The 144,179-nt window shown below is 36.5% G+C and overlaps 1 protein-coding gene across 1 annotated transcript; it reads right to left on the minus strand.

Moving 5' to 3' along the window:
• Positions 1–14,384: 14,384 nt before the first annotated feature.
• On the minus strand, positions 14,385–94,061 carry LOC129238212 (protein sidekick-like). Its single transcript, XM_054873254.1, has 6 exons — positions 93,992–94,061; positions 89,559–89,660; positions 30,960–31,133; positions 16,794–17,541; positions 15,126–15,253; positions 14,385–14,719 (listed from the first exon to the last, which is right to left on the minus strand). Exons 1-6 carry the CDS (start codon positions 94,059–94,061, stop codon positions 14,385–14,387), a joined length of 1,557 nt encoding a protein of 518 aa, XP_054729229.1.
• Between the last annotated feature and the right edge of the window lie 50,118 nt (positions 94,062–144,179).

The following is a 144,179-nucleotide window of genomic DNA, read 5'->3' on the forward strand; positions in this document are numbered from 1 at the left end:
GGAAAAAGTTTGCACAATAAAAATGTTTATAAATAATATAGGTATGTGTGTTTGTGTATGAGTGTTACCGTGCTTTGTAGGGTAGTTTTGCTTCCGTTTGGGAAATTTGCCTACAGCTCTAAAAGGCTGAAAATGGGTTTGCTAACTTTATATTCTATATGTATAAATATATATACCATATATACATACATATATACGTGTAAACATACATATTTTTGCATACTATATCATTCATCAATAAGTAAACAACAGGTATGATACAATTTGTAAAATGTATAGCCGCCAACGTCAATTAAATAATCCCAATCTAACTTTTTTGTGTTCGGCTGAACTGTTCAAACTTTGTTCAAACTCCGGCCAACTAATTAGCAACCGCTGCATTACGCATTTTTTTAATAAGAAATCTAAATTTCCGCCACCACTATTAACCACTGGCTGCGGTCGGGTGAGTTTGTTAGTCACTATCATTCGAGAGGCACTAGGTTCGATGGTCATTTTGGCAACGAAGCATCATCAAATGATTGGAAAAGTTTCTACTTATAGCAATCAGCTTCTTCTAAAACGTATTTCCCTCTATTCGTAGCACAACATTAGACCGGGTCGGTTGACATAACGAAAAAGGAAATCGCAAAGGTTGTATCTAAAGCTTATTTTGAGTGAATATCGTCAATATCAAATACATTTTTTACCCTAATAAAAACCGTGAAAACGGTTGTTTTTATTGTAACTTGGTTATCTGACATCCGATTTCAAAAAAACAATATTTCAATTTTCCAGTTTTATATTTAATTTTTTTTTGCTACTTCATTTATATTTCGTTCTTAAGCCCTTTTGAGCTCCGAAGCCGTTTTCACATATAGTTTTTACGTTATCCAGAGTTGAACCCCCTAATATAACCTTGTCTTCATGAAATTCAAGTACTTGAAAATATACACTAAATGTTTGTTTTTGAACTGCTTTGCTAATTGATATAGAAAAATGTTGAAGCACTACAAAATAGTATGATGCATTTGGCTAGAAAGATATTCAGACATAAATAATGCGAATTTAGCCAAGGCATTGTGGAGCACCTCTGACTTGTCCATTTACAATTTGTCCATTTTTCTTTATTCTTTCATGGAGTTCTGCAATAATGTGGAATTAGTAATGCTGTCTAATTGTTTAGGATTCAGGAATCCAATAAAGTTTTGAAATCGACCGAATTATTTTTTTTTTCGATATTGACATACGTTTTTGACGAGGAAGGGCATTTTTCGGCCTTACTCGGCCTTACCCTTAACTTCTTCAATGATGATTTTAATATGATTTTTTTTATACCTCTATATAACCCCTCTCAAAATATATAGTTTTTACTACTCTTGTTGAGGGACTCTATAGTAAGTTACTAATTATCAAAAATATGACTCACTAGAAATTGTATAGCCCACTTTTGAATGCGCCATATGCGCATTTATTTTTTTTTTTGGTGGTGAAGGTAAGGTTCAATACCCAGAATATTTCAAAAGTTTTAATTTAGTATGAAATTTTTTTGAATTTTGTATTAAGTTTGAAGGTTTAAATTATATGGTTTTTGATGTGGTATAACTTATATTGCTATAAAAAATATAGGAAAAACGAAAAAAGGGGGACAAGTTAAAAAATTGCTATTATAATTTTTTAACGGGATATACATCAGACGAAAAAACAAACTAAATTTCATATATTTTCATTATCAGTTTAGGGCTAGCAATATATGTTTTTAATATTTAAACTTTTATTGATAAATGTTTTAAAAATATCGAGGAATAAGCTCACATTTCACGAGACTTAAATTAATTATTAAGAAAAGTAAACTCTATACAACGAAAAAATATAAGACCGATGTTATTATATTTAAAATAAACAAATATAATTCTTGAGGTTTGTTTCTAATTTGGAACTTAGTTATTTATGTTGAATCCTTCTCTGATTATAACTTGTCGAAATCGCTGAGGCATCGATTTGATTAAGTTTTTGATACAATAATCAATTTTTGATAAAATTTTTGACCATTCGACATTAATTGCACTTCTTCCATTTTTGAAAACCGATTGAGCAAGTATTCTCCATATATTTTCGTTTAAGTGAAGGTCAGGGCTTCATATTATATCTGCCACCCCTAGGTCTATTCTGCAAATTCTCAGCGGCCCGCTCCGCTTTAAGGCTCAAAGCGAGCTCACAATGGAGGGCTGTCACACATGGACATTCAACCATCTTAGACTCCTACACGGATATACCCAGTGACTGTGATTATCACCCTCCCATTCTTTGTTTCCTAATGAAAATCCCTTCTAGACTGGAATGGCTTGAAGAAAATCCAACACCGATCACACGCATTAAGATCTACATGGACGGATATAAAATGGACACCGGTGTAGGTTCAGGGTTATTTTGCGAAGAGCTTTCTATTAGTGAATCCTTTAAACTACCGGATCACTGTAATGTTTTTCAAGCGGAAGTAAACGCTATTCATGAAGCCTTAAAATGGCTAAAGAAAAACAGAATATCATCAACAGATATCTGCATTCTATCAAACAGCCAAGCTGCCCTACCATCCCTGGATGCATTCCAAACAACATCAAGGAGCGTCTTACATTGTCGCCAATCTCTAAATGAGATGGCCAAGCCATTTACACTCATGACTTCTGTCGTTGCAGAAATGAGAAGTTGGAAACAATTTAACACCTTTTTTGCACATGCCCAGCTCTGGGCAGAAGCAGGAGCCGATTTTTAAAATCCTGCTTTTTAACGTCATCTATGATCTATACACTTTAGGTATCAACAACCCTTAACGCTTTGTCAAAAGCTTAGGATGGTTTAATATGGAGAGGGAAATGTAGCCCAGCCCCCGCGGCACACAACGGACCCATTTTGTGGTCTAAGTAGCATCGTTGTCTCTATCTGCGATGCGGCTGCCACACATAATCTAATCAGGGCTGCAAGCAGGCCTTTCTCCTCCTCCTCTCCTTCTTCTTCCGTTTATCAAGCCAATACTTTTGAGAACCATCTGTCCAGATTGATTTTTTGTTTTTATCGGGAAAATTTACTATTTCACATTCATCTTCCCAAAATTGATATTTTTCTGCAAATGCCAATCTGGCATGTTTGTGTCGTGTGGTTAACTTAGTACCTAGACCTAGTTTTACATACTATATGCTAGACTAAAATCCGCTTACAAAATTTGTTGCACACGACGGGTAGTAACTTCCAAATTAAGGATATGCTTAATTTGAGCAGGGCTATTTGATTTATTTATAGCTAATCGTTTGATGTCCTTCACATCTCTAGCGCTAAGTTTTGGAAACATTAGCACTTTTATTTCAAATGCACATCCACAGCTTTATTTCTTTTTAATTTTGAAGCAATCTCTTGCATTGTAAGGCCTCTCTCTTTCTATGCTAAAATCTGTGCCTGCTCAAATTCAGACAAAACTTCTCCACGCGACGTGATAATTTACATTGTACACTTTCAAATTAAAAGCAAACGCTTTTGGTCTAATAATGATTTCGTTTTTACAGAACAAGCATTTCCGCGTTACTAAAATACCCGTAATAAATGCGTAATAATTTCCGTTATGAGATACGGAAACATACAGTTAACGAAACGATATTCAGAGATTTTTTTATTATTGATTTAATAGATACCATTATAATCATCTGGGTTTTATAACTTTTTCGTGTGGTGTATATACTTTTTTTGATGCTTAAAATGCTACAAATTGGAAAGTATTTTACGAAAGGTAATAAAAGTAATGAACTGAAAAATAAAACTGATTGATGATTTTTAAGCATGAACAAAAAAATGTAAAATCGCAAGCGTCCAAAAAGGTATTTATTAGGCGAAGACATTCACAGTTCATTAAAGTGGAAAGTTAAAAAAATACGTATTTCGAACGCCTTTTCGTTAATGCCCCAAAACCATGTCAAATATACAATATCAATCTACAGAAAAACATTTTCTTTTCTATTTCTCGACCCTCGTCAAAACGAGGATGACATACCCTTTGTAAGTGTAAGTGTTTTGCGCAAGATCTTTCTTTTAAATTCAATAACGAAATAAGTTTGTGGGTGGGTCAGCTTTTAATAAACTTAAAAGCGGTGTTAACCCTGCAGCCAAAAATAGGGACGGTCTCCTAATTTTAAATTTTCATACTATGCACATCATGACTAAATTCGAACTAGTGAAAAATGGGTTTGAGCAGCGCTCACCCGCTGCACTTACCCATTTGTGGCGCTTAAGGGCAAAAAGTAAAAGAAACAATGACGATAGTGACCTTTTAAGTTGACTAGGGTTTCTTATGGAGTAAGTTGATGGTTTCATTTGTGATTCGTAAGTAAAGTGGCTCTTTGAAGATAATAAATGCTAATTGTGTTACTTTTGAATATTAACAAATTTACAATTACATTTTACATTTACATTTTAAAATTTTTCAATAATAACAAAATTTATTTTTAGACTTACATTACATGTACGGATATTTTAAAAAATATAAAAAAATATAAATTAATTTAGATTAAAATTATCTGTGCTTCTAAAGAACTGAGATTTGAGTATAATATCCTGCTTGTCCGGCAAATATTCAGGTCCTGCCCTATCGACCGTAGCACTGAAGTTAGCGCCCACTAAAGCCTGTATTTACCCGGCAGAATTTAATGTAATGAACCACTTTAGCACGCCTTTTATTGTTCTTCAAAAGCAGCACGGCAAACATTTTAAATTTTCATTCGAAATGGTCATCATTTGCTTTTACACAAGCCTTCAAACGATTAGGTTATGCAGCACGCACGGTTTCCATGGATATTGACGTCGCTGCTCGTCCAAAGATTGTTTCACACCCTCCAAATTTCTGTGAAATCTTCGACAGGCCATGTTCTACTCTTCTGATCACAAACTGTAGTTCAATGGATTCAGATCTGGACTTTTAGAAGGCCAACCGTCTACGCCAGGAATATTGTGTTTAGTCACTGCTGGATGGCTTTTGCCTCATGAGCTGGAGCGGAATCTTGCTGGAAGATCCAACGCTCTCCATTGAAGAGAGTACTGCTCAACTGCTTCACCACACCTTCTAAGACATCTTCCTCGTACCCTTTCGTCGCGTCACGCTTTATTCGCCGAAATGAAGAGATGTAATGCCTTTACAAGATACTCCTCATCAAATCATTATGAAGGCTGGATGGTGGTCACGATGAACTCTTGGTACAACATTTTTTGAGTCTTTAGAAGTTTTAGCATAGATTTTGCCATTTTGCCTATTAAAAACTTCGTCAACAGTGAACATTTTTTCATCTCTGAAAAAAAAAATTGTTTCATGGCCGCATGTCAGCGAAGAAGCTGCTTGCATCTGTCGATTCTAATTTTCTTCAAGCGCGTTGTCAAACGATGACTAGTTGAGCGACGGAAGGCGTTCATGTGGAGAACATCTCTAATTAGTCTTGACATGGATCTGGTCGATACATTCATTTCCCTGGACATGATTTTCTGCTTTGTAAGAGGATTCCTGCGATTTCTTTCGCGAACGTCTTTAATGGTTGCACTGGTTCGAACCAAGCAAGGACGACCATTTCTTTTTTCGTCAGTTCAGACGTTTAAGAAAACCAATGATCATGCGGTACAGAAACATTCTCGAAATATTAAGTTTTTCTGGCAATTCGTAAATTTCACTTGCACGTTTACCACTTTTATGAAATGCAATCCACTGCAATACGATTTTCCTTAGCTCCCCATTCCACTATTAACAAGCGAAATTTGCCACAAAACTGAGTATAATTTATGAGTAGACAATGCATACGAACAAAAGCAAAAATAATGGAACTTTTTCTAAGAATTTGTTCTCGCCATATGGATTGTAATATTTGTCATTATTTGCAAGACTACGTATAGTGAATCTTCAATTACATACATATAAAAGGTGCTAATCGCCCCTATGTAAATGAGTAAAGTTGAGACCATGACATGAGGATAGAACCCATACCGTTCCCTACGAGGCAATTTATTTATTGATTTTAAGTTAGATCAACTTACTGCTGGGGCAACTCATCTAATGAATTTTTAATTCAATGTATGCTCATACATATGTGTCTGCACATCTACAGAAAGGCTTGTATTTTAATATTTCTAAGTGACACTCTAACTGGGACATCTGATAGATGTTTAACAGAAGGTGAACGGCAAATAAGTGTTCTGAGCAGAGTTGCTGGCTGAGAAAGGTGCTTGATTTCTGATTTAATAGCTATAAAAACTACCTTTTCTGCAAAGCTCTAGTTTCGAAGAATGGAGTTTCAACTCTTGACTGTCGAATTAAAAAGGTAGTACTAAAGTAGCACAGATGCATCTGAACTTGAAAACTAAACTCCCTATCACGATATCAACTTAGACTACTGACCTTCAGGTACTTACATTCTCAACCAGCGCCAGAATACACCACCAGACTAACCAAGCGACTATAAATACTCTCCTAACTGGACTCCCATATTCCTGTTATGAGACCTTTTAACTTCTGGCAAGCAGAAACATAGTAACTCCACGTAGGCCATTGCGGGATTGCAGAAAATAAGGCCGCCAACGAGCTGATCAGATGACGTTTATTCATTGCCCATCTGAGACCGCAACCGATTTGTTGTCTTAGCTGGTCTACGTCTAAGAGACTGATATACGAGTGAGTAAGATCTGGGGTGTAATAATAATTATAATGGATCTGAGTGAGGTAAAACTTGCAGGACTAACTTAAAATCGTTTCGGGGTACCGGTTTAAAGTTGCTAAGAGCTAAATCTCACGGGTCATAATGAAAAGTGTTCCTTTGTGTGCAGTATAGCTCTACTCTACGAAAATTTGAACTATATCTAGAAGACGATGGGAATTTTCAAAATATGTTTTATGCGTGTACGAGCTAGTTTCTGCCTATTATCATCATCATTGTTAACTGGACAACCTTGGTCGGGTCTTCTCCTGCTGTAGCATATGCCCCCAATTGTCTCGGTTTCATGCCTGTGTCCCCTATGCCCGAAGCCCCAATAAGCCTGCGTCTTCTTCTACATCATCAATACATCTAAGCGGTGGGCAGGCCCCTTCTTCTCTGTCTGTGGCATTTACCGAAGAGTATTTGTAGAGGTGGGTAATCCGTATTAGAGCGCAATATGTGACCTACTCATCAACAGATTGATCATGATTGTGGTTATCACAGATGAGTGTGCATATAGTTTTCCGAGTTGATGATTGTAGCGTTTCCGTCACTCGCCTTTATCACATATGGCACCAAAATTTTTTCTTAGAACTCTCCTCTCCTTCTGTTAATCCGCATCACTGAGTGTCCACGTTTCACTACCGTATAGTAACATCGAAATAATAATTGAGCGATACAGTGAAATCTTTGTTTTTCTGTCTAGGAGGCGACTCTTTAGGTGTTGACACAGCGAAAAATAGCAGCAGTTGGCCACAAGTTTCTGCCTTCTGATGCTATGACTGTTTCGAATGAGGCCACCGAAAATTTCTCAGCATTTCTTGGGGCGTCCGACATCGGGATATCAAATAGCTCCGATCCGAAATCACAGCCCCCCTGTGTTATTCTGATACTCTGGTAGTTTATTTAGGCTCAGATGTCAGTTGGAATCTGATTTGTGATGGGAATATTTCAGATAGCGAGAAATTTAAATCAATAGATAGATATAGCGCTTTGACCTCATGGTCCTCTGTGGCTTCCACTCATCACAATACCTCATCTTCTACTCCCAGTTGCCTTATTAAACTTAAGGTAGAACTAGGTTGGACTGAGATATGTCGATATGTCTCAACCTTCTCCGTGTTATAACGCCGCATTTAAGGAATAGGTGTATGAAAGTCTTCTGGGATTGGTCGCAGAAAAGACAAGAGTCAGTGGACCATATCCGAATCCTGTGCAGATGACTGCGCAATCTGCAAGGGCCTGTGAGAATGCCCGTGAGCATATTCAGTTTATTTTTAGTGAGGGAATTTAAATGAATATTTTTCTATCAAAACCGTACTATCAACCCTTGACAGAAAATCCCTTGTAGAGAAAATCTGTATTGCAAAAGTGAACTTTCAAACGGAATTTCAGAACAGAACCATTCCATTTTAAGTGAATTATTATATTTTAGGGACAACCTTAAGTTAAGTACCAAAAATTGAGGCCCCAACCCGTCAATAATTTATATTCATGTATGTATGTATATATGTATTCAACACGAGCCGTAAGAAGTTAAAAACAACACAACAACAAGTGTTACGAGACAACATAAGTTTGTGTTAGGAAAGTTAAAGCTAAGGAAAAATGGAAAGTAATTCTTAAAATGGCAGGTTCTTGAAAAACGTATACATTTTTCATGCCAGAAAGCCATGTATGAGTAATTGTTAAAAGTGTGACGGAGCAACGCATACCAAGTAAAAAACGTATGTAGTGAAAGGATAAGTAGAGCTAAGCGAAGCATGGTTGAGTCTGAATAGTTTGAGATGCCACAGCCTTACGAGGGGTGGGCAAGGTATGTATGAAATGTAGTTTATGAACTTTAACTGTTGCCAATTGGCGACGAAAGAAAGACAATGAAAATATTGCCATGTGCTGCGCCACATTTATCTCAGGTGGATAAGCTGAACTGAGCTGAGCTGAACTGAGAGTTGTGAATTGCACTTCCTTTGGGTGGAGAGCGCACATACGGTATGTATGTATTTATGTATGAATGCAAGGAGGTAACAGAGAATAAAATGTGTGCATACGTGGTCAATGCTTCACGTTCAACTGCATTCTTTTCGGATGAAGCACTCATGCTGCATTTAAATAAAACATTTAAAGCTAGATGGTGCTGAGAATGGCGAATGAATCCGGTTGAGAGAAAAATATATGGGCGAGGCGAAACACAGGAGAAGATTCATGACTGCAGCCAATAACCGGTTGAAACATATGTATGCATGTGTGTGTATATAAATACGTGGGCATGAATACAGCTGAAAATATGGTCACATCATCTCCCAAATAAATTTGCATCCCCATGCACATGAGATATACTTTCAGGATCTTACTTATCCGGATAATTTACCTTCCCGCATTGTACTGATTCTTAATTTTCATATTAAATCTCTTAAAACGACAATGACATAGCAACGGAGAGTGGAATGAAAGCATTTCCAGCTACAAAGTATACGAGTATATGAAAATTCATATGCTAAGGTAGACAAACTGTCAACCGCCATCCACATCAACATACCTACCTATCTACCGTAAGTAACATATCCGAAGTATTGTGCCGCACAATTTGTGTGACAAAGCGAAAATGTGCTTAAGTGACAGTCAAGCAAATAAAATGAGTGCAACGAAGTGTGAGTAACATTATATGGTAATTTCGTGGCCACGTGTATGCGGGTGAATCTATCTCATTATGTATGAAAATGTAGCCATGTGATTTTGTGGGGCGTACCATAGTGACTTGTGCTTTCTTTACGAGCTACTTGTAGGCAATTTTCGGAGTAAGTTCCTATTGGATAGTTTTAGTGGCTATGAGTGGAGGAAGAGTAGCAATTTTGTGCACATTTTCAGGTATATTCATGTGGCACTGTATAACTATGGCAATTAATTATTAATTAATGAGCAGATGGCGTTGTGGTGCTGTTTTCACAGGAGAGTGCCCATAAAGCGCGCAAAAAAAGTTGGAAGATGAAGTAAAATGAAAATAACTTATGGGGAATTTAATTGCTTAATAAATATTAATTTTTATGTGTATACCTTTCGATTTTATGCCAAAAACTTTAATTATATCTTATGTTGAAAAAGTGTACGGAATAAGAAAATTATTTTGAGTGGTGGAAACCTTTCATTTGATCGTCATGCGCTCCACTGCTTGTCTGTTTGTATATCGCAGCTGTGTAGTTCTTAAGTGTCAATTATGATTGACGTACGACGCCATTTGCAAAAATCAACTACCTTCCGATAGGGTGAATAATTTTGCACCACCTTGAATACGAGGTGTGTTCGATATAAAAGGCGAAGTTTCAAAATTCGTGGGCTACGGACATTCGACTTTCGATTATTATTTTCTTTTAGCAACATAGCAGTTTTAGTTTGTTTGTGAGAGGCACAAATAAGACAAGTGTTTTGCGTGTTCGGTGATTTTATGCTATCATTTCTGGGCTCTCTTGGACTCTTCCATTGGGACGATTGGGCTTTGGTTTCGATGTCATAACCATATACCCATGATTCGTCACCCTTTAAACAAATCTGCATCATCGTTGACGTCATTCAACAATTCCTGGGCGATGCTCATCAGACGTTATTTTTGGTCAAAATTCAGCAATTTTGGAACGAGCTTCACGAACACGCTTCATGCTCAAAATTTCCGAAAAAATTAATTTGCTCTGGCAAATATAAATTGTGATAATAATAAATCACCTAAATTGTATGCAATATTCTTTTATGGTTAGAAATATTGCTCACCTCATAAAAGTAATACGCTAATACGAAGGACCTAATAACAAAGACGTTGGGTTTTTAAATGTATGTAAGGACGACATGTAAGCGGCCGCCGTTGCCGAATGGTGCAACAAGTTTTTTCCTCTTTTAGTGGTTGCTTCTCAGCAGATAATGGAATGTCTCCGAATGAATTTCTGTAATGAAAAAACTTCTCACAAAAAACATTTGTCGTCCGGAGTCGGCGTCTCCCTTTGTGGAACAACATCAAGACGCACACCACAAAGAGGTGAAGAACCTCGATCAAACCCCCAACAAAGGGTGTAATTCAAAGTATACACTTATATATTACTAAGAAAAGTTCATACTATCGGACTACTATCAAATCTTTTGATATTACGCTCATCTGGGCACTTGACCCCAGTGAAATTGTAGAAAACTGCCGGGCAGATGAGCCAGCTATTTCGCGGCTGTGAGGTTGTTTCCCTGCGGAATGCGAGGATTGGGATCTCCTTGACAACCTGTGGTCTGCTCCTGGTAATTACACCATGTGAACACGTACACACATTTTTAATGTCAGAAGATCCTTCTGACCACATGGTTCTAAAGCTAACAAAGCCTTGGCTCTCAAATTGTGGAAGCGCGCTTACAGAACATTGTCCCGAGGTATGCTTGCTGTGAGACTCGACATTACTTTGAGGATCAGCTGTATGGTGAAATCAGCTCAACAGTTTATTCTTAACTGCCCTGCTTTCACGCAGCTAAATTTTAGGTATCTTGGCTCTCACTTCCTTGCTGTGCCTGCTGATATATCAGGCCCGGGTATTAGCCACTTGATGATTTTCATCAGCGTAGTCATCATTTGGACGCCATCTAGAAATCAACCGCGCACCCCCTTTTTCTACTCTCTCCTATTTTCTCCCTATTTTTGTCCCTCTGTAATTGTACCACAAAAGAGGAATTTGATTTTTTTTCGTCCAAGTGGGCACTCTAAAGTAACCTAACTCAGAAAAATTTTGTGGTATTCACTCTTCGAAAAGCTTTTACTTATCATCAATCAGTAGGGCTCACCCGATTCATTTCAAAGGATGTGTGAGCTGATGATGCCGCTCAATTATTAAAATCCCCACCAAATAGTCTAGTTTTATGGGCATGAATTTAGGGTCAGAGTATCTCGTGCAAAGTGTTATCGCCTCGAAGTGGACAATTTTGCTGGTTTTCATTTGTATTTATCGAAGCGAGCTTTAGCGCTAAATATGATTTTTGTTTTGGCAAAATTTAGGCCAACATTTAATTGTTGTTAGACTCAATCACTAACCACCCGGTGGGGTCTGTTATGTTAAGTTCTTGGGTTAGTTTGATTTTATACAGCTGCAGCCTCAATTCCTAAGAAATTTAGTGCCTCCGGGCTTCTTTTACATTTTAAAACCAGCAAAATGGTGCAGGCTTACTAATAATTAATGATTTTTTGCTCAAGATACAGACCTTCACCATTGTAAATCGGTCTCTCAGTACGAAAATCTACATAATTTTTTTTATAACGTAGTCTTCGAGATGTCGCCAAACAACGATTTTGGATTAAAGAAGAAAAGGTAAATCAAACTAATTTGTAATACTGCAAAATTAATTACAAAGGCAAGTATTTTTTGCATCGGGGACAAACAATTTATTCATTATGACACCCCTATGTGAAGCCCGGTCAAACCGACACACCTACAGTAGCTCCAAGCGAAACTCGTACATCCACCTAGATATTTGGTTTTACATTAAATAGGGGAGCTTATATTGCAATAAAACGTAATTGGTTTTGTTTAATTGGTGTACTTGGTAGTGCATTAAACGGCAAAAGCAAAATTTGAAATGCTCCCTTATTTATTAAAATAAAAACAAATTATTTATCAAGTGGCCATTTTCAACGCAAAAGTCAAACTCATGCAGTGTTAATTGATCAGACAACAAAAATTGCTTCGGGAAATTTCTGAAATTGTAAATCGAAGCCGATCCACCGTACAGTACCTCATAAAACGGTACAAAACAGATAGAAGAGTTAAAAATAAACTAAAAGTTGCAAAATAACAAAATTTTCTCTCCGAGTGATGAATAATATATTTTACGGCAAGTCAAAAAGGATCCATTTTTAGGTGCACCGAAATTCGCAACAATTGCCGAAAACGATTTGGGGGAAAAATGTTGCCCACAGACAATTAGAAATATACTCAGTAAGGCTAATATCAAGGGCAGAAAAGCAAGGCATAAACCATATATCAACGAACGTAATCGTAAAGCAAGAAGAAGCGATTTGCCAAGAAACATCAATCAAAAGATTTCTCATTTTGGCGGAACGTGCTATGCACTGATGAAAGAAACTTCAACCTTTTTGGTTCAGATGGCAGATCCTATATATGGAGAATATCAAATGAAGCGTTACTTGCCAAAAATATGAACCCTACAGGAAAGCACGGTGGTGGTTCAGTAATGGTGTGGCGTTCATTTTCTACATCTGGGCCGGGAGAATTGCAGGGTATTATGAATCAGGCTGTGTATCTTAACATTTTAAAAGAAAAATTGCCTCTTTGTAAAGAAAAACTTGGTCTAGGGGAAGATTTGTATTTTTATCAGGACAATGGTCCGAAGCATAAGCATGGTTGCTATATAATAGCGCGCATATCTTAGATACACCAGTTCAGATTTAAACCCCATTGAGAACTGTGGAGCTATATCAATGGGAAAGTTCGGCAGCATAACATAAGTTCAAAGCATGACATGAAGGGAGTCCTTCAAGACAAATGGCAAAAAATTGAGCCCAGCTTTTGTGGAAAACTTGTTAAAAGTATGCCAAGTAGATTACAAATGGTTATCAGAAACAAAGGCGCGCATACGAAATATTAATATTTACATTAACTTTACTTTTATATAATGCACGCGTTTATCATTGAATTACATGAATTTTATTTTTTCACCTCACTTAAAATGTAATTGAATTAAAAATTTGGGTTTAATTATTTTTTTCTTGATTGATATCACTGTAGTAATAAAATGTGCAATAACTTTTTTGAACCGTTTTTTTACTTATGATTTATGAAAATAATTTTTTTTTGAACTGTACGAGTTTCGCTTGGGGCTATTGTAAGTCCTCCGAAGCCGAATATCCGTGGTTCGAAGCTGATGCCGTGTATTTGGTTAAATGAGAATGGTATGCAAACATTAATGGGGAACGACACCGACAACTCATTAGACTAAATCGAGCAGCGAGCTTCTGCAAGGGGCGACCAAACCCGAGTCATTGATTTCCCATCATGATAATGCTTGGCTGTATGCTACGTAACCCGCTAAAACCAATCTTAAAAATAGCGGACGGCAAGTCTTACTTCACCCTCAGTTCAGCCCGGATATTGTCCCTTCTGACTACCATTTGTTTCGATCAATGCAGAATGCTATGCCCTGATATGCTTCACTCTAGTTGATGATATCGAAAATTGGATCGATGCGTGTTTGCGCACACTCAAAGATGAGAAAAAATTGTAGTTTTGGCAGAAACAACTTTGTATAAAATACTCGTACATTGTAAAAACTTTTTAAATATGGACTCAAAGCTAGAAAAAAATTTCTAAAATATAGTTGTACATTCATTGAACTTTGTACATAATATTTAATAACAAATGCAAGTGTATAAATTATCATTTTGGCAAATACATATGTATGTATGTATGTATGTGCATGTGAATTGTTTTTTAAATTCTTCCACCATTGCTACTTTGTTAGTGTTAACGTTTTTGTGCATGCAACCCGGCAATTAATATCCAACTCACTACAGTGAAATCGAAAAGTATAACGCCATTTTCAAACAAAAGCATATAAATACAAAAATTTGTGCAGAACAAGACGCAACTACTGCTTACAAATAATAGAACGTGCGAATGAATGAATGGAAAGTATGGATGTGCAGGTATAGTATTATGATAAATAGCTTTTAGCGCCCATACCAAAGCGAAAATCCTTGCGGCGATAGCCAGTACTCATGCTAGAATGCGATGATGATGCTCTTACACGCTGGATAATACGCGGTTGTGCTAGACGCTTGAAGCGTTGCAACAAACTGCGCACGTACCCTTGCGATGACCATGATTTACACTTTTCAACAAAATGCACCGCAATTGTATTCGGTCGATTATTATTAGCTGTAGACATGCGCCGTACACTATGCCTTGAATTAGTAGTGGAAGTTGTAGTAGTTGCGGTTTCTTTGAGTGGTGGTGGTAGTAAGCCTTTATCATGATTATCCATTGCAGCTACCGTTGAGAATATCGAACGGAATTATTAGTTTGTTCGAGCATTTAGTATGAGGAAAATATATTTGGAAATTATTTGTTAGTTAATTTTTATTTTTTGTTTTCGATTTTTCCCACACGAATATATGCAAGATGTTAACGAGGAAGAAAGAGAAGAGAGAGCACATGAGTGAAATATGAAATATCTGTATGAGTATATGGGAAAGCATGAAAAGCATTTCGTGTTGGACAAACATATTATACTACATATATATATGTATATATGTACATTTTTATGTACAGAATGAGAATGAGTTGTGGATGTATTGATGTTTCTTAGATGTAGATATGTATGTATGAGTACTCAATGCACCACAAATTGAACTCTTATTATTAAAGATATTTCACTGGCTTTGAATGTACTTACATTTTACACGCAACCAAGTGTAGGCGCTCTTTTCACCTGCCTCATTGCTGGCGAGGCATTGAAACATGGCTGCATCTTCTAGGGTAAGTTTCTTAATGATCAGTGAATTATCCTCCTGAAGTGTGTATCTGAAAAAGCAATTTGTGAAATACAATTACCCGCCTACATATAAAAGCTATACAGGATGGTCCATATAGTAGTATTAGTCCATAGTAATATTATCAAAAAAAAGCCCAATCATTTTCGGTATATTATTGGTTTATTCGAAAGAGCAAGGCGGCCGCCTTGGTGCAGGACTACCATTCGGAATTCAGAGAGAGAACGTAGGTTCGAATCTCGGCAAAATTAAGAAAAAAAAAGTTTTTTCTAATAGCGGTCGCCCCTCGGCAGGGAAGAGCAAACCTCCGAGTGTATTTCTGACATGAAAAAGCTCCTCATAAAACATATCTGCCATTCGGGATCGGCTTGAAACTGATCAAGATGCACGCCACAAATAGGAGGAGAACCTCGGCGAAATACTCAAAAAGGGTGTCCGCGCCAATTATCAGGTCAGTCCATAAGTTCGTGTGTTTTTTAAAGGTGGTTTTAAAATTAATAAAGAAGATTTAAAGTATTTATTAATCAATAATATATTTTTCCTCATTATTAACAATGTCTTCCCAACGTTTAGGCAAATTTTTATTTTCCTGCTCAAAAAAGTGTTTGTCCTTGGAGTCAAAATACGCTTCGATATCCCTTTCTATAGCTTCTTTTGAGGAGTAGTTCTTGTTACTCATATAGGATATAGGTATATATATAATATTGTGTATTCGAAAGAGCGAAAATTCCCATTGTTTATGAACTATGCTTTTATTCCTGTGTTAGCTTAGGCAAGCTTTGCAGTAGCGCATCCAGTTAACCTAGTTTTAATGGTTTGATGAATTGCTTGCATAACAAATTGAACGGCGTCGAATCGCATCTCCGAGGTGACCATTTAACATCGCCGAGATAGATGATAACACGATTACCGAATTTGGGGCACAAATTTGGGCTGTATGACATGACGAAACCAAAGATTGTCCAAGTTCATGTCTTCAATTTACGATCAGAAAAGATGTGTGTCATGCCTTTGTCACAATTATGGCCAATTATGCCACCGCTCCGAAATTTGCAATAAATTGGTAACCTCAGAGAAGGCATCGGCTTCCCAAGAATCACGTATATGTTTTCCAATCCTCAAATACGTGAGTTTTGCTTGTTAACATAGCCGTTGAAATGAAAATGAGTTTCGCCGGAAAAGGTGATTTTGACTTCCTTTAAATAAACGTATGTTGCCGAATACAACTGTAATTTGCAATACTTCTCAAAGTTGTGTGAGCGTTAAGTGATCCATTACGTTTACCGGAGATATGATGCTGATATTCTGATAAGATTTCAGCGGGGAAGAAAAAATATAATACTACTTATATATCGACTACCCTGTATACCGTTATTGCGGCTTCACTTAATGCACACAATGCACGTAGTCTACACTAAGTTTCAATTTATTTCTAACAGATGAGTTATTATTTTTACTATGCATTCTTACGTGCCCAGCGCTGCCTGTATCATTATTTATCTAAACTTATCTAAGTGCCTTTTTTTCTTTATTAAGTTGTATACACTGCCCTGTCACTTTTCCATACTCACTTTCCATCATTTGTATCGATGAGTTCGGCATTTTTGTACCACTTCATCACCGGCATTGGATCGCCCACCACGTCACATGGCAACGTCACCAGTGCACCAAATTCACCAAACGTTTCTGTGCGCATTTGTGTGAAAAAGGTGGGAGCTTCCAACACCTCCACTTTAGCGCTAACTGTTACTGTGTCATAGCCACCGCTACGTAGCCGCACCTGACATGTATACTCGCCCGAATGTGTTAAATTAGCAGCCAGCAGGGATAGCGAACGATTCCAAGGATCGTTGAGTGTGTGCGGCACACCAGCATTCTCAATGGGTATGCCATCCTTTAGCCACAGAGTCTCCAATTCATGCAGGGGTCGCGCATTCGCGATACATTCCAATACGGCCACCTGTTCGCCACGCTTCACTTTCATATCTTGCGGATGCACAACAATTTCAGGTGCTACCTCAACATACGGATCACCACTAACGTTCAATTGTATGAAAGCGCTATTCTCCTCCTTGCCCAACTGTGTGTTTATGGCACGAGCACGATATGCTTTGCGATCGTCCTCGTCTGCGCTGAGTATTATCAATTGATTCGATTTTGTTACGGCATATTTGATGTCATAGTTCAGCGGACCTTCAACCGTTTGCCACATCACTGAAGGTGGCGGTTGCGATTCGATAGGTGGTAAATCAAAAATGGCCGGATGACCTGACGTCACCGTGATATGGCCAAGTGTAGTGTTCTCGAAGATGCCCATATCTGAAATGGAAGGGAAAGAAAGAAATTGCCAGTAGTGAATAAAGTGAGGTATGACAGGGAAAAGTTCAGAAAATGAAGTTACTTGTAGCCGTGAAAACGATGTCAGCGGAATCGCTTAATTGGTGAGCGGATGTTGACTGACGGGATAAGACGAACAAGAAGTAAAAGTAGCAAGAGCAAAAGAAACATAAAAAACTAAACGCTGAGAAACGAGCTTCACTTTAATGGCACTAAATCAATTAAAGGTCGCCGTTTCCAAGAATTTTTTAAGGCGGTGAAACAGATTGTACTAGCAGACACATAAAAAGACGAAAGCCGTAAATGAAATACAATAAAGCAAGGGCTGCTTATATAATCAGTCTACCAGTTTATTTCTTCTCGTTGCATTCTAAATTGTCAACTTCAGCTGCCGCCAGCCTCACTCTCAAATCCATTTATGTGACATACAAACGAACAAACCTAAGAAGAGTGTACTATTAATATAAGTGTCATGTGGTTATCAAGACACCGATACCGACTTTCTTTAGTTTTTAAAAAGAAATATTTAGTTAAAGTAAGTACTCTGCCTAAAACTTAAATTTCGCAGTACCCTTTGACAATATTAATTACCAAATGTAGACATATACATATGTACAGTTATTATACAGTTTTTTTTAATATTTATAGTTAATCGTTAGAGCTCATTGTTCAGTCTTGGCTTTGATGATCTCTGTGCGCATAATAACTGGTAGAAAAAATTGTATTTACTTTCAGCACTAAGACCCAGACTATAATTTTCCAAAGATTCTTGTTCTGCTGAACGCGAATCTGATCTTAGAACAACCACAACCAGTCATATTTTCGATATAAGGTTTAGCCCTTTCCGTTCGCTAGTCTTCATAAAAGTCGGTGCCGCCATCGGCAGTATGTCATTAAGGGGAAAGGAAAAATTTTCCGGGATCAGTAGAAAGCTTTACCATTAAACACAATAAATCTATATTTTCTCATATCCTTATATTTGATTTAAATCACTAAGGGACAAATAAGCTAAATTTGCTTCAACTAGTTGGTACTCCTATCAGAGAAATTTGCCCATCGCAAAGGGAATGTACAAACTTAAATCGCTGAGCGAACTGCCTTGGACGAAAGTTTGCAGCCAAAGTACAAAAAACATTGCAGTATATGGCATTAGGTTGCACAGAACCAAACGAACAATAAAGTTTGTTTTATTTATTTTTAACTTTTGCACTCCCGCCGGTCGACTTAATCAGGTATTAGTGAAAATTTAATCAATTCTTCCTCGCAAACGTTAACTTGCACAAAAGATGGCGACTCATATTTTCACCTTTGATACGAGTTTCGTTAAAGTGCTGTTTTGACGATGATGTTCATAGTGATTAGCAATAAATCCACAAAAATTAATCTACCCGTTCACATATGGCAGGAAAATTTACACTCAGCTGTCAAAACTGTTGTGAAAGGTTTTTCTTAGGTCGATTTTTTTTTTTGGTCGAATATTTTAGTGTTTTTGGTTTGTTCAATTATTATTAACGATACGGAAAGAAAGCAAAAAGAAGCACTAGTTAATTTATTACTTTTTATAATACGCAGTAGCAGGACAAAGCGTGTATGGTCACATCGGCAGCAATTGAGAGTATATCAACTGTCTTTTATTAGTGAATATCATAATCGAAGCGTATTCGTGCATTTTTGGCGAGACACGGCGAGGTCTGGGTGGTAAACACACCTTCCAGCATCGACCAGTTTTTTAAGGAGTGCTTTAGTACGATCCATGTATCCTTTGCCTTTTTAAGTAACGAAGTCACGTCCATTGCAAAAACTGATACAACGTACAGGAAATATAATATATCCTTTTAGATAAAAGTATCGCGATCGCTTTACAAGCAATCCTTGGCTCCTTAACTGAATACAAGACGATCGGCAGACTGTTCGGAGTATCAAAAGGAAGCGTATGCAATGTTTTTTGTTCCACGGTCTGAGATAAGCTTGTTTGTAAATATCATATTTACATATACATATACTCACAAATATACGGCTGTGTTGGATTGACAATTCCATGCGCATGAATGGGAACGATGCTGCTTTGTTAACACAGTAAAACGATCATTCTCAGTAGACCTCCTGCACTTGCTATGAATAACTGGTGCAAATTCCCACAGAAGAGAGAAAATTTCTGGGTTTCAGCCCAAAGAGCTAAATATAGCTACAACCGTTTGCAGATCAGTCAACACAAGCAGAATAACCTTGACTTTAAAAGTATTTTTTACGGATAAACTCTATGCAGCTTTTCTGCCTGCCACCTTTTTTTGAGTTTTCCAGTCAGCTTATTATGAAAATACCACCTTTTGGCAGCATTCCTTATGCCGATTGTTGCGTACCTTGAAAATATTTTTAAGGCATAAATGCACTTGAGTGTTTACTCTTATTTGTGTAATGTTAGCCAATAACACTGTGTAGCAGCCATCAAAAGGCAAGAATGCGTTATTGCTAATAAAGAAAGAGAAAGAGCTTTAAAATATTGTACCACTTGTCCCTTAACGTCACGTCTTGGTCTTAGTTGATCTAAATTATTTGTAATAAACTTCATTTACTATTAATATTGTCTTTAAAGGTCTATAATAAAATTTAATGACGCATACTTTTCGTGAAATATTTTAACCTATAATTTCTTACTTTCGTGGGTCACTTTGGTCCTTAGTTTTAAAATTCTGAAAAGTATTAGGTTGGTAGTTTGATTACTGACTGCTCGAAAATGATGGACGGAATTGGTGCAGGGATTTATTGCGCAGGGTTGGACATCAGGCGGCCAATTAAGTTCCCTGCCCACTGTAGTATTTTTCGAGCAGAAGGCTTTGCGGTAGGAAAGGCTGCAGAAATAGCACTAGCAAAGACATCGAGCGATTCCAACATAAATATATACGTTGATAGTCAAGCGGCAATAAAGGCAATAAACTCATAAGAAATTTCATCTAAAGACGATCCTGAGACCACCCAAGCCATAGAGAAACTAGCCGCAGACAGACGTTTACACTTCTATTGGGCACCCGGACATAAGGGCATTGCAGGAAACGAAATTGTAGATGAGATTGCCAAAAGCGCTGTTTACATACAATTCGAACAAGAAAACGACATACCGAAACCTTTAAATACGGTATACAATGACATCGCTACGGACATGAAAACAAGGACAGACAGGAGTTGGAATAATCTAGCCTCTTGCAAAACCGCGAAAATCATGTGTACAGAGAATGCGGACAAATACGCCAGATTCGTACTAGCCTTGTCTAGAAAGGAAAGCAGAACTATCGTAGGCATACAAGATGGGAATTGCAAACAATGATAGCTGAAGATTTTTCAATGAACTAGAGGAGAGGGAAACGCTAGAACACCTTCTATGTTCTGGCCCTGCATTAGCTATAACCCGAATGAAATGTTTAGGAGCTCTACAATATGAGAGGGTAGAATGTCTCTCTGGGTTAGACTCGCAAAAGACGCAAGCTTATTACAAGAAGCCTACTACAAGCTCCTTTTGGACCACTAAGGATCAATAGGCCATGTGATGGCTTTCAGCCAGCCAGGTAAACCTAACCTAACCTATTATGCGCACAGAGATCATCAAAGCCAAAACTGGACAATGAACTATAGCGATTAACTATAAATATTAAAAAAAACATCAATAATATATATATATGGGACGTTCCATGTCAACCGGTACACTAGCCGGTCCAAAATTCTATGGGACCGATTTTGAAGTCCAAGGTCTCAAAATGATCGTCTGAATGTCCACTATTGAAAGCCGTCTGGCCCATTGAGAAATTCAATATGGCGTCCAAATTATGGCGTCTAAGCTGACTAAAAATTAGAGTTTATTTAAAATCTTGTGTGCTCCTAAGAAAACCAGGAGCAATGAAAAAAAAGTAATACTGATTCTTTATGTTCTTAGGGTCGCAGATTACGATTTCGGAAGCAGATTTCCAAAATTCAAAATGGCGGATCCAATATGGCGGCCGAAAATATTAATTCATTTCGATGTGTTTAAAATGTATTTCTAAGGGGTTTTTGGGGTCGCTGATTACGAATCTGAAGTCAGATTTTTTAAATTCAAAATGGCGGATCCAATATGGCGGTCAAAAATAAAAAAATTATTTCGATTTTTTTGAAACCTGTTTTAAAACGGTTTTTGGGGTCGCTGATTGCAATTCTAGAGTCATATTTCAAGAATTCAAAATAGCGGATCCAATATGGCGGCCAAAAGTAAATAACGTTATAAAATAAAAAAAAATAAAATAAAAAAATAAAAAAAATAAATAAAATAAAATAAAATTGGTGGTCCCAAAATTTGTTTTTATTTCATTGCTGTAATTGTACGTGTTTTGTTTTTCTCGTCTTAGCAATTGATTATTATTTTATTCTGCTACGTGAAATAAAGTTGATGCTGATATATGTATTCTTAAAACCTGATCAGGTTTTTAAATTGAGTTGGGTGGTTTTGATTAAATCTCTTCTCCTATTGGTATTTATAATTATGTCGACTTCTAAACTCGATTGTGATAAATTTAAAAATAAATCTCATGGTGATAGATGTGTGAATCCATTACAGGTTGATGGCCACGTTGGTAAAGGTCTGAGGAAAATTTCCAAAATATTGTTTGAAAAATTTCCAGACTTACCAATCAATGCAAAAATATGCAAAACCTGTAGAGCTATGTGCTTTAAAGAAATTGATTCTAGGGCTGAAGATACAGAATTTTCTGAAGAACTGAAAGACTCAGATATAGAGAAAGAAGTGAGCCCGAACAAGAAAAAATGTTTGTCTAGAGAAGATGAATCAGAAGTAATGTTGACTGGACTTAAAGAAAAATTTTCTAGTCTACCAGAAAATGATCCTCTTCGGTTGTCTATTCTTACAATAGCCCCTGATTGTTGGAAAATTCGGAAAATAAAAGAAGAGTTTAATACTTCTCATAGAATGGCTCAAGAATCCAAACAATTAAAACTGACTGCAGGAGTTTTGGGTACTCCACTTGAGAAAAAAGGTAAAATTTTACATGATAGTACTGCTATAGCAGTTAAAGCGTTTTATGAGAACGACATAAACAGTAGAATAATGGCAAATAAGAAAGACGTTGTAAAAGTAATAATTGATGGTCAAAAACAATATGTACAGAAACGATTGTTGCTTTGTGATATAAAGGTACTTCACAAACAGTTTAAAGAAAAGAATCCTGATATGCTTATTAGGTTGAGTAAATTTGCAGAATTAAGGCCAAAATGGTGTGTACTTGCTGGCTCAAGAGGAACACATAGCGTGTGTGTATGTGTGATTCATGAAACTTTTAAACTGATGTTCGAAGCTGTTGATTTTAAAAATTTGACGAAAGATTTACCGAATCCAGTAGAAGATTACAGTGATTGCTTGAAGTTTATTACGTGTGAAAACGCAACACCACTTTGCTATTTTAATGAATGTGAGAATTGTCCAAAAATTGAACATTTTTCTGATTACGTGATGAAAATTCTAACAGAGAACAATTTAACTCAAGTAATTTACAGCATATGGCAGTCTACCGATAGGTGCAATCTGAAAAAAGAATGTCTTTCTGCTGAAGATTATGTAGATGAATTATGTGGGCAATTGAAAAAATTATTGACCCATCATTTCGTTGCAAAAACTCAATCGGAATATTTATCAAATACGAAAAATAACCTAAATGAAGATGAAGTTTTAGTCCAATGCGATTATTCCGAAAATTATCCTTATGTTGTGCAAAATGCTGTTCAAGCATTTCATTACAACAATGATCAATGCACAGTGCACCCTGTTGTCGTCTACTACAGATCAGATAATGAAATTAAGCATCGCAGTTTTGTACTTTTATCTGACTCGACGACACACGATACAAGTGCGGTGTACATTATGCAAGAAATGGTTGTGCCAGAAATTAAGAAATTCTGTCCAAAAGTCAAAAGAATTATTTATGCTACTGATGGTACTAAACAACACTACAAAAATAAATTTCAAATGATGAATTTGATGCATCATGCAGAAGATTTTGGTATTGAAGCTGAGTGGTTTTGTCATGCATCTGCCCATGGCAAAGGTGCTTGTGATGGTGTTGGCGCTATCGTGAAGAGAGAAGCCACACGGGCTAGCCTGCAAGCTCAACCATCAGAAGCAATTTTAACTTCGCAAGGTTTATATAAATATGCGGAGACTAAATTCCCAAACATTAAATTCTTTCATTACGACAAAGCAATGCATTCTAAAATGCAAAAGAAACTTGCAAAAAGATTTTCAAAGGCACCAAGCGTCACGAAAATACAAAGTGGACATGCATTCATTCCTATAAGCAATCATCAGTTGCTAGTAAAACGGTACTCTGGTGCAGTGGACAACCTTGCTGTCATTGATTATTGAATTTAAGTAAATTTTACCTTTACTTTATTATTTTTTTTTTTTTTTTGACAAAAAAGATAGCTCAGAAAAGGTTTTAAGGTTGTGAAAATTTACAACATATTTAAAATTTAAAAAAATTTCAAAAACAAAAAAAAAATTAAAATTAAAATAACTAAAAAAAAAGTAATGCGGGCTTCACTGGTCACACTGAAGACAGTCTCAACCCTGAAAACGCAGAGAGCTTATCTACATGTTTAATCTATACCGACACCGAAAATCCTTTTAAGGAACGGTTTCAAAAGAGTTTCATGAATTTATTTATTTTTGGCCGCCATATTGGATCCGCTATTTTGAATTCTTGAAATATGACTCCCAGAATCGCAATCAGCGACCCCAAAAACCCTTTTAAAACAGGTTTCAAAAAAATCGAAATAATTTTTTTTATTTTTGACCGCCATATTGGATCCGCCATTTTGAATTTAAAAAATCTGACTTCAGATTCGTAATCAGCGACCCCAAAAACCCCTTAGAAATACATTTTAAACACATCGAAATGAATTAATATTTTCGGCCGCCATATTGGATCCGCCATTTTGAATTTTGGAAATCTGCTTCCGAAATCGTAATCTGCGACCCTAAGAACATAAAGAATCAGTATTACTTTTTTTTCATTGCTCCTGGTTTTCTTAGGAGCACACAAGATTTTAAATAAACTCTAATTTTTAGTCAGCTTAGACGCCATAATTTGGACGCCATATTGAATTTCTCAATGGGCCAGACGGCTTTCAATAGTGGACATTCAGACGATCATTTTGAGACCTTGGACTTCAAAATCGGTCCCATAGAATTTTGGACCGGCTAGTGTACCGGTTGACATGGACCGTCCCATATATATATTTGAATTCCCTTCACGTTCTCCCGAATTTGAGATTAACATACAGTATGGAGTTGGCCGGTTATGAAATTTTAGACGAAATTGGTGTTGCATTAAAACAACATTACGAAAATAGTTTGAATCATATCATAATTTTCTATATGAAATATAAAAGTCAAAACACGTTGAGCTTCAACGCCATTTGGTAAATTTAAGGCTCGTTTACATTGTGACATTAACTTTTACTGCATCCGGTATTTTAATTAATGTTACCTCTCAATCTATTCTACTTGATTTTCATTGCAAGCTCACTGTTGCGGCAGCATATCAAGACAATTTATATTACAGCATAGCATTGTAGTTAGTGGAGCTTAAGGGGAATTATACGTTCACTCTGTATATTCCGAATGGTAGTCACGCACCAACCCTTTCGGCTACGGCGGCCACCTGAATATACTACTGACTCAATAATCCATTTAGGAATTCATAATAAATCATCGCAAGATTACATTTTTTTAAATTTGTAAGTCAAAATGTTAGATGTAAGTTTATACTAAAAAATACCAATATTTAGTATAAAATATTGAATTACACTCAGTGTTGCAAAGGAGTAATACATAAAAGGCAGACTTCTATTCCCGCATTAGGAATTTGGAGTTTTGCTATTATATATTGTTAAACATTAATTATCTGATCACACCCTTTATTATGCAGTTTTACTACCTTTTTAGCTATTAAATGACCAAAGCTGTTTTTGCGTGTAACAAGAACTTTGTCACACTAAAGAAATTCCCAGAATTATGTTAACGCAGCTGCACACAGCAACCAATTTAATTTCCTGTGAACATGACGCATTTAAATTGAGTTCCTTTGCATACAACACATTTAATTAAATTCCAGTAAATTGAAGAGACATGTACGAGTTAATAATAAAGCCCGAAATGTCAACGCTGGCTAGTTAGTTTTTTACAGCCGTACTAAAGTACTTCACACTTTTTGCCGTGCGCTTTTGGAAATGGAAATGAAGAAATTTTTAGTGCTAATCAAACCACTTTGTGACTCTTCGAATTCTAAACTTCATCAGCCAGAACAGACAAAAGAGAAACTTCTACTGGTGCACTATGTGTGGAAAAAGATCTAAGCCTTTCCACTAAACAAAAATAAAATGTATATATAGAATATTGAAACCAAGCTTATCTTGTGAAGTCTAAACCCAAAGGAGTGTTCGAATTAACTTTCGCCAAAGTGAATGACAGAAGTTGAATTAGTTAAAAAATTATGCGATTTCATTACAACAAAAGTTTGAGGATCAAAACTTGATACTTCCAATTTACTGGCTTGCTCAGCATTTTTTTCTTCCAAGTGTTACGCCTGCAAATTGTAAAAAAATTACTACCTAAATCCTTAGTCGGTGGTTGTAAATTGAAGTCGGTACGTATAATCGTCCCACCAGACAGACTATGCGTGCAATAGTAGACAAACTAAGTAGCAAAATACTCGTATTTGGTAATGAGTGTTCTTCTGCCAATGAGACAAACTAGCGTTCGAAGTTCAAAATGAGCTAAATCAGGTAATCTCACATCGTTCACAGGAACTGGAAAATTCTCAGCCAACATTGTGTGGAAAGATGTGTTGGCTTCGACCATTAAAATATCAAATTAACTCCGGGGGTGAAAATTGTTCATCATTTGAAGTGTCAATACTTCTTCCATTGTGCTCTGAACGCGTTGTGTTATCTTCCTATTGAAGAACTGTATACATCAGCGATATAGGAAAGAGATTCATTAACTTTGGAAATATGTCAAAAATAGTTTTACGTATATAAAAAATAGATAATAAATTCAGCAAACTGCAAACTGAGCTAAATTTGGGCTGGTGGAATTAAAAATTTGAATGAAATAAAGCAGCTTAAAAGTTCATTGGAAGCGTTGCTTGATTGCGGTCATGGACATTTTTCCTAAATTAAAATTGAAATCGAACAAAAATCGATTAAAAATATCTTACTATAATGTGAATTGCATTGCGTATTCGTATTTTTGCGTTTTTGATTCTGAGACGGCTTGAAAGTGTTACAAGTTTTGACAAAGGCTATTGGAATCACGAAGTTACAAAAAATGCTAAATACTGGAGTTTTTGATTATTATGGTGTTACATTTTCGTTCCTGTTTCTGTATACATAAAATATTATGTTATAAAAGATTAGATTCCGAACCTCTAAATTAAAATAAATATTTTTTTTCATCTAGAGTTATGAACTCAACTCAGCTGTCACCCAACACTTTGACATATTTCATTAAAGATTTTTTTACTCTTTATCCTCAGGTCAGATCTGGAAAATAGGGAGGATGAATTCATATAATACATTTATTTACATACATTTGCCGGTGCATTGTCGTGATCGTTTTCCGTGGTAAGAAAACATTGCATCCATCGCGCGATTAAATTTTTCATACGCCAATGTTCAGGAAAAATGTTATTGAAGAGCTCAATCAAGATGCTGAGCGCAATATCTTTGGTATTACCACGTCTGAAAATCGAAACAAAGCGAGGGGTGGGATTCAGTGCACTAAATAGGGCTAGCCTATTGAGCGGGCAGCCTTTCGTCAGGAAAATCACAATCATTCCGGTATATAGAACCGCTATTTCACTGCGCGAAACCTCCAACTTTCTCTCACTAAATCGACCCTTTTTAACACCTAGATGAAGGAGGTCAAACTGCAGTTAACGGAGAAAGTCGACGACATAACAATGCCGACAGTAAAAAACCTAAAATTTTGGAGGTCATCTTCGACAGATTGCTCTCCTTCTCGGTGCATACAACCGCAATTGACACTAAGGTCCAAAACCGTTACAAGGCCATCAAGTCGATAGCCGGTAACATTCAATGCACAGACAAAGACATGTTGGTGGCGACATTTAAAGCAATTGGACGGTCTGTCCTGAATTACGCTGTGCCCGTCTGGCCGCCTAGTACGAGTGATTGGCAGTGGATAAAGCTTCATCTCCTCTCCCCTGCAGCAGTGCAACACTCCCATGCAGGCTCCCATGCTCGTGGTTAAAGAGTACAGCAAGATGCTCAGCAAGCTATTTCTGCTAGAGCCTGAGCCCCAGGCGAACTAGGTGGCATCGTACAATATATAGACAGATATTAAATGATATTCATCAGGAGGCCGGTGGTGGTGAGATCTTCCTAAACTCCCGACTCACGAATGACGTCATTGGAGTCCAATCGCCATCCATCGCAGACGACGATCTGCGTCACTTTGGCTCAATTGCATTCTGGCAATTGTAGCAGGTTAAATTCCTACCTATCCAGAATCGACCCCCAACATACTCAATATTTGTCCAGCATGTGAAGGCACCCCGCCTATTCACATACACCCTCAAACCAACTCACCTAACACCCTATTCCATTTGGACGAAATCCGTTCTGGGCTTACCGTTAAGTGAGATAGATGATGACGATCGGTGACTGCACCGTATTAGCAGGGCTCGCTCAACTTCTACAGCAACAATAACAGCAAACGTTTAACGGTTCACCTCGAAGTGCATTTTTCAATAATCTTTAGGTTCTATATTTAATCCAAACTCGAAACACATATTTTTTCTTATTCAAATAGCTAACATTTCTCTAAAAAGTCCGCAATACTTGCAAAACAAATACATGAAATGCCATGCAATTTAAAATGAAGACTTTATAAGATTAGTTTTGAACGAAGACGTACAACATTTCATTTCAGCGGCGATAATTCTCTCGAGCCTTGGATATTTCATCCTATTACTATGGAATAAAATTCGCTTGTACTTATGAAACTTAATAACTAATCAAAGAAACCACGTCATTAACTCCAACATAAAAAGTTATCTATGCCCGTGGAATAGCACGAGAGTCTTAATGAAAATATTTTATTTCTACTCTCTTGCCTATTCGTATAGAAAATCTTCTTCCTTAACTAAATTGTATTTTTTATTGAATCCATTATTTGAAGTGATTTTCTTTTGTCACACAGAATGTTTTTTTCTTTTGTTTTGCGTTTTTATGTTATATTAAAATGTTTTCTAGCACACTCAGAAATATGTATTGTATACTTACAAGCAACTTGTAAAGAAAGTATATTTATTTATGTTAAATATATTTATTTATTATTCGTTCCAAGCTAGTCATCCAGCTTGTGAAACGATTATTTTCTTTCTTGTGATTATTTCAGAGATTGTTGTTTCTGTGTCTATGAGATTTCTGGCATTCCCTTTTAATTTTGTTTTTATGAGTGAAACAGCAACAGTTTCGTGCTCACCCTTGATCACTTCAACTAATTCTAAGGAATCTAAGAATGACCGTAGATTTTCTGGTTTACCATCGAATTCAGTCACTAGCTTTGCAGCCGTGCTGAGAAACTCCACAACTGTTTGTGTCATTTCGCCTTCTTCTTCTGACTCTATTTCTGAATTAGTAATTGGACAATCTGTTTCTGAGGAAACTGCTTCAAGCTTTGTTAATAGATTAGCTGGTGGGTTTTCAATAATATTTATTGATTTTCTTATTAATTGAATGAGATACTTCCTGTTGGATGTTGTATTTGGGTAAAACTTTTACTAATTGATCTCGTAGTTGCCAAAATATGTCAAGAGCTTCTTTTTGATGATCCTTTGTGAGTCGCTCGAAATTTATATAAGTTAAATTTCTAATTGATTCTAATGCTAATACTAAATTTTCTAAATGTTTTTTAACTGTTTCCTGTTTTATTTGTATATTTTTATTTATACATTTAAACGATTTTTTGAAATTTTCCTTTTCTATCAGTAAAGTTTTATGAATTTCGGACCATTTGTTCATATTTTGTCTAACTCATTAGATCTACTCATATACTTTTTCTTTAGTTTTTTATTATGCATAGCATATAATTTTAATGCTAATATCAATAAGGTTACGACTGTGATTATAATTAAGCAAATTTCTACTAAATTTAAGCCAGTGTTAACGACTACTTCGTTTACTACATTGTCATTGGGTTTATCAACTTTTGATAAAGTTTTTCCCATTTCTGAAAGATTATCTATTGGGGACCTTATACCGTAAATCAAATAATTTATGCAATGTAATAATGTATAATGTATATATGTATATAATGTATGTATAAATTTTTTTTTTTTTACATTGGATTTAAAATTTTTTTTGTTTTTCAAGTTAATTCATTTATTGAGTAAGCATATTAGAAAGTATATTATATGTAACATATTCATAAAATGACCTTTAACATATTCAACATATTCATAAAATGACCTTCTGAGTAATTTTTACAGTCAAAAAATTTTTTTTTTTTTTTTTTTTTTTATAAGGCAAACAGAAGCCAAAGTTGTTTAACTTTAAGAAAAAGAAAATTATTTTTGTCTCGAGCGGTTAACGCTTACAGACTCTAACTGTCTGCATTCAATCATGCACAGTTTTTACTTAAATTCTTTTCTCTGCTGGAGCAGGAATTCCAGTTTGGTTATGCGCTCCCAGATTGCGCTGGCTTTTTCCCAGGATGGTGGTGGCTGCTGGTTTACCTCCCTGATGAGTATGCTGATTTCCCTCTTTATTCTCGTGGTGTAGCCTCCTCTTCTTTTTGGCTTGCTCACCTTTGGGATCTTGACCTCTTTTGGTTGTTTGATGAGCCCGTTCCATCTCCTGTATTCCTCCAAGGAGATTGGTTGCGGCCCTTGACCTCGGTTGTTCATCAATTTTTTGTTGTTGTACTGGTTTTAACTATGTAAGTTCTTGCTTCCGCAGCTGACGGATCGTTTCGGCTGATCACGTCAGGACTTTAATATTTTGTGCTTTTTGGGGCACTTGCAAATATATTGCAATTTTTGGTGCAGATATCGTCAGCACTCATGCAATATTTTGCGCTTTGTTTGTGCAAGAAACTTGCATTTTATAGCTTAGCAAAATTAATGCTCAAGCTGGCAGGATCTTGTTTGTGCAAGAAACTTGCATTTTATAGCTTAGCAAAATTAATGCTCAAGCTGGCAGGATCTCCATGTAAAGAAAGTATATTTATTTATGTTAAATATATTTATTTATTAATCGTTCGCCAAGCTGGATGCCTAGCTTGGAGCGACAAATAAATAAATATAACAAACAAATAAATAATAAACTTTCTTTACAAACTTCGACGTCAATTTTTTCACTAAATATCGAGCCAGCATCGTTTTTTGCTATGCACTGATAGCTGCCGGCATCCTCACGACGAGTTTTTTGCAGTCGATAATATTGGCTGGAAGAGAAATCGCCAATCGGTATGCCATCCTTTAACCACCTATATGTGGGCTGGGGATATCCTGCAAATGAAATAGATAAAGAACTATTCTTATTAAAAAGTAATAATAGAGTAGAAATTGAATGAGCATTTGAATTAAAATAGAACAGCAATGCGCTCATTCTGGGTGCTGTGAATAAAGAGAGGCCGGAGAAGAGATGAAAACTGAAAAGGACAGGAAACTAAAGTGTCTAATTACTTGGCACAATACGTAGGCTGTTGTGTATTGGGTTTATGTGGTATTTGAATGGAAATTAGGTTTTCTCCAGATAATGTAAAGCCGTGCATTGGGGTTGAGCTAAAAATAAAGTTATACTGTCACTGGAAGCTGTGAGAAGGACAACTTATTTGTTTAGCTGTGTATAAATGTTGGGTCATGCATAGAAACTTAATTCTATAGCAAAAGCTTAGCTGTTGTTATCCTTATTTTTAATCTAGAATATTCAGCCGGTACTCGGGACTTACAACAAATTGCAATTTATACAAATGGACATTTAAAGTATTACTTACATATAAACAAATTATAGTCATTACTTAGCTTTGAAAAACTTAATACAATTTTGTGAATTTGGAATACAATAATTAATTTTGACTGTTATTTAAATAATAATAAATTTGGGTATTTTTGTACTAAATTGTAATTTAAGGGACTCATATGTTCAAGCGATAAGGTTGATTATCTTTTTGATGTTATATAAGTAATTTGAAATGTATTTCCATCAACCCTCAACTGCAGTTTACGCTCCGGGTAAACATCGCATTTAAATGTCCAATCTCTCATGTAATTGTTTTTATATCACAGCTCGTAACCACGATGCTAGAACGGAAATATGTGAGTTAACTTTGCTGTCTCAAGAGATTTTCGAGCGCCGTCAGATCCGAAATCACTGAGACAAAAAGGTCATGACTAATAAAATTCTGTGTAGTACAAAATTTCAACGAAATAGAAATAAATGAACTATATTTTCGAGATATGTAGAAAAAAGCTTAAAAAAACATGACGCATGCAGAGGACTCTCCTTACATAAAAATACAGATAGTTCTGTTAATCATCTATTGTCAGGAAACACTTTTTACATAAAAATACAGCCATCTGTTATTAGTAAACACTCTTTACAGAAAAATATAGACAGCTCTGTTAGCCATCTGTTGTCACCAATACTCTGTACATAAAAATACTATAACTCTGTTAACCGTATGTTATCAGTAAAGGCTCTTTACATAGAACTGACTCTCTACATATAAATACAGTAAGCTCTGTTAGCTATCTGTTGTCACCAATACTTTGTACTTACAAATACAGTTAGCTCTGTTCACAATATGCAAAGCTACTATCAAATGTTAACTAAAATCATTAGCTTGAGTTCTCTGTGCTAGTTCGTGATTGATTTCAGTACTACGTAACAGTCTTGGAAATCTCTGACTTAGTACAAAAAAATTCTCTGACATGCCTAAAATAATGTTGGTTGACTTTCTTCAATTTAAAGACTACAGCTGGAGGAATTCGCAATATTCTTTCCACATTCCCTCTTACGCTTATTTCTTTATTTATGCATTTAAAAGTATTTTATATTTATCTTGACTACAATTTAAGGTTTGCAAATTAATAAAAAAAATTTTTAAATTTGTACAATAATTCAATAAATTTTTTCTATGTATGCTGTTCCGCATGTCAGTGGTCCGAATGGACTATTTCAAGACGTATGACCGCTGAGTTTCATATTCAGAGCCGCATTGCTTAGACCGTTGGAAAGAACAAGTTTCCAATCTGCTTTATTTTAGCTATTTCCTTTTATAAGCGAAAGGAAAGGACTATCCCTGTACCTATACTGGTATGGCAACTTCATTAACCGTATTTTTTTTTTTTTTCTGTCGACCAAAAAGGCGTTCTCCAATGAACGTATGAAGATGCCATTTAGAGCAATGAAGAAGCCACTCTCAGCACACTCAAAAAACCAGGTTAGGAGATCTCACAACCCAGAAAACCAATTGGGACTAATTAGGGTCAGTCTGGAACCAGTCACTTTTCGTGTGGTTAAATTTTACTAGCCGAGTTTTGTGAGCGGAAGAGGGTGTGAAAGGACGAAGGATTTTGAGATAATCGTGTTTTTCAAAAATATTTTGAAAGTAGCTAATACAGCATTAGAAACATTTTGACATTCAAAAATCTTCAATTTGACTTACGTTGATTCTCTCCCATCTTTATATCTCATACCATATCAAATATATATATTTACTTGCTTTTATCAAAACCAGCTATTTTACACCAAAAAAACGTTTCACATGCTGTGCTGAAGTTCATTAGTATTTTTCCTAAGAGAGTTTCTCAAGAATAAAATAAAAAAATCGTTTCACAAGAAAAATCTCTACATGGAGATATCAACTAAGGATAGGAGTTGTAACGTGTGATGAGGAGATACAAAAATATTAACGGAAATTTTAGAAAGATAAAACGCCAGAAGTTTATAAAGATTTGCACAAATCAGTTCGAAGTAATTGGCATTCAAGAATCTGCCAAAAAATTGCTAAAATTAGCTGGTAAAGCTACTACATTTAAATTCTTTCAATTGAGATGTGTTTAGGGTTTTTAAAATCTTAGGTCGAGATAGCCAAGCGGCAATTAAGGCCCTAGGCTCTATTATGGTGCATTCGGAACTGGTCAGGGAATGCCCGGTCTCTCTCTCTCTCTCTCGATTGCATCAGAAATCTTCGATATAAAGATAATTTGGGTACCTGGTCACAGTGACATCATTGGAAACTGCGAAGCCGACGAGCTGGCCTGTGAGGTAGTGTGTCCGCGAAAGGAGAGGATCGGGATCCCCTTGACAACCTGCGCTCTACTTCTGGAAGGATGGGCTTTGCACCAACTCAGCGAGCGCTGGGCAAGTACACGAACGTGTAAGGTCACGAAGCCCTTCTGGCCACGTTTAGATAGGAGGCGTTCGAGGCATATTCTGAGGATGACAAAATCTCATCTCTCAAATTTCGTGGGCATCCTCACAGGGCACGGTCCGCGGGGTATACATGCCGTGAGACTCGGAATTACTTCGAGTCCTTTTTGCGTCAGCTGTATGGAGGATGAGGTGGAATCATCTCACTACCTGCTCCTCAGCTGACCAGCTCTCGCGGGACTAAGATCCAAACATCTTGTTTCTCACTTCTTTTCTGCGCCTGCTGATATAGCAGGTCTTGAAAACAAAAATCTGATGAACTTCATCAGCAGCATAAAAAGGTTAACACAATCGCAGACTAGTCACCGTTCGTAGTCCACAAACACTCAACCTCCCCCATCCCTTTCGTCCTTTTTTCCTTCACCTCTTTTTCCCTCTTTGCAATGGTATCACAAAGGATGAACCAATCTTCTATCGCCCAAGTGGGCCCACTCTTTGGGCAACCATCACTACCTAACCTAACCTAGGTCGAGATCTTCTGATGTTTTTAAAATCACCACAATCCAGGCTGAAATTTAGCCAAATCTATGAAGTGAACTCTATGAAAATTCGACTTTTCGGATTTGCGCATTCCGGTGAGGTCGCAAAGTGTCCACACATTATGGTTTACATGCACTTTAAAAAATAAAAATAACTTCGTATTTGTATTTTTGTTCCGCTTCGGCCCATCTGTATGGAAAAACCAAATAAAATAGTTTTGCATTTTTCTAATTTCTGCTGGTTTCATACTGAATTTATTTTGGTTGAATTTATTTGCGAAAACTATGATATTTTTTTGTTATTTATAGCAATACTAGATATTTTGGAAAACATTGTAAGCCAAACCAGCAGATAAGCGACTATAAAAGGAAAGAGGTGATATGCGCCACTTAACGCATTTGTTACTTAATAAAAAATTTATTTGCAACGAATTTACTCACATATCCATACACATATATACATAATCCTCATGAACCCATCAGTTCCATAAAAATATTTATTAGGAATAAAATGCAACGTTGACAGAATCAAGTAAGCTACAATTCCCACATATGCAAGCAAATTTTCCATCCTATTGTTATTCAATTTTAAAATTTAGTATTGTAGGCACCAGTGTGCAATAAATAAATATATATTCGTATTCATATGCAGTGTTTGATATCCAAACAACTATTGCCAGTTTTGAATTTCTATGTAGAAAATTCAGTATGAGTGCCTTCTCATGTAAGAGTATGTCAAATAATGAAAGCTCAGTGGAATTTATTGTCGTCTGCTAAAAATTTATTTATAAAACGATTTATTCAAACACATACGGTACATATGTATGTGCAAGTATACACAATGCTAGTTTAAATGCCGATCAATCAATTGAAAATAATAAAACTGAACGAATACAGGGAAATACAATACGAGAAAGAAAAGGGACAAGCGAAATTGCTCTGGAGAGAACGGATATTACCAACTGTCTACATTAACACCTATACCTACACCTACACTTCGGAGTGTTGCAAACATTTGCATGTGCACATACGTACATACATATGTACATATGTGTTACCAGATATGTAGAATGTAGTCGGTTTAAGGACTATCACTATTTGTTTGGGACTTCCGTCGTCTGAGACAACCATTGAATAATTCGAGACGATTACACAATAAAAGTGTATTAAAAGAGTATTTTAAGTTGGTGTATGTTAGCTATTTTAATAATATGCATATACATGTGTACATATGTATGTATGTATATAGGAATATAATCGTATATACTGAGAGCTAAAGTAAAATTACCAAGAGCTAGTAGAACATCTTTTCCCAACTGCTAAAATTGAAAAAAAAAAAAAATCTAAATTTCAATTTCACTGTAAAAATATTTCTTGTAAATGTCAAAACATGCCAAACATGTTTAAATACAAATTTGTGTCAAATAAGTGAGTGTATGTTTGCAATTGAAACTACTATCCTTGCTGGCTTTAGTGCGGCCCTGGGCAATCAATTCTTACTGCATTTGCCACATGCCGTTTCTAGGCATGCACACACAAGTACCCTGCAGGGAAAGCGTAAACTAGTGAAACACATTTTTAAACGATGGCCATATGAAAACAAAAGGCTTGATGTAACAGTACAAATTTAGAAAATGAAGTGAAACGAAATATTTGTAAAATCATTTAATTTTCCTGGCATTTGAAATAAGCTCAAATGGCGCAAGAACTGAAAATATCTGACCATGGCATCCACCGCATACCGAAAGAATATCTCAAAGTCAAGCCTTAGAAGATCCAAAAGGCGCATGCTCTCACACCAAAGCAGCAACAAGTCAGACTAGAGAGAATGAAAGAGTTCCTTCGCTTGGCCGAAAGCGGTAAATTTCCGAACATTGTGTTTTCTGCCGAGAAAAGTTTTCAAATTGAGAAAGTCGTAAGCTCTCAAAACGATAGGTTTTATTTGACCGAGATCATCGATTGGGCACAGACACAGTTTTTACTTTGAATTGAATAAAAGTAATTTTTCCATCTAAATTTATGGCCTTTTAAATTGCTTCTTTAAATTTATTTGACTGAGGTCGAAACAAAATAGCATTTAATTTTTTGCTTGCTCTAGAGTGAACTAAATATTATGCAAGTACAAGGTGGCGTAAAACTAATGAACCTATTTTGGTTTTGAATAACTTTGCTAAAATTATTCGAAGTGATGGAAATCTTTTTACTTTAATCAATGTTATTAAAATAAAGAATACAGTAAAATACGTAAGAATATATTTTTTATTTAAAGATAACTAATATTATAAAATCTCTATATATCCCAGGTGGCACAAAATTAATCACTCAACTCTTTTACCAAATAAAACAAAATTATTTTTAGTTATGGAAGTCTTTATTCTGTTTGTTAATTGCAGTTGTTTTAGTTCACAAGTGTCAAATATAATAGACGTACAGCGTCATTAGCAAAAAGTATAAATCTTCCGATAGGGTGATTAATTTTGCGCCACCTTGGATAAACGAGAGTTCAAACTTGGTCAAGTTGCCATAGTATCTTAAGTATTTTAAAGGACTATACGGAGTTAGGCAAATACTACCTACAAAAACGTGTGCGCGAATTCTCTATAAAAAAGGTATATAGGGAAGTTGTTCAATACGGCCAGGCGAAAACATTAGCCACTTCAAACTTGCACTTTATTATACTAAAATTCGATGAGCTATAAAACTGCATACTTTTTTCATACATTTTTCTAAACATTTTGATTAAAAAGCTGGGAATTTGTATCACGATTTTTTTTAAATTTTGCTAAAAATGAATTTTTGTTTTTATAAAGAGTTACTGAAAATTAAAAAAATATAAAAAAGGTGGCGAAACTGTTAAAAATATATGGTATTCATTATTATGACCTTGAGCGTATGTTTCGAAATAAGAGTAAAGTGCTTTTAATGCGTGTTTTTTTTTCCTTTCCCATCATCGACTGAATCGATTGCTCTAAATTTTTTGCTGAAAGCCTTCGCTGCGTATTTTTTTTCTTTGATTATCTAACAATTTTATTTTATTTAAGCTCTTAAAAAAATTAAAAATATAAAAGAACAATAAAAAAATAATAAAACAATAAAATATATTAATAAAAGAAAAATAATAAAAAAACATAAAGAATAATAAAAATTTGTTCGCACAAGCTCATAGATATGTTATATAATTATTGTTAGGTAATTAATCGAAGATTTATTTCGCCTGGTAAATATTTTTTTATTTTAAAGGTAAAGATAAATTTTCAAACAAGAACCATACTACATTTTTCCAAAAGTTTTTGACGTACTCCCGCAAAATTGCGTTCGCACGTCAGGTTTTTGATATATCATAATTATTCTGGCTTAAAAACGCAAAAAATCCTATTTTTAGTCATAATTGAAGTTATATCAAATCATGAGTCATATTTGTTTAGTGTCGTAAAAGTATTTCAAAGAACAATCCATTTAGATTAGAATAAACATTTTATTGGTCGCTGAGGCATTGCCTGTTGACACTTTACAGTATTAGTGATGCTCGTAAGAATTCAATGAACTGTAATTAAGTAAACACCGAAATACAGCAGAAGTGCTCTTCTGTAATCAGATTCGGATTTAACAAATTAAGAACCTTCGTCAAATTTCAGACCAGTTCTTGGTTCTGAAAGTAAAGTAATTTTTATCGACCTGAGTAATCTAAAGCCAAGATTTTAATCGAGAATCGAAGTGGGTTTTTCAGAACCCAGCATTTGTTGAAAATTAATACATCGCATTAAAAAATCATAGCACAGACATTTATTGACAACTTCTGGTTCCTGATTCAATTTTAATAATTTTTTTATGAAGTTAACGTCCATTCTGTTACAAAAATTACACAGGCCAACAACCAAAAAACTTTTTCGATAATTTTAACTAATTACTTTGTAATTTGGTGTCCTGATTACGAAAAAAATTATTCAAAAGTTATATCACCCATCATTTTTCTCATTTTACAATTAAGTAAAAATAAAGTTTATGTACCAAAATGTATCGGATTTATTTCACAGTCCTGGGAGGTACAGTTTCTAAAACGGCTATGGGTGTTTCTTAAAGGTTGTTTTATGCTGAAAACGAATATGACCTTGAAAATGCTCCAGCACGTCAGGATTTTTGGCAATTTGAGGTTAAATAGTCAAAAAATGCAGATTTTGGCCATTTTTTTAATTTTTTTTTTGAGCAAGGTAAAGTTTTTTTTTTAATTTTCCACAACGACATCGCAAAAAACTAGTCTTCAGCTTTAAAATCCATTTTTAAAAATATTTTTTCGATTAATATAAAAAAAGTTATACTATTTTGAATTCGCCCTTTACAAGGGCGTTAGAGAGTTAGAAAGAAATAGAATAACTTTTTTTATATTAATCGTAAAAATATTTTTAAAAAAGGACCTTAAAGCTAAGGAGTAGCACTTTGCGATGCCGTTGTGGAGAATTAAAAAAAAACTTTACCTTGCTCAAAAAAAAGTTTTAAAAATGGCCAAAATCTGCATTTTTTAACAATTTAACCTCAAATTGCCAAAAATCCTGACGTGCTGGAGCATTTTCAAGGTCATATTCGTTTTCAGCATAAAAAAGCCTTCAGGAAACACCCATAGCCGTTTTAAAAGCTGTAAAAAAGCGAGATTTTGCAGGCCTGTGTTATTTGAATCCAAGTTTCAAACATTGTGCAAATTTCAAAAAAAAAAATTAAAACTTTTCAACAGAATTTCAAAATTTTTTATTAGAATTTTTTGGAAAATATTATGTATTCAGTTATATGGTCCATTAAATATTGGTACAATAATGTGCAAGTTTGTAGTGGCTCAAAAAATGCCTTGATCCTTAACAATTTTGGTGTTGGGTGTTTTCTTCCACATACAAAAATTTAAGGATTCGTTATATGGAGAAAATGCACCACACCGCCAGCGCCGTCTTTCTGTGTATAAATATTTAACTAACTCGCAGTTTGAATTTAAATCTAAATTTCCCAGTGTAGTTATTGTGCGGTTTCAATTCTTGATTAAAGTCCCAGCACAATGAATTTGGAAATATAAAAAAAAAACAAAAAAAAAAAAACGCTGAGCATATTTCTTTTAGGAAATATGGGTATTCCGTACTTCATAAAGCAGTCAGAATTTTCCTATAGGGATTTCCAAAAGATAAACAAATGTCTGTTTATTCATATTCATCAAAAATTATATCAAAGAAAAGATTACCTCACTTCTATTTCGCTTTCCTGTTATGCCAAATAAAATGCAATTACCACATTGATCAAGCACCAATCAATAAAGTGAAAGAACAGTTGTTCAATAACCGCAAATTAACCATCAGAGAGCTGGCAGAGGAGCTGAACATTGCTTATGAATTAATTCAGTACATTTTAGTTAATGCTTTGGGTTTGTCCCGTGTTGCTGCAAAGTTAGTCCCAAAGAACCTGAATTTCATGCAAAAAAGGAACCGCGTTAATAAAGACATAATTCTCAAGGCTGAGTCCGACTCGGTTAATAAGGACTATTATTTGACCGTTATGAGACATTTACGTGAAGCAACTCGGCAAAAAAGAAAGGATTTGTGGGAAAACAACTCGTGGGTGTTGAAAACGCACCGTAACACAGTGCCATCTTTATGCGCGAATTTTTGACCAAGAACGAAACGAATACCAGCCATCGAATTCAACTGATATGGCTCGCTGGGTTTTTTTTCTGTTGGATCGAGTCAAAAAATCACTACGGGGAATGGGTTCTAACAGCCCAAAAGGGAGTAATAGACAAATTAAAGACGGCTTCGATGGATATACCGAAAATAGAGTTCCAGAAATGTTTCGAAAGCTGGGCCCAAATGCTGGTATAAGTGCGTTGCAGTTGATGGTGAGTACCTTCAAGGCGATAACATCACTTTTAAGAACTAAACTTTCATTTTCAAATTTCTGAATATATTCCGGGAACTTTTTGATCAAGGCGATATATTTTCCTTCACATTTTCAAAGGGTCGCTGATAAAATATAGACTATTTTTTGAGATTAGAAACTGCTTGCTGAATAGCACCTGATCTAAAAATGAGATTTCAGCGCTGAAATACTAGAGGCCGCTTACTGCCGGCATTATTATGGCCAGAGAGTTCCAGCACAAAAAACTTGAGCGAAATCAATTTGTATCAACATAAAACTAATGAATTTTTTGTGTGGTAAAATTTCCACCCCGACGATTGCAGCATATTTCATACGTTTTTTCTTAATATCCTTAGCTTATTTTACAAACGCGAAAAACTACTTAGTTCAAATAGAATTCAGATTCAAATCGCAATGAATTGAATTTTTGCGTGGTGAAATAGGTTAGGTGAGCTAAGGCAACTGCGCGGGTCGATGCAGGAGCTTCTTCTTTTTCGCAACACTTATGTTATTTTACTATTATATGTACTACTGAACTCATATTATCTGTCCACTAGTGAACGTGACATTAAAGGCAACTATTAAGTACTCGTAACTATTTAGTGGACACACGCACATAACTTCTACAAGTACCGAATGTATGGGGGGAAAATACAATGAATTATAAAAAAGGCATAAATTTTTTGGCGATGTAAAACACATACATACATACATATGTAGGTATAGTAAAAGTATTCGTATATATAAGTAGTGTGACCACAAAATAGCCCAACATAAAATGAAATGAACAATACAATTTAATGGGTAATTACGAGAACAGGTAAAAAGCGAAATAAATGGGAGCTTACTTTATTCCGTGAGCACAAACACATGCACCAGATGAGCACAGTTGCCATTTATGTGCATCCATATCTACATACATACATACATACATACATATGACAGCAATAGCTGTATTTCGTGGCAGCAACCATTATGAAAAGACACAGCTGCCGTCATTTCACATCTGACCGCCACAAACCCATTTTTCTTTTACCACTCATCGAATGAGCAGAGAGGCGCCTCCTTGTGGTCTCCTGTCGAAACCATTAAATATTCGTATACTAAATGTAGTATTTATACACAATTTTAGTATTTGTTTAGTTATGTGCATATATGTGTGTGTGTGTGTGTGTGTGTGTGCTGTTCACTTTTTAGTAAACGCTACTCTATTTTACTTTTAAAGCATCACAATCACTTTGTCAGCTCCTTGTCTATCTTCATTTCCCACTTTCTCCTGCATCGCACCACCAACTTCCTTTTTTGCATTTTCAATGCATTCAGTTTAAACACAAATTGCTAGATATATTTTTTCGCACTACATTTTCCGGCTTCGTGCATAAAAGACTCGACTAGCGACAAAATGCAACGGTGGCGGAGACGACAAGTGTGCCCATTTGCAACTCAAAATCAACCAGATGAGAGGGGTGTGTGTTGTGCGAGTGTGTGGGTAGTAGGTGGATTCATGGATGTGGGAATAGTAGAGTTATTTGGGGCGCGGGCGAATTGCGTTGGGTTTTTTTTTTTTATTCTCTATTTGATCGTACATTGTAGTTGCCTAATGAAGACATGAATAAAATATAAGGTTTGCTAAGCTGCTACTACGCCATTGCTTCCTTAGCTACTGCTATTGCCGTTCCTGTTGCTGCTCAATACCTGACTTGTTCTGGCCTCGTCGTTGTTGCTGTGTGCAATCTTCCTGGCAAATTTCACAACTTTTGTGCTTAAGCGTTTCTTTAGCTTTCCCACTTATCGTTTTACTTCTTCATTATATATGTAAATATTTTTTACTATTTTCTATTTCTTTTCATTGCAGGCGCATGAAATTTTGAATGGGTTTCTTAAGAGTCCACCGTCATCGGGCGCTTATGTAGCTACGTCTACTCCATTTCCGTCGTCCACCTGCCGCTCTGCCATGTGCCACATCCTATGCTACCTACGACCGCATTAATCCATAGGTAACCTAAAAAGTTCGAATATCGCCTCAATTTCAGCTTAATGCAGCCATTTCTGTAGCAGTTACGATTAAGGATAAGGCAGTTGTAAGTATTCTGTTGATGCTGCTATCGTTCTATGGTTGTGTTATGAGCACTGGTGGCTTGCTGCTGCTAAACGCTACGGCCTATTTAGTTAGCAGCATTACATTATATTTGTATGGGAAAGTTGGCGGCGATTTTCAATGAGTTACTGGCAAATGCTTTAAGGGGTAACACCACTCTACACGCGTAAAATAAACACGATTTTTAAAGAATTTTTTTGTATAGAAAGAAAGGGAAAACAATCACTCTGATTTGGGAAGTTATTAGTTATATACTAAAATACAAAACTACAAAGTTTGATCGAAAAATTTTACAAAATGGAGGTATTGGAGACACTTTTGTAATATGGTTTCTCTTGAAGGAGCTCCGCGGCACGCAGCACAGAGGGTGCAAATTTTAATCTGGAACAAGGAAATTTGTTTTTTCTTAATCTAGATAAGAATAGCTAGAGAAACACGTAGGGGATTTAAAAAATATTTATTTTTGTGGAATTAGCAAGCATTTGAAGGAAAAAACTCTATTTTGGACTAAAAAAACGGCACTTTAATAATTATAACAATCGTTTAAATTAATCTATCGAAAATCCCCTACGCTCTTCTCTTAAGAAGGTTATTATACAGACGTAGTGAAAAACCTGATTAAAAATATTTAAAATTGTTTGAGTTATGCTGCGTGCCAATTTCAGAAAAGGTGTTTTGAGAAAAACGCGTTTAAAGTTTGGAAATTTGGAGAACTCGTTAGGTAGCAGTCACTAACGCTTGGTTAAAAGCTTAAAATATTTATGAAATAAACTTCGGTAACGTATAAAACTTTTTGTTCTGTATTTTAAAAGGTTCAAAGAATTTTTTAAGCTTATAAAAAAAAATCAATTTTTTGAAATTTCTACAGTGGTGTTACCCCTTAAGTGATACTTGATACGTGCCAAATGCAACAGCAAAAACTATGGTTGTAATAGGGATGACAGTGATTGCATGCATGTGATGCGCACACGATTGCTTTCAGTTGCGCCTTGCAGCTGCTGCAGCAGGTAGGGTATATCTTTGACAAGGCCGTTGAGGTGGCCCTAATGGAAATAACTAAAGCATCGATATGCATAAATGCCTAATAGAAAATGAGTTTGATGTGTTCTCGGTGCGCATTTAAGTGATGAAAAATGTTGTCATAAGTGCCAATTATCCCATTTTGAAGAGCCCTTATTTTTCGCGGCAACATCCAAAAATGGAGAAATAGCTAAATATTTGACAAAGGCTTATACGCCATAAAACTAAATCATATATACAAGGTGGCACAAATTAATCACTCTATCGAAAGATTTAGAATTTTCGCAGATGACGTCGAACGTCAACTATATTTGGCCCTTGTGAACTAGACAGCTACAGTATACAAGCAGACAAGCAATGAATTGTAAAGGGTTTTCCAATAACAGGTGTTATTTTGAATAGCCCGCTATTTCGGTAGATGTCACTTTTGAAGCTGTCATTTTTTGATATTTGACAAGTAGAAACTTCGCCATTAACAAAAATGGAACGATACACGCTTAGACAACGCACTGAAATTATTAAAATTCACTATAAAAATGGTGAAAATTTGGCAGACACGGTTCGTAAAACTCGAACATTTTTGGGTCATCGTGAAGCACCTTGTCGGGCCGCAATACAGAAATTTTTTGAAATAATTCGAGGCGTTGGGACAAGTTAGTGATGTGAAGATTACCATAAAACCCGTGCAAGTCGCTCAAGAACAGTCGAAAATATTGCTAATATAGTCGAAAATGTTGAAGAAAACCCAGGTTTGTCCATTCCTCGTCGTTCTTTGGAATTAGGCATTCCACAAACGTCATTGCACCGTATTTTGCATAAAGATTTGGGTCTTAAGGCTTATAAAGTCCAGTTAATACAAGAACTCAAGCCGGCCGATCATCAACAACGTCATGTCTTTGCTGATTGGGTCGTTGAAATGCATGAAAATGATCCGGAATTCCATCAAAAAATCATCTTGAGTGATGAGGCCTATTTCCACCTCGGTGGCTTCGTCAACAAAGCAAATAAATCCGGCGGAGTCATTGGCCTTTATTTTTTCAAAAATGAAGCTAAAGCCAACAGTTACGGTGAATGGATTGCGCTATCGAGAGATGATTAACGATTTTTTATGGCCGGAATTGGATGGTGTTGATCTGGACAACGTTTATTTTCAACAAGACGGCGCTACGTGCCACACAAGCAACGAAACCATTGATCTTTTACGGGAATAACACCTCTTATTGGAAAACCCTTTATAAATATTAAAATCATTTTTCTTTTTAATTTAGTAAAATATATTAGTTATTCCAAAACCAAAATCGGATGATTTACTTACTTGTACTTAATTATTATAACGCACAAATGGCACCAAAAAATGGGTTGTACTATTTTCTGGTGTTTATTTCGTTTTTGCTTTGAACAGGATTTACTTGGATTTATTTACGCTTTATTATTGATTTGGGCTATTCGCCTATAACCCAGTGGAACAAAATAAAAAAAATTTCTAAAGTCTTAGAGAAATTTTGTGATAGATAATGGGGGAAAAACGAAAAATGTTACCAAACATTTGTAACAGTAACCTTTTTATTCATATTGCAAAGTTATTAAACCCAATAAAACTGCCAGTATATGATTATGACACTCTAAGAATGCTAATAGAGTTACCAAAGGCTGCTTGAATACTTTTCTCCGAGTTATTTAATGTCATCATAAATCTCGGATATTTCCCAAGGATGGTAAAGTCATGATATTCAAGCCTGTAAAATACCCGTGTGTGAGGCTCTCCCTACAGCCTAATAAACTAACTTCCTAGGTTATAAGATGACTACAATATGCTTACGAGATGACTCCTCTTCTCTATCACCGTAACATATTACCGTCACATCAATGCTATCCTTGGAGTCCAACCCCCACCTATAGCAGTCGAAAAGCTTTAGCTATTTCGTGAGACTCGTGTAACTTTGGCTCAATTTCTGGGTATTGTAGTAGTTTTAGTTTTAGAGCCACTAGACTAGCATCCCTCTCCCTCTGGACCCAACCCGTCGAAACAACATTTTTCCTGGGCCTACCGTTAGCTGAAATAGACAATGACGGTCGATGACTACACCGAACTGGCAGGGATTGATGAACTGCTACAACATGGCGCAATAGGAGAAGTCCATTGTACAACTAATGAAATAAGAAAGACATTTGAGCTCAAGGATTACTTTTCTGCAATATTTCTTCATGTAGATTAAGCATTTCATAAAGTGTGGACTGAAGGGCATTTATTTCAAATTAAAAAAAAACAATATTTCAATACAGTTCTATAAATTTGAGTGCCCTATTTATCAAATAGTCGATTCGCTTTTAAAATAAGCGAGTATTTTTCCGAAAAGTTTGAATTTACGACTGGTGCTTCTCAAGGCAGCGTTCTAGGTGCAATATTGTATTTAACTTACACATCTAACATTCCAACAAGCAGAAAAATGGTGATATTCATATTTGCGGATGACACTGGCTTACTCGGGCGTGACAAATTCCTTAAAAAATCACCGAAATTACTAGAACACCTTGTCGAAGATTGGCCTGCTACGTGGCGCATAGAAGTGAGCGAACGAAAGTTTCAACAAGTAAAGCTGCACTGTAAGGACGCTAATGAACTAAATAACATCTACATACCCGAACGAAATGAAGTAACGTGGACAGACGTCTCACTTGGAAAAGTTATATTTCAGCAAATGTATTGAAACTAAGCTTGAACCTTGCAACGAAAATATTCATACAGATCTTGGAATACTTATGGCTAAGGCCGAGGTGGAAAATTGTAGAGAAAAATATTAAAGAACTACAAAGTTAACCCAAATCATTGTCATGCGCTTTACTTCATACAATTATTATTATTATTAGAAGGCCATTACGCACTGCGACCAGAGTTGATCTATTGTGCAAGACCTATTTTGTAACCCTAGAGTTTAAGGCTTTTTATAAATTTTAGCACTATTGTGGGTTTGTTGTTCCAAAGATTACATGGAGATACTACGATACCACCAAGGTGGTGAAGTCTTTGTCTGCCCAGCGCAGGACATTCACAAAGCACATGTTCTGAGCTTTCTATATCCATTTCGCAAAAGCGGCAGACATTGGTCTCTGATAGACCAATGTTATTTAAATGATACCTCAGGCTGCAGTGACCTGTGAGGTATCCTGTTAGAAGACGCAGATCTACTCTGTTTAGTGAGAGTAGCTTGTCTGATATTCCTTTGTTGGGACTAAGAAATTGTCTGGCTTGACGCTGACCGGCACAATTTAGCCAGTGTGCAGCAAATTTCCTTTCTTCCCATTTCCTGAGGAATTCATTAATGTGGCTTTTCGTGAGTCCACAGAAAGGCTCAGGACCAGTAAGTTGCATATTTGCTCCTTGTTTTGCGAGGTCATCAGCCATTTCATTCCCCTCATGCCCTTCATGTCCCGGAATCCAGACTAGATTTACTGTGTTGAGGTTTCCTAACATGTTGAGAAGGTTTAGGCAATCATTTACCAATTTAGAGGTGATAGTTGTTGATAGAAGGGCTTTTAGAGCCGCTTGACTATCAGAGAGTATGTAGATGTGAGTACCTCTCATTTTCCTGCGAAGGCATTCTCTCACACATATTTCAATGGCATGTATTTCTGCCTGGAATATTGTTGGGTAGAGTCCCATCGGAATCGATTTTTTAAATTTAGGCCCATTGATTCCTGCCCCTGCTCTACCATCTTCCAGCTTGGACCCATCAGTGAACCATAATTGAGATCCAGGCTTGAAATTGATAGAATTAGTTCTCCAAGTTGTTCGTTCATTAATAATAATTCGGAAGTTTCTGTAGAGAATGGGTTTGGGAGATATTGTATCCACCCTGTGTAGTATAGGAGTGTGTCGAAAGTCTTCTAAGATCTTTAGATGTCCTCTCATATCTCCACTTTTAAGATCGGCGTTGCCTTTTAGTCTTAAGGCACTCAATCTTGCTTCTTTTTCAATTAAGATGGGAAGCGGTGGTATACCTAGGAGCACGCCCAAAGCGTCAGTTGGGCATGTTTTCATTGCTCCTGTTATACCGATGCAGATGAGGCGGTACAATTTGTTAAGATCGCTTGCCGCCTTTCGTTGCTTAACTTTGGGCCACCATGCTATGGAAGCATAAGTGACTATAGGCTTAACAACTGTAGTGAATGTCCAGTAGGTCATTCTGGGGCTGAGCCCCCATGTTTTACCAAAAAGCCTTGTGCAGGCATAGAATGCCCTTGTGGCTTTTACAGTAACTTTCTCAAGATGCGAGTTCCAGGTAAGCGCTTTGTCAAGGTTGATACCAAGGTAGTTCGCCTCTGTGGTGAGTTGTAGAGTCGATTCATTCAGGACAGGACATTTGATGTTGATATTCCTTTTCCTGGTGAACGGCACTAGCGCAGTTTTAGATGGGTTGATAGAGAGCCCTTTGTCAGTGCACCATTTGTTTATTATGTTGAGGCCTTGTTGCATGCGGTTAGAGATGGTCTCTTCATGCCAGCCCACTATATATACTACCAGGTCATCAGCATAGCCCTGGGTGTGGAATCCTAGGTTGTTCAGTTTGTGGAGAAGTTCATCTATTACTAGTGTCCACAGAAGAGGAGAGAGTACTCCCCCTTGCGGGCAACCTCTTGTGGCCTTGATAGACTTTATTCTTCCTCCTAATTCTGTACTCTCATACAATAAATCCTAGTTATCAGAGAAGGGATCAACTGTAGCATTTGAGTAAATTTTAATTCAAATTAATTGTAATATTTTAAAACTTATTGTTAGGCAATAAAACGCGGATGCAAAAATAAATAAATTTTACGAAACAAAAGAACTTTTTGAAGTTGGTTATAAATTTTAACTGAGAATAAATCATAAGATGTTTATTTCTGGGATTTAGGCGCGTTAAATATAAATTTTAAAAATATTTCAGGAGATGTGTCTTCTAAATAATAGTCTGATGCTCCTGTAGAAAAAGTATGTATGTACGCTTGCGCTAAACATCAGCGATCACCCGCTGTTTGGCGTGAAGCAATGCCTTCGCGTGACTTAAAATCACTCATTCATTGACAACTTTTCAGTCACTTTCTCGACTAAAGGTTGCAAAATTGGGCTCACTGAAGGTGGGATCTACGATTTTATTTTACTCCTGCAATCAAGTGATTACATTGAATCGATACAAAAATTGTGGCTTCAGTCACGTACTAGGATTAATAAATACTAACTTTTTTTAGTTTCAGTTATTTGGCTAATGCTTGGCCTATTGCCTATGCTCGCTAGGAACCCCGCTGAAAATTTATATCTGCAAGCAACCGAAATGCACAAGTAGGGATATTTTTTGTATTGAATTTTTTATTAGGGAAACGACTCGTCCTACAACAAAATCAAACCTTTTTTTTTGGGACAGACTAGCAAGTACAGAACTCAAACACAATTAAGTCCATTGTACTGCATTCGGGTTCCCTTTTTAATTTTTTTTTTTATCTACCGGATCTCCGAATAAATCTGAGTAGATCTTGTGCTGCTAAAGAGCCAAGGCGGTTGCTTCTTAACACATCAGTGCCAAAGCCTTCAAACCTGATTCGAGCGAAGGCCGGGCAGATGGAGCACAGAAAGTAGCTGTCTCATCCTCCTCTCAACATGCTGGGCAGAGTGCATTGTCTGAGATAGCCGTCATCAGTCCAACCAGCTTTCTTTTCTACCTAATGACAGGAGGATCTGCGACAGTCGGTCGGACATGACAGGTAACATCAGCTTTGTCCATCTGCAGCCTCTCTCAGCCTGCCGGGCTCGCTTGTGCCCTTTGCTAACCGTGGCTTTGATGGTTTTAGAAAGGAGTGCCAGAATGGGCTCCGTGCCAAAGAAGTTGGTCTCAGAGCCCATCCTAGCGAAAGAATCAGAGATCGCATTACCTGCGATACCCACACTTCCCGACATCCATATTAGCATTAGCATATGACCATAGTCCACCCGGAATTTACAGGACTCAACTACTCTTGAAGTGGTTGGAGGGTTGTCTAAAGCCATGAGCGCAGCTTTGTTGTCCCTGAAGACACATACAGATCTGCCACTCCATCTGTTTTCCACAACAAAGTTCATCCTTCTTGAACAGCATTCATTTACTCTTGAAACACAGATGCGTGTATAATATCTGTGAAGAAGTTGAAACTTTTTCATTCCGCTGGAAAAATTAAAGTTCAACAAAAGGGCAAAAGAATTCAGCAAGGGCTGGCATTGTTAAAATAACATGCGATTAAAACACACTGTATGGATCACCCAGCGCTTATGACATCCAACTCAAATATTCTACATAGTCTGTCTCGTTGTTCAAAAGGCACACCTCGTATACTGCACCCAGTCTTCGGTAATTTCCATTTTCAAACTTCTTATTAAAATCTGTTTATCTCATAGGGAATATTTGTTTTTGTGCTATGTTAAATTAATGAATTTTCCATTTCTTTCAAAAATAGAATTTTCGCAATGATTATTTGAGACTACGCTAACCCTACCATTCTTGATAAATACTTTTGGCGCAGTGTTGAGTACTCGTACAAAATCATACCTTTCCCAACTGACGTCTTTTTCATAGCCATCAAATTCCGCAAGAATTCTACGAGTAACCACAGCCGCTTTACCTCAAGAGACCTCGAAGCCAGAAGCATACATAGAAGCCACCACTTGAAGGTGCGCATTTAGTTTCTCTCGGGGTTACTCTACCATTTCACGTACATCTCAGCAACTACGCCACACCAACTAGGTGTGCGAGTCCTACAACTTCCACACTCCACACGCGTGCACGTATGTGAGCCAAAGCATTGAATGCTGCACGTTTTATATTTTAAACCGATTTCTTACAGAATTAATATAAAAGCAAAACTGTGAATAGGAGCTGAATAAAAATAATTCATGTGGAAGACAGGAGCAACATGGAGCCCAGCAACTTAGTTGGCAAAAAAGGCAGCCAACCAAGTAGGCAGTGAAGCAAGCTAACCGACTGGAAGGAAGGAAGCTGTGACTCTAAGGCTGTTGCTGCTAGTGGGAGTTTGTAATCGAAAAGTCGCACATGTTGCAGCAACAGTCGAATGGATTTCTCTGCGTTGCAGTTACACACGGCTGCTGGTTCATACAGCACCTGAGAGTTCATATGTGTGCATGATAGCGTGTTGAGAATTTCACTCAAGTGGTATACAATTTTTGTGGTTTGGAGCAAAGAACATTTAAAAAGGGGTTGTGTGGAACGAACCAAAAAAAAAGAAAAAAAAAGAAAAAAAAATTAAAAAGAAAACGCGTAATAAGACCGAAATGAAGATGGAAAGAAGGAAAAAGAGAAAATTGCAGCTTTATGAAAAAATAGAAGCTGCAGTAGCATGAAAATTGGAGATGAAAAGATAGGCGGCGTATAAACGTCTACAGGGATTTCTGCAGTCAGTCAAAGTTCAGTTCAGAGCTAGCGTATTTAGAGCGCTATAGCCTTCAACGGTTTTTAGCAAATTCTTGCAGCAGCAATGGAAGCTGGTATTAACCTTTCACTTCAATTACATTTACAAAATTGTAGCAAGTGCTAGTCATTTCACTGGCTGAAGCAATACAGAAGCGTGCAATGGGCAAAGTATGCAGGCAGCGAAAGAATTGCTTCTATTGACTATGGCAGTAATTGTGCGATTTTTCGTGTGTGTGTATGTGTTTTTTTTTTCAATTTTAAAATAAACGTACCAGAAGGAGTAATAGAGCAAATATTTCTATATATGAACACATACATATGTTTGCCTTGGCTTTCGTGCATTTAACACTATTGGAAGGGCATAAGCGCACATACATACACATACACGTACAATGTAACTATTTGATTTATGCATTTGTTTTCAACGCTCAGAGCCAAGCCAACTTTTATGTTTTTTAATCCTTTGTTGGCTTGAGTTTTGTTTGGCTTTTCATGTGTGCATCACACCTCCCACAATTATTCTCTGGAATGCCTTGTTGAGATTTGAGATTGTGATATATGTAAGTATAAATGTATGTGTATAACCACTATCATGCGAAAGGTTTGTCATAAGGACTTAAAACAATTAATATTTAGATTTTTTTTGAACTTTGATTGAAGTTATTGCAGCCGGCTTTGTTGTGTTATGTTTTAATATTTTCCAATTTATTGTAATTAAATAGACGTGTATACATACGTACAGTCTGGTTCACTTGATTACAGGCAATCACTTTTATGGAACAAAATGGTTATTAAAGCAACCACAAGGGTTTTTGATAATTCAAGTGAAGACTCGAAAATGAATATGCATCATATTATTCCATCTAACGGTGTTTCGCAGCAGTAAAACTTCAGCAGTAATATTATGCTTGATTTATTGGCCTCAATTAGAAACCCTTTCGAAGTTCGCAGCGTCTGCCTTAGAGTGTCTGTCTTGTTCTTCAAGCGGTTAGAATATTTGGTCATCTTGCTCGTGGAGCCCACCAGATCTTACTTAGGCTTTCAACTTACAGATGTATTCCACGTTTTCTAAGCTCCAGATATGAAGCTCTCTCTATTTCACGCTACTACCTGACGTTCCTGCTCAAAATTTCGAGCACAGCATTGATATTTTCGGGCACAACACGAAAGGATGACCTTCCCGGAATTCAGCGGTGAGAGAACAGCGACCACGAGCAAATTCATTGTGCCAGTTTTTTATGGTGCTAAAGGACGGTGACAGCATCCGATGATGCGACGCTTGAAGTGTTCGAGAGAAAGATTCTGCGTAAGATTTTTGGACCTTTGTACGTTGGCATCGGCGAATATCGCAGGCGATGGAACGATGAGCTGTATGAGTTTTACGACGACATAGACATAGCGCAGCGAATAAAGATCCAGCGGCTACGTTGGCTGGGTCATGTCGTCCGAATGGATACAAACGCTCCGGTTTTGAAAGTATTCGATGCGGTACCAGCTGGTGGTAGCAGAGGAAGAGGCCGACCTCCTCTGCGTTGGAAAGATCAGGTGGAGAAGGACTTGGCTTCACTTGGTGTGTCCAACTGGCGCCGGTTAGCACGAGAAAGAAACGACTGGCGCGCTTTTTTAAACTCGGCCAAAATCGCGTAAGCGGTTATAGCGCCAATTAAGAAGAAGAGAAAAGATGATGCTTGCTCACCGTATAAAGATTTTAGTTTATCGATGCATTCTAATCCACGTCGACAGCTGTAGAAATTAAACGCACAAAATTGTTCAAGGCTTAGTTCTATTTTGTTGCCGTGGCTAATTTTGAAAGCCATTATAAATAAGACTAATATGGCTCACACATCAAAATGTTCTGAGTGCGTTCATGGTAAAATATGTCAAACTTCTCCATGAAAACATCAGATGACGCCCGACAACAGTGCAAGTGTCCAGTGCCAGAAATACAAATAACAACCCTCGTATAACCAGTCTCAGGACGTTGCGATGTGCAGTTATGGAACCACTGGACTAATTTGCAAAAATAGGCCTCCCGCTTCCATGAATAACTCAAAGAAATTATTCTTCCGGATATGGCGGTGAGAAGAGAAGCATTCTAAGAGTCAATGTGCATTGCCTCTGGCATCCAAACGTACAAACTATGTACATTTTATGAAGGGGAAAAATCAAGAAAGCTGTATTTGTACTTCACACAGATACAACTTTTTTCTACTTAAGTAACACATCCGGCAGTAAGTCCCGGGCCTGAATAGGAAAATAACAGTTTTTTTCAAAAAATCTTCTTTAATCATCAATTCAGTCCCCTTTGGCAAAGATACAATCATTTCAACGAGTTTGTAGCTTTTCTATGCGTGTTTTGTACAACGATTTATCTTTGGCCTCAAAATACGCTTCAGTTTTAGCGATAACTTCCTCATTTGATTGAAATTTCATTTCCCGGAGTATTTTTTTGAGGTCTGAAAATAGCCAGTGATCGTTGGGAACAAACTTAGACTATACGGTAGGTGTGGAAGCAGTTCGAAACGTAATTCGTTCAATTTGACCATCGTCTTCATCGATTTGTGATACGGTGCATTGTCTTGGTGAAAGAGGATTTTTTTTGTCTTCATATGGGGCCGTTTTTCTGCGATTTTCTCCTTCAAATGTTCCAATAATTCACAGTAATAATCAGAATTAATTGTTTCGCCTTTTTCCAAATTATTAATTCAAATTATACCATGCGAATCCCAAAATACCGACGCCATGGAGGTCTCTGCTCCATAGAGAGCGTTTATTCAGCCATTGCTTTGCTTCAGCGGTATTTTTTTTTTCATAAGAAAACAATGATAAATCAACACGCGAAAATGCTTTGAATTCATTGTTTTTAAAAATAGCAAAAGTAGCGTCACTAAAGGCACTGTAACTTGGTAAATAATAAACCAAATGTCTTGAAATTATGACAGTATACCTTTAGAGGTTAGCACTATTAAATAACAAAATCGATATGCTATTAGTGGCGCCATCTACAGGTCAGGCCTGGAACTTATTGACCGATGTGTTATGTTGCTATACTGTTATTCTGCATATTCATTTCTAATAGTTGCGATTCTATAACCAAAAAAGTTTCATTTAAGTGGAATAAAGTGCGGCATAGTGAAAAAAATCGCAGTAAAAGTCAAATGTGCGTGAAGATGAAATTTATTAAAAAATATTGTCTTGAAGTGTCCAAGCTTTTATTTGACGAGTCTTGAAGCGTCAGCGCTTCAGTAGTTAGTTGTGCGCCCAGTTCGAATGTAATTTTCTTTCCACTTGCCAATCATGCGAATTTTCATTTATGCATTTCAGAGTGCAACTGACTAACATTGCTCCTGGTGAACTCTGCCTGAACTCGCTGTGTACGAATATTATCTTCACGAATTTTATTGTTTTCACAGTTTCTTCTGAACTATGTTGGTGTGGAAAAGTAACTTGTGAAGTTGCAACTTTGTTGCGCCTTTTATGCATAAAAATGTCAAGATGATTTATTCTGATAGGTGCGGGCATACGCTTTTCCTACTATGTATAACTTCTTCTTCTTCAAATTTGCTGAGGCTTGTCCCACTCTTTGAAATTATTACTTTAATATTATTCTTCCTACATGCTTGCTTCTTCCATACGTTTTCTGTAAGGCTGCATTCGATTTTAAAGTTCTTGTCCCCACATTCCGCATTCCTCATTTCCCCATTTCCGTGGCGCACGCAAAGGACTCGTCTACGGAAATAATCACCTACTCTACTATGGGTTGCAGTTGGCCACATTCTGACGTGACCTGTACATTCAGTTGCTAGAATAAACGATTGCTAGTTGGCCGGACTGTCTATTTCTTGTCTGCCGCGTTAACAGGATGACAAGTGAACTTTGACTTCTCGCACTACAGCACTTACTCCAGCAGCAAGGCTGCTTGACGCTTGCTCACTTGGCTTACTCGTTACGCTACTTATCATAAACTAAATTTTCCCTTTGCAGACACGTTGTGTCCACCCATGTTAGCACCGTAACGGTGTTGGCAAAAGATGAGAATGGTGGCTTGTAAAGGATTCAATGTTCCTTACGATTGCACTATAAGCAATTCTTCGGAGACTACAGACGAGTTATCAATATAAAATTTATTTACATCTTTGCGCCACTCCTCATTATCATCTTCGCTACATGTCTTGCCTTCTGCCGCGCCTAACCATCGGGATTTCGAAATTTGTATATTCAAGACAAATTTATTCTCTTCATGAGTGGCGCGATAACTGCTTACGCGATTTTGGCTGAGTTTTACAAAGCGCGCCAATAGTTTCTTTCTCGTGCTAACCGGCGCCACACAAGAAATAAAGCCAACTCCTTCACTAACTGGTCGCCTTAATGCAGCGGAAGCCTTCCTCTTCCTCTGCTACCACCAACTGGTACCGCCATGAACAGTTTTAACCAGGATTGATTAAGACAGATTAATTAAAAATAATATTTAATAGTCCTCATTTATGTAATTTTTTAGTCTTTTTGTGGGCGAGCTTCATCGTGGCCACTAAGTCATTAGCTGTTGCTCTTATATTACTGATTAATTCAATAGCTATGTATCGACTTTTAACAGCTTTATGATGTTCATGTTCCTCATTTCTTCGATACCTCAAACGAATGATTTCAAAGAGGAGTTTCATAAATTTGTATCAAGTAATTATATTACTTCGCAAATTTTTAGAAAAGGGTGAAAAATCAGTCGAGTAATTTTATTAAAAGCTTGTTATAAAGTCAGAGTATTGGAACTCAATTTTTGGGAAGAGGTAGTTCCTTGACCAATTACAGTTTAAAAAAATTATAACTTTCTGAACAAATTCAGAGTAAAATTGGACTAATCTGAAATGACCGCCATCTGTGCTCGCAACAGATGTTGTATGAAAAATCTATTTGTTGCTGTTATAGCCGTTCATCTAGCCCTGATAGTACGGTGTAGTCACCGATCGTCATCGTCTAGCTCGTCTAAGGTAGAGGCGTGTTAGGTGAGTGGGTTAAGAGGGCATCTGAATAGGTGGTTAGTACCTTCACATGTCGGACATATGTATATTGAGTATGACGTGTTCGATTCTGGAGAAGTAGGAGTTTAACCTGCTACAATATCCAGAACGTAATTGTGCCAAAATGACGTGACTCTTATAAGGAAGCTGATGCTCTTCGTTTGCGATGAGTTTTGGTTGGACTCCGCTGATATTCGGCGTCTGGAGTTTGGGAAGGCGATAAGAGATTCCCGATGAATATCGTTTAATGTTTGTCTGTAATGACAGACTGCCCTGTCTAATGCGTAAACCTTGATCCTTTCCTTTAATTTGGTTCAAAAGTTTGCTTATGTACTTTTCCCAAAAGAAAGCTGTTAGGAAGACCGACAGACAATGAAATCTTCAAGGATTTAGAGTCCGGTTCTTTGTATACAGCTTTGTGCCTAACCCAACTTCTTGTTTATAAGACAAAATAGCAAATATTATTGTATTTTTATATAAAATGCGTGTAAGTACGTTCCGCGGCAAAATGGTAGTAAATCAACATTTTTACCAGTTTTGATTATTTAATTTTTTTTTAATATTCACTATTTTATCTCATTGCATAACAAAAATCATATAAATTCAAGTTTCTAGCTTTATATACAAATTTGAAAAATGCAAGAAACTTTTCATCACCATTCTATGGTTTTTTAATTTGAATTTTTAGAAAGAAGTTTGGTATGTAGTTTTGTAGCCCATTCAATTTCGGTAAACGAAGTTGCTCAAAAATTACAATACGTTGTTTTTTTATGTAAGTAATTTGTTTTCCTGAGGGCGTTGTGCATTTTCTCCACATAAAAAAGTGTCGTATTTTTGTTATACGTATTAAGGAAATTATAAGAAAAAAAAATTATTAAAAATCAACGACAGTTTTCACCGATATCGCATTTTTTTATCCTGAAATTGAAGAAACCGTTAAATTGCGTACCAAAAATCATTTTAGAAATACTAATTTAAACCTGTAGAAAACCTTTTTGTCATTTCTTTCATTATTAGAAATTTGCTCTGTTTGTTAGAACTAGAATCTAATTGATTATTCGTAATTTCTGTTGGGTGAAAAACAATTCAAGCGAATTTTACAAAAAAATTTTGGGTGGGTAGCTTTTGCTTGTATGGGTAGCAGCAACTCTTCTCCACACCACTTACTTAGTTTACCAACTGACTCAAAGTGACTCGCATTGTTTGTTGTGCTTGTCGTTTACGGTGTTTACGAGCTGACTGAACTGCATTGCGGCAGGAGCCGTGGGGTGCACTCTTTGTCTGCAAGTCATATACATATACAAACAAGCAAACATAACTTCTTCTTTGCATAAGTGAGAACCACTTCACAGTGCAAAGTTATGTTAGCAGCAACGTCACGGCATGCAGCGTTGGACGAGCATGAACTGGTGGGTAAAATTGATAAAGTGGCTATAATAAATTTCTTATAAGGACACTGGCTGTGTTATTGGTGTTAACAGCTTGGCATGATTGTTTTCGTTATTGTGGCAGCAGCATTTGTAAGGAGCAAGTAAAGGTTTTCCATGCATGCTGCTGCTGCTATTTTGACTACTGCGATCACAAATTGCTGGTGTTGGTTGCGTTGAGCTGATAGTATCGAAACTATTGTCGAAGCATTTAGGCGATGGATGCTTAACTTCATCAGTCTCATGATATGTAAGTATGAGCAAAAGTGTTCCTCCTATGTATTGGTATGATTGCGCTTGTTACCTACTTTGCGCCACTTAAGTGGAGTTCATTGTAAAGGTAGTAGAGGAAATCACATCAATTTGTTCCTTTGGGAATTCAAATGTGTAAATTTGTTTTCGATACATTTTGATTTGCATACACAGCATAGCATAACATATAGGCAATCACTTGCAAATTGAAACAAACACAGGAATACATAGGCATAAACAATGCAAGGAGAAGTGTTGAATGGCAGGTTGCTTGCAGCTCACTTGTTATGCTATGCCTGAGTGATTAGACTCTTGGTGATGCTGTGATTGTTTTAATACATAAATTATTAACGGATATCGCCTCGAAATAGTGGAGATCAAGAAAACAGAAGTAAAGTACAATGAGATGAAATAAAATAAAGAGGAAATAAAATAATATAATATAAATTGAAATAAAATAGGGTATATAAAAATAAAAGCAAAAGTAAAATATAATAAAAAAATCAAATAAGAAATAAAGCAAAAAAGGTAACATTAAAGTAAAATGAGTAAACATAATAAAAAATAAATAAAACAAAATTTAAATAAACTAAATAAAATAAAACAAAATAACGAAGTAACATAAAAAAAATACAATAAAAATAAAAAGTAAAGCGAAATAGAGTGAGAAGAAAATAAAACAGAAAGAAATTAAGTAAAGCAAAATTCTAGTAAAATAAAATAATAAAAATTAGTATAACGAAGTAACAGAAAAGCAAAATAAATAAAAGCAAAAAAGTAAGTAAAATGAAATAAGAAAACTAAATTAAATAATATAAATTAACATAAAACAAATTTAATAAAATATATTAAAGAGAAGCAAAATAAGAAGTTAATTAAACAAAGTGAAATAAAATAAAGCAAAATAAAATAACGTAAATAAAAAGGATTTGATAAAAACAAAATTTATGTGAAAAATTAAAATGAAATGAAACAAAAAGTAAAACAAATTAATTTCAAATAAAAAAATTATGTAAAACGAATAAATAAGAATAAAATCAAATAAAGTAAGTTAAAAATAAATATCAAAGTAAAACGAAATAAAATAACGGAAGTAAAATAAATAAAAAATAAAGTGAAAGAAAATAAAGTAAAGTGAAACAAAGTAAGAAGCAAATAAAACAATAAGAAATAAAAAACCAAACCCAAATAAAATAAAGTATATGAAAATAAAATAAAGTATAATTTGAAATAAAACAAAATTTTTAAATGAAACAAATAAAACAATAAAGCAAAAAGAATAAAATAAAAAGAAAATGAAATAAATTAAAATAAAGTAGCATAAAGTTGAAATAAATAAACAAAATAACAAAAGCAATGAAAACAATTAAATAAGAAAAATTAAAAAAAAAGCACAAGAAATTAATATAAAAAATAATGTAAAAAAAGTGAAGCAAACGACAGAAGAATAAAGTAAAAAAAATTAAATAAAATAAAATAATAAAACTATGTATAATAGATAAATAAATAAAAATGCAATAAAATAAAGTAAAGCGAAACGAAATAAGAAGAGAACAAAAAATAAATAAAATAAGCCAAAATAAAATAACGTAATTTAAATTAAAATAAAATAATGTTAATAAAAGTGGAATATATGTATAAACATAAAAAACACAGTGAAATGAAACAAATAAAAAAATAGCATGAAATTGAAAACGTAAAATGAATAAAATAAGAAAGTGGAATAAAATAAAGCAAGTTCAAATAAATAAAAAATTCAAATAAAAGAAAATAAATAAAAATAAAAATGCGGTTTTACAACAGATGGCGTAACTTGATTATTATTCCATCGATCCACATTTCCAAACATTCATTGGAGAGCTACTGTCGTAAGGCACAAACGTCAGTATAAGTTTTTTATTTGAAGCGTAAACAACAATATTTTTACCACACTTGAAAATGTCGAATTTCGTGCCAAATAATGTGTTTTTGCGGGGAATTCTTTAATATGAAGAAAAAAGCAGCCGAAAGTCATCGTATCTTGGTGGAAGTTTATGGTGAGCATGCTCTAGCTGAGCGAACGTGCCAGAAGTGGTTTGCACGCTTTAAAAGTGGTGATTTTGGCCGCGCCGCCAAAGTTCATGGATACCGAATTGGAGGAATTGCTCGATCAAGATCCGGCTCAAACGCAAGAAGAGGTTGCAAAAACTTTGGGAGTTGATCAATCAACCATTTCCAAACGTTTAAAAGCCATGGGAATGATCCGAAATTCAAATTTCGAAAAAAAACCGCACGAACTTATTCATAGACCTATTATATAATGATAAAAATAAATAATAATTAAATAAAAAATAGAGTAAAACAAAATAAAATGCAATATAATAAAAATAAACTAAAAATAACAAAAGCAGGTAAAATAAAACAAAATAAGGTAAAAGCAAAAAAAAAGATAATCAATTTTATTATTAAAACTAATATAATATAAAAAAGTATAAATAAAATAAAATAAAAGCTAAACAAATGAAAAAAAAAATTAAAAGCGAATATAGAACTAGAAAAAATTATATGTGACATGCAATATAGAAATTTTAAGCAAAACAAAAATCAAGAATTTCGGATACTCGAAACGGTATGCCAAGCTAATCAGATAGAACCGACTCTTTGAATTTTGAAAAACTGACATCGAACTCGTACTCAGTGACCCTGGGAACCTTCTAGTAGTTATTTTTAGGATCGTAGTCACTGAACACCACATAAAGGTAACGGAATTTTTTTCAAAGCTTCTTTTTATTCGCAACTTGAATAGATGGCTATTGTAGTGTAAGATTCAAGATCTAATTTTAAGTATTCAAGGTTATGTCCAAAATAAATTAGACTGAGCTAAAATAGAAGTGACAGGAGCTTTGTTCTGATAACTTCGAGTTTATTTATTCAAAATAGTCCCCTCTAGCCTCGATACACTGTTTTGCGCGATCTAAAAGCTTTTTGAAAGAGTGTTTCAAGTCTTTGACCGGAATGCCCTTCAGGATGTGCTATTTTCCAAATAGGTAGAAGTCACAGGAAGCCATATCAGGCGAATACGGTGAGTGATTGATGGTTAAAATGTGATTTCTCGTCAAAAAATCACCTACAAGAATGGATTAATGAGACGATGCATTATCTGCAATAAGCACCAGCTTCCTCCTTCGCGGTATTCAGAGCGAATTCGACGAATGCGATGCAACAAACAAACAATTGCATTTACAAATGAGCATCGACTTGATTTTTGACTTCTCCAAAGCCGATTTTTTGGTTGGTGGCTAATCTGGGGCCTTCCTTTTGACACTTTGACGCTTAGTTTCAGGTTAATGTTGGAAACACTACGTTTCAGTTACAATGTTGTAAAGGAACTTCTCGTCTTTTCTCGCCTCTTTAATGAGGTCTTTCGAATGTTGAATTCTGAGCAATTTTTGGTTCTCAGTTGACTTGTGCGGAATGAAACGTGCACAGACCTTTCGTAAGCCCAAATGATTAGTTAAATTGCGATAAATCGATGTTTTGGAGATATTCAACGGCGGTTCCATGAATTTCAATGATAATTTCGGTACATTTTTAATAAATTTACCAACAATTTCGATGAAGTTTCCGGTGATTATTGATTTTGGGCGGGCCGTAAGTCTATTGTCATTTACGTCATAACAACCATCTCTGAAACGTGTAAACCACTCTAATATGTAATATGTTTAATAAATTTTTGAACAAATGACTTTGAATTTTCACTTAAAAATGCCTTTTAATTTCATATCAGATCGCCACATAAATTTATTATTGACGGCGCGGCCATTCTAAAAAAAATCCTTTGGAGTGATTGAAATCTTTACGCGTTCCATTGCTTGTCTGTTTGTTTTATGCAGCTGTCTAGTTCACAAGTTTCAAATATGATTGACGTATAAATTTTCCTGTACGGTGATTAATTTTGCGCCACGTTGTACTGCACATTATCAAGTCTTGCGATATTGCACATTAAATAAATTTATTTTTAAATAATAGTCGAGATTCACGCATGAAAAGAGAAAGTGTTTTCTATACAAAACAAAAAAAATAATAATAATTACAAAAAAAAAATATTTACTGCTTAAATAACGACAGCACTAGGACTTATTGGCACGATTTGACAATTTATTTGTTTATTATTTCATTTTAATAATTATTTCATAAAACTGCAGTACGTTCACCTACAAAAACAATGCCTATACAAATTTCAAACTGTGTGCAAATAAAAAAAAAATGCCAGAAATGCATCAAAATTTATGATTTTTAACCGGAATTTGCGAAAAAAATTTTGGTACGCAGTTTTATAGCCCATTAAATATTAGTTTAATGAAATGAAAGTTTGAAGTGGCTCAAATTCTTATTACTTTTTGATAGTTTTTTTCCCAGATGGTATTGCGAATTTTCTCCATGTAACAATATTCATAACATAACAACATAACATTTTTTTTTTGTTAGTTTGATGAAATTTTTATAAACTTATTCAAAGTTTAAAGTTTTGATTTATATGGTACTTGTCGCAGAATAAGCAATAGTTTTATAAAAAATGGATAAAAAAAGAAAAAAGGAATAAAAACTGGCCAAAACAGCCCGTATCCATTTTTTTGTTCGTAAGTGTATGTCCTTATACATTATTTGTATGTATTTGTTAAGTAAGGCCAGAGTAGCGTAGATGCTTTTTAACGTACAACAATATTGACACAAATAGGCACTTTTGGCATCCCTAAGTGGGTTCTAATTTGCAATTAAATCAATCTTGACGCTCAGTGAAACTCATTGATGCATATGGCTTGAGCACAAGTTTGTTGTTTAATTATTGTTGTTGCATGTAGTATGTACGCCTATAACATGCAGAGACATACGAGTTTAATGTATTGTCGCAACGGTCTGGTAATTAGTCATTCAAATAATTGATGAGTATGCGGCAAAATCTGTGTTCCCAAAAGTTGCTAAGTGAATTATTAAAAAATACATACAAACATTTGTACGCAATACCAGCAGTATATAGCTGATTCTACAGCTGGATTACTACATTTTTCCTAGCCTATATTATACGAGTACATATCGGCGGTAATGAATAGCTTTGTACAAACAATACCATGTAGCTGCCACAGTGCAGATGCTGAGTATTTTCAAGCATGCCTTTAGCAAATTCTAGTAATGGCAATTGAACGAACCAATTTCAGATTTCACTGAAAATTTCCATCATTAGAAACAGCACGGTAAAAACTAGTTTAACAATGTTTTTTTATATTTTTATGCATATTTTAAGATATTTAATTTAGCTTGATGAACCTCAATTTTTAATAAATAAGTGTTCATAAATTTATTTGAAACTATTTGAGACTATTTAAAAAAACATATATTTCCAACATCATTCGAAAATTCAAATTTTTTGTCGCGACGACTTATAACTAAAACATGTTGAGTGAAAAAGCTCTAAGTTTTCCGCTACATGTTTATAGAGAGCCATACCTTTCTTAGGTTCATATCAACGGGCGATTTAGAGTCACATTAAGATTCTATGATAATTTTCAGTTTGGTGCTGCCATAAGCTCTGAAGTTAATTTTAATTTATCATATAAATAAGAAATTCATTTCCATTCGAAATGGTCACTATTTGCTTTTACTCAATTATATACGATTAGGCCATTCAGCTATTGCACCACGCACGGTTTCTATGGATATTGACGTCGCTCCTCGAACCAAAGATTGTTTGAGACTCCCCAAACCACAAACTGTAGTCCAATGGATTCAGATCTGGGCCTGACTCCCTCATAGCCGGTCTCCCACATACCCCAGGAATATTATTTTTTTAGTCAGTGCTGGGTGGTTTTTGCCTTATGGGTTGGAGCGGAATCTTACTGGAAGATTCAACGCTCTCCATTGAAGAGAGTATTGCTCAACTGCTTCACCACACCTTCTATGACATCCTCCTGTACACTTTTGCATCAGTCTTAACCCTTTACAAGACACTTCCCGCCAAACCATTACGAAGGCTCGATGGGGGCCACGCTGAACCCTTGGAACAACTTTTTTCTGCGAATTTGTCACATAATTTATGGCAGACTAAGTATGCATAGTAATAAGTCTTCTTCTGCAAGTGTAATAAATCTTCTTCTTCTTGATTGGCGCGATAACCGCTTACGCGATTTTGGCCGAATTTAACAAAGCAATGCAATACTCGTCGTCACCAACGAGCAAAAGTCCAAAAATCTTCCACAGAATTTTTCTCTTAAACACTCCAAGGACGTCTCATCAGATGTTGTCATAGTCCAGGCTTCTGTGTCATAGGTTAGGACGGAAATGATGAGAGCCTCATAAAGTGTGAGTTTTGCTCGTTGGGAGAGGACTTTACTACTCAACTGCCTACTTAAATCATAACTGTCAATAGTGAGGCAGAACTAACAGCGCGGATGATATGAATATCATCGCCATACGCCAACAATTGTACGCTCTTATAAAAAATGGTACCTGAGCGATTAAGTTCTGTGGCACGTACGATCTTTTCCAGCACCAGGTAAAAGAGGCTACACCATAGCAGGTTACTTTGTCTGAAAACTCTGAATTAGTGCTTATACCCTGTTTGTGTGTGTGACCGAGCTCCTTTTTCCATTTGTGGTGTGTACTCATAGTTTTAAGCCGTCTCCGACCGGCAAATTGGCTTTTATGAGGGGCTTTTTCAAGGCCAGTTGTCAAATACAGTGTTTCACATTGAAAGTGAAATAGAGAAAATGAATAAATTACTTTCTTCAGTTCCCCTATACCACGGTAAAAATGAACTAATTAAATAAAAATACAACAAATTGGAAAAGAGTTATAAAAAAAAAAATAATAATAATAAATAAATAAAAAATATTGAAAGAATTTTTTTTTTATCTAAATCGAATGTAAAGTTTCTCAAGTAAGCTTACTTATGCAAGTCCCAATCAACTATTTTACATTGCCCACTGAGGTACTAAAATTTTTCAAACAAGCAAAGAATCAATAAATCAACCTACGGCACCTTAAGTTTTGCTTCAGAGATACAAATGAACATACACAATGTACGTTAGGGCGGGTCGATTTAAAAATCGCTCATTGCTCTGTGAAAATTGTATTCTAGGGATCAAAATAAGAAACTTTGCCGAAGGAACCATACCTCTAAAACGAATTCTGATGTCCCCCAATTTGGGTCGAACGAAAAATCCCACTTTGACCCATTCTAGCTCCAATCGAGTCCAAATGTATGACCGACACCCACTAACTTTGGACGGCCGATCCACCCATGCCAGTGGCATACCCTCTGGAACTCCCCTGAGGGTTCCCCATACAATCATTTCAAAATATCACCATTTTTGGCCTTTACATGAGAAAAGAAACTAAGAAGTTGGACCCAAATTGGGGGACATCAGAATTCGTTTTAGAGGTATGGTTCCTTCGGCAAAGTTTCTTATTTTGATCCCTAGAATATGATTTTCACAGAGCAATGGGCGATTTTTTTGCCTCCCCACAAATCGACCCGGCCTAATGTACAGTGGCACAGTAAAGTCTACATACCCCATTGAAAAACGAGGTTTCGAGATTTCTGTGAACATTGTAGCATTGGAATATATTCCAAACAAATCCAATCTAACAACAAACAATAAATTTTAATAAAAAAATTTTAATCCGAAAATATTTATTAACAAAAACGAACAAAATCCATTTTCCAAACACAGAAAAGTCTGCATACTTTGTAAAATGTATGTGTTTCACTTAAAAGGAAATAAAAAGACAACAGAATTAATACTTGGTGGGTCCGCCACGACTTTCTAGAACAGCATTTAATCTATTTTGCATGGAATTTAAGAATACTTTTGTGTAATTATTCGAAATTAAATTCCACTCTTCAAGTAAAGTATTTTTGAGGTCCTGTTTATTTTTAATTGTCCTTTTCCTAATGCGACGATCCAATTCATCCCATAAATTCTCTATGGGGTTCAAATCCGGTGACTGGGGTGGGGAATGAAGTTGATGGGGCACATTATATAGTAGCCATTCTTTGACAACACCAGCGGTATGTTTTGGGTCGTTATCTTGCTGAAAGTACCAACCCGCCGTAAGACCCAGTTTACTCGTGGATTGCTTCAAATTATCTTTGAGAATGTCCAAATATACCCAATGTCCAAAATTACCCACCCCAGCTGCTGACATGCAGCCCCAAACCATTATGGAGCCACCACCGTGCTTCACCGTAGGAAGCAAGTTTTTGGGCAATAATGCTTCATTATTTCGACGCCATACTTTTTGTTTGCCATCATAGCCAAACAAGTTGAACTTGCTTTCGTCACTAAATAAAACATAAGCCCAAAAATCTTCGTATGGATCAATATATTTCTTAGCAAATTCGACTCGTTTCACCATATTTATTTTGCTGATGAATGGCTTCTTTCGAGGCACACGGTTGTGAATTCCATTGCTTCTCAATAAATGTCTCACCGTTTCTGGATGCAGTGAAGCAATATCCTGATTTTTCAGGGTTTTTGCAATTTCTATTGCTGTTATTCTTGGATTTTCTTGCACGTCTAACAATATTTTTCGCTTAGCACGAGGAGTCAGTTTAGGTGGGCGACCACTTCTTGGTTTGTTTTCTACACTATTAGTGTGATTATATTTCCGAATAATTGTTTGAATGCTTGATTTTGGATGTCCGACCAGTTCTCCAATCTCTCTTAAAGATTTTTTTCCTTATAATATTTCACAATTAGCTCACGTACTTTAACACAGATTTCTTTACCCACTTTGGTTAAATTAACACAGCTACAATATTAATATCGAAGAACTAAACTTCTTTCTAACTAACGGTATCTAGTAAAGACGCCTGAAGTGATTGGTAGCACTGTTTGAGTACAGAACTGCATTTTGTGTACTCCACTAGAAAGCCGTATGCAGACTTTTCTGTGTTTGGAAAATGAATTTTGTTTGTTTTTGTTAATAAATATTTTCGGATTAAAATTTTTTTATTAAAATTTATTGTTTGTTGTTAGATTGGATTTGTTTGGAATATATTCTAATGCTACAATGTTCACAGAAATCTCCAAACCTCACTTTTCAATGGGGTATGTAGACTTTACTGTGCCACTGTACGTACATACATACATGCCTACATGAGCTTAGTCCAATCTTCTCACTATTCTGAACACTTTGATATTTTAAGCAGTGCTGCTTCTGATGGATTCCAATTTAGGATCAATCGATTCAAGTTAATAATTCAATGCACTACATTAGGTAAACTCAAACAAATCTCACATTTTTTTAAAATTACAACAAAAAAAAATAACCAAAATTTACCAGCTTTTTCAAAATCAATAGCAATAGAACTCCTTGAAAAGCAGAAAATCTCTTCACAATTTCACATTCTTTGAAAGTGGATAAACATCAGAAATACCAAAGAGATATGTTTACAAACTCACAACACACACACGGAAGTATAAGTAACGGCACTGCTGGTGTAAATAGTGAAAGCAGACAGACAAACATTTTCAGCGAATACTACGAATATGGGATGCTTTAAAAAGTGCTAGGGATATCAATTTTTCATAGTTCCGAAGGTGGCTGCACCACAAAATGCTTTCAACAGCAAAACTCTGTGGTGAATGGTGTCTTTACTCCATATTCGCTTGCCGCGACGATATGCCACCATTCACAAAAGAATGTACGAGCCGCATAAAGTGTATGTATGTACGTACATATGTATGAACACTATTATATATATATATCTACATATGCATGTTTGTTGTTTGTATGCCAAATGCCAACGCATTATCAAAGCACTTGGCTCAGCTGGGCTGTGGTGACTGGCGGTAAAGACGTTGCCTTGCGTGGTGACAAGTGCATTCGAGAAAAGAGTAAATATTTGCCAAGTACTTTGATGTCGAGTTGGGATAAAAACCAAATAAATAAAGTAGAAAAATAAGCGAGAAATACTAGGTATAGTAAAAAGGTGCTGTTGTCCTAAAGTGAGATGGTGGAGTTGAAGGAAAAATTTAGTAAAATATTATTTAAAAACATTGCAAGTACGTACAACTGAGGATTAAGCGCACACACATACATACATATGTAAATGATTTAAAGCCTTTAAGGTTTAACTCGTAAAATATGTGCGAGAATAAATAATAAAAAATAATAAATCTGGGCAGGTCAATGATACTTCTGAACGCATAAATAAGGCAATAAGCAAAGCAAGAAAATAAGTGAATATTTACAAAGCAGGCCATGTTAAATATCAATGGCAGCTAGTACATAAAAACACCTACACAAAGAAAATATATACATAAATATAATAGACACATGTGTATGTATGTATGTATGCACTAGTATAAAAAAATGATAATACCATAATGTTTCACAGCAATTTTAGCAGACAATAATTTGTGTTGTTAATTTCTATTCAATCAATTTTAATCAGCCATAAATATGGCTCTTAGTAATATCGTAAGTTACCAGCTATTCGTACAAGTCGGTGGTTACATTAAATATCTTGGAAAAGATAATTCGCAGCTGCTAAAGCAAAATTTATTGAATTTACCCAGTTGAACCCGAAAACAGATCTCCGAAAGCAAGCAGTAAAGAGTACTCCTTTTGAAATGATTTCGGAGCAATAAACCAGATTTATTTGTTTTGATCGCCCAAACCGAGAACTAAAAGAGTAAGACTATATTCAAATCGGTATCAAGTTGCCTATTACGAATATCTCAGCAATTTTATAATTAATTGGAACTCAACCATTAATATTGCATTGAAAATTAACTTGTGCCATATTCTCTATGCAACCCCCTGAAGTCTGTTTAATGAGAATAACAAAACGGCTGTTTAATGAGAAGAACAAAGCATCTGTTCAATGAGAAAACGAGAAATGAAAACGAAATGACAAAAAACTGAAGACATTAAAATAGAATAGAGAAAAAGAAAACAATGACGATAGACAAGGTTGATGGAGAGTAAATTTAAACAAATTCGATAATACAAAAAACTTATTTTTTTTTATTATGCAGCGAACGAACTTTGAATTAAATTTTACCAATGCTGCAATATGTAATAGCTGCTGCGTCTTTAAACTTTTAGGAAGTAGCAAATTACCCTTCTCTTTTTTCTGAACAGAGCAAGGCTGCAATCGAAACTCGATTATGATTGAGAAAGTTCCATATATCTATTATATGTCACTCGTAGACCAATAAAATTTGTTCTAAAGTTAAGTTTCCTCCATTTTACTCATCAACAAATTGAAACCATTTCAGCTTTCAAATACTATGTAATTGCGTAAGCTAAATTGCATGTGTATGAACACTAAACTCAATGACGCAATTTAAAGCGTACGAGTCATTGGTCAGTTTGAACAGAGTCTAATTCTTTTGAAATGATTTTGAATCAAAGCCGGAATTAGTTGTTTTTTACACTCCATTATTACTCGTTCTAGAACAGAAAATGGGATAGGAGGTAGAATTTGGAGGTGAGATAATAATTTCTTACCATTTTTCGCTAGATATCTTTAATGAGCCATATCTCACGATGTGCGGTAAGTCGCATTAGACCCTACTATGCGGCAATGGAAGGTGGCATTAGGCTTTTTCAAAAAACAAAACAGTTGGATGAAGTCGGTTGTATGAGTGCTATAGGGTTCCAAAATTTACAATGACGAAGGTGAAAAGTCAAAGCATGTCGTAAAAACATGTTTGCTATTCATGGACCCAACACAGTAACGACCTCAACACCAAAGTCAATAAATACCGCTCTGGTAATGTAAGCGTCGAAGCGGAGGCACGATCAGGTAAACCAAGCGTCAAAAATTTATATAAAACCATGCAAACCGTGGAGTTGGATCTATAGGTGAGCTCTTAATCCATTGCCGAGAAACTGAATGTTAGCTAGTTAATATTTCGAAACATTTACAGAAGGCAAGTCTGAAGAAGAAAGTCGATGTTTGTATGTCAGGGAGTGACATCCACACCTAAGCCTGCAACTATCTCACTACGGGCAGTCCCTTTCAAGCTGAGGCAACAGCTACAAAAGAGGCAGCATTGAAGGTTAAGGGCTCGTTCGTTGTAGCACAATCGATCATTGACTCAGATATATAAATTTGATTGGCACTTACACCTTTTCTCTGGTGTTTGACCGGGCTCTTTCTGCTATTTGTGGTGTGCGCCTTGATGTTTTTCCAGAATTGAAATGAATACCATACAATGCTATTCTAAATGAGCTAACTAAGCGGTGCACCACGAACGTTGTCTGAGTTCTAGGAGACAGCTATATCTGTGCAAATTTTATTGCGGGGGAGCTGCCAAAGAAGGAAACTGATCTTAAATCAGTCAACTCTACTCGGTAAGAGGACATGCCTTTAACCTCAAGCAAGCATTGGGACAGGTTGGTCTAAATGGCGTATACCACCTGTAGATAGACCACGGGCGCCGCTTGTAAGGTAATTAGACAAGTTTGTCCTAGAAGGAGTGAACCCGGAACTAGATAACGCATCAATCTAGATCGACCTTCCATTAGACCCATGGTTGGCGTCATCACTGCGCCTAATGGGAATATGTGAGGAACGTGTGAGATTTCGCTCCAATGACTTCTGTCGCAGCTGCAGAAGCGAGCAGAAGGTGGAGAGTGTTGCACACATTCTCTGCCACTGTCCCGTTCTTGCCAAAATGCGACATCGCTGTCTAAACTGTTACTTATTTGAATGTCTGACATATTTGATATATGCAACGATATTCCAATTGGAGAGGGAACTTGAACCACAAAATACTGGTATGGGCATCCAAGTTTTAGGTGGCCCTCCATTATCATGGAGAGTGGCAACCACCAGGAGGTTCTCATCTAACTAACTCGACCCTATTTTTCAATCAGATGGTAACAAGAAGTGGCTCAAATGATCGCTAGGTCCGGATTAACGATAGAGAAAGTTTTGCTGTAAGGTTCCAGCGACTCCCTTCAGGCCAAGTGTTTAATTCGGACCTTAAAATATTCACTAGCAGCAGAATTGGAGAATAGAAAGATTGCTGCGATCCATCAAGACTACGCCTGGCTATCTTTAAGCTCAGAGTAGGAGGTTCTATAGGATTTGCTGTACAATTCAAATCAGCCACCAAACCATTATCATCTTTTTAAGTATTGCAGAATTTCCTCGGTGGTAGAAAAGTGGTGCAGGCTCAGAAAGGGCATGCCACTTGATATGTGATCGCGTTAAAAAGGGTTCAAGCCAAAAATTGTCGTGACAAAAAATTTCACCTGCCAAATAACTTCGTTTTTGATAAGAAATATTATTACATATATTATTCAGCTTTTTTTTTAATTTTTGTTTAAAAACTTTTGTCCTCTATCAGATGTTTTCAAGGGTTTATTTTTGTAAATTATAAAAAAAGCTTTAAGATTACTTTTTATAAGTCAAAAGCCGTGTTTTAAAGAAAAACATGAAAATTTGTTACATAATATTAGATATATACATAATATTAGATATATATGTATATAAGTGGCACGTACAGTTTTTCTGGATTTAAATGGGTTTGTCTTAGTAGTTTCTTCTTACGCGTTTAGGCGTTTCACGGGTTGTTTCTTCTAGGAGTAGTCCTTATTGCTCGTTTAAGTGTTAAATGAAGGTTTTTATTTACCAACTCTTTACTACTATTAGAGGTTAATTGTATTTTTTTGTGCCCTTTTATTGTTCGCATCCTAGTACTCAAGGAGTACTCGAACGACGGTGCCCATTTCTACTGGGTACGCACGTGAAATACGGTCACATACTCATCATCTACTTTACACACTGCGCCACCATCTACAATATCTACTATGTAAGTATGTATGTATGTTCATCTACTAATGTATTTAAGTTTGCCTTAGTGTGGCTTCTTTGGAATTAAATAAGCCAGCAGTGACAAATCGTTACCTCCATTCCATTTACCGGCGCTGAGTAAGAGAATACTCGCAATGCACAGTTATAACGAAATTGCAATTGTATAATGATAAAATCCGCTTATCATAAATATGTACATACCCGTACTTTTGTCGAAATTTACATATATTTGTAATAACTTCTATTATTGACTGATATTCACTCTTAGCAAAAATATATTTCTTATTTCTTTGCTTCTTAGATATATTATATGTACCTAAATATGTGCATGTTTAGAAATGTGTGTATTATGCCTCTAAATACACATTTGTATATGTGTATGTCCGTTTTGGAATCTTTTTCCAGTTTTCTGCTTGAAATATCATATGTACATTTCCAATGCATACGACGTGTGTGTGTATGTTATGTAAGCATGGATTAATTTTTTACGGTCTGGCAATTGCACATTTGAAAACCAATGACAAATTTAACTTATTCTGGCATCGTACAAGGTGGCACAAACTTAATCATCTAATTTTGTTTTTGAATAACTTTTATACTAAATAAAAAAATTATATTGAATGACGGAAATCTTTATTTGGGTTTTACAGGGTCCGGCACTAAGTGTAACCAATTAAAAAGGCCGTAATTTTATAGTTCATTGAGTTTTAGTGTAATAAAGTATAACTGCATTGATTTTTCGCAATTTTTGCTTGGTGTTGGGTATTAGGTGTTTTCCTCCATGTAAAGAATAGTCGGTATATTTTTAGGTGAGTGGCGCAATAATGGACTAAGCAAGCATCACCGGGCTCAAAAAACAACGACAGTCGTCCCAAATGAAACCATATCCTTCTTCCTTGGTTTTTCAAGAGCCCTCTTGTTCCTTTCTCTGCCTCCAATAGCAGGTAACGCTTCGAGTACTTTCAGGGCTGGTGTATTTGTATACATACATTCGCATGATAAAATGTAGCCAGTGCTGCTGCTGAATCTTTATTCATTGCAGTAGGTCTACGAGGCAGTAAAGCGCACACATGCCTTCCAAATTCAAACTATTCACGAAATTCTAACATGACACGAACTATAATTATTAGAGAAACTCTTCCCAATTCCGAAAGAGTTATTTACATAGTTCAACGACATTTCACACAGCACTATTAAATAGCTCTTTTTATTGGGTTTCAGTGTTAACCAAAAACCATCGATAGTATACAGCGCTTCAATGTTAAGATACTCATTTCGTGCTATTTGTCACAGTGCTTTTGAGTGCTCTCTTATAAAACAACCGGTAGTCAAGTATATCCTCCTATTTTGCTTTTTTAGAGATTAGGAGCACCACAGAGTAACAGGCTCTTAAACGTTTGCCCATTGAATTTACTTCGGCAAAGTTTCTCCCTCCTGTCAAGCAAGCATGTGAGATTGGCGTATGACATTGCTGACCAAACTGCTCACCTGCATGTTCTCAAAATTTCTGAAGCTCAACTAGACGGAGCGTCGCTTTCGCACAATGAAGATGGTACATTCGGAAGACGCCTATGGGATCAATATCTATGAAAATCGTCCTCTCGGAAAACTTTATTCGGTCAAGGATTGGACATACAAATCTGTAATTGAATGAGGTATCATCTTCTTCTAGGAACTGAGATTACATTCTTTGATAGGTGTTTGACCGAGCTTCTCCTCCAATACGTGATTATGTTGACCACAAGTGGAAGTACATACAGCTTGAGCCACCTCCGAACGGCTGACGGTTTTTTATGAGAAGCTTTGTTTTTGACCGAAATACACTCGGGCTTTTGCCATTGCCTGCCGAGCGGTGTCCGCTATTAGAAAAAGCTTTTCTATTATTTGAAGTTTTATGGAGTTTCACAGTGGGTTTTGACCATGGGCTCTACCGAATGGATGGCACGCACGATCCCCCTCGGTAACAACGCCCATCTTCTAGGAACATTTCACTTTTAACCGAGTCTCCTTCATTAATTTCATTGAAGTACTCGTTTAAAGGAAAAGGCTAAGAACAATCTGCTAAGGCAGCACACCCGGGAGGCGGTTCATAGCGATCTGTTTCCGAAACTATTCCAGTTCCAAAGAAAAGCCCATCATACAACGACACCATCCTGGTGTCAGTAGGCTAAAAATAATCCTTCCACCATCGCTCTCCTCCCCACAGCACGAGGCTATCAAGCAAAGCCATTTTACTATATTCTATATAGCAGTGCAGTCCTACGCATCGCCAGAATTCGCCACCTGAAAGAAGCCATTTCAAACGGCCATGTCTGGAGTTGGCCTTAGTCAGAATTATTTTGGTTTATGTTCTGCGATAGGAAAGACCGAATAATGATTTTACGACGGTTGAGAAGTAGAGTTTAAAACTAAGTTTTTTTGGTACACCATAACTTTGATTTATGTATCTTGGCACAAACTACTTTCATAGCTCGAAACTTGCACGACGGCAACTAGTTACGCTTCACTGCCCCATTTGACCGATTCACTGAATGTTTTACAGCCAGATATGTAACACGATTATAATTCCTGAAGGGGAGTTGTGGGAGCAAATGCATATACATAAGCCCAAACTCAGTCATATATCGCAATTAAAAAACTACATAAATATAATATTATCGAATGCCTCCAACAGTGAGCAGAAGCGATTATCTATGGAATTTGCATAATCTTTGAAATACTCGTACATCGATATGGCTTTTGGCAATTTTACAGAGTTAAATTTCAATCTGAATTTTTGTGCGGTTAGCCGGTTTTTTGTTTGCTGTAACACTATGGAGCAAAAGTGAATGGTTACAGTTCATGAAAATGCTGAAAATGCTTGGAATGCAGCCAAACAAATATTATTCATGGCATATACAAGTATTAAAAAATTAGAAAAATATAAGAAAAAAGTTTATTGATAACGAGTAAGTCCTCTCTGGTATTTAATAAACACGAGTTCATCTGCAATTTTCCGATTTAGAGTTTTAAGTACTGGTGCGCTCCTATTCATTTTACGCAAATATTTCGAACCGCTGCCTAAAATTCTCTTATTGCAGTCCCGCGCTTCGACCAGGTAATTTTGCTTTTGGATGGTTGGTATTTCTATTACTGTCGATGGTTCGACAAAATCTCCCTGTATAAAGTTCAATGAGTTAGCGCGTGACTACCATTCGGAAGTTCACGGGTTCGAAACCCCGGGCACGCAATACCACATGACACAAAAAGTTTTTGTAATAGTAGACACTGCTCGGCAGGCAATGGCCAACCTCCGATGCATTTCTGTCAAAGCGCCTCATAAAAACCATCTGTCGTTCGGGGGCGGTATAAAGCTGTAGATCCCTAGATTTGTGGAAAAACACCAAGACGCACGCCACCAATAGGAAGAGGAGCGTGGCCAAACACCCAATAGAGGGTGTAGCTGCCAATTATTTGTATAAGAAGTTACTGCACGAAACTTAGATTAGGCGCTAACAACTAAAGAGGACAGTGCTCGCAATCCTAAGAATTTCTTTGCACATAGTTACCCTATGGTAAAAAATTTCAAAAAAGCATTTTAAAGATTTTATCCTTAAGTATCTCTGACGATTTTCATTGACATCCATTAACAAAAATATATTTTGTGAACTATTCTACGCACTATTACCAACTTAAATTTCATCGCTCTATCTTTATTACTCCAGCATATTTAGGAGTTAAGGATCTTCTCTGCATGTCGTACATATTTTTTTTTAATACCTTCTGCTCAAATATGAACGAGATAAAACGGTCCGCGGATGACATATGGCAAAAATAAATTTTTGGTTTTTTGTTATAAGCTTACATGGCAAATTTCAGCGTGATATGTCACATAGTTTGTTTTCTGTGCTACTGTAAACAAGTCAAGCTCGAGTGCGTTCTTCGAATTTAACGATGGAAATTCAAGTTCAACAAAGAATTTGTTTGAAATTTTGTTATTCCAACAAAATTTCGGCTTATAACAGTCCTACCAAAAAACAAAAATTTTATTTTTGCCATATGTCATCCGCGGACCGTTTTATTGATACCGTCTTGTTCATATTTGAGTAGAAGGTATATGTGAAAAACAATTTGTGCGCGAAACTCCATGGCATATATGTGTGCAAGCTGGCGCAAAATTATTCATCCAATTTTGTTTTTGAATAACTCTTTTAGCAAAAAGAAAATATTTCAGTCACAGAAATCTCTATTTTGACCTTTACGCACTCCATTGCTTGTGTGTTTGTATACTGCAGCTGCCTAGTTCATAAGTGACAAATATGATTATATGATTTTATAAATCTTCCGATAGGGTGATTAATTTTGCGCCACCTTTTTACAGAACACCACTATATTTCTTGTTAGGGATGCTAAAGTTTCAATAAGGATAGTAGCTGCGGTTTTTTTTTTTTTACTTTTTTCGAGGTTGAAGGAAGTCAAATGGGTTTAGATGGTCGCCATTTCGTCATCTCGAGCACAGTAAAAAAATCGTTCACCTCATGAATTACTGAATGTGGCTTAAAATTAATGGCAACCATGAAGATTACTTTGGACATTGAACTGCACATAATTTTCTTTAATAAATGCTCAAAATTAGACAAGCAGGAGTTTTTAAGTAAAGCTTCCGATATGCATTAAATATTCGGCAGAGTTACTCATTTTCTATTACTTTAAATTCGCAAATTTAACAGCATAAATAATGCCAATGATAAATGCCACGAAAGAAAAAAGTAAAGAAAAGTAAATTTTAACCGAATGGGAGCAAGCAGCTAAGTATTATTAAAATTATAATTATTCGAAATTTTGTTTATTAACTTTAACAAGCCATTTATTATTCATTATATATATTCATCTTTTCATTTTTGCTCCACAGTGTATAGCGGAAAAGTGAGTGCTTATTCCTACACACAAAACGCGAAAAACTTGAGCGCCTGCCAACTTTAACTCGTTACGGTTGTTTTCGATATCAATGAGCACAAACTTCTAGTCTTTGAATGGCTCAGGGTGGGAGTGTGGTACGTCTGTTTGCGTGATTGTTGTCGTCTACGCGTGTTCGTGGCATCATTTGTTGGCAGCATTGCTTCTGATAAAGTGAATTTGAAATTATGCGCAGTTGAAATTTACATATTTAATATGTGAAATATTTATCATAGCAGCAGTCGAATTGATCAAAGAATATTGCAAGTTGACTGTCTTTTTTATGGGCACGAGAGTTTTTAAAAGTAACTTGTACGAGCACGTGTAAATTTTTATTTATTTGTGGCAAGGTGTGCTGTGCTGCGACAAAACTACTTTTCCGCCAAAGGCTTTAAAGGGAGTTTTATTTATATGCAGTTTGCAAAGTTTTTAAATGTAAAATTTTTATTTTTAATACTACGAGCTGCACCTATTCATATTTCCCTCTGGCCTTGTTCGCTCTTTTTGTTTGCAAATATTTTTTTGCAGCGTTGACACATCGGAGGAAATAGTCACCGCAGTTGTGCGAGTATATGAGACAGGAAAATGAAGAGCGCTGGCAATTTTTTTGATGTTCATAACAATTGTTGACTGCTGCAAGTTGCACGAGAATGCGCTACTCTGCGGCTGCTGTTGCCGCCGGTTGTTTGTCTTTAAACAAAGGAGGAAGTTCAATGATGCAAATAGCAGCGGCAGTTTACTAAGCAGACTTTCAACATGTTTTTGTTTTTTTACTTATTTTCGTACTTCCTGCTTTTACTTTCAATTTATTATTCTTTATAAGTAGTTTTGTCGGGCAAGTGAGGTGTGCTGGTTCTTTCTCGTTTAAAATTTGTATACGCCAGTGTACGGTTGTTGATTATTGTCTAGAGAAATCGGAATAGATGTATACAAACATATGTGAACTAGGAATATACAAAATGATGAAAGAAATCTATTCAGCCATGTCTGTCGTTTCGATCGGATAAGATATTTGAATGCAACTCAGGATATATGCTGCTCCACAGCCGTTATGGGATGACATTAAAAATTCGGTCTCGAAACGGACTAACTTTTTATCTAGGAAGGTAATTTTTAAAATTTCATAATTTTAACATATTTATTTTTTAAGTTCTTTTAATTTTGTATATTTTTTTTTTGTAATTTTATGGTATGTATGCGGCCGCCGTAGCCGAGTGGGTTGGTGCATGACTATCATTTGGATAAGTAGGTTTGAATCTCCGTGAAACACCGAGTTTTTTTCTAATAGCGGTCGCCCCTCGGCAGGTAGTGGCAAACTGTCGAGTGTATTTCCGCCATGAAAAAGGTTAGGTTAGGTTAGGTTAGCCTGGTTGGCAATAAGCCGCGCATAGACCTTTTGGTCCCTAGCGATACCAGATGGAGACCGACCTCTATGAATACCTGAAGTAGACATCATGTAGGATGTCAGCGCTTTTAGCGAATCTAAGTAGGGCTGGGAGCTCCGCTTTAGAGACGTCTTCCAGACCCTCAAACAGTGGGGCTCCCAGGCATTTTAGTCGCGTTTTTAGTAATGCCGGACAAGCGCACAGAAGGTGTTCTAAAGTCTCCTCAACATCCTCTCTGCATTTCCTGCATTTGTCCGTGTTAGCAATCCCTATCTTGTACGCATATGCAGCCAGTAGATTGTGGCCTGTTAGCATACCTATGATAGTTCTGCATTCCTTTCGCGAGAACGTAAGTACGAATGGAGTCAGTTTTTTGTCGTTAGTTCTACACATGACTTTTGCTGTTTTACATGTGGTCAAGTTAGTCCACCTAGCTTCCACTTGCCTTTTCATGTGGTCGTCCATTTCGTTGTATATTGTGTTTAGCGGTTTTGGTATGTCGTTTTCTTGATCAAATGGTAGCCTCACAGCACTTTTTGCTATCTCATCTACTATTTCGTTCCCCATAATGCCTTTGTGACCAGGTACCCAGTAGATATGCAGCCTATTGTTTCCGGCTAGCCTTTCTATGGCCTCCCTGCTCCGTCGAACATTTTTGGACTTAATACAATATGAGCTTATTGCTCTTATTGCTGCTTGATTATCCACGTATATATTAATTGTTGAGTTCTTTCTTGTTCTAGAGTAGGCTAGCTCCGCGGCCTTCCCCACAGCAAAAACTTCCGCTTGGAAAATACTGCTGTGGTCTGGCAGCTTGATAGGCTGCCTTATCCCTAGTTTTGAGCAGTAAATACCTGCTCCCACTCCATCTGGAGTTTTCGAGCCGTCTGTATAGATGTGAAAAGTTCTATGGCCAGGCTTCATGCCTTTGTGCCATCCCTCCTCTTCAATTGTAGTGCGAAACCTTCTCTCCCAATTAAAGTACGGAGTCATGTAGTCCGTGCCACCTGAGCTCCACTTTCCTATTGAGCTGTGACCGAAGGTTCTGCAGGTGAATACCCCCGCAGCCATTAGCCTCCTCGCGGATTTCGCTGCCAGGTTTTCCGCCATGAGGTCAATAGGTGGCATGTTGAGTATCTTCTCCAGTGCCGCCGTTGGGGTGGTCTTCATCGCTCCTGTTATGCACAGAGCAGCGAGGCGTTGAATCCTTTCTAGCGGCATTAAGTATGTCAGTTTTTTTGTCGCAGTCCACCATACTAAGGTTCCATACAGCAATATCGGTCTGACTACTGCTGTGTAGCACCAATGCATCAGAGAGGGTGATAGACCCCAAGTAACGCCCAGCATTGTTTTACATGCGTACAATGCATTACTGGCCTTCTTCACCCTCTCCTCAACGTTGTGCTTCCACAGCAATTTGCTGTCCAGTATTACTCCGAGGTACCTCGCATAGTCTTTGAGAAGTAGTTCGTTATTGCCCAGCTTCGGTAGGTTCCACGCCGGAACTTTGTACTTCCTGGTAAAAAGTACCATGTCCGTTTTTCCGGCGTTTATCCCTAGCCCTGCGCGGGATGTCCATTGGTGTATCGTTTTGAGAGTGTTGTTCATCACATTACTGATGGTGTCCAGGTACTTTCCCGTAACTACTATAGCTATGTCATCGGCATAAGCCACTAGTTTAGGTGCCCCTCCGTCAAGTTTCTTAAGAATTTCATTTGCTACAAGTAACCATAATAGCGGTGATAGTACTCCACCTTGCGGAGTACCTCTACATGCATATTTGGTGACGCTCGCATCGTTCCACTCCGCTTTTATCTTTCTGCTAGCTAATAGCTGCCTTATCCATAGATAAACCGCGGGTTGCACATTAAGAGACTCAATGCTGTTTAAAATAGCATCTTTTGTCACGTTGTTAAAGGCTCCTGATATATCTAGAAATACTCCTAGAGCATACTCCTTATATTCTAACGCCTTTTCTATGTTTAGTATAAGTGAGTGAAGTGCAGTTTCAGTGGATCTGCCTTTAGTGTAGGCATGCTGCGCCTTGGATAATTCGTCCGGCGCAATTGTGTCTCTAATGTATGTGTCTAGAATCTTCTCTAACGTTTTCAGGAGAAATGAGGTCAGACTGATGGGTCTGTACTCCTTTGAGTAAAGAGGGTTGCTTTTTCCCGCTTTTGGAATAAACACAACCCTCGCCTCTCTCCACAATACAGGAACGTAGCTGAACCTCAGGCATCCCCTGAATATCGTTCTTAACCATGGTACCACAAGATGGCTAACCTTTTGGAGCATGGCCGGGAAGATTCCATCCAGTCCTGGCGATTTGTATGGGTCGAAACTTTGTATAGCCCATTCTATTTTGTTGTTTGTAATTACGTTCGTCGGGATTTCGTGCACAATATCTCCTCTAGGTTCGAGATCTGCAGTGTCCGCACACCCTGGAAAGTGTGTACTGACTAGGTCTTCTAGAGAGTCCTCACAGCTGTCAGCCCACTCCCCGTTAGTTTTCCGTATTGTTCTTGGCATAGACGGATTCTTGGATAACAGTTTCCTAAGTCTAGCCACATCGTTAGTGCCTTCCATACTGCTACAGAAATCTTTCCAAGATTCCGCCATGAAAAAGCTCCTTATAAAAATACCTGGCATGCAGAGTCGGTTTAAAGCTGTAGGTACCTCCATTTGTGGACCAAAATCAAGACGCATGCCAGAAATAGGAGGAGGAGCTCGGTCCAAAAAGGATGAGAATAGAAGAGACGTGGCAGTAATTAGATGTGGTTCTGCTTACGTTTAAGTAGATTTTACATACAATTCTAACAAAGAAGGTACACTGGAGCATAGCTCTAAAATCAATTTTGAGGCCCCGTTTCGTTTCCGCCCCTACTTAGACACGTCTTTACTTAGTACTTTCTAACTCATATACTAATTTCTTTCCTTTGCGGTTATTTGCTTGTTGGTTATAAAGCTCGGAATTCAGTGATTATATTTGTCCAATTTTTGATAAGCATATTTAAATACAATAAGAGATCTGCACTTTCATTAAATCAGAAAAATAAGCTTGAATGTGTCTCCAGCGCGCATCGTACTGCATGGCGTATGAGTTACTTTTTAGAAATGCATTGCCTGACTACGAAATCATCAACATAAGCAGGCATTAAGGCAAAATTGTGACACGTTATTCTTCAAACTTCATTTGGTTGTAATTGTAAATGCATTTTCTTTTTGTCATTATTCATTTGTGGTGAAAATGCTTATTGTGCATTCACACGTAGCTGATTTAATTAAGTAGTGATTAAGTTAGTGTTTGACTGATTGTGTATTGTTTGAAATGCAACATATTCGTGGTATAATAATGGAAAATGTAAAGAGAGACATGTTTGTAATGTGCACTTCACTTGTTAATCAGCGACAAATAGTTTTCCCCTTTACATACTCGTATATGAATTATTTCATGTATTGGAAATTCCGCCAGTTCTGAAGTATTCCGCAGCTATATCGTTTAACAATTTTATAATTAATATTTATGTATATGTATGCACGAGTATGCATAAATATGTCAATATGCAGTTGCAGTTACTCAGTTGCCACTAATTGGAGCGTTTAATTTAATCACAATAGTAAATTCAATATTGGCGTGCATACTTTTCACTTATAAGTAAAAAAAAAAGAACGAAAAATATTTGAAACAAGATATTCTATATGAACATTCCACTCATTTTATATTTAACTATCTGATTCACATTTAAAAAAAAAAATATTCAATCAATATAATTTTATAAATTGACCACGATTGGTAATCTGGTAATTGCTACCACAATATGTTTCTCAGAATTAAGTTGTTAGTGTTAATTTGTGTTAAAAGGCATAAATTAAATAAAAAAAAAATTAACAAATCAAAATTCGAACTTTTCTCGTATAACGATAATTATAGGGAAAATATATAGTAATCAATAACTGGTTGATAGAAAGTTATTAATTGTAATTATAGCTATTTTTTACATGTATTATGTATTTAATATAATAGTTTTTATTGGAAAATTGAAGGAGGTGGGTGCACTTGTAATTATCCCTGACATCCTACCAATTACTCTTTTTAGATATTGGGTTCATTGTTTGGCATTAATGAGCCAAGCATACTCGCATTCCTCCGCAATGAAAATAACACTCGTTTGCTGGAAGAACGTCATATAAAAAAATATGAAGGAAATTGCTTTTAAAGCTTGTATTTTAACTTTCTTTCTAAGTAAAAATAACCAAAAATATTTTGCTCAAATGTGGAAATACATTTTTTATGTTGTTTAGCTGCAGGAAAACTACTGACATCGACAATTATGATAGTTTCAGCTGAGAAAGGCAAACTGTGTTGAGGTTTCTGTAAGTAATGCAAGTTTTGGCAAGCCATCGTGAGACGTTTAACGCCAGAAGAACGCTTCCGAATTGTGGAAATTTACTTTCAAAAAACAAAAAAATCATAATAATAAATAAATAAACTGCTCGCAAAGTTCATAGGGCGCTGGCGGCATCATCGGTCATTATTTCTTCTGCAATGACCGAAATGAGGAAGGAGCTACCGTTAAGGTGCATGGTGAGCGCTATCGAATGAATTTTTGCTCCAAAAAAATAATAATAATATTCCAAAAATACTTCTGTTTTGTATTATTATTTTAAGTTTAAAGCTCTTAAAAAACACCTAATATAAAACGAATACCAGTGATTATTTCTATATATTCAATTTCCGCATAAAACACCTTTTCAGCAAACGAGTGATATAAAAATTACAGACTTGGTCATATAGTATATCCATTAAAGTTGAGCAAGCCAAGCTTCCACCTCAATGCGGCCTGCAATTTTCCACTAGCCCGAAATTGTAGGATGGCCTTATAGAAGAATTTATACTCGGATACGTTGATGTTGTTTCAACAGCATAAACATTTGCCATAAATATTTCGGTAAAGCTGTTGGAGTGACCGTCCTTAGTCGGATATATATCCGGATCACTCCGGTAACGTTGAATTGACTATCGCCGGAACGGATATATGTATTCACCTTTGCCTGACGCAGGTTCGATAACATCGAACCAGGAATATTCGGACATTATGAAACAAATAAACATCCGTGGTTACAGCGGCACTGAGCTCATGGCACGTGAAATCTATGTATTAGAATTTTGATGGCGGTAAATATACGTAGAATGTAAATATACATAGAAAATATTTACTTCAGCTAACTCCAAAAATAAAAAAAAAATAAAAAAAGATCGAATCAAGCGTGAGTGGGATGCTGTTGGAGCTCTGGGGGAAAACTCAAGAAGTATTTGCGATCGCATTTGCACTGAAGATGAGAAATGCGTTCATCTGTATGACTCCGGAAGTAACCCTGAATTTAGCCAGTGGTATAAGAAGGGTTCCAACCATGTTAAAAAATTAAACTCAGTCGGTAAGATCATGTTCTCAGTGCCTTGGGAATCAAAAGGGATTTTATTGATTGCGTACACCGAAAAGGGCTTCAGAGGAAGCTCTTAAAGAAAAAGTGGAGAGGGAAAAGTTTTTACGACTGTGTTGCTTCATCACAAGAATGCCTTGGTTCAAACACGCGTTTTTCGAAAGCCGCTGTACGAGATTGCGGCTTCAAAGAAATCACTCACCCACCTTATAGTTCAGGTCTAGCCCGTTGTTATTTCGTTTTGTTCCCAAATTTGAAGAAACATCTTCGTGGAAAAAAAATGTTCCTGACACTGAAAAGCTCAAGGCAGTAAACGCTCATTTTTCCGACAAGGAGGAAAGCTATTGAACTGGCCTTCTCAGTTCCCAGACGCCAACTCCATTGAAAATGTGTAGGGAATTAGGAAAACGCATATTGCCGGAAAGCTAGTCCTTGATTTAAAGCAAACCGTTCATCAAGTTCGCAAAATATGGTCGCCTTCGTCGAGGAGCTACGCAGAAAAGCTGGTTCAAAGCATGCCGAGAAGATTCTAGGCTATACTCAACAACAATGGAGACTACTCGGCTATTGAGTAATTGCGACACGTAGTTTTGTACATACTTTCATGTAAAAAAAGGTTTAAATATATATCTTCTACACTTAATGAATAATCGTGATTCCTTTTTTCTGACACAGACTGTAACACATAGCATGGGAGCAAGTAAACCTCGCTTGAAGGTTAGCAGACAACAATTAGTGAATGGTATGCATTTGTAAGGGAAGATCTTCAGCTTTTGAAGTGAAATTCGACACACCGATAGTTTGTTCATGCCAAATTATGTGCAGCGTTGTCTCGTCGATGCTTGTAAACATTCTCTGACGCCTTCGGTCACATCAGCGATATCTTCACCGCCCAGGCGAGTGCCTAATTGTTCGTTCATTTCGTGCAGGGAACTGATTAAGAAAACGAAGCGAAGTCAAACACAAAGCGGTCATGCAGTGTATCTATTTAACTTATCGAAATACCCGGCTTTTTCAAGAAATCTGATTATTAGAATGTGAAGTTGGATGAGGATCCTTGAAGTTCTCTCTCCTAAGTACAACAACACTTCATTGTATCTCATTGCTTTTTAGGTAAGCTTAGTACCCAAGTCAGAGAGACCAATTTTTGCTAAGGATTAATGAATAGCTAACTAAGCGGCTCCGACCTCTGCTTACTTCCAACACTGACCACATTAATATTTGAGCGAAATACTAGTTACTTTCTAAAGTCGTCCTAACTGTATGCACATAAACATGTAAAAAATATGGTATTATTGTATTGAATCCGCATTACTTAAGTAGCAATTTTATAATCCTATTAAAGTTCTGTCAAAAGGGATAGAAAATTGAATGGAAATCGAAATATGCACATAATTGCGCTATGTACGAATGTTTGGATAAAATGAAATGGAAGAACACATGTACACTAGGAACGTACAAAAAAATGTTTTTTCTTGATTGGGGTAGCATTTTGAGACACGGCCAAAAAAATGAGTCACTTATATTTTTATTTTTTATTTCTTTAATATTTACCCAGCGCTTTGGAAATTATCATTCAATAAGTTTTGAAAAAAAATGCACTTTTCCGTTAATTTTGTATAAAATGTTTACAGATCGATACTATTCTTTTAATTTCTCTTCATAAATGTGCAAAAATAATACAAAAAAATATTGTAAAATAAGACAAAAAAAACTAAAATTTTTAAATTTTTTTCCTAAATTTGAGCGGCCCTCCCAATTTCACGTACCTTGCAGGAAATTACAAATCCCGAATATCATGAGATTGTTAGAAGCCGAAAATGGCAAATAAAAAGTACCGGCTGGACCTTGTTGCGCCATTGCTCGCCGCGATTAAACATACCGCTCATCTACAAAACCAGCTCATTTGACTAGCCTTTTCGTTCACCGATTCCACAGCGTTGCACCTTTTCCTGTAGAACTAAATATTTGAAGGGAAAGGTGTCCACTAATAAACTTCAAACACTTAAAATTTCGCGAAAAATGCTGAAAAGAGCGCCGAAATGTGCGTCATTGGAATTGGTGACCATCTTCTCGATATTGTTTACGGCCATTGACTCAATAAATTGTATTTTACCAAATAAAATGTTAGCCGAAGAATAATGAAATTGCTGAATTTTCCCAAAATTTTTCATAGTTCTCAAAAGCCAAGTAAGGATGGAACTTTGTGTATATTATAGTAATTTAGTATATTATATATATTGACTATAGTATTTCCCTTATTTGGGTTCCTGGGCACAGGAATATAGAGGGAAATGAAATTGCCGATGAGCTTGCCAGGAAAGGGTTGGCAAAACCGGTTGCAGCTGTCCCCTTCTCAGACATCGGTGTCCCCTTGGCCATCGTTAAAGGGAAACTACACAATTTCTTTCTAACAAAAACGCAAGACATATGGAGGTCTGTCTCATCGTGTGCTATTTCGAAAACACTATGGCCTCAATACGATAGAAACAGAACGCTTAAGGTGAGTTGAGGTCACTGGGCGATCGGTACTCATGCGAAGAAGCTTGGAATGGAGAAAGAGACTGTTAAATACTTTCTCTGCAAATGTCCGGTTCTGACAGCTAAGCGCTTCAGATTCCTTAGCGTGCCCTTTGGGGATGGCTTGAAGAAATTCTCCAGCCTAGATCCCTTTTCTCTCCTCCACTACATCAATAGCACTGGATGGCTGTAGACGGTTTTTTTCTTCCCTAATTTTTTTTTTCGCAGGAGGTCCACATTATGGTATCAAAACGTTAGTACTACTTGTAGTGTACCTGGGGTACTCTAACCTACCTACCTACCTATAGTACGGCGGTAAACATAAATAACGGCTAAATTTCAGTTCGTTGAAGTTGCCGATGATCAGCAGTACACCAGGACCGACTTTTTTTGGGGTCTCGTCGTGTGAAGTCGTTAACGTTTTTAAAGGGTTAGGGGTAGTCAGAATTTTCAAAATTTTTTATTTTTTTTTGCATTTCCTTAAAATATTATATCTTAAAAATATTGTGTGAAATTTTGAAGTGAATCCGACAAATACTTTTCGAGTTATTCAACAATTAACAAAGGGCGCTCGGGCGCTCATAAATCGATAGCAAAACTTTAAATGCGTTTTTATCAAAACTACAATATGTTTTTTGAACTGGTGATCATTGCAACTTAAAAAGCACTTGGTACATTTCAACAAAATTTATACTGCTTTCGAAAAACATAAAAAACTCGTGCCTAATCGAAGGATTCTTTTTTTTCAAAAATTTCCGTTTTTCTTAAATAATTAATTGTCGGTTTTTTCTCTAAAATCTGAAGAATATTTCTGAGGCCGCCATATTGTTAATTTTGAAACAAAGCTTCGATCACGCACAAGTTTATCTACTAATTCCCCTTGTCAGATTGAATTTAGATGAATCTCCAAAGACTTGTGATGATCACCACGAGTGACTTCTGGAGAAACGGGCCACACACAAACAACGATAACTTTTACAATTATTAATATTTTTTTTTAAATTTTGCTACAGTCAAGTCGAAACATGATGTATTACTGCAATGTTTTTATTTGTGTAAAATAAAGCAATTGACTCGTAAAACAAAAATTATTGAAAATCATAATCTTTTCGGGCCTCTGACTACTCCTAACCCCTTAACCTTGGTATACAGTTGCATCTATTTAATTATGAACGCCTTCACTTGTTCAAATAATTTGCTGCAGATGCGCGTGACATTTTTAGACCGTTAAGGCGCGCACATAGGAAGATTGCTTGAAATCGTTTCTTATACGCAGAGCTCATTTTATAAAAAAAACGTACACTTTATAAATTTCTCACAAAACTGAAAATAGTACAACGCGTATTGCGAGAAAGATACGCCTATTTAGCGGCATTTTCATTTTTGTATAACGGTAGTCTGTCTGAATTTTGCCAGTCTCTTTTCTATTAAACAGAAAACTACTGAAAACCTAAACTCAGATGAGGCCACATGTAAGTAGTTTTGAATAGACTCAAAAACGAGTGCACCTCATCTTTCAGCTGACTGAAAATATTGTATTATATTTACTTGTGCACGTTAATACATTAATGGAGATAATGAAAGTAATCAAAAATTGGATATCGAATGTCAAAAGGGTGTAATACATATACTTATATGGTACGTATCTGCAAAAATGACTAAGAAGCTTACACAAATGAAATGTGGGTGGTCACTTCGAACTCAAAAAGCAGCAAGCGAAACAAGAGTAAGGTAGGAGGTAACATGTATTGAACAGCCACAAGAAGCCTCATAAAAAGTTATTATTTTTCCACTTCATTATCCGAAAAAAGAACAATGTTGCTCTGGCATGGATATTGTCGTCGAAAATCATTGGTTGGCTTATTCTTAAGCAACTCAGCTGCAAGAAAACGATGAAGCAGTAAAGAAAGTAGCGAGATGAAGAGGCGGTTACGGCTATCGACTTACAATGTCCCAAGCAGCACGAGAATGGCAAAATCAGGCAGTGCGACAGGCAGTAAAAGTGTGACTATAAGTAGACGGGTAAAAGTAGCCAGTGCAGTTGAAGAGTAGGAATTCCAGTAAACGACTGCTTATTTTCATCCGCCCGGATATTTGGACAGTTAAATAGCTGGTAGATGCTCGTTCAATGGACGCATGTTGCGAGGGGCTTAACTAAAAGCAGCCTTTACCAACAATCACATATACACGAATATCCTTGAACACATGTAAAATAATGCGACAACCGTGTCACTATGCAGAAATTGAAAGGGGAAGTAGCTGGGAAGTAACTCCTTGTAAGTAAGAACTATAATACATATGTATATAGAGAACATTTTGAATGGCATTCCAGGGATTTTATCAATGGCGCATTGTGATGTTAGTGGATTACATACATACTTACAATATTATTTTTATAACATACTATGTATATACAGGGTTGGCCATATTAAACTGACCCATTGAGTAACCCTATAACTTTTTACTGTAATTTCAGATCAGCTAATGACATACCGCGTTGGAAGCGTCAGTCGAAGGAGATTTATACCATGAAACAGTACACCCCAATAGAACGCGCTGAAATTGTTCAGCTGTACATTCAAAATTCCTTCTCGATTGTAAAAACGCAACGTGCGTGGAGAAAAAAAAAAATAAAGTGAAAAGTGCGCCGTCAAAGAACGCAATCAAGCAAATGCACAAAAGATTTTTGTCTTCCGGCACTGTGGCTAATACCCGACGTCCAAATAAAAAGCGGCCAAGACGATCTAACGAAAATATCGCGGCCGTACGAGCCAGTATCGAGTCATCGCCGCGAACGTCAGGTAATCGTCGTTCTGCTCAGTTGGACATCCCTCGGACCACTCTACGACGTATCATTCGTTTGGATTTGGGGATATTCCCGTACAAAATACAACTAAATCAACAACTGTTGCCGGCCGACAAGCCTCGTCGCTTGGAATATGCCAATTTTGTCGTCCGAATGGCCCAAACTGATGAGGATTTTTGGCATCAAATCATTATGAGTGATGAGGCCCATTTCTCCTTGAACGGAACCGTAAATAAGCAAAATTGCCGTTTCTACGCCACTGAAAACCCTCAAATTATTGAAGAGGTACCTCTCCACGACCAAAAAGTTACAGTCTGGTGTGGCATTTGCGCTGATATGGTCATTGGGCCGTTCTTCTTTGAAAATGGTCAACACCAACCATTGACCGTCAATCAAGAGCGTTATCGGGCCATGATAACCGATTTTGTGATGCCGATTGTTCGTGAAAATGGTATGGAGCACTTCTGGTTTCAGCAAGATGGCGCACCACCGCACACAGCACGAGCCACCGTCAACTTATTGAAGACTTTGTTCCCTGGCCGTTTGATATCAAAAAGCGGCGATTTTGACTGGCCGCCACGATCACCGGATTTGACGCCACCGGACTTTTTTCTTTGGGGCTATTTGAAATCTAAGGTTTACGTCAGCAAGCCAAAGACACTAGGCGCACTTAAGGCCAATATCCGACGGGAAATAGCCGCCATATCGGCCGAGACGCTGGCCAAAACTATGGAAAACGCCGAAAAACGGGCACATTACGCTATACGAGCTAAGGGCGACCACTTGCGCGATATCATATTCAAAAAGTGATGTAAACGAATCTCCTTGAACTAAATTAAATGTTTTTCACAATGAAACACAAAAAAATGTTTCTTTTTCCATATTTTTTTAATAATCACATGGGTCAGTTTAATATGGCCAACCCTGTACATGCATACATACGTACACACAGATATGTTGGCAAACGGACAGTACTTACCCAAGGCATGACACTGGAGGATTTTCGTGCGTCCTTCACTCACTATCGAACCGGATGACGAGGGTTGTGTGGTAAAGCGCGGCGCCTGCAATTGTGGGCCATCTGTAAGCACAAAGGAAACAAAAGCAAAACATTAAGAAAATATTTTCTTGGTTGCAGGGCAGCTAAAGGCAGTCACTAAAAATATCAAGGAAAAATGTAGCACTTTGTTTTTAAATCAACTAAAGTAAATATTTGACACAAAACTTAGTGAAGCGAGCGCAGGTGCTGCATTTTATGGCTAAATTGCGGTGGAAATATATCTCTACAAATCACTTGAACTATATAGGTACATGTGCATGAACATACGAGTACATGTGTCCTTTTAATACTTTCAAGTTGAGTTCAATGGGTAAAAAGTAAAAGCAATTTCGTAAATGTTTGATAAGCTTACAAATTGTTTTGCGGTGAAATTTGTTTTACTGTGTTTTTCTGTGCTATTTATTTGCACTGTTTCTTTACGATTGCTTTATTTTTTTCAAACATTTTTTTTTCCATTAAATACACTGACGTATTTGGGTTATTATAATTGTCGGGAGCAAATTTTTTGGTCACACATAATTACTACATAGCTCGAAATTTTTTTCTCCGAATGCATTGAGGTGACTCCATCGGCTTGCAAACTCGGCGACTACAAATCAATATGATTACATTCATTACATACATATATATCAACATGGTAAAAATTTCATTTCAGCAATTACTACGAAAACACTCATGCATTATTGATAGAAACCACCAAATAAATTATAGATGGTTTTTTATTTATGAGAGCAAAATAAATGGTAATATAATTTATTTTAATAAAGCAACGAAAAATAATAATGATAAAAAAATATATATATTATTTATTATCAGTTTTATAATATCATAAATGACAAAAAACAGTTTGAATGCGACAAAAGCCAAGTAATCAAATAATTTATTTTAAAAAATTTAACAAACGTGTCGATTTCCATGCAATATAAAAACGTACTTTTTCATTTAGTATATTGTCATTGATGTTTACTGTTATTGTATTAAACAAAAGAGTGTGGAACGGCAGCAGTATTGCTCATTCCAATGCCGGCATATATATGTATAAAGGATGGTTAAGTTTCAAGGGCCGGTGTTGATTTTGAAGAAAGTACAATTCTTTTAGGAAATTATTATCATTTCTCTTTATTATGATAATATTGGGATGGCTCAATTACGTATATAATAAAATATCGGCCAAATGACCGCCGCGGCCTCGGCGCACTTCCATCCGATGGTCCAAATTTTCGATGACGCTGAGGCATAATTGAGGTTCTATGCCGTAAATGTGCCGAATTATCTCATCCTTTAGCTCTTGAATTGTTGCTGGCTTATCGACGTACACCTTTTCTTTCAAATAACTCCAAGCAAATAAGTCAAACGGTGCCAAATCACATGATCTTGGCGGCCAATTGACATCGTCGAGACGTCAGATTATTCGGCCAACAAATTTTTGGCGCAAAAGAGCCATTGTTTCGTTAGCTGTGTGACAAGTGCCACCGTCCTGTTGAAACCACTTATTGCCAACATCCATATCTTCCAATTCAGGTCATAAAAAGTTCGTTATCATCATCCGTTGTTTGACGCTTCTACTCAAACAGAGTAAATCCCCTTTTAAAGCGAGATCAATTTAGGGGTATCGGATTTTAAATTGAAATAAAACAACGAAAATTCAAATTGATCGGGCAATCTTTGTTATGTTTGTGTAAAACCATTCATGACATTTATTTTTTAAGGATAGTCCCTTTCAAATGTTGGCCGCAACTGCGCCGTAATTCGGCCATCCGTAAACACGAATTTTGAATGACTCGCTGGAGGACTTCGCTCGATGCCTCGTGAGCAACTTTAGCAATGTTGACTTCCAATGCCTTAATCGGAGCTGGTTTACCCACAAAACATTTGGACTTTACGTACCCCCACAAATAAAAGTCCAAAAGTGTGATATTACACGGCCTTGGTGACGAATGCTTCAGTCCGAGACGAGAGATAAATTGCTCACCGAAAAGACGACGCAGTAAATCCATTGTTTGACGGACTGTGTGGCAAGTAGCGCCGCCTTTTTGGAATCAAATGTTATGGCAATCACAGACTTCAATTGCCGGCCTCAAAAATTCATCGATAGCGCCATTCACTGTTACTTTGGCGACAGCTTCGTCTTCGAAGAAATAAGGGCCGATGATTCCTCCAGCCCATAGGCCGCACCAAACGGTTGTTTTCAATGGATGTAATGGCTGGCTGTTCTTGAATGGCTTCGGGTTGTTCTTCAGTTCAAATATGGCAAATTTGTTTATTGACGTAGCCACTAAACCAAAAATGGTCCTCGTTGCCGAACACCATAAGTAGGCCTGAGCGCGCGAACACTTTTCACAGAGCGTCAATTTTTGTAATACAATTGCATGTTATTGAGGTGAAAGTCTTTCCTTAAAGAAATGTAATGAATACTGAAAAAAAATGTATTTAGTTTGACAGTAGTCGCGCGTGATCTGTCTATTGGAAAAAGTATTTTATTTAAACGAATTTTGAGTTAGATCATGTCCGGATTTTGGTGTGTTTCACCTGGAAAAAATTTCGCTTTTCTTAAGGAACGACTTGTGAAACTGGATACATTCAAATCCCACGCTAATTAAACACTTTCTGAGGGGCATACTAAAAAGTTGGAAGACCCAACCAAAACAATTCATTGGGCTTGGGACGATATTGCACAGGCAATATCCAAAATTCGTACAGGGAATGGGAATGGGAATAATATCGTTTTGTGTATCGAACGTTGCAGAAACAGTTAAAATTCTACAATGAAGTTCAAAATACTAAGTGAAATTGTATTAAAGTTCTGAATGGCTTTTTTGGTCAACCTACGAGCTTTTGAATTTAGGATATTTATCTCATCTTATAGCAAATTTCTAAAACATTACTGATTAAAGCTTTACAAACAATATAAATATATGTGACAAATCCACGGGCATGCTTAAGTTAGAAATGTAAATAATAAAATACCATTCATAAAATAACTTAAATTATTCCATGGCTTACATCGACATTTTTTAAATTTTTTGCTACCTTTTCAGAAATGATATACAGTTTTTTCTTTTTTCCCCCTTACTGCCACATCGCATCAATGGATTAAGTAGCATCAGCAATCAGTTATCAAACTTCACACAACCTTTTATTATTGAATTGTGTAATTGGATTTGTAAACTGGATAACAAATTTAGTTGTTAAAATAGCCTCTTAAATTTGTCGTCCTCGTAGTATTACAGTTGTGAAAAGAAAAATATGCAAATACTGAGTATTTAATTATTTTGTTATTTGGCAAACTTTTGTACAAAGAAGGCAATACGTACAAATCTAATTTAAACCTTTCATTTGTGTATAGTATAACCAGGGCAATGCTACCGTTCGAAAATTTTAGAAGGTGGTAGAAAAAGGTTCGAGGTGGAAAAAGTGTTGCAATTCACTTCTCTTAACCTCATGCGTGTTAGCGGGCAACACTATGTTTATTGTTTTTAATAATGGCAAAAGAGTGGAGATATTCCCTGATATTCGCTGTAGCCAAATGGATTGATGCGTGACTACCATTCGGAAGTCTCGAAACCTCAATCACGGAGCACCAACTGATAGAAAAGTGTTTTTCTACTGGCCGTCGCTCCTCAACAGGCAATGGCAAACCTTTGTCATAAAAAACCATCTACCATTCGGATGCAGCGTAAAACTGTAGACTTATCCATTTTCTTCAAGACCCACACCATAAATAGGAGAGGATGCCAAAAAACTAAAAATTGCGTATGCGGCAATTATATACCTATATATTGGGTATGGGAATAAGTTTCCGTCCTTTCTTAGCCAAAGTTGCGAATTCTTTACACAATTGAATAATTTATGATCTTATGTGAAGTATGTGCCATTGGAAGCTACAACCTTACTCCATCCTCTGACGAAAAATTCGAGTTCTGGCAACTTGATCCATGAATTGAGCCAGTTTGCGATGCTCTCGTATGAAGTGAACCGCTCTCCATTAAGGGCTGACTGGATTGATCGGTGGAATACGGTGGGTGGGGCAAGATTTTCCAATTCAGTCCCTCTAAATATTTGTGGACTGATTTAGTAACGTGTGGCCTGGCGTTGTCATGCAGCAAAATCAGTTTTTTATGTGTACCGTCCCATTCCGGCCGTTTTTTTAGAGCTTGATTCAAACGCATTAGCTGCAGTCACCAGGTCACAGCACAGATGCACAACATAACCTTTGAAGCATGAATATTTTTTTCGCTGCCGATGGACCTGGCTCCAACATTTTCGACGTTTAGAGTTATCATAGTAAATTGCCAGTGACGATGCAATGCAGAGAACCTTTGCTTTGTTGCCGTTCAAGAAGCATCTCTCACATCCCTCTCCTTCAATTGATGTGCCACCTAGGTACCTGCTTTCTGGATCATTACCGCCGCGTGGAAACATTTACCAACGTGTCAACATCCAACTCTTCAGAAATATAATCAAGGGTTCGACATACGTCTTCATCCAATAATTGTTGTAGTGGAGTATCTTCGAATTTTTTCGGCCTTCCTTCGCGATCTTTATTACTCACGTCGAAATTGCCACTTTAGAAGCGTGGAAATCACTTTTTACAAGTTGCATTAGATGAAGCGTGATTACCGTAAATATTGATCAATATACGACACATTTCATGAATGAATTCTCGCAAATGCTGCTGTTTTGGGACGAACGCAGACAGTTTTGACGTCAGATAAAAAGAGATCTTTACGCTTCAAATGAATGTTAACTACTGCAATCGAGACCTCACGTACACACCTTCAAATTATCAGTAAACCACTAGAGTGAACACAAAAATAGTATTAGCAGCGATGGCGGAAACTTATTCCCATACCAATATATACAGTATCTCAGGTCTGGCAAGTTTAGCGGCTAGGTATCAAAACGGTGCAGTTTACAGTGACTTTGCTAAGGCTTTTGACAGAGCTTCTCATAAAATTCTGCTCAAAAAACTAGCTTGTATGGGGGCTCACTCTGATCCTTTGGCGCGGATTAAATCTTATTTAACTGATAGATACTGGTCAGTGGATCTCTTTTCAGGCTTGTTTTTATTATATTGTATTATTTATGATGATGGTAGTTCTTTCCTCCTATATTAATAGATTAGACCGATAGACTGATTCCTTTCCTCTTCAGTCTGATCTCGACTTTTTCTTAAGATTAATAAATGTTCTCTTGGAGTGAGCAGTTCTATATGAATGGAGTATAAATATATTTCGAATACAATCTGATTACTTTATATTTAGGTTCGAGCGGCTGTTAATTATGGACACGTTCAGGCTCGTAGCCCATTGTGATGCCGCGTAGGGAACTTATATCTCCTGAAATCAGTGTGAGCTTTAGACGAATTTTAGAAGATTCCCGATATCTACAGTACAGAGATCTTCCAATTCATTAATCAAAATTGTCTACCCAAATTAGTGAATCTACGTCTAGATACAGTAGAACATCCTCTAGGCGTGTCTATCTATTAAGTACTGTCCCGTTAGAATGGAAATGAGTGTGTTAAAATCAAGCTTATTTTAGCTTAGCAAAGATTATGTGGGTGTAGCATTGAGTGTATGCAGGTGCATCCGTCCATTACGCCATCTTTTACTAAAATATCGAATGCAATAAGAAAACGGTGGTTCCAACGATACAGTTCTGGCATATGTAATACGGATGTCGAGGCTGAGGCACGCTCTGCTAGATGAATCGTCGGAAACGTTGGTAGAAACATGGAAAGTGAACAATCTCAGGAAAATTAAGATTAACCAGAAAACCATTTGGAACCATTTGCATAAGGTAACACAAAATACTCCGAGATAATAATGGACCGAATTATTTCCCCTGAAATTCTTTGTGCGCAACGACGTTGATTTATTTTTGGAGCGGATGGTAACTGGCAAGAAAAAATTGGTCCCATACGAGAACACAGCCGAAGAAGAACGTAGTCGAATCGACACCCAATTGATCGGCAAGAACGAGATTTTGCTGCTTGTTTGTTGGAATTGAAACACTTTTAATTTGCACCGCGAGGATGTGAATTAACTATTAAGTCATGTGATTTGGCATCGTTGAAGATCTTTCTTAGTGGTTTTGTTTTAAGGAAAAACTAAACGTTTTTACTATTCTTACAAGGAAAGCACTAGAAAGTTTCAAATAAATAAACCACTGTTTTTTCTCTATTTTTAGAATAAGCGAGCGGATTGGGACATCGATAAACTTTTCAGCTCTTTCAAGATAATCAAAAACAAAAGTGCGTTGCAATCAGTTGCAGCGATCGAGTTACAAATAATGCATCACCAACTGAAAGATAATATAAAGAAATAATAAGAAACCATTTCGTACCACACGTACGCAAAGCCATGACACATAAATGATGAAACAAAACCTAGGGGGCAACAAGAAACAGAAAAGAAAAGGAAAAGATAATACAGCAAGCAATGCATAAAAAAACGATTATTATATAAATAAACGCATGCGAAGAAACCCGCCTTAATCGTCGATGGCAACATAATCTGCCACATTCGAGCTTGGGGAAAAGGTCTGCTCAATGTTGGAAGTTGCGCAAGCGCGCCGCCCATTACACAAAGCAGATGTATTGGAAAACCGCAAAGCTGTGCGCCGCCTGCTGTTCACAGAACATACTTGTGGAAGCAGCTACCAAAGGTAACGTATATCTTCAACTGAAGCGGGAAACGGGGCGTCTGCACTCGACTGTAGGGTAACGTAAGCGTTAAGCGTAATTTAATGTAATGTATCTGAAGTAAACAACTTGCAATCAACTGGAAAGTAAACACACACACACACCATCTTAACCAAAGCAATCACAGTGACACCATTATCGCTGAGCACTCGAGAGTATCGCAAGAAGGTTGCCAACGAAATAGAAAAGATAAAAGCATGCAACAACAACAAACGCTAGAACTGCAGCAGGAACAGCAAAAACCGTGGAAGCAATAAAACTATGTTCTTGAGGAGGCTGCAACAGCTGCACACGTTACCAATTTAACGCTTGCATTATTTTACATTCTCTATGCATAAAATGGGAGTTGAGAAAATGTAATATCACCTAAAATGGGACAGTTAAGGGTATTCAGTTGTTACCCTGCTGTTGTTATATTGCTCCCTTTGGTGTGGCGGGTATAATGGCGCGGAGATTTGTTAGTGCGTATATGTATGCCCATAGGTGCAGATTCAGATATTTATATTTACTTGAATAAGTTAGGATAGGGAAGTTATTACTTAATCACATCAAAAGTGGGACATCCAAGGTGATTAAACTTTTAAAAATATTTGTGTAGACGGTTGCAAATGCAGTTAGAAACGACTTAAAACTATTTTAATTGCTTTCAATTCATATTATATTGGGACTAAAATATTTCTGTCAAAACTTAGGTTGCAAAAGCTCACGAAGAATTTCATGATAGAACAGTACCATTATTATTAAAACAAAAAAAGTTAAAACAAACTGAAATAGTCCTGAACAAAATTAAAGACAAAACATGATGAATAAAATTAAAAAAAAAAAAATAAAATATATAGAATATAATCATAAAGAAAAACATAAATAAAATAAAAATAGTATCGAAAAAATTAAATTAAACAAAGCTCTAAAAAAATATTGCATATAAAACATGAAAATAATTTGAAACAAAATAAGAATAAAAACTTATTCTATAATAAAAATACATTTAAATTAAAAACTGAAAAATAAAAACTATAAAAAATTAGTTAAAATGGGCGACAAGAAAATAAAATAGAAAAATGAGATAAGTTATAAAAAAAAAAATAAATAAAAACAAAAATAAAATAGAATAAACTGAAATAAGCATAGAAAATTTAATGAACATGCAAATATATTGAATTGAGGTAATACTAAAAGTAAAAAATTTGAATACAGAAAATAAACCAAATAAAAGATAAATAAATAGAATTAAATGGAATAAAATCAAATAATATATAATAAAAAATATAAATATAAAAAAATAAATAAATAAAATAAAAAAATAAACATATAATGAAAATAAATAAATAAAAAAAAAAGTTTTTATTTATATTACTTAAATAAAATATAATAATATGAAATAAAGTAAGAAGAATATATGAATAAAATAAAAATAAATGAAACTGAAATAATAAAAAATATAATCAAAAACAATAGAAAAGTATAAAAAATAAAAGAATACAAAATATAATACTTGAAATAAAAATATAATAAATAAAAAAAGTTAAAATAAGAAATAAAAAATAATAATTAAATAGTGCAACGAAAAAAACCCCAACATATAAACTAAAATAATTAATATATAAAATAAAAATAAATAAATTAAAATAAAATGCTTAGCACAAAACGAGGTTTTACTTTTTCAGGCACAAAATAAAAATAAAAAATTTTTAAAATTAAAAAAAAAACACACAAAAAAAAAAACAATAAAAATTAAAATAAATAAAAAAGGTCAAATAAAATTAGAAATCCAATAAAATAAAATGAACGAAAAAATAGAAATGGCCGAGCTCCTCCTCTGTTCCGACCCCGAACGGAAATACATCGAGAGGTTTGGTATTCCCTGTCGAGGGGCGAACGCTATTAGAAACTACTTTTTCTATTATTTTGCTGTTTCATGCACGGATATTCGAACCTACATACTACAGAATGGTAGTCACGCACCAAACCGTTCGACGTAGAGATAATTAAAACTAATTTAAACAAAAAAAAATTGTGAAACAAAACAAAAATAAAATTTAGTAACATTAAATAAATAAAATAAAAATAAAAAAATGAATGAAATAAAAATGAGTGAAATAAAATGAAAGAATAAAACTAAAAAATACGATATCATAAATTAGATTAATATAGAGTTTTTTAACTTCAAATAAGTAAAAAATATAAATAATAAAAAAAAAATTTATTTAAATAAAATAAAATAAGAAATAACAAAAGATAAATCAAAACATAGTTCAGCAAAAAAAAAAAAATTAACTAAACTAAAACAAAATTTTAATATAAAAAAAGAAAATAGATAAAGTACAGGACGTAATATTTAATTTTTAGGGAAGTGCTCTCGAAGAATCAGTGCAATGTGAGATGCAAACGAGGTTTGTCTTTTTCCGGCGCAAAATATCCTTCCAAAGAGTGGCATGATCAGAGAAAACTGTTAACTGTATCAGCGATAGACTCGCATTGCGAACTGACGATTTTTGATTCCGATAGTAGAGGTTCGTCGCCAAGTGCGAACATAGTCTTCAACACGCTCTCTATCTTCTTTGAATTATTTGTAAATATTTATTTTGTATCTATTGATCACAGGCATTTTAGGAATTCTCAATATTTCTACTACATAAATTTCATTCTACAAATAAAATCTAACTCACCTTATTTGCTCAACAAAATCTGAAAATTTTGAAAATTCACATGATTCACTTTTTATTCTTAGTAAAACTCATGCGCCACTTTGAAGGAATAGATGCATTTTGAAGTAGATGTTCATTGGAAAAATAATATTTGGGTGCATTATTAACAGGTGCGCTTCCTTGGGTTAGATTTCAGGCACTGTATAAAGTGCACTGATTTTATGGAAGCTAATACTACAAGTTCTAGCCATACCCTGTAATCTTTTACTTTGCACAGAAGTGTGAGCGGTTTCAATAAATTCGATAAAATCAGAGGTGAGCGCTTTAGCACATTGAACAAACTGTGACTGAGTGGTTGGGCAAATGAAATAAACACAAAATGAAGTAGGAGAGCTAAAAAAAAGTCCGCGCCCAACTTTAAACAAAACAAAGCAAACTAATCGACAGTGAGAGCTATAGATTGCAGCATTAAAGTGACGAACGTAAATTCAACATTTTTTTTATTAATTTTTTCTATCAAATAACCTTGATCTTAGAAAAAGGTTGATAAAACTATATAGAAACAGGCCGATCCATCAAATAGCTTTGATTTTTAGTCAAACGGATACAATTTTTTTCGAAAATTAGATAGAAACCGCCGTTGCAATCCATGGCGAACGTTACTGCATCATAATAACCATTTCTCGTTTTCCCAAATATATGAGGAAGGCATAAAGATGAAAGACGAAACATGATTTCAACAGGACGGCTTTTCTTATTACACAGATATCCTTTACTAAAACTAAAATGAAGATGGCCGCGTAGAAGCTATGATTTGACTCTATTAGATTACATTTTGTGGAGTACCAATAAGGATACACCTTGCGCCAAATATCTTGAGACGACTCGAAAATTGAAACAATAAATCGAAATTTTCATTGATAAGCTCCGATAGCTCCGATGGGCTACTTTAAAACCAATCGTGGAAGTAATTTGAATGAAAATTTAATAAAAAGTTCGTGCATTTGTTACAAGGGGAAAATGCGCAGTATCATCAAGGAAAAAAATTATAATAAATCAACCGGATTTCTCACCAACTTCAAACTGGCTCTCTGTTAGTGAAAATTAAATGGACTATAAAACAGCATACTAAAAAATTTTTCGCACAATTCTAATTAAAAACGATGGAGTTGGGATGAAATTTTTCGGAATGTTTCTAATTTTTGCGTAAATTTTCAAAATTAGATTGAAGTGGTTTTTGTTAGGCAATTAGCTATATTTTTAAGCAAAAACATGGACATTAAAAAAAAGAGAAATAGCCAAAATTGATTAAAATGTTAATGTTGAAAACCTTGTGGTTGAACTTCGACTTAAATATACCGCACACTTGAGGTTATAACAGCAAAATACTTATTACGTATACATACATATTGCCAACTCCAAGCACTGGCTGCTTTCTTTCAACTGCGCTCCCTTAACGCTGTTCTACGGCACCTCTGTTATTATGAAAAATCATAATTTGTTTGCCCAAGACAATATGTTGCAGCAAAAGCAACAGTCAGGCGAGAAGACGAAGTGCCAGAGTGTGATCACTTTGTTAGGACAATGTTATGCTTCAATTTCATATTCATAACCCACATGAAGTGTGCACAGTATACGCATGGAAGTAAGCGCTATGTGGAGTTGATACTCATATGTTGCATATGTATGTATGTTTGCAACATTTACCACTAGGACAAGTACTTACAGAAATGCGCAATTGCTGAAGTGCTCCATGAAGTAGCTACTTCTGCATAACCCATTTATGAGCTTCTTCAGCAACATACGAGCACATACACACGTACGTACGTCTTTTTAGTCAACTATACTAATTTCCAGTTAGGTAAACCGAAGGCAACGAAGTGTAACATTATTTGTATGAACACATTCGTATATAGGGCAATATGTTGCTTGGTATATGTAAGTAAGTAACTGTGTTAGTAATAGCATTTGCTTGCACAAGATGTATTGCATTTCACTGCGGCAGCATCAACAACAAAGTACATATTTGCAAGAAACAACATCAAATGTGACGAACGAGCAATTGCCAGCAGCAGCCACAAATGGAAGAAAAAATAAAACTATTGGCAGGCATTGTCAACAGCATTCAAAGCAGAAGCAACAGTAGTACTCGTTGTAACATCAACTGGCATCGTCAACACAATTTCATATGCAAATATTGTTGGAACTTATCCGGTTACATTGTGCTGAGTACCCTGTATAGGATAGGGAATAGTAGGCAGTTGCTTTGTGCTTGTTAACGAAGTTCAACAGACCGAATACCGAAAGGAGCTCACGAATATTCCAATTTACTGGTGCGCCCAAAAAAATCACCAATTTCGATATTTAACACGCATACCTACATATATATGTATTTGTGCATATACACAATGGATGGGGCGCATATTGTGTGAAATTTAAAAAAATGCTAATTTGAATTTTGCATAAAATTAATAACTATGAAATTCTGAGGTAGGGAAACGAAGAAGCCTCGTCAATATACTGCTAATTAACGCACGTAACTGGTGCGTTAAATTCATTGTACCTCCGCAATGTAAAACCATTTACCTAAGTGTGCTTTTACCTGAACAATTCGGAGTATTTCAAAAGGGAACGCGGACTTTACACTTAATAATGAATGTGCAAAATTGCGAATAATTTCTTCGTGGAAATTATGTCGTGAGGGTATTTACATGAGCAAGACAATCGTAAAAACAATTACAGTATGGAATAAAATTGATTTGCTATAGTGAAGATGCATGATGTGTGAAGATATATTCAGCACTATCTACACCTATGTGCATAACAATAGCAGCGCGACGTATGGCAAAGTTTTAAGTATTTATTAATTTTTTTTTATAATAATACAGTTCATACTATAGTCCTGTAGTCATTCAAAAAGTCGCAAAATTACCGATGAGTTGCACTCTGTCAAAAAAAATATCGTGAACTGCTCATTTAAAAAGCGCGTGTTACACATACGAGTATGTGTATGTATGTCTAAAATTTTTTGCTTGAATGTTGGTACAACTGTCCTCTATAGTGTCGCAGAGTTTGAGCGTGATCTATCAATTATCTTGTTTTTGGCATTTACTTATATCAGTCAACCGCAGGTGTGCTCTGCGGTTTTCACTATGGATGAAAATATCGAACAAAGAATTTGTCTTAAAATTTGTGTTTTGAACAAGATTTCGTGTGCCGAATCTTTGAGAATGTTGCAGAAAGCCTATGACGAGTGTGCTTTATCAAAAACACGGGTCTACGAGTGGTATAAGGCTTTTGCAGAGGGCCGAGAAGTCGTAGAAGATTTGCCTCGATCTGGTCGCTTATCAACGTCGGAAGTAATGCTGAAAAACCATCATTTAAGTTTGAGGGAGGTAGCTTGTGACCTTAGCGCGTCTCATGAATCAATTTACAACATTTTACACCATCTATTGGGCATGAGACGCGTGGCTGCTCGACTCGTTACAAGAGAGTTGAATTTCTTTCAAAAAATTCATCAGAAGAAGGCGGATGAAGACATGCTTGAGCAAGTGAATTCGGACCCAACTTTTATCCAGCGCATCATAACAGGTGATGAGATGTGAGTATATGAGTTTGACATGAAAATCAGTTAACAGGGACAGGTGGCTGAATGGCGCTATCCACATGAGCCGAAACCCAAAAACCACGTCAAAGTCGGTCATGGTGTTGTGCACTCGGAATTCGTTCCAAATGGTTCTACGGTAAATAAAGAATAGCATTTGGAAGTTATGCGACGTTTGAGGGAGAATGTACGTAGGAAATGGCCCAATTTGTGAAAAGAAAACTCATGGATCTTGCACCAAGATAACGCACCGTCTCACAAGGCTCATATTGTGAACACCTTTTTGACCAAAAACTCGACAAATATCATCGAACAACCATTGTATTCAACGTATTTAGCCTCCTGTGACTTTTTCCTTTTCCTAAAACTTAAATTGCCACTGCGCGCACGCCGCTTTGAGTCGATAAAGGCCATTAAGAAGAATTCCCTGAAGGAGCTGAAGAAGGTCTGTTCAAATGCATTTAAAAGGTGTTTTGATGACTGGACTAATCATTGGCATATGTGTATTACTTCGAGTGGAGCCTATTTTGAAGGCGACAAAATAAATTTTGATGATTAAAGAATTATTTTGCGTTTTATTGAACAATTTCCGGTACTTTTTTGACAGAATGTATAATTTTTATGGCGCCGTCCGTCATCATATTTGGCACTTGTGAAATAGACAGCTGCAGTATACAAACAGATAAATTAATAAAAAATAACTAAGCAGAATCGGGTTGAAATAGTTCCGTTTCTTTGAGTTTTCTGCATTCACAAGTCACCAGAAAAGTAACAGTAGCAACCAACGGGAAGGGGCGTACACTTGAGAGTACAGTAAAGTCTTTTCCATTGTTTATGTGAATGTTCAGGTGTGGCTAGAACAAGTCTTCACCTTTTCGGTAAGCCTTTCCTACAGCAAATTAATGAAATCAATGACATAGAGATACAAAATTGCTCGTAAACTTGGACCTCACGTAAAACGGCGGTAGTCACTAATTAGGACTAAATCAGTTGAAATACTGAACCACTTTAACAACAACAACAAGAACAATAACATCCAATCGTTATCTTTTTTCGAGACACCTTCTTTGAAAACCTGCTTAGGTTGAGTAGAGTTCAGGTAGATTAGGTAGATTTAACGGGAATTGTTCCAAGGCTATCCTAACCCAAAAAATGGCGTATTTAGGTTAGCGAGCAAAAGCGCCCATATAATCTAACTTAACTTATTTTGTTGATCATGCGGAATGATTCACTAAACTATTTTGATTAATAAATTTTGCTCTTAGGCTAAGAACTCAAACTGAATCCAAGTACTTTCGTCAAAAGGAATAATCAAACATGGAAATGTACTTAAAATACACATACAATCATTGATAGTACAAAAGCTACATGAGAAAATATAGGATCTTCAAAGTTAGAGTCTTTTGCATGCATTTAGGCACAATTCGGACATTGCACTTTTATTGTTTCAGGTTTATCCATAATAGATGGTATCCAACACCTTGAAATGATACCAGAAAGAATAGTTGAAACGCATCAAAGCGAATGATTTTGTAGGCGTGAATGCTATACATAGAATACCGATAAATCTTCTGGGGAGTTTCGTTGCAATAAATTTAGTGTTTGCTTGGCAAAGTAGTGAAAAGGAGGCAAAAACTAAAATTTAAAAAAATGTGTTTCATATGCATAATAGCAGTCCCTTGTTAGTAAATGAATTTCCAGCAGCACTTTCGAAGAAGAATGAGTCTATCAGTCCTCAATAAGTGCCAAAAAGTAACAAATACCGCAATTTTGCTTGATTATGAACTACTCAATGAAAGTTAGCTTCCTCTAAGCGATAAAAAATTTAGCTAAGGTATAGGTAGTGGATTTTAACTATTTTCATGGCGCTCACAAACTAAATCGAATGCATTTTAGTACTATAAATTATACATTTCCTACTTAACATCCTTCAAATGAGACTCCATCGAGCTGTTACGGTGCTTTCAAAACAAAAAGGTGCTAACAAACAAATTCGAACTTTTAAGATCTTGCTGGCGAAAATCCTCCACTGAACCCTCCCCGAGGGTGCCAGCTGGTAATAAGTACCACAGCTTTCCTATTTATAGGAGGTACTTAGCTAAGTTAAGGATACTATGGGTTGGGTTCGATACTCCTCAATAGTACAGCTCTACCCAAAGTACTCTTAACGTGGTCGGGGGTGAAGGGCTGGATTAAGGTGTGATGCGACCCGTGCCGAGAATCTGTCAGGCTTGGGGCCCTTCTAACAAATAACCAAGTCTCGAACGGAGCTTACGGATACCTGGCGCCCTCCGTAATAACTAGCCTTACCCGTGTAGTTCGGAGCTATGCACGGGCGGACATCCTTTCTCCGACACTCGTGGGTCCAAACATGCAAGACGTTTCAAAAACAATTAAAAAAAAGGAGATCGGTCCTCCTTCGAAAAGACCGACAGGAACAAACAGTTCCACAATAAGAGCAACGGTTGCACCGAGCTCACATAGAACTCCATCCATCGGCCAAATAAGTCGATCAAAGCATACAGCGACAACTTCAGCGAAAGCGAGGCCAGCTGCCACACAACCAGAGCTGGACACAGGTCCAAGCACAAGTAGGGGTGCACTAGCCCGGCAATCAACTGTGATTCAGCCCCCAAAAACGGTCCCGACCGGAGGCACAGCTACTGCTAGCTCCGGTACCGAAGGATGGCCGCTTGTGAGGGTGGTAGACCCAGCGAAAGCGAGCTACCAGGATCGCAGAAATGCAGCCAGGCTCCTAAGGAGGGTGCACGAAACTCACCCAAAAGAAGGCGAATTGTCTCAGGAGTTGAAAGAGGCGATTGATAGAGCGAAAGCGATCATTCCTGATTTCAACCCTGACTTCAAACCAACACAGTCGGCTCCAAAACGACAGCGGTCCTTGGAGGAGAATAAGCCAAGTGCAAAAAGGCACAAACCAATGGGCGTGACGCCCAGAAAATCATTTGCGGAGGTTGCAAAAGACCGCTTTATCATAGGGGTCCTGGACCAGAACCATCCTGAAGGTATGATCCCCAAGGCCCAATGGAAATGGGTAGAGGCCGAGCTAACGAAAGTGGCACTGAAGGTCATTCTGGAGAACCCCGGCCCCCCGCCTGCGTGCGAAGACTTAGGCTGGCACCAAGGCCAGATAAAAATAATAGCGTGCGACGATGAGAGATCGGTTCAGCTGTACAAAGAGGCCATCTCCAAAGTTGGAGAAGTGTACCCAAATGCCAAGCTAGTGGTCGTGGACAGGAAGGATATTCCGTCCAGGCCTCGAGCAAGGGTTTGGTTACCTTCAACCGTCGAAGACCCGGTAGAGATTATGAAGCTCATCCGGGTCTGCAATCCAGATATCCCAACGCAGGAGTGGAGATACGTCAAAACCATCACCAACCAAAGCAGCGCGGACGAATCGAAAGAGCAGAAGCGCGCCACCATGCAGGCTCTCCTGCTCCTCACGGAGAACTCAATTGAACCGTTAGCGAAATGCGACGGGCAACTGCGGTACGGTTTTGTGAAGGTGAAACTCCACATTTACAAAACCGACACGGATGCTATTGAGTTCCTCGCCACGAAGGAAAGCGAAAAGCCCATGAGGGAGCTGGAGCCCATGAGTGAAATCGAGCCCATGAGCGAGGACGACCAGCCCACCGAAGAAGAATACGCCTCTTCAGGCTCAGAAATGGGCTTAGGGAGGTTGTACTTCGTACGGGAGGGTAAGTATCCCACACAACAGCGTAAGTATTCCGAAAGGGAACTTTTATGCGAAAGCAAAGAAGACCCAGACGTAACGTTAACAGCTAATGCATCTTCTTCAGATAAACCTACACCATTGTAAAGAAGCCTGCCATGCCCTCCTGGATCGTCTGGCAAAAGATCAGCCGGATGTAGTCCTCATCCAGGAACCCTGGGTACGGAATGGCGAAATCTGCGGTTTGAGGACACCAGGTTATAAAGTATATAAGACTAATTGTGAAGGTACTAAAAGAGCATGCATAATGGCAAAAGTACATCTTAATATCTTTATGATTCATAATTTCAGTAACGCAGATACTACGACGGTTAGCTGGGAAGTGAGCGGAAGCAACACCTGGCTAACCTCGTTCTATTTTGCCGGAGACGACACAGGTCCACTGCCGTCACCGCTAATAAGAAGCCTTGTGGAAGACTGTAAAGCTCACAACCGCAAACTAGTACTAGGAGGTGATGCCAATGCCCACCATACCATATGGGGGAGCTCGGATACAAACGAACGAGGTGAGTCTCTCTTTAATTATATTATATGCAGTAAGCTTTTAGTGTGTAACAAAGGCAACGAACCTACATTTATTACGCGTAATAGACAAGAAGTTCTTGATATTACGCTGGCAAGTCAAACCCTTTACGGAAAGATGACGCAGTGGAGGGTTCTGAATGAACACTCTTACTCCGATCATCGCTACATAGAAATTAAATTTGGGGGAAACAACCCACGGGCTCCACCCGCCAATAGGAACTTGAAAAAGACCAACTGGCATATATATAAACGGGAACTTAAGGAAAGACTTCCAAATTCCCAAAATATTACTATTGAAGACAGAGAATCATTGAACGAACACGTACAAATCCTTACGGAGGTCTGTAGAACTGCGCTAAACAAGGCTTGCCCTTTAAGTAGGTATAAGGGGAAGAAAAAGCCGCCCTGGTGGTCAGAAGACCTGTCTACATTAAGAAACGACAGCAGAAAACAGTTTAACAGAGCGAAAGCGACACGGGAGAGTAAAGACTGGGACTGCTACTACAGTAAACTAAAAATTTACAAAAAAGAAGTTAGGAAAGCGAAAAGGTCTGGTTGGAGAAAGTTCTGTGGAGAAATCGAAGGCACCACAGAGGCCTCCAGACTGCGCAAAATCCTCTCAAAAAAACACAATCCCATCGGATACCTCCAAAAACCGGACAGGAGTTGGACTACTTCGAGTGACGAAACGCTGAAGTTGCTAGTGGACACGCACTTTCCCTGCAACGAATCATCTAACGTAGTAATCGACAATGGTACGGAAAGATCAAATTCTGACATTGAAGAAATAATCACTGAAACTAGGATAACCTGGGCAGTGAACACGTTCAAACCATTTAAATCACCGGGCCCAGATGGATTATTCCCGGCCCAAATACAACATTCACTCAACTACATCATGGAGTGGGTGACGGCCATATTTAAGGCCGCTCTGAAACTGAAAAGTGTCCCATCAACATGGAAAGAGGTAAAAGTGGTCTTTATCCCTAAAGCGGGAAAAAGTTCACACACAACACCTAAGGATTTCAGGCCAATAAGCCTATCCTCCTTTCTGCTAAAGACATTAGAAAGAATTCTAGAAGAACACATTAGGGCTAACATCAGCCCTAATAAGCTCAGCATCTCACAACATGCGTACTGTAAAGGGAAATCAACCGAAACAGCACTTAACTCACTTGTTACAGAAATCGAGAAGTCAATGTATAACAAAGAATTCACACTGGTAGCCTTCCTAGATATCGAGGGCGCTTTCAACAACATCCTACCGGATACCATAATAAAGGCACTGACGGATTTCGGGATCTCTGGAGCTCTGGTTGAGTTCATCAAAAACATGCTCTTGAGCAGATTTGTGATCGCAACCCTAGGGGCCACAGAGATCAAGAAAAAAGTTAGCAGAGGAACACCTCAAGGCGGCGTGCTGTCCCCTCTCCTATGGGTGCTGGCACTAAACTCATTGCTAAAGAGCCTAGAGGAGAGAGGACAACACGTAGTAGCATATGCGGACGATGTTGCAATGGTAGTAAGGGGGAAATTCCCCAATACACTCATAGAAATCATGCAAGATTTACTAAATATGGTTGAAAACTGGTCAAAAGCAAATGGGCTAAGTGTCAACCCCAATAAAACTGAACTAATCCTATTTACCAGGAAACACAAAATACCGAATATAACTCCTCCGACTCTAGGAGGAACGGCACTGTCATTTAGTGATGAGGCCCGCTACTTAGGTCTAATACTGGACCGAAAGCTAACATGGAAGGCAAATGTCGAAGATAGAGTAAAAAGGGCGACAATAGCACTATACTCTTGTAAACAGCTGATAGGACTAAGTTGGGGTCTCTCCCCATCTATCGTATATTGGCTTTACACGGCAATTGTCAGACCTATCCTAACATACGGCATATTAGTATGGTGGCCAGCTTTAGATAAATTGTACATCATAAGAACCATGGCACACGTACAAAGAATGGCCAGTCTTTGCATTTGCGGAGCCCTCAGAACCACACCCACAGATGCACTAAATATCATGCTTAACATTTTACCAATAGAGCAGTACGGTAAGCAAACAGCTGCCAAAGCAACTCTCAGACTAAGAGAAATCGGCCTACTCAGAACGAACCAAAGAGGGCACTCCTCAATTTTAAAACAATTCCCCTGCATTCCCAACACAACGGATTTCTGTAGAACCAAGGACATCAATTTGTATAAATCCTTCGTCACAGTATTTCCTTCCAAAGAGGAATGGGATAACGGGCTCATTGTTAAGATAAATAAAGTAAACATCTACACAGATGGCTCAAAACTGGATAACAAAGTAGGGGGAGGGGTCTACTCCGACAAACTCGGAGTATGCCAATCATTCCGCTTACCTGATCATTGCAGTGTATTTCAGGCGGAAGTCACTGCCATAAAAGAGGGGCTTAAAGAGATAAAAACGAGAGTATTATCCACAAATGAAGTCTTCATTTACTCGGACAGTCAAGCAGCAATAAAAGCGCTGGAATCAAAAACACACTCGTCAAAAACAGTTCTAGAATGTTTTAAACTACTAGACGACGTATCTAAGTGCTACAAGGTGCACCTTATCTGGGTACCGGGCCACAGAGACATTCCAGGAAATTGTAAGGCGGATGAACTTGCAAGAGCCGGTACAACGCTCGATCTCGAACCGGATAAGGAACTGCTACCCATACCTATAGCCACTTGTAAATTACTAATAGACAGGGAAACCATCAAAAAGGTAAATACAATCTGGCAAAACCTCACAACTTGCGAACTAAGCAGACAGACATGGCCGAACTGGAACAGCGGTCGATCGAAGATCTTGCTAAGATTCAACAGGGAATCTATAAGAAAAATGATAGGTGTTTTAACAGGTCATTGTTTAATAGGCAGCCACGCTAGAAGGTTAGGACTACCTTACTTCGATTTCTGTAGAAGCTGTCTAAATACAGAAGAAGAGGAAACAGTCAGACACCTTTTATGTGAGTGTGAAAGCCTAGCTAGGAGAAGGCTGCGCACCCTCGATACAGCATTTTTAACCGATGTAGCGGATATAGCCCATCTAAAGCTAACGAAGCTCTGCTCGTTTATTAAAGCAACCGGATGGTTTGAAAGGGAACACGTAGAGTAAGGATAAGCTCCAGTGGCATCACAATGGACCTGCCGAAGGTCTAAGTGCGTCTTACGACAACCACCCTACCTACCTACCTACCAAGATCTTGCGCAAATGAAAATGTTTTTCATTAACTTAAAAGTTGCTGCATAATTTATGATCGGTAGGTAGTTCAGTGCAACACTCAAAATAAATGTATTTATGGAATACAATACCACTATACGCAATTGCAGGCATGCACACACATACATATATTCCTTGTTGCATCGTGTAATTATTGCAGCATATGCTTCCGTGCATGCTGTTAGAAAATTAGCTGATGGCATAAACTATTCCGTGAGTGATTATTGCTTCACTATTTTACAGGCAGCAGCTGGTTATTGCTAATGTTCGCATGGAATATCCTCATACGTGCATCGCAGTTGCAGATGTGCATTCAAAGTGGGCTTGGTGTAGTAACACAATCTGCGTAAGCGGATGAGAGAACATGCATACGAATTATGACGTGCTGCTGCTTTGTTTTGTGGGATTTATATTAAATACGCTTATAGCCGATGATGTGATGTATTTCGTTAACCGCAGCATTAACTGCAATTTAAATTCAAAATTTGACAAGTGAATTTATTTGGTCACAAACTCATAGCATTAGGGCCAGTCACAATGGGTCTGTTGCGGCAAACTAATTGACTGACCTGACGTATAAACAAACAAAAAAAAAGAACGTGAAAGCAAATATTATAAAGGGTTTTCCAATAACAGGTGTTACAGGTGAAGGGATTGCGCTATCGAAAAATGATTAACGTTTTCTTATGCCCGGAATTAGATGGTATTGATCTGGGCAATGTTTATTTTCAACAAGATGGTGCTACGTGCCACACAAGCAACGAAACCATTGATCTTTTACGGGAAAAGTTTCAGGACCATGTTATCTCTCGAAGAGGTGATCACAATTGGCCACCGAGATCTTGTGATTTAGAAGCTTGAGACTTTTTTGTTTGGGGCCACGTGAAAAAGAAGGTCTGCGCCAACAGCCCAGGGTCGATTCAATACCTCAACGATGGAATTCCTCAGGCTATCGAGGACATAGGGCAGCCACTTTGCAATTCGGTTATGGACAATTTCATGAAAAGGATATTGCCTTGTAAGCGTAGTCGTGGTGGTAATTTGCCCGATGTTATTTTCCATTATTAACGGCACACTTTCCTCTTTGAATATCAAAATGACACCTCTTATTAAAAACCCTTTAGATAAACATTCAATTTCTCTTCAGATTAAATTGAATTTATATTACATTATAATATTTTTAAGTGCTATTATTAATTAAGTTCTGTTGGAGTTAATCGTTTTATTCTCCGTTAGTCTACTTTCTACGATTGTGGTAGTTTGCGAATTTGTTCATTTTAATGATTCGTTAGTCGTTGTATAGTATATGCCTTATACTTTATTTTCTAATTGTGTCAGCTATTGTGCCGATATTGAGGTCGTTGTGGATCACGTCATTTGGTATATACGAGCCTGCTTTTGTTATTGTTCGAAGTATTTTGGATTAGGTCCTTTGAATTATTTTGATATTGGTTTTGGTGCTGTGCTCCAGATTTCTAAGCCACATTTGCAAATGGGTGAGATTATGGATTTATATATCACTACTTTGTTGTTAAGGCTTAGTTTTGAATTTCTAGCCAACAGCCAGTACAGTTGTCTGAACTTGTTTTTGATTTAACTTCGTTCATTTTCTATATGTCGTTTCCAGTTTAGTTTTTCATCTATAGTTACACCAAGATACTTTGCACTGCGAAGGATTTTTATTTATTAGTTGTTTTTTATTTTTAGTTTGAGTTTCTCAGGCTTTCTGTTTGTATATATTACTTGTAGTGTTTTATCTTTCGTGATTCCTATTCCCCATTTATCGAGCCATCTTATAGTATTTATATACATATTTATTGTTTGTTGAGGAATGTTAGTCGCTTTTTTTCTATTTTATCTGATGTCATTAAGACCGTGCCATCCGCGAATGTGGCTATCATGTAATGTTTTGTTGTTGGGATCGGAATATCTGCTGTAAATGCCATGTTTAATCGAGGTCCCAGGACACTGCCTTGACGTACACCTGCTGTCATTTGCATCATGCTTGAACATTCTTCTTCAAACTTTATAAAAACATGCCGGTTTTCCAGCTAACTTATGAGAATGGTGAAGTGGTTCCGTGGTAATATTTTACTTAGCTTATGAAGTAGTCCTTTCTGCCACAGCCTGCCAAAAGCTTTTGCAATATCTAGGTTGACAGCTACGCAGAACCTTTTATTAAACATACAGGGTTTGATTGAAAAGTAATGAGCCTTCTCGCGCGGAGCGTCTGCCAAGTGATCAAACGAATCGGCTGGTGGGGGAAAATGATCGTTGGACCTTCCCCTTCCACTAGAAACCGGTCCCAGTTCGATGGCAACAGCGGTGCAGTCAACATCGCTCCGCGCGTGAAAGCTGTTTTAAAAGTGTGTTGGGATTTTGCAGTGGCGAAAATGCAGCGATCGTTGGAGCTACGTTACTCGATCAAATTTTGCGTACCATTGGGCTACTCAAGGAGGCTTACGGGGACGAATCTCTGTCCAGTGCCCAGATAAAACGGTGGCACAAGTCGTTCAAGGAAGGCCGGGAGGACGTCGAAGACGAACAGCGATCTTGACGGCCTTCGACGACGCAAACAGACGAAGATGTGAACCGGGTTCGTGAATTTTTAAACATTGACCGTCGTACTAGTCTACGTGAGATCAGTGAAGAATTAAATTTAACTTATTACAATGTGCGGGAAATCGTGACCAGAAAACTTGAAATGCGCAAAGTGTGTGCCAAATTGGTTCGAAAGGTTTTGACTGATGAACAAAAGCAATTGCGTGTGGAAAAGAGTCGTGAAGTATTGGAAAGTGACGAACAGGATAATACTTTAGACAATTGTCCCCTTCGGACTTCTTCTTGTTCCCGCGCCTGAAAAGAAAGCTGAAGGGGAGGCGTTTCGACTCCATCGAGGCGATCCAAAAAACTGTGACAGCCGAATTGAACGCGATTCCGGCGGATGAGTTTAAAAAATGTTTCCTGCAGTGGAAGGACCGCTACCAACGGTGGATTGACGCTCAAAGGTCCTATTTTGAAGAATATTAGTTGTATAAGCCAAAAGGTTTAATAAAACTGCTTAAAAAAATAAGGCTCATTACTTTTCAATCAAAGCCTGTATCATCTAATATTTTGTTCTGTGTGGACTTGCTGCACAGTTGATTGCTATCGTCTATATCGAAGTTGGTGGCTTGGTGTTATATTTTTTTCTGTCTAATCTGGCAAAGAATATTTTTTTAAACACTTTTGAAAGAATGGGTAAGAGACTGATGGGGCGACACTTTTAATTTATAATCCATATTAGTATTCGAGTTAAATGTGCGATAAGTAGCAATTTTTGAAAAAAAAAAAAAAAAATCATGTGACAACACCAGTTAAACACAATTATTTATTAAAGTTTGTTTAAACCCTTTTCATTTGATAAATAAAAGTCAGTTGGCAACGCTATCAAACAAATTGTTTTTGACATATATTTTTCATGAAATTATTTGCCTTTTTCGCCTGTATTATTAATGACTACTTTCCAAATTATTACTTCTTTTTTAAATAAACATAGTTGGCAACATGCTAAGAAAATATAGCGCACAAACCGTCTCCGACATATACATTTCCAGCAGTGTAGAAAACGTTAAAATCTGTGTAGTAGTTTTTGAATGAAGATCGCAGGATTTATAGTTTATGGAAATGGTGTCCGACATATGCCAATCATATTTGAAATTTGTGAACTAAAACAGCTGAAGTATACATACAGAAAAGCAATGGAGGGCGTAAAAGTCAAAATAAAAATTGCCATCACTCAAAATTACTCTCTTTTATTGAAGGAAAAGGTATTTAAAAACAAAATTGATGATTAATTTTGCGCCACATTGTAGAGATTTTCTAATATTTGTTATCTCTAAGTAGAAAATATGTATATTCCTAAATATTTTTCAGTATTCTTAATTATAATAACACTCAATAATTTTTACTACACTTATCGCTATACCTCAAATAAAATTTAAATATTTAAAATTCTAAAAAATTCCTTAAAAATTCTAAAAACAAAAAGTTACTACCTTATTTCATTTCTCAAGATTTTCCCTGCTGGCATGGTGCTCATATATGCTAGCAGCTATACATATATGTATGTACATCCATTTGTAATACCATTTACATTTATTATATGTGGGCAAGTAAAATACAAGTAGTACCCGTACATGTAGAGCGCAAATGCAGCCTGCGCTTTATCACTACTGCAATAGATGACATATTTTCCTTTTATTGCCAAAAGAAATTAATTTTAAATGATTACCTAAGCGGATTATTGCCACACCCAGCCAGCCTATCCACCCCAAATTTCGTCACGTTATCTATAGAAAATGGTTTTGCTAAGAGCTTAGCGAGCTAACACTCTCACCCAAGCAAGAAGTAGACCACATTAATTGGTGGTTTTGACAGGCCCATTAGAGCCGTGGTGTTTAGAAATGAAAACCTAATTTTCCGCGCATTAGAAAAAGGAAAAGTAGACATACACAATTTCAACATTTTTTTATTAAAGGCACTTGTAATTTTCTAGTGCTCAGTTAATACCTAAAAGATCTTAATGAATCTTGAGCTGATATTTATTATTGGCGTGAAAGATATTTGAAAGCTTCCGTGGATTAGTTAGGTGTGATGTACAGTGTCGTCAGTGAGTGAAAAAGTCTTCAAAAATAATGTGAAGACAACAGAATAGCGGAAATGATATTAATAACAACTGTAAAGTTTTCCTACATCAAATTTACCTTTTAAATAAATATTAGTGGTAACTACAAAATTAACTTAAATTTTTTATTATAGGATTAGAGATTGGCCCAAAAATACAATAATAGGAATTAATGAATATGGTTGGATACGTCCTATTTCTATTTTTGCAAGGTGCGGAATAGCTGCAGCATTTTTCAAGAAAGAAGCTCAAGTTTAAAGAAAGGGAACAGAACTGATACCGGAAATGTAATCGTCAATTAGGTTTCACATCCGGCGGTAAAAAAGTCTTAGACTTTCCTAGACCATTAATGATGTCAATGGGCCGGTAGTGACCACAAGAGTGCACTATACTGATCTCTTGAGCACAAAGGTATAGAAGATAACGAAAAGTACTTGGCTAATTAAAACACATATTTGAATGGCGCCCTCACGGAGGGAGTGGTAATATCCTTACGGACAATAGAACAAGGGTATGCGCTCATGGAGATAAAAATAATAAAAAAATAACAAATAATAGAGCAGAAAACCATTTGACCAATTTTGGCTATTTTTCATATTTTGTTTGAGTTTTCATTATTTTTTTCTAGGAAAAACCACATAAACCTAAGTTTCAAACTTGATAAAAAAATTAGAAAAATCCACAATTTTCCTATCTCAATTCCTCGCTTCTTAATTCGAATTTCTAGAAACATTAATGGCATGCAGTTTTATAGCTTATTGAATTTTACTACCATAAGGGGCAAGTTTCAGGTTTCTTAAAAATCCAGTTGATTCCTTACATATAAAAATATACAAAATCGAAAATGAGGTACAGTTACATAAAAGCTCATATTTTTGGTTGAAATGTTTTTTTTTTTAATTTCTTCAATGATACTCAAGGATTAATTTTTGAATTATATAATATTTTGTGGCTCTTTTTTCCTCAAAATAATATTAAAAATTTTAAAGTGGTGTGAAAATTAAAATTAAAAAAATATGCGATGGCAAAATCGAGAATGGGGTATAGTTATATAATATAAAGTTTCGTAATTTTTATTCGAAAAAAAAAAAACAACGATTAATTTTTTAACTACACTTTGTGGCTCGTTTTCCCTCAAAATAATGTAAGAATTTTTTCCATTTTCGCTCTTTACTTTCTTTTTTGTTGAACATCCACATTTGTGTACTTCTACTTTCAATTTTAATCACTTTTTTAGCAATTAAGGAGCTTCAAAGATCCATAAAAAACAAAAAAAAAACAGTTCTAATGTAATAAAAAAATGGGAAATGAGGTATAGTTTTATCATAGCCTATTCGCAGAATTTTTAGAAGTTTTTGCATTACCGAAAACCAATTTTTGCAAATCTAATGCAAGTAAGATCTCTAATTCTATCTTTTAAGGTAAACAGACAAAGTACAGGAAGTGTGGAATGGAAATCGCAGAGCATCTTTGTGAGTCGCAAATTTAGCAGAATATGTTTAAGGCTGCTGGAAATAGAACAGTTACAGAGCTACGAGCCGGGCAATGGCAAATAACGCAAACGACTATATCAGTTCGGGGAGCTGGCAAAGATGTTTTATAATTTTACTCCTGTCATATGAGATTATAAGTAACTCCAAGGGCTATACGCCTTTTCGGTAGATACATAAATCGACCTATCTGAAGCTACTTCAAGGCCTGATGATTCAAACTAAGCTAATCTAGGGAGAAAAGCCTGTGAGCCGAAATTTTTTTTGCCTAGAATATAGCTGCGGGAAGTACTAACTGACTGGCAATCTTGCGATAAAAATCTATACACAAAGCTTGAACTAATTTATTTATATGGGTGTAGTTGATCTTCTGCATGGAAGTCTTAAAACCTTTGCGTTTACCGAGCTTGTAACAGCTGCTTGTAACAGAACACTGAATGTGCCCTTGTTTAAGTAAATTTTTGGACTTCACACAGAAAATACAAAGAAAATCGCAGTTATATATATTATACTCATATTTATGAAGCCTTGGTGAATTCTACTTAGTTGTATGGCCTATTTAATACTAGTTGAACAAACTGCAAGTTTGAAGCTACTCAAAATTCTTCTTGATTTTTTATCATTTTTTCCTTGTCGGCATTGCCCATTTTCTTCATAAAACTAATGCACGAAATTTTTTTTTACACTCATATGGAGAAAATGCTTAACATCGTCTTGAAAAATAAAGGGTTTTTTGAATAGCTTGCTATTTTGACATTGGTACATGTCACTTTTGCAGCTGTCATTTTTTGATATTTGACAAGTAGAAACTACGCCATTAATAAAAATGGAACGATACACGCTTAAGCAACGCACTGAAATTATGAAAATTCACTATAAAAATGGTGAAAATTTGGCAGAGACGGTTCGTAAAACTCGAACCATTTGGGTCATTGTGAATCACCTAGTCGGACCGCAATACAAAAATTGGTGAACAAATTCGAATGATGTGAAGAATAAAATCCGTGAACGTCGCTCAAGAACAGCCGAAAATATTGCTGTTGTAGCCGAAAACCCAGATTTGTCCATTCTTCGTCGTTCTTCGGAATTAAGCATTCAACAAACGTCATTACAGTATATTTTCCATAAAGATTTGGGTCTTAAGGCTTATAAAGAACATAGAACATAAGAACTCAACCCGGCCGATCATCAACAACGTCCTTTCTTTGCTGATTGGGTCGTTGAAATGCATGAAAATGATCCGGAATTCCATCGAAAAATCATCTTGAATGATGAGGCCCATTTCCACCTCGGTGGCTTCGTCAACATGCAAAATTGTCGGATCTGGGGCTCAGAAAATGCAAGAGTTATTGCTGAAAAGCCTCTCTATTCTCAACGTGTGACTGTTTGGTGCTGTTTATGGTCCGACGGAGTCATTGGACCTTACTTTTTCGAAAATGAAGCTGGAGCAACAGTTACGGTACATGGATTGCGCTATCGAGAGATGATTAACGATTTTTTATGGCCGGAATTGGATGTTATTGATCTGGGCAAAGTTTATTTTCAACAAGACGGCGCTATGTGCCACACAAGCAACGAAACCATTGATCTTAACATTGAATAACACCTCTTATTGGAAAACCCTTTATATGAGCTGCTTTTTTAATTTTGCAATGGGGTATGTGTATTACTGTGGGCCAATTTCTTTGGAAAGTAGTTTCGACTATGCACTATGACAATTTTGTACTCTACGTAAAATTTTTATTTTATCAATTTTATCAAAAAAACTTGGGTCTGAAAGTAACTTCGAGTTTACTAAATCGCGAAAATAGTTATTTTTATTAAAAACGGTTCATTTTGCTGTTGTGTGGTGAAAAATTGGAAAATAAGTGGTTAAGTTTTTGTTCAAACATGTTTTAAGAGGTTTTTTGTTACGGAAAAATCGCGTCTCGACTTAAATTTTTCCTTAAACATATCCCAGAGCGACAAAACCGTGAAAAATAACTTTTTTTTTTTTAATTCATGATATAAAAAAACAGGAAGCTTCACTTCAAATTTTTTGAAAGCTACAGAGATTTTTCAAATTTCATAATTTGTTCACATATTAAGCTGCGTTGCCACATTGTTAATAGTTAACAATAAGTAGTGAAAATAAATTTGAAATATGTGTAACAAAACCTGTACAGCGGGTTGCTTGGATTGGCAGCTTGCTTTTTAGAGCTTGCAAACGCTTGCCTATTTTATTCTTGTTTTTTAGTTTATAAAATTGAATTTGACTTAAATTGCAGATAGTTGAAAAAAAAAGATTAATTAGAATTATCAATCTGATAGTTATATTTCGATGAAGATGTCAAAGTGCCAGCAAAAGTCAAATGTCGAACATGGCTGCTTATGTCATTAAATGCAACTATGTTTTTTGTATGATGAAATATATAATAAATAACTTTTTTATTCCTTCTCTTTAAATTGCAATGAATGTATAAAATTTTTTTGCTTGTACCGCATCAAACGCATAAAGTCAGAGGGTGATTGATTTCTACTTTTTGCAAATGGCGTCATACGTCAATCATATTTGACGCTTGTGAACTAGACAGCTGCAGTATGCAAACAGATGAGCAAACGAGCGCGTAAATGTCAAAATAAAGTTTTCCATCACTCAAAATCGTTGGTTTTATTTAGTAAAAAAGTTATGAAAAAGGACGATTAATTTTGCGCCTCCTTCTATATTTGATGTTAAAACGTGAGAAAACAAAAATTGCACAATTTTTTTCCCAGTCACAAACACTGTACAAAGCATTAAAGCAAAATGCAATTCCTCACGTTTTTTCTCAAGGGACTATATGGGTGTGTAAAGCGGGGTACTTAGAGTTAGCTAAGTATACAAATCATGCACCACTTTTCGTGACAAACTCTACTTATTACGATTTGTGGTAAAAGGCCTGCATTTAAGAGGATTCGGTTCAAACACTTCCTTTGCAGAATGTGATGACCAACACCCCACTTCAGGGATATACTTACGTGCACACACATACATACATCTACATAAAGTAGTACTTTTGAAAACTCAAATCCTGCACAAAGTCCCAAACGAAAAGCGCTCACTGAAGTCATATAATTTCTTTCATTATTTGCAATTTGGGCGGTGTTTTGAGGGCTGTTAAATTTTGATGCATTGCCAAATGAGGCAAATCACACAAAACTTAGTGCTGCAAAGCTCAATTAAATTCATACATACCACCAATGCATGGCATTATGACTTGAGTAGCGTGCGCTACCTTCACAGGTGGGTGGAGAAGGGCGTTGCTTTTTTGTCATAACATTAAGGATTTACACTACAACGAAAATTAATGGCACACATACAATTACATGAGTTAATATACAAGTAATACAATTCTTGTACTCATGAGAAAAACTTTTGGATATTCATAAAAGTATGTGAATACTTACTTTCATATGTATGCACATAGCGAATTTAATATTAATATGTTTCTTTGGAATAGGCTCTCAAGTTGAACCGGTGACTTTGATATACATAAATATATATTATATATATGCCAGTATTAGGGGTGCTAGTTCTGGTATTTTTGAGCCCCAAATAATTCGGGATTATTTGTCAATAATTAATGATTCCTTGCAAGTAAATACTCGATACTTTTTTCCCGATGCAAGTAATTTTTAAAATAATATTTAAATATTTCGGTAGTCTAGCGTAAGTGCACTAGCCTGCCATTCTAGAGAGAGGTCGAATTCCTCGTAAATCACAGTCCTACGTAAAGCACCTACTTTCCCTCTTTCTAAAAAAACAAACTCATTCCTCAACTCCAAAATCTTATCCTTCTCATCCTTGCTCCCGCACAATGGTCAGCCCATTATTTGCATTGTGGCTGCAAAAACAAGCAAAAACAAAGAAAAACACACAGTTACATAATGCTTCAGTGGTGCCAGCAAGAGGAAGCGGGCAATCGCGATAATAGCGCATACACACCAAATTTAGCGAGGTCCTCAACCATCTGTGTGATCCTTTTGCCAGAAATATTTCACACACAGATGGCGCTCCAAGAAGTAAAAAGGCGTTGTTTCTAAGCAACGACAGGGGGGCATTCCCACTACTTAGGATTGGTAGCGGCAGGCTAATCACCTACCCTGTCAAAAATAAAATAGATTAACGAAACCAACGTAAGACAAGCCTTGTCGAGCCCCTATGCTCCCAAGAGGAGTGAACAAGGAAAAAAACAATTGAAATAATATGAGTGGATGCAAATGCAGTTCAGGGATGTGGTATATACAGGGTGTCAGGTGGCAAAATTAGGTTTTAAAGTTAAAGTTTTTACCTAACCGCTGAGTGTGTGGGGAGGAGACTGCGTTAGCCTCGCGATGTCACAGTGGACGAGTGAACAACGTGCTTTCGCAATTGAAACGTATTCAGGCCAATGATTCGAGGGCAACTACGTCGTCTTGCCCCACTGCTGCTCTGAATTTCGTTTTGCACTTACTTCCCATCGCCTTGTACGTTATTTCCATCGCTGCTCAAAGTGCAATCAGTTCAAGGAGGTCGGCCTTTGAAGGCAAACTCTCAAAGGGTATGGTAGCATTTTTAGGTACGTTAACACCGTATTACTCTGAACTTGGGACCGATCTCTCTATCTGCAAACTGGAGCTTGAGGGTCGTGTTAAGGGGTTACATGGGATTCGTCGGGTAAAAAAGGGATATTTTCAATATTTTCTTTTCTATATAAAAAATTATTTATTTAATTCAAACTTTTTTCTGTCTGTAAAGAATAATTTCTGAAATTTTCAAAAAAAAAATTTAAAGCTCCTCCATTGTGACGTCATTTCCGGTGACCCCTCGAAAAAAGGTGCGTCCGCGTTGTCAGCATAACTCCTGACAGGATCATCAAAAATGAAAAAACAAAAATAAGTGTTTTAGTTAAGGCCATAAACTCGTGCTTGAACGAGGGAAAGAAAAAAAGTAAAAATTGGAATTTTGGCAGACAATTTTCCAAAAAAATGAAAATTTCGGTCAAATTTGCTTGACATTTTGTTTTTTTTAAATAGTTGTAATTGAAAAAAAATCCTTCGTTCAAGCACGAGTAAATGGTAAATTGTATCTCGAACAAATGTGTAACATTTCATCTAGAACGGTTGAGTAGTTTTCGAGAACATTTGACGACCGATTTTGAAAACACGGTTCCGAGAAAAACGCGTTTAAAGTTTTGAGTAACAATAAAAGTTGCTTGGAGCGCACACCTTCCAAAGGCTGTACCTATCTCCGAAACTATTATTCCGATCGACTTGAAAATTTAGGATAATATTCCTGAGATGTTGTAGAAATTAATAAGTCAAAAAAAATCGATTTTTTGAACCAACGAAACCCATGTAACCCCTTAAGGCAATCTTTCCAAGTAGGCAGGACTGGAACGAGGGGAAAATCTGCACCGAAGCTGTTACCTCTGTCTTTACTGGCGGCTCCAAGATGGAATCGGGAGTCGAGACAGGGGTTTTCTAAAAATCAGCTAATTTATCTATTTCCCGTAAGTTGCCGAATTCTGCTAGTGTTTTTCAGGCAGAAGTTTTTGCGATCTTGCAGGCATGCAAAACACTTAGGGAACGTGGGAGGAAGGGAGATATTAACATTTTTTTCGATAGTCAAGCCGCGATCAAGTCTCTGACGATGCCATGGTGCAGATCCAGTCGAAATTTTTTTTGGTGCACAGGTAAAATTTCTCTTATCTGGGTTCCAGGACATACACATATGAACATACACAATGAAATTGCTGATGAGTTTGATATCAAGAGGATTGAGTTGGTTTCAGAAACCTCCTACTTGGTCATCGGCATCCCCCAGAGTGTTGGTAAACTGGGAATCGCACAACTTATTTCTGAGGAAAGCTTAGAAGAAATTGAGCTCCATTTTTTCACGTGCTATTTCGAATACTCTTTGACTCGAATACAATAAATTAGAAATTTTGGGGACTCCACGCCATTCAATTTCCAAACTCGTAGCTGTGTTTACCGATCATTGGACAGTCGGTACATACGCGGAAAAGCTGGGTTTACCATTTAACCCCCATCGCAGAAACTGTGGGGACCTTTCAGAGAAGGAGACTGTTAGCACTTGCTCTGTAAATGTCCGGGTTTGCCAGTTATATAATTAAGGCACATCAACAGCTCTGGTTGGCTGTAGGTATCTTCCTGTTGTAGATCTCATAATGGTATCAAAACGGCGCTTTAGAGCTACTTGGGGAGTGCCAGAGTAGTATTTCACCTACCTAACTACCTGCACGTCAAAGATTTTGCTCATGTTACAATATTCGATGTTTAAGTGATGCCCTCAGGGACGATTTGATTCGTTAAAGGGTGCGAACGTTTCTGGCAACAAAATCGGTGGCAAACATCCGTGGACAGAGTCCAGCCGGATATCGAGAATAAATAAAAATATTGGACTCTTCAATAAAAGTTTGCACGATAATCTGCGTCAGTCTGTGCGCAATAGAGCGGCTGCCCTGGGACTACTAAAAAACTATGGTGCATGGAATATTGAACACTTCATTCATCTCTTCAAAATTCAAATCGTGAAAGCGCTTTAGACTAGAGATTACAATTTGCGTATAAATTTCTGCGAGACAATGTTGGAGTGATGAGGCTTATGCTCATTCAAAGAGAAGTGTACTATAAGTAAAAAAAAATGCCGCTATTGATTACGTAAAGGACTGAATCCACAATTAAACCACTAACAGCCACTTCACAGCCCCAAAGTGGCGATTTAATGTGAAACAGTGGAATATTGGACCACATTTTTTTGTAAATTCTCAAGTTATTTCCGCAATCATTTTTCCAGCGAGTGCTACGAAGTACGGAGACAAGATTCTAAGAGTGAATCCGATTTAGGCATCCGGTTTTAAAAAGTGTCCTCGTAATATCTATTTTGAAATCAACTTTTATCATTAGTAATTCTTTTTTTATATAGCTTTAAATTCCTAATTCTGCCACCGGACACGATGTACCTAATAAAAATAAACTCTGACTTTACCATTTGAAGTTCAATCCATATTACACAGGGTACGTCCCGCACAAAGTGGAGCTAGAAGACTTCCTCTCTGTGTCTAAGATCTTTGTTGGCAACGAGCTTTTTTTTCTTAAGTAGCTTTAGCAGAAATGTATAGCCCAAATATTATTACAAACATACACATTTAGTTGTTCTCTTTTGTTTAGTTTATAATGAAATAATTTTCACTTCAAATAAAAAAAAATATGTTTAAAATCTATTTACTAGTTATTTATTATCTGACAGAAAAGCTTCACAAATAATATTGCTGTATTTTTTTCGAGTTAAGTTGCTGAAAATTATGGAAATTTCGGGACTAATCTCGAAATCACGGGATTACTTTAACCGATACGCACAAATCTCGGTATCGTAGAAATCGAAAAATTGGCATGACTAGTCTGTATGTGGCATTACCTTCAAAGGGATGTTACTATGCATTTGTCCCGCACCTTTAACAGATTTATAGCTATGAAATATGTTTTACATTCATGGTAGCCGGAGTGTTGAAAAATCTTTAATCTTAGCAAACTGCACTCGCTCAAAGTACCAAAGTTTATTGCTTGCCTTTTTAACTATTTATGAGTTTACTATTTATGAAAGTGTCGGCAAGCATGCCGCTGCTACCAGCTTTGTTCCACCTCCTGCTGATAAGCGTAACTTTATTCCTTTGCAGTTCCTTTCACGCAAAACTACTTGAAGTTTGGCATTTCATGGCTGTTTGTCGTTTATTGCCGGTAAATCCAACGAAGCCTTTGCAAGTATTGTTGTACAAAATGCGAACTAAGTAATGCCGTAATTTAGAAATTAGAGTTATATTGAGGTTAACAATGTACTTTTTGCTAGTTAGTAAGCTTTCGTGGAAATTTGTTAAGTTTCAAAGGTTGGCAGTGAGTAGACGATTGAAATAACGCGTAGAAGAGCCATGTGTGTACGAGGATGTTTGACTAATAAAATTAGAGGCAACACATGCGCTATGAGTGAATTATGACTTACATTTGATGCCATAAATCTGCACCAAGCTGAGAATATTAGAGTCGTCCTTGAGGTGTTTCTAAGAAGTTTTGAAGTCTAATGAACATTTTTATACCTCCGTGAAACTTTTATACTTGAAAAGATATAAAAGTGGTTTCGCTAAAATCGCTATAATACTCACATTGTGCACCTAACAAATGGTTTTGCATTAAGAGCGATCAGGTTTTAAATTTGTATTAAAAAAATAAATACTTTGAGCGGTATTGCTATTTTGTATAGGTTTTATATGCGTTTCCTGATTATGTACCGCATATACAATAATTTCAAGCAAAGCATCGCCGCGGTTCCGCTGTAGATGGTGCGTCTGCTACTGAACTACATTTAGATGACATCATCGTCCAAATGGGATTCAATTTCATAAAGAACGCGAGTTATGTTGGCTTTTAGGGTTGTTGATTTCCTTGCATAGACTAGAGATTGCATGTAGTAGCGTGGTATTAAGTCGTACGATCTCGAAGGCCGGTGAATTCCGCTACCATGAGAAATAGCGAAGCCCTCGAGCTTCCCAAGCACATTCCCACGATAGTCGGCTCTACGTAACCGGAACGACCCGTGTTTATATCCGGCCAATGACTGTGTCTTAGGCAGAATTTTTATGCTGTTACAACAACAACAACGGCTTCCCAACCAATAAATTCGATATTTTCCATGCACAAGTGACACCATTCTGTTGAAAGCACATGCTTGTGTGGTTTGTACCGTTCACCTTAGACTACAAAAGACTTGTTATTACCATTAAATATTGGTTGCTGTTGACAGTGAGGTCAACTGATAAGGTATCTTCAAAGAAATAAGGCCTAATAATTGAGTCCGATCAAAATCCTCACTAAAGAGTGAGTTTATTTGAATTTAGTGGCACCTGATGAATCTTCTGTGGATTTTTGTAGGTTCAATTCAAATTTATTTCTTTACGAAGTCACTTAACTCAAAATTAGGCCTATTCCTCAAAAGGACTTAGTACCCAAAGTTAGCGCTGGAAACGCTTGGCGAATATATTTACATACATAATACTGATTTTAATTATCAATTTAAACAATTTCAACGCGTCAAGACTAAATAAACATCTACGCCAAATTTGTGACAGTTGTAGCTGCATGGTCCCTACACATTATCCAATTTCGAGCGTACCGATTGAAAAACCCTTTATATAAAACATGTACTGTCAGTATTGTTAGGTTAGATTAGGTTATACTGGCTGGCCGCATCCACGCAGAACCTTTAGCGATACCAAATCTGAGGCCTTTTTTTTGCGAAAACATACGCTGATCAAGATGCGCAAATTTTACGAGTCGCTTACGCTCCAGTTCAGGGATACATTCCAGTATTTCAAAACTGAGAGCACCCAGGTAGCATAGTTCAATTTTCGAGAGTGCCAAACAACAGTATAGGAGATGCTCCAGATACTGTTAGTACATAAACTAAAGTTTTACAGTCCCTTCTATCGAACGATATACCCGAATCAGTCAATATTGTTAAACTGAATGTAAAATAGAATGCGTGGAGTTTATTTTAAAAATAAGCTTTAGAGATTTTCATAAAATTGTAGTTGATCAGATACTCAGAATAATCTATTTAAAGCAACTCTACTCGTAACAAACGCTGCATTTTTCTCTTTTAACTGCCCAAAGCGCATTCGTCAGCAAACAAACGGGCATCGTTATCACCATCCCTTCGACTACCCATAAAGACCATTGCCACTACCACTGTGTATTTTAGTGTGCAATTGATAATCAGGCAAATATCTTACCATAAGCACTTAGAGTTGTCTCTGAATTCAATGCTTATCAGCATTTAAGTTACCAGCAAACGAGCAAGCAAGCAAAAGCACCCTCACGAAATGCAACTCACCCTTCCAGACATGTCTGTATCATTGCTAACGGCATTCTGTTTTGAAACTCTTCCATAAAGTGCGGTAAACAAGCAAACAGCAAATTGTTAAATTGCGGAAACAATCAAATGATAACAACCGAATAATTTCAATTTAGTCACCCTCTTTTTCCAGCAAATCCACGAAATCTGGGTGACGGTGGACTACAGAAAACTATGAGATTCACAAATTCTGAAATAAAGAAACCGTGGCTGTTGTCCTTAATGTGTTGTTGTGGTTGGTTTTGTGGTTCATTAACGTTTTTTTCACCACTGCTCCACTAGTTTTTGCCTTTTGAAACCGCCCTCGGTGTTTTTATTATTTCTGTAGCTTTTATTATTCTCCATTTTTGGTGCGTTTTTTCGTTTATTGATAATTTAAAATTTCAGTTTTAATCGGTTGTCAAAGTTTAAACAGAAAAATTTTTTTTTTGTTTTGCAAGAGATTTTGTGAGAGAACGAGTTCCAAAAATAAACGACATTTGTAGAAAACACTATTGGTTTTTTAACAGTAAATTATTCAATTAAAATTGTATGCATCCTTCGTGACTATTTCTTTAAAACCCGGTTTTTAACAGTGCGGTTTTTAATTATAACACAAGTACTTATTGACAAGTTTTTACACTTTTTATTAATTTCTTATTAAATTTTGACAATGTTTGTATGGAAATATAATTGATGCATAAACTTTGTGAAAATCAACATTTGTCAACTTTATAATTTCTAGAATGTTTTTAAAAATGAAATGAAAAAAAAAACAAATCGAGTACGTCGTTTTATAGTATACTGAATTCTGTATAATAAAGTATAGTTTGCAAAAGGCTGAAAAACCGTGTTGGTTTTTTTAAATTGTTTTTTCTGGCTGCCTTGTGCATTTACTCCATATTTTTCATGTGGGGAAAACACTCATATTCTTTTATTTTAAGCGTCAAATTCACATTTGCAAACGTAAACAATGAAATTCCAACAGTTGTTGATGTTTCCATGTCCAATATAAAAAATACAAAAAAAAATAATTTTTATTCCTGAAAATGCCCTTTCAGTGTATTGTGTCTCGGCTCCGGCTGTTTTTTTTTTTTCTTTACAAACGGCGACCAACGGAGCCGAATGGTTAAGTACTATTCAGGATTCGGAGAGAACGTAGGTTTGAATATTCGTGACTGAAACAGCGAAATGAAAGAAACAGTTTTTTCTAATGGCAGTCGTCCCACGGCAGCCAATGGCAAACCTCCGAGTGTATTTCTGTCATGAAAAAAGCTCCTAATAAAAAATATCTGCCGTTGAGAGTTGGCTTGAAGCTGTGGGTCCCTCCATTCGTCAACCGACATCAATACGCATGCCACAAATAGGAAGCGGAGCTCATCCAAACACCTAACAGAAGTGTTCGCGCCAATTATTGATTGTATTTTTTAATTTAAATTTTTTTTAACTCAAATTACAATATTAAACTAGGCTATCAATTAAAGCCAATATCAGTAGACTAGCTAATTTTTTGTTTTCTTTCGCCGCGTTTTGGCGATTTGTTAGCAATTAAGGTTCGAATAAGCAGGTTGCTAGCCCGTTTATCCTAGCTTGGTGATAGTTAAACAAACTAACTACACCTCCAAGCAGTTGCGCCCTATGCCCCATAAGGAGTTAAAGGAAAACATACCCTATGATCACAAAGTACCGGGAATGTTTAATTTAAACGTATCGCGCACGTGGGAACCGGTCCACATTTTTTCTTATGTTGGTAGGACTGTAAGACACACATTTGTCACTTTTTAGCGCCATCGGAGCATGAGTGTCTGCCTGGCCGGCCGGAAATATGGGCAAGCAATTCTTGGATTTTGCATGTTGATAACGCGCTATCGCTCCGAGCCCAAATTGTGCTGGATTATTTGACCAAACACCAAGTAAATGCCATCGTGCAAGCACCGCGTTCACCTGATATGGCCCCGTGCGACTTCGTTTTGTTTCCCACATCGAAGTTACCACTTCGTGGAAGGAGAGAGTCTATCAAAGAGAATGCGGCGAAGGAGCTGAAAGTCGATATCAATTCTATTAAAAATTCTTTTAATTTTATAAAGAAACCTTGTAATGGGTGGATAATTAATCTGACTAATTTGATTTGAAAATTTTGACATACAATGGAAAGTGAGAACGCAAAACATTTGGGGAATTTTGAAGTTTGTCTGCTCGTTAAAATGAAGATATTGTAGAGCAAACCGGACAAAGCTGCGTTGAACTCTTTCGATCATTTGGAAGTAAACAGTATACGATAAGTTGGACTCCAAATGACTAAAGCATATTGCCATTTTTAACTTTTCAGGGAATTTTAAAGCATTTTCATAGAATAAGAATCCTTAAAGACTCGTCTAATATTGTCACAGGAAGCTATAGTTAAAGTAGGTCTTGAAATAATGAAGCTAAAGTGATTAACAAATGCACTGTTATCATTGATCTAGTTTCAAACACAAAATTTATCAATCAAAAAAATCAAAAAAATGGTTTAAACTTCACGCGGTATCAGATGAAAGAAGAAAAACGAGGCAATTAATTATTAATTAAATTTTATATATTATAATACAAGAATATCCTTTAAAAACCGGTGTAAAAGAAAATTTGTACGATGATCACTTAAGAAAAGGAAGTGCAATTTATAGCTTTTGAAATTTTAGTAAAATAATAATTAATATTTATTAATTTTTTGCTTTCCAATGGTCTTGCGCATTTTCTTCCATAAAACACTCATATTCATATGAAATAAAGGACCAAAGGCAGTCAGCAAAAAAATTATTAAAATTAAATGCGATTTTTCAGCCGCTTAAAGCTTACAATTATTTTACTAAAGTTATACGAATAACCAGAAATAATATACAATAAGTAGTAGTAATTATAATTAAATTACATTTTGATCATAAATTTCTAATTTTAATCGAATATTAATCTCCGGGTCATGAAAAAAATGATTGACTTAAAAAATACCTTTCGACTTTTATTTCGTGTGCTTAGCATGACCATTTTTTACACACATACATATAAACATATATCTCCATTTAAAAACTAGAATTTTTTCTGAACACTTTCGTGGCTCATCCATATAAACAAATAACTCAAATACATCATACATATAAAACTGAACACCAGAAATGCGCTTAACTGACGAAGCATATCTGGGAATGGGAGGTGCCACATTTATATAACGCAGCCGGTCAAGGCTAAGCTAAACGTGCGTATTTGTGAGTTAGGAGATACTACCACTGAGGCTGTCAAGGTTGTGGTATGACAAGCTTTTTGATTACCGCAGCGTCAAACAGTTTGAAAATATGGGAGTGAAAAAAAGCGGCAACAAAATTGCGCGGCTAACTGTAGTAATGGCCACAGTGACGGTGTTATGCCACTGCAACAAACACAACAACAACAATGCGGACATAACTTAAGCGAGTGAGAGAATTACGAATGAATAAAAATATACATATAAATAATAAAAATGCTTTATAAATATTTTGTTGACAACCCAGAGTTACTTTTTTTTATTTTCTCTACCTTTTTATGGCAATTTTCCAGTTACTCTTATTTGAGAGTTCTGCCGGTTTTCGTCCAAAGGAAAGGGCAAATATTAAATGCCACATAACGTCCTGTGACAAAAACAACTTTTTTCATTATCGAGAAAAAAATTTCTTTTGAATGTGAAACTAGAGATTTTACATAGTAATGCGGCATACCCAGTTTTTCATTTTCTCATCAGTGTAACTTTTTAAAGTACTTAAAAATTTCAAAGGACTAAATTTACAACGAATAGATTTGAAACCATGATATTAACATGAACATCAAAGGAAAGAGAATATATTATATTGAAAAAATTGTTGTTTACTTTTCGCCAGGAAAAATATAAATTTGTTATAGCAGCCACTCCGTATATTTCATTTCACACATTATTGCGCTTTTGTGAAACGGCAAGTCGAACATAGTTGAAAAGTATACAAACCTTTTTTTTCTAAGCTGCATTTATCCTCTTTCGTTTGATGTTCGTGTTAATGTCATAACATAAAGTGAATGAGTAGTTAAAATAATTTTTGGAAAATTCTGCCCTTCGAAATTTAAAGTCCATTAAAAAATTTAATTCAAGAGCAAATGAAAAACTAAGTATGCAACATTACCATATAAAATCTATAGTTTCACGTGCGTATGAAATTTTTCCAGGACAAATACACCGTTGCACGTGGCAATCAATCGATGAGAAAGCCACAAAATTGTAGTTCATTTAAAAGTTATTAAAAAACTGTGACCTGGACCTGGAACATAAAATGTACAATACCTTGTTTGATATTTTTTATACCAGAGTTACCAGTCATTCATTCAAAGGAACAAATACTCCAGACGTACAAAACTATAATAAGATCGGTTCTCACCTACAGTGGTGAAACATGGGTTCTTAAAATTAATGACATCAATTTACGGACGAAATTTGAAAGAAAAATTCTTAGAAGAATATTCGGTCCTATACGATTAGAAGACGGTACATACCGTATACGGCATAACCATTAATCGCGGGAGGAAATGCACAGCGACAGAAAGATCAAAAAAGTATTTGAAGCAAATCTTGAAGAAGCAAGGAAGAGAGGCCGGTCAAGAAGACGTTGCAAGACGTAGAAGACGATATTCGAAAGGTGAGAATCTCTCAACATAGAGCGAAAGCAGGATGTCGAGAAGAATGAAGGCGTATTGTAGAGAAGGCAATGGTCCACCCCGAACTGTAATGCCAAGATGATGAACAGCATTTATCACCTCACATGCGAAACACATTTATGTCTCACAACATTTATAACTTGAAACATTTCCTCAAAACAGTAAGTGTAGAATCCTGCCCTGAAAAGTGGAGATTTTTCAACCAATGCGTTATGGAAGGTAATGCCCTTCATATGGTTTAACCGGGAGCGGAAAAGATGGTAATCAGCCGATACAAGTTCAGGAGAATACAATGCATGCTGAAGAAATTCCCATTCGAGCTCTTGCAGTGCGGCTTTGACGAATTGTGCAACATGGTGTCTGGCGTTTTAGTGAAGGAGTATGATTTGACCATGTCGATCAGGTCTTTTCAGTCGAATAGCCTCATTCACGCGGTGTAGCTGGATAATGTAGAACTCCTTGGTGACCGTGACATTCTTTTCGAGCATTTCTTAGTGCACCATGCCCTCTCAGACCCACCTAACACATATCATGACCTTTTTTGGCTGAAGATCCGGTTTGATTCTTAGCTTTGGCGTATCTCCTAGAGCCACCCAATGCTTTGTTTGCTTCGTATTGATGTATAAGCACCATTTCTTATCTCCCGTGACGATTCGCTACAAACGCGTTGTTTATGACCACGTGTTGCTCAATGGTCGGCGAGATGCTGAGAAGCAATTTGAAGGCGATTTTCTTTTTTGTTTTCGTTGAGCTCGTGAGTCGCCATTTTTGAACTTTGCAAACCATTTCCATGCTATAGACTCGCCTATGACACCTTCTCTATATACATACGTCGCAAATATCTCGGTTTGCTTCGGTAGTTTTTTGACCTCGATGAAAAGCAAAGAAGAGTAGGTGTCAAAAAGTTGATTTTTGTCTCCTGGGTATTCCATTTATAACCCTCAAAATTAATAAAAAATTAAATAACTCAAAAACACAATTAAGATAGTTTTGTAGATCAGAAATAGTTCTATTGGATGTATACTTACTCTTTGCCAAACAGCAAACAAATCGTTGTAAAATAAAAGAAAATATAAAAATACTATGCACTTATTCCCCAACCTAATACATACATACATATGCACAATGCACTTGCCTATATTTTTTGACTTAAAGGACATGCAAAAACATTGTCTATGGAATTCTGCTCTCAATGGTGGTAAATATAATATAATATATTCATGCAGTTATAAAATATACAGTTGTTAAATTTGATTTATAAAGGACACTCACGCTACCTCCAATAGTGTAATGCAGACTTTACCGTTTACGTGTTGTGCTCAATTTCACCTGAATACATGAAAATTATGCGTGAGACAGTTTAAGGAAGGCTAATGATTAATAAAAATAAAAAAAATATTTGTGCCTCATGTAAGTATTAAATACAAAAAATATATTACATATGTAACCTAAGCAACTTTAGGCCTGAAGTGGTCTTTCTCTCCTCAGCTCAGCTCATATTGGATATATGTACATATTTATACAAGTTAGGGTGCAATTACTTTAAATTAAAAAAAGTACTATTTTTCCGTTATAATTAAACAAATTATTGTATTTTAAGACCTGTGTAAAAATTTTTAGGAAATACCTATATTCAGATTTACGTGAGTTAGACCGATTTAAGGGTACCCATGAAATTTGTCATTATTTTCATTCCGTTAATACAATTTTTAAGCAATTTTATGCTGACCTTTTAAGCTTTAATGCTTCTGTCTGTGTCTGTTGGAAAAAAGGAAAATCAATACTTTAGAAACTAATTTTATATATAAACAAACTTTTTTGCAGTATTTTCAAAACGGTTCAGCTCAAGTATGTAAATCTTAACATTTCTCCGAAACATTTAAGCAGAAGGTTTAGTCTTAGAGTACAAAAGATTTTAAAATTCCGCTAGAAAAATATCAACTTTTTTGGTAGGACACCCTAATGCATTTACATGTATAAATACTTTAGTAACAAATTTGCTACTGCATGCTTCAACAGCAGATTTAATTTCAACATTAATGCTTAGACATGCAGACATGCAGACATGTGTGTCTCTCGCATTCCTGTTCATGCTGAAAATCAATAATAAAAGTATGCGCTGCACTACGAAGGCTTTTGAACTTTGCTTGTGCTGCCCCAGTCAGCTGATGTCTGTCTGTGCTGGACCTCTACTCTGGCACTGTGCAACCAACACCCGACTTGGCTATTTCTGCCTTTGTTGGCTACTGTCTTCCATGTCTGCTGTCATTGCCACTGTGTCTTATTCGCATGTTTCGTGCCAAGAATTTCAATGCAGACTTCACTTTATTCACTTCCCTCATTCTGAAATTTCAACCTGACGAAAAGGTAGCGGTGAGTACGAATCCTTCTCCTTGATTTGCATGTTGGTGCACGTAGCTCATTTTGTATTTTAATTGGCTTTGCTATCTTTGCTAAATATCAGCTAGCGTTGCAGCCTTGAGTGGCGTCAAGCATAAACAACAGGTGGTTGACAAAAGTGAAGTAGACGACCGACATCAAAAGGCAGAAACCAAAGGTTAAGGCAAAGTGAATGGTAATACAGAAATTGATGCATTGAATTCGAGTTACATAAATTGTTGGTTATATACCATAAATTGCTGCTGCTGGAAAAGAGTAGCCATGCATAATGCATAGGTAGGATGTAATCTAAGTGTAAAGTTGACACCAAACTTGATTAGAACGTACTGGCTCTCAATTTTTAACTGCTTCTTTTGGTTTCATTAGACATCAAATTTAAAAGGATATTCTGATAGGAAAGTTCATTTTTTCAGTAATTGTAATTATATTGCAATTACGATTCGCACAATTCGGAAAGAAATGGGCTCTCTAAAAATTCATACGTATATCTAATCGACAAACCTGGCTAAATAATAATTTGGTGAAGGTTATTGACACAATGAGTCCATCGTCACCATAAAATGGGAAGTAAAGCCGATTGGATACTAAATCAAGCAATATTCCAGGCAAGGCTAGGTTAGATTAGATTAGGCTGATTAAAGTGAGCTTATATAGACTTAAAAGAGGTTTCAAATATTGCCAAGGATGTGCGTGGAGATGTAGGCTACAGATCATCATGCAGAGATGGATTGCTTTGTAGTCTTAAGTTGCTCATTCGGTTGTCTGCAAAGTGCTAAGCAATAACACTGTAAGTGTTCCAGTATAATCTTATCGTGATATAACCGTAAGATAGTAGTACGTTTGATCAGTACCAATTAGGTATTACTTTAAATGCAATTTTATAATATTTATTGGATGAAAAGCTAAGTCTAAATAAGTTTGAAGGACACCTGTTTTTTACCATTACTATTATTTTATTAAAATATCTGAAAGAAAAGTTAAGCTCATAATTGTTCAGGAAACACTTTATTATAAAAATTTAATTATACTGTCCAATAGTGGTTAGCAAACACGAACAAACGCTAATAATTATGAAGGACTAGGCTTCCCTGACCAACTTTGCCAACAACAGTAGTAGTCGAGAGGGTTGGATATTATTTCAAGAGGGGTTTAAAGATTTAAAATTTTGGCCGAAAGTGCAACTAGTTTATTGAACATATATTCCAAATAAAATTTCCGCTCTCAGACTACTACAGTAGAATTTATCGTTTGATTTTATTTAGTAGATTTTAAAGCTCTAGCGCGTACTTATATTTGCCGGGACATTTTTGAACCGCTCTTAACACAACTAGAATGAAAGGTCGAAAAAAAATAAATTAAGAGGTTAAAATGTTTTACGCAAATTTGAAGAATTGTCGACGATGTGTTGATGGGTCTTCTGTTGGGCATAAGTTCCATAGATCCCCCCTACTGCTCATAAGTGTAAGTTCGCGCAATTTTGGTAAGGATAAATAGGTATACACTATGGTATCATTGTCAAGAGCTCAAAATTTCTTAGGATCAGAACAAAAATAAAAAATAAATATGGCTTTAGGCAAAAGAACTTATAGTACCTATGTGAATTTAACAGGATTTGCTTTAAGACCAATTAGTTCTTATCTATCATAGACAAATTTAGTATTTTAAATGAATTTTATTTAGATGTTAACTAATGGCTATGAGGAATTCATGGATTGAATATTTCAGCAAAAGCAGTAGATTTAGTGCCTTACAGAAAAAAGAGCTAAGTCGACTTAAGTGCGTTTGTTAAAAGTACACAGATATATGTTATAAGTTACCGAGTTGTAAAAAATTTAATTTGTAGAAAATATATTCAATAAAACATTTTTCAACGCAATGTCATCAACATCATTTCCTTTGTTTTCCATTGGAGCATAAATCTTCAATAAAAGATTACCACCTGGTACCGTTTCTGGGTAGCAATTTTAGTCCGTTCCACGATTTCCCGCATTAATCGACGATCTCCGCCCTTTAGCCCTCGGGGGGCTTTTCTTGGGGTTTCCAATCAATCAAGAGCTTGTCGACAGACTTCCGCTGCATCTTTTCGAGGTGTGTGCCCTATCCACCTCCGCTTTCGTTATTTTGTATAGCTGGCCATTGGCTGCAAGTTTCTCTTTTTATAAACTCATCATTGCTGATGACGTTTAGCCACCATACCTTGAGAATATGCGGAAGACTTCATTTTACAAAACTTTCAATTTCAGATGTTTTTTTGATGGTTGGGTAGCAGCCAGGCCTCGCATAGCAGTACTGAGGTGACATTTGATTTAAATAGATTCATTTCTGTTTGAAAGGATATTTGTGATGAGTTCAAGACTTGGCGCAGCTGAGCATATGCGCTAGTAATAGCTAAAGCAATACTTCAAAGTGTTTGAATTTTAATATTGCAAGCCTGAAGCGGCAGATGTTCGACGCCAAATTGTAGCAGTAGTATAATATGCACATTAAATAAAAAGTCTTCTAAATTTTAAATTGAGTTACACAAATTTAATTAATTTTGCATGATATATACACTTTTTCTAAGCAACTAGTCATAAACTGGTTCATAAAAAACTAGTTCAAAATCACATATTCTAAACTAGCCATAAATATTGGTGAATACGCTGAGTACATAACCGCCAACTTTAGTAAAATTGAGTGTAGGTGAAGCATGTAACTAGTCTACAATACACTAGTCAAACAATCAACGAGCAACTAGTCACTTTTCCGCGCAAGCTCTTTCTTCGCTTAAGAATGTGGGCTAAGTTTGCTGCTTTTGTATGCATGCCATGTAAATTATAAATGGCAATCCATGTGCAGTATTCGTAAGTACATGCACTTGTAATTTGAGTATGACTTTCCTTAAGGTGCATTCAGACACGGCAAGAAAAGTTCGTTTTGATAAATTTTTTTTTGTTTTAGCATGTTCTAAATAGTTTTCTGTGATTTTAAGAGTGTAACTGCAACACTGAAACTTACAAGAGACCACTTTCGAGCCTGTTTTCGCGATCAATTTTCCTGACAAGCCTTTGAAGCTCGAGAAATGCACCTTTCATACAAATTTTGAGGTAGCGGAAGGTTCGAAGTTTTCGTAATTTTTGAAATGGCTTCAAGTTTAAGGAAACAACCGCATTATTCATAAAATTAATCTTCAGGAACTAAATATTACATATTTATAAGTATTGTGATTTTATAAAGTATATTTCAAAATGATTTTACTAGGTTGTTTTCGTTCTTGTCTATTCGGGATAAATTTAGATTTAAATATAATATGGTATCCTTTAACTCCGGATGGAGCGTAGGGCCAAGCTTTAAATTTCGAAATATATTTTAAACAAATTTTCTATGAGCTGGCGACAAATTCGAGGTTTGCTCCGCGTTCTCCAGGGCCTTCAGTGCAGCCTGACTGTCACTGAAAACTCCAATTTGTTTCCCGCTCTATCTCCTGTGGATTATCCATTCGGCTACTTTCAGGATGGAAAACAATTGCCATTCCCCCATAGCATAGTGATATTTATTACTATCGTTTAAGTACCATCCGGCTCCAGACCCTATTTCATTCTTGGACCCATCCAGGGGAAGCAAATAAAGCATAGCATTTAAGGTATCACCAGTACCCATGGTACATAAACATACACTTCTTTGTAGCCTGTATAGTTCCCGGATTGTAGACTTAACCATGCTCCGTCGCCATCAGACCACAGAAGCGTAAGTGATGATTGGTCTGATAAGTGCTGTGTCTATCCATACGACCACAGCAGATTTCAGACCCCAGGTTTTAGCAAAGGCTCTACGGCATTGCTGAGAAATCCTCAATGCACGATTCACCTTCAGTGAAACGAGTGTCACTCAAGTCAGCTTCTTATCCAAGATTACTTCTGGATATTTAAGTTCATCGGAAAGACCAAGTGGCACACCTTTCAGTATTGGAAGACTAAGTCCATCCAATTTCCGTTTCCTCATAAACAAGACTATGGTTGTTTTGTTCGGATTAACGAAAAAACCTTGTCTTATGCACCAGTCATTGATTTTGTCAAGAATCCTCTGCACTTTCGTGCAAAGCCTCCTTAAGGATTTATCCGATGTTAGCGCACAGACATCGTCCGCATATGCTTGGACATAAAAACCGAGTTCCTGCATCTCCGTTAGTAGAGGGTCTACGACGAAGCACCACAGCAGCCGAGAAAAAACACCTCCTTGGGGACATCCTTGCTTAGCCCTGACGGTGATTAGTTCGTCACTGTTCTCACCAGCGGTTAACAGCCTCTCAGAGAGCATGGAATATATCCATTTTACAATGGTTTCATTAACTCCATGTCGTTCGGCAGGAGAACATATCGAGCCGAAAGTGGCAGTATCAAAAGCCCCGTCAGTGTCCACGAACACGCCCATTGTGTATTCGTCAGCTTCCAACCCGGCTTCAATCTTGCTAACAAGATCGTGTAAGGCTGATTCACTTGATTTTCCACTCTGGTAAGCGTGTTGATTTCTACTAAGTGGACTTCTATCTTGTTTATTTACTATACTTGTGAGACTCCAATCGAAAAAGTGCGCGCATGCAGTTCTCGCGCAAGACTCACTAAAACTTATTGTACTTCACGTGAAATATCATACAGCAGTAAAGTTTTACTGACCAAGGCGACTTTCTAAGCTCTTTAGAAGATGATTAAACCCCCAAAAAGGAGTTTTGAAAACATGAAAATCGCTTTTTGGAAACTTTACTTTACGAACTCTAAATCTTATATTTGGCAGGCTTTCACAAAACACTTTGCTTGGCACGTCTGACAATACCTTAATATTCGGATATACGCGACGTGCTCTTCGTGACAAATTACATTTTCTTCAACTTCTGCATTCTGCCGGCAAAGCTTTCGTAGTTGGCGTTTGTCTTCTTTTCGTTGCATAGCTTTATGGCTGCATTAAAAACTTCATACGCGTACAAACATGCAACGGCTTTACACATACATGCATCTATGTGTAGGTTTGTACAAACACCTATATATAATATGTACGTATAAACATATGCGCCATGGCTTAAACAACCTGTTCGCTTCTTCGTACATATTTCGTTGCACGCAAATTACCATAATTCCTTTTAAAATATCGTAAATGCCAGTGAACCTAAAATGTTAAGTATTAACTTATCCTGCATTGCAGTCAAATAGTTGGTGAGCTTGCGAGTGTGGATATTTAAACGAAATCATTGAATATGCAAGTTGCAGTAATGATTGATTTGATTGAAAGCAGGTAGAGAATACGGTCTATGTGTATGGATGTGTATGTATACGCACATACTTATACATTCACTTGTAACCATATTAACAACATTGTGAGGAACTGGCAATTGATTACTTCCGATTCCAGAGGTTTTGCGGGTTTGAATAACAATGACACTAATTGATTGATTGCTTTTATACAAAATTAACTAAAGAAAATTGAGGCATGTATGACAAATTGATAATGTTAAATTAATAATAATAAATTTAATAATCTTCAGCTAATTAATGGCATCTCTGTGTGATGAAAATTTCATAAGAAAGACATTTACGAGGTATGTAATATATATTTCCGTGAAAATTTTGAGTATTCCTTTTATTCTGGTGCGCTAAATACTCAAAAATGTATGTCGGAGTTTAACTTGAGTTTCATGGCTGCTTGAAGAAAGTAGTCTGTGTGTGTTTGACTTGAAATAAAATCAGCCTTGAATTTTCATATTATATTTGAGTAATTAGCGAGGGATAATTTTACTGTTTTTGTGCTTGCTGGCTTCCGGCATGCTTCCTGTGAGCATTAGATAACCATGAACACATGCTGTAAAACATACTCACACATGTGTTCATATTTCACGAGCATTTTACACATACAATTTAAGTATCACATAAGGCTTTAAAATTTACAACATTAGGATAAGGTCAGACGTGGCAAATTCTGCAATTTTTTTTAGTGAGTATTTTGAGAAAATTCTTTTCAACTATTCAGCATTTATTTGTGTAGCAGAGACTTGCATGCACTTGCAAAGAAGTTTGAAAAAGTAACTTTCAACTTATTGGCATTGCTTCGTGCACGCTACTCATTTTTTGGAAAGTGATTTTGCTTGCAAAGCTACCAGTACGAGTATTAGCGTGTGACATTGTTGGCGAATTGGAACTGAATGTGGAGTGTCAATAAAAGTTTACTGTAAAATATGAAAAAAACACAGTGTAACAGATGGAAACAATTTGGATCTGTGGAGTGTCCCTAAATGGCGTCGTCTGCCAATCACATTAGTTTGGGAGCAAAAGAAATCCATTATTTTCTCGGTAGATGGCAGTAGTGTTCGATGTCTCGTAAAGTAACGATCAAACAATTTAAAGCCTATGCTCGCTGTCAAGGTGACATTTTAAACTAAATATATTCGTTTGCTGTTTTTTGTTTGTTCAGTTCATTCCACAGCGAGCTACAGGGTGTTAACAATGGAAGTAAAAAAAATAATTCCGTACATTTTACAGTTTTTCTTTGATAAATACGAAAATGCAAGCCAGGCCGTTGAAATTATGAATGGTGTTTATTGTGCCCATACTGTAACAACTACAGGGTGGGCCATATAGCGTTTGCTTTTTGAACCACCTATTTTTTTGAGAATGGTAACACAAATGACATGTCAAATGTGTTCATAATTTGCTTAAAGGTTTGACATTTACGAAATGGGACGCTATACGCTTGAACAAAATTGGGAAATATTGAAAACCTATTTCCAAAGTGGTGAGTCTTCTTCTTCTTTTCTGATTTTCACATCGGTGGCTACGTCAATAAGCAAAATTGTCGGATTTGGGGCTCAGAAAATCCACACGTTACTGTAGAGAAGCAAATGCATCCACAACGAGTCACTGTTTGGTGCGGTTTTTGGTCTGGCGGCATCATCGGGTAATTTTTTTTTTCGAAAATGAGCGAGGAGCCGCGGTTACAGTAAATGGCGAGCGTTACCGTGACATGCTCAACTAGTTATTTCCAAAAATTGAAGAGTATGACATGAATGACATTTGGTTTCAACAGGACGGTGCAACTTGTCACACTGCCAAAGTTACACTTTTGGCTACCGTTTTTGAAAACCGCATAATCAGCCGAAATTCCGATATCAATTGGCCGCCTCGGAGCTGTGATTTAAGCCCGTTGGACTATTTTTTGTGGGGAGCCGTTAAGGACAAATGCTATGCGAACCATCCAGAGGCGATTGATGCTTTAGAACACGAAATCAAAGTTGCCATTCATGAAATTGGAGCCCAAACAATCGAAAATGTGCTTAAAAATTGGGTTGATCGAATGGCCTACTGTAAAGTCAGTCGTGGCAGTCATTTGAACGATATTATTTTTCATTCATAAATGAAAATTGAAAAAATATTGATTAGTTTTTTTTTATAGCCGATTCAAAAAGCAAATTTTACATGACCCACCTATAATTACGTGCAATTTTGGTTTCATCGATTCCGGTTAGACATTTTTGATGTTAAAGATACTCCTCGTACAGGCAGGCCCGTCGTTGAAAATGTCGATAAAATCACAGACATAATCCAAGTTGAGCGACAGTAGTCGTACCATCGGCCAGGACCTAAAGATCGACCATGAAACAGTTTTGAACCATTTGCCCAAACAATGGGGTTTTCCAAACAAAAGTAATATTTTGATATTCAAAGAAAAATTATATTTTTTAATGTAAATTATTGGATGTTTATTTCATTATAAAGAGGAAGGTATGCAGTTAATAGTGGAAAATAACATCACGCAAATGACCACCACGATCACGCTTACAGAACAATATCCTTTTCATGAAATTCTCCAAAACCGAATTGCAAAGTAACTGCCCTAGGCCCTCGTTAGCCTCACGAATTGCATATTTGAGGTCTGTTGGCGTAGACCTTCTCTTTCACGTGGCTCCAAAGAAAACAGTCACAAGATGTTAAATCAAAAGATCTCAGTGGGCAATTATGATCACCTCTTCGAGAGATAACACGTGCCGGAAACTTTTCCCATAAAAGATCAATGGTTTCGTTGCTTGTGTGGCACGTAGCGCCGTCTTGTTAAAAATTAACGTTGTCTAGATCAATACCATCCAATTACGGCCATAAAAATCGTTAATCATCTCTCGATAGCGCAATCCATTCACCAATAACAGCTGTTTTTGGAAAACCCTATAATATTTGGCATTTGTGAACTAAACAGCTGCAGTATACAAACAGGCACGCAATGGAACGCGTTTATGTCAAAAAAATATTTCCTTCACACAATGGGCAGACCAACTTGCAAAGGAAGGTACCTGTATGACAGTCATAGGTAATTTTATGGAGATACCTCTCGCAACTTGTAAGCTTCTCATTAAGGACGCACTAATCAGTTCTCCAAATCAAAGATGGATTAGCGTTAACACCTGTGAAATTGCTTTGCAAACATGGCCAAGGCTAAACTTACGTCGGTCCAACAGTATTATAAAACTGAGTAAACTTCAAATCAGGACCTTAGTAGGGGCCCTCACAGGACATTGTCTCATAGGAAATCATGCAAGGAGATTAGCCGTTACACGCATGATTTCTGTCGGAGCTGCAGAAATGAGGAGGAGTTGGAAACAATTCAACACCTTTTTTGCACATGCCCAGCTCTAGCTAGAAGCAAGAGCCGATTTTTAAAATCCTACTTCTTAACGAATATAGATAATCTATACACTTAAGGTATCAACAACCTTTTACGCTTTGTCAAAAGCTCAGGATGGTTCAATATGGAGAGGGAACTGTAGCCCAGCCCCCGCGGCTCACAACGGGCCCATTTCGTGGTCTAAGTGGCATCGTTGTCACTATGTGCGATGGGGCTGCCAAACCTAACCTCACACAAAAAAAGATTGCCTTCACTCAAAATCATTTTTTTATTTTGTAAAAAAGTTGCTCAAAATTAAAATTGTAGTATTTTTCCGATAATTTATGGAAAGTTATAAGATATGTATTTTACTAAAAAAAATTTAACGTAATTCTCTAATTTATGCCACCTACAAATTTACAGTTCCCATTTTATGGTATATGAAATTCAAATGTATTATGGGAAAAATCATATCTGAAATCATTTAAAATTGATTGAAATATTTGTAAATTTTACAAATATTGATCTTAAGTATTTTGAAATATTTATAAAACTTATTTTCAAATCTTGCTTATGCCTTTACCCTTGATCAGCTTAATAGTTTTTTTTATAATCAAACTCTAAAAATGTTATTTATTTTATGAAATACTAAAAAAGTGCATTGAAAATGCTGTCGCGTAGACTAAGAAGCTGAATATGCATGGGGCGAAAAGTGATTATGCGTTACTGGAATTTAAAGATGACCATGGGCAAGTCTGAACTGTTTCGATTTTTGACGATTGTTCAAACATTTCGCTAGTTCTCATTGCTTTCCTTTATAGACGAATTTCCGGTCGGCAGTAGTGATGCATAGGTAAAGTAACGCACTCGTATTGGCTGACACAAAAGAGTTTTTGCATACTTAAAAGGTAAAAAATAATGTGTCATTCGCCTTATAGCCGTACTTTGTTACCCAATTATTTATTTGTCTTTCTAAACCTGCCCTTCGGAAATGGCAGACATTCGGGTGTATTTCTGTCACGGACAACTTCCTTATAAAACCTACAACTTTCTTTCTCAAACCTAAATACATTTTTTTTAATTTTTGCCATTTTTTTAACTTTGCGTTGTTTCTATGGTTCCCATCAAAATAGTTTAAATGATTGTTTTTGACATTTAGGAATAGAAATTAAAATAGGAGATTAACTAATAAAGATCTGTAAACAGCTTAAATGAAATTTACGGAAAAGTTTAATTTCTCCCCATGGAAATTTAATGATAATTTCCAAGGTGTTTGGAGGCATGGGTAAACTGAAAACCAAAAAAACCGGAGTTTCATTTTCTTGTTCGTAAAAAAAATTTACCAGCCGCTGTGGTCGAATGGGTTGGTACGTGACTACCATTCGCGAGTCTGTAGCTTCGAATCTCCGTGGTTGAAATACCAAAATCATAGAAAAAGTGTTTTCTAATAGCGATCGCCTCTCGGCAGGCAATGACAAATCTCCGAGTGTATTTTTGCCATGAAAAAGTTACTTACAAAAATTATTTGCCATTCGAAGTCGATTTAAAACTGTAGGTCCCTCCATTTATGCAACAACATCAAGGATCAATCATTCATTTTGTTTTTGTTTATTTCATCTTTACGCGTTCCCTTGCTTGCCGCTTTTTGTGCTACAGCTGTGTATTTATATTTAGTTCACAAGTGTCAAATATGATTGACGTACCACGCCATTAGTGTGGCTAATTTTGCACCATTTGTAAAAACTGCTCTAGAATTAAAAAAAATTAAATTCTTTTGCCCTGTGTAATTAATAATCTTGCGTTTATTAAAAAATTATATGTTTCCTTTTCGCATCTTTTTTAAGACTTAGATATGTAGATGAGAAACAACAAGGGAAAAAGTTGCAATCGCTGTTAAAAATTAGTCTCAGAAAGTTAATTGGCAATGCATGCATACTGGGCGCGACTTTTCACGATTTCGATCCACTTGCTTCAGCACTTTTTCCTTGCCACGTCTGACGACACCTTTATGCACAAATGTGTTTTATCATTTTTTGTAACAGAAAAAGCAAAAAAAAAAAACAAACACGACAAAAAAAAACCAACTCGATATGTAAATCTCAGCACACTCAGTGACAGCTCGCATAATACCCTAAAAATTCATTAAGCATAAAAATATGATAAACAAACAGATGCTGTAATATATTATATTTTGAAATTATGGCATCATGCATCAGGAAGCTGAGTAGTAGCATAAATAGCTGGAAGCAGCACTCATATGGGGTGAAGCTGAGCTGCCGCCGTAACTCTCGAAA

This window comes from Anastrepha obliqua, chromosome 2, assembly GCF_027943255.1.
Source record: "Anastrepha obliqua isolate idAnaObli1 chromosome 2, idAnaObli1_1.0, whole genome shotgun sequence".
NCBI lineage: Eukaryota > Metazoa > Arthropoda > Insecta > Diptera > Tephritidae > Anastrepha > Anastrepha obliqua.

Coding starts and splice junctions, on each gene's coding strand:
- LOC129238212 (XM_054873254.1), bottom strand. CDS start 94,061: ATGTTTCCACGCGGCGGTAATGATCCAGAAAGCAGGTACCTAGGTGGC. Junction 89,661..93,991: donor ATCAATTGAAGGAGAGGGAT/GTGAGAGATGCT, acceptor TTGTGCTTACAG/ATGGCCCACAATTGCAGGCG. Junction 15,254..16,793: donor ATCGATACAAATGATGGAAA/GTGAGTATGGAA, acceptor TTGCTTTTTCAG/ATACACACTTCAGGAGGATA.